Source organism: Arvicola amphibius, chromosome 11, assembly GCF_903992535.2.
Source record: "Arvicola amphibius chromosome 11, mArvAmp1.2, whole genome shotgun sequence".
Lineage (NCBI taxonomy): Eukaryota > Metazoa > Chordata > Mammalia > Rodentia > Cricetidae > Arvicola > Arvicola amphibius.
This window is the reverse complement of record NC_052057.2, coordinates 68,217,808-68,361,986: the sequence shown is the minus strand read 5'-3', so window position 1 is coordinate 68,361,986 and position 144,179 is coordinate 68,217,808. Positions and strand designations below refer to the sequence as shown.

General features: G+C 42.6%; 4 protein-coding genes and 1 pseudogene across 6 annotated transcripts in view; 2 read left to right on the top strand and 3 right to left on the bottom strand.

Annotated features, from left to right (window-relative positions):
• Positions 1–39,969, bottom strand: part of Ube2w (ubiquitin conjugating enzyme E2 W) — a 50,924-nt gene extending 10,955 nt beyond the window's left edge. The window contains exons 1-5 of the mRNA XM_038347775.2: positions 39,915–39,969; positions 21,425–21,516; positions 17,746–17,848; positions 5,279–5,434; positions 1,840–1,915 (exon numbers count right to left, since the gene is read on the bottom strand). Of these exons, the coding sequence (XP_038203703.1) occupies positions 1,840–1,915; positions 5,279–5,434; positions 17,746–17,848; positions 21,425–21,516; positions 39,915–39,929 (442 nt within the window). The 5' untranslated portion in view covers positions 39,930–39,969. The remainder of the gene's footprint in view (positions 1–1,839; positions 1,916–5,278; positions 5,435–17,745; positions 17,849–21,424; positions 21,517–39,914) is intronic.
• Positions 39,970–60,556: 20,587 nt separating this feature from the next.
• On the bottom strand, positions 60,557–73,678 carry Eloc (elongin C). Of its 3 annotated transcripts, none has more exons than XM_038348103.2 (4): positions 73,415–73,678; positions 67,592–67,644; positions 63,998–64,141; positions 60,557–60,774 (listed from the first exon to the last, which is right to left on the bottom strand). In XM_038348103.2, exons 2-4 carry the CDS (start codon positions 67,593–67,595, stop codon positions 60,584–60,586), a joined length of 339 nt encoding a protein of 112 aa, XP_038204031.1. In that variant the 5' UTR covers positions 67,596–67,644; positions 73,415–73,678; the 3' UTR covers positions 60,557–60,583. The 3 variants fall into 3 exon arrangements, with proteins under 3 accessions (XP_038204031.1, XP_038204032.1, XP_038204033.1); XM_038348104.2 differs by having other exon boundaries at positions 73,448–73,678; XM_038348105.2 differs by having other exon boundaries at positions 73,329–73,594.
• Positions 73,679–80,199: 6,521 nt separating this feature from the next.
• On the top strand, positions 80,200–90,845 carry Tmem70 (transmembrane protein 70). Its single transcript, XM_038348359.1, has 3 exons — positions 80,200–80,506; positions 82,915–83,029; positions 89,803–90,845. Exons 1-3 carry the CDS (start codon positions 80,291–80,293, stop codon positions 90,258–90,260), a joined length of 789 nt encoding a protein of 262 aa, XP_038204287.1. The 5' UTR covers positions 80,200–80,290; the 3' UTR covers positions 90,261–90,845.
• Positions 90,846–101,410: 10,565 nt separating this feature from the next.
• On the top strand, positions 101,411–126,133 carry Ly96 (lymphocyte antigen 96). Its single transcript, XM_038347634.1, has 5 exons — positions 101,411–102,499; positions 106,807–106,896; positions 115,405–115,533; positions 123,923–123,975; positions 126,025–126,133. The coding sequence occupies exons 1-5, from the start codon at positions 102,391–102,393 to the stop codon at positions 126,121–126,123; spliced, it is 480 nt and encodes a 159-aa protein (XP_038203562.1). The 5' UTR covers positions 101,411–102,390; the 3' UTR covers positions 126,124–126,133.
• A 733-nt stretch (positions 126,134–126,866) lies between these two features.
• Positions 126,867–136,349, bottom strand: LOC121677358 (annotated as a pseudogene).
• Positions 136,350–144,179: the final 7,830 nt, after the last annotated feature.

Below are 144,179 nucleotides of genomic sequence, written 5' to 3'. Positions count from 1 at the left end.
GACACAGGGTCTCGTGTAGCTCAAGCGGCTTCCCATCTGTTATGTAGCCAAGGATGATCTTGAACTCCTGATTACAAGTATGAGCCACACTTGATTACATATGCTATCTAATTTCTCATGAGGAACTCCTTCACAGTGCTCCCACCTTTGACACTGCTGCTCTGGGTTTGTGGTACCTATTTCCCTTCCTATATTACACAGGCGCTCATATCTCTGTGGCTCTCCTTTCATTGAGCACAGTGCCGCTCCATAGACTCCGGTCATCTTGGCGACTTCTTCTTCTTCTTCTTCTTCTTCTTTTTTATTTTTTTTCGAGACAGGGTTTCCCTGTAGTTTCTAGAGCCTGTCCTGGAACTAGCTCTTGTAGACCAGGCTGTTGGCGACTTCTTGAAAGTTTTAAATTTATAGTTTAGGTAGAAACACAGAAGACATCACATTGAAAAAAAGATGAGAAAAGGCCATATTCTCATTAAGTTTTGCTAAACTTGATTTCTTTAGGATAATAAAATACAAAAAAAAATTTAAAAAGTCAAACCAGGAAAATAATCACTTTTATGGATATAAGTATCACAAGGAGTAACCTTTATTCACCTGCTGAGAGAGAGGGAGGGGGGAGTTTACCAGCAATTCTGTATTTTTGACCTATATATTGTAGGTAATAGTAGTGCATAGACCTTTAATCCCAGCACCAGAGGCAGAGGTAAGAGGATCTCTGAGTTCAAGGCAAGCCTGGTCTACAGAGAGAGTTCCAAGAAAGACAGGACTACACAGAGAAATCCTATTTTGAAAAAACAAAAGAGAAAACAACAACAAAAACAAAAAATCAAAAAACCCAACATACTGCTCCCTGAACAAGAAAAACAGAAATTTAAAATTATCAAGAATTTTTTTTTCATAAAGCTAAAATAATGGGCTTCAAATTTCAAATATTTAAAGGATGGCTGTGTGGGGTTAGAATGAGAATGACCCCCACAGTTCACAGATTTAGTCCCCAGGGAGTGGTGCTACTTGAAAGGATTAGGTGGTGTGGTCTGGCTGGAGGAAGTGTATCACTGGGGGTGGTCTTTGGCTTGGAGAGTTCAAAAGCCCGTGTGGAGGTCCAGAGTCGGCCTCTCTCTGCCTATGAATCAGAATGAAGGCCTCAGCTACTGCGGCAGCCCTGCCTCCATTCCAAAATGACGGTGGACTAATCGTGGGAACTATAAGCAAGCTGTCTCTGAGAGAGTTGTCATGGTCACAGGGACTCTTCACAGCAACAGAACACTGTCTAAGGCAGGCTGCTGGGGCCAAAGAGGCCTTCTCTAATGGAGCACTTACAATGTACTGTAACTGCCTCCAAGTATGAAAAGGAGCGGAACTGAGTGTACAAGGCACCAGAACTTCTACTTCATAGGAAGGGCTCCCCACAGCTTTAAGATAAAGATTATTATGGACTTTAGTCCACCACAGCTGCATAAACCTTAATTCCAGCATTTGGGAGGCAAGTGGGGAGAGTTGCAAGTTCAGCCTGGCCTACAGAGCTAGTTTCAGGACAGGCAGACCTATATAAGCAAAAATCATCTCAACCCTCAAAACTGCAACAAACCAAAAACTGTAAGATACTACACTTTTGTACCAAAATGATATTGTTGGGATTATTAAAGTAATACTGATTTTACTTATTATGATGGATATGATTCTCTTTTAAAAAGTCTGATATCCACATTTTCTCAGATTTTCTAAAATGTTACAAAAATGTTAACTCAATTACATCCTGCACTATTCTCCCAAGTCTTACAAATATCGTCTTTCAAATATAATAATATCAAAAATTTGTCATTACAAATAAAAACTACTCACCATGATACCACCATTTTGTTTTCTTTGGATTCTTGTTACATGTTCGCACATAAAAGGAATTATCTGGCGGTCGTCTCTGAAACAAATAGAGTTTAAATATTAAACAGGTAAGTTTGAAAAGAAAATGACTAAGAGAACTGAGTTTACCAAAATCATTACAGACAGGTGAAAAACAACGGAAGCACTAGAAGCATTACTCAAGAGTGTAAGCCTCAGCTGCTTTAACAAGGCTGGGTGTAGGAGAGGCTGGTTCCGGTACACAGCATCCGAATGTCTCGCACTTATCTCTCTATCAAGTCATTTAATGACCACGTCTATGAACTAGCTAAACAAAAGCCGAGCTAACTAAGGTTATAGAAGAACTACAGCATGCTTCAAGTATTCACATAGGCTTATTATTTTATTGTAATGTACTAAGGACGGAGCAGACAATTCCACTTCAAACAACATCTAAGAGGAAAGATGTTTTAGTGCCTGTGTGTACGAGTGGCCTTGTTCCTCATCTGCCCCGACTGGAACAATTTGGAAAACCTGGCAGCTCTGCAAGACACCTTGGCCAAGAGTGATGCTAACCACACTGGAGGAAGACTGGAGAGAGCCTGGCTTTTTGTCCAGAGTTCAAATGTCATGTTTACACTAATGCTATACTGAGAGGCGGCTTCTAATAGCGTGAGAATCTCACCCTTGCTTTTGGCTAACTTTTACGACTCTGATAAAAGTGTCTTTCTTTCCCTATTAAATATTTGTTTCAGTGTTTAGACTTAACTGCTTAGAGTAAGGAAGATAAGAGATTAGGAGACTATCTCTTCTACTGATGCTGATCAAAAGCTACATCATTTAAGAAACGTCTAGCCAGAAAGCAGTAGTGTGATGGACAGCCTAGACTGCTGGGGATAAAAGCAGCCCATCCACTTGACGCTTCTAACGCTCACGTACTCAGCTGTCAACTGATGCTTAGGACACATTCATGAATTCACATCAATGGTGATTTCAAGCAACAAGAACACAAAGACTACTTGGGTACAATTTGTTAAATACTCCAAGACTACCCTGATACAATTTGAGAAAATTTCTTCAAAATTTAGGATTACAAAATTAAGTTACTTAATTCCTTTTTTTTGTTACCTAGTACTTCATAGGATAAAACCACAAGTATCTAATAAATGTTTAATTTTATCAAAACTCACAGAAATTCTGACTCTTAAATAATTATGGTTAAATTTACCAAACAATTCTACTAAAAATAGTTTATCAAAAATTTAAATTAAATGATTAGTTTTATCCTAAAGTTTACAAAAAATACTAGCAGCAAACCAGAAGGTGAGCAGAAGGATGATGGTTAGAAAAGGATGAGAGGCACACAGAGCAGCAGTCAGTCTCTGGCCTGTGGTGTAAACATCCATGTAGACGCACACAAAAGCTCGTGATCATCAGGCCACGCAAGAGCAATGGCAAAGAATCACCAGTGAACCACCTCAATAGCGGTGCACGTCAAACCCACTTGTCACTCCGCTGGGAAGCATCAAGGGAACACAGGAGCCGCTGTAAGAACAACCTGCTCTGTCTCCCAGATGAAAAGCTTAGAGTGTGTGTATTCATGCGTGTGCATGTGCTGGGGCGGAGTAAGGAAAGACACTGAAGCAATAAACAAGAAAGACTCGTTTCTAACAACTGTTGATTAAATAAAGTTTGATTACAACCTAAAAATGCAGAAGAAACTAAAGTGAAAGCAATCCTAAGGGGGCTGGAGAGATGGCTCAGCAGTTAGGAGTACTGGCTGCTCTGCTCTTCCAGAGGACCCTGGTTCAATTCATAGCACCCACATGGTGCCTCACAATCATCTCTAACTCCAATTCCAGGGAATTCAATGCCCTCTTCTGGCCTCCATGGACACCAGGCACACTCATGGTGTTCAGACATACATGTAGGTAAAACACACATACATATTTTAAAAAATATTTTTTTGTTTTGTTTTTCGAGATAGGGTTTCTCTGTGTAGTTTAGAGTCTGTCCTGGAACTCACTCTGTAAACCAGGCTGGTCTTGAACTCAGAGATCCGCCTGCCTCTGCTTCTAGAGTGCTGGGATTAAAGGCCTGTGCCACCACAGCCTGGCTAAAAATAATAAAAATAATTTTTAAAAATGTTTTTAAGATGTATATATCATACTTCATCTAAAATATGTTTCCTTGCACATTTTAGTGTTTTTGAATGAGGACAGATCTTTCAATTAATAACATGTCATAATTTAATGATAGGAATTTTTTATATTATACATAAGAACTGGATAAAGGGCTCTTCATCTTACAATTGAAAGGAAAAAAAGCAAACACAATTTGGCCTATTATTCCCTGTACTTTTTTAAGTAACAACAACTAAAAAATTCAAAACTGAAACAAAACCAAAAACACTCTTGTTTTTTTTTTTTAAAAGAACACCAGAAAAATTCTTTAAAAAAATCTTATCCTGTGTGCCGTAGACACACGTGTGTGCTACACTCTAAGTGGCGATCACAAAAAAAACTCTCTGTTCTCGATTTCCAATGTAGGCTCCAGGGATCAACTGTCAGGCTTACATCGTGAGCACACTTAGCTGCTGAACCAGCTCAATGCACCCCCCCAAAAAATTTTTTTGAATTAACATTTCAAGAAACGTACTCAGTGAAACAGTAACTCCGGGTGTTCCCGATTCTAAACAACCTACTGTTTAAAAACAAGTTACTATCCTAAAGAGTCTCTAAAGTCTAATTAATAAAACAGCAGTGGATTTAATCTGGAGAACAGAGAAGCAATCTGCTGAAGACACATGCACACCCTCAGAGCTCCCTATTTTAAGGGCATCTGAATTACTACACATCATTTTTCATCTGGTCTTTCCCTGCTCTTCCATTAGAGACAGGAGAACAAAAGGGAAGATTTTAAAATTTCCACTGGTAAATGACATCCTTCCATCAATTTGACCAGTAAGATAGGAAAGCTCTGGATTGGGGAAACTCTGAGAAGTGTTGCTGTGGACAGGAGCTGGCAAAGGGGGCTAAGGAGCCAGGCAGGGGGTGTTTGTCTCTAACTTCTCCACTGTGAAATCTAGAAACAGGAATGTGCTCTTCACTTTTACTCTGACTGTTCATGGAAATAAAATTCAGATTAAAAACTCGTGCACAAATGATTAAATGACAGCTATGGTCTAGTTACTGCCCATACTGCCAGCATGCTGTACACTCAATAAACTAGACTTTAGAAATACAGATAGAACACTGAGCTTGACTTCCAGTCTATTAGAATGATAACAAGATAATTTCCAATTTATTAGTAAAAATGTCATTCACTGTAATTTAGAACCAAAAAACGTGAATCCTCCTTCAACCACAAACAATTATACACTGAAACTGTAACCACCTATGCTGAGAGAGGAGACGTTACCGGAGGAACTGGAGAGTCCTACCTTTTCTTTGCAGCTGGAAAGCATGCTAATAATGCTAAGACACACTGACTGGACTGAGAGCGCTGGCGACCAGTCTTCTGTTAGAATGGATAAACAGATATGACCATTGCTATACACATGAGGATGGACGGGAATATTTTCACCAGTAAACATGACCTAAGAAGAAATAAAATTCCATTAACGCTCAATACTCTCTACTATTAAAAACTAAAATATTCTGCACATTTAACAAGTAATAATTTTTAAGACATAAAATAAAAACAAATAGATTTCGGTAGCAAATGTCCACTCATCACCAACAATTCAGTAACAACCTCACTGCACAGATGACCATGCAGCAATACAAAACCCTAGACTATTTTCTAAATTCACTGAAATTTTCTAAATTTGTTTTTTTTCACTAGTAAATGGTAAGCTACATTCATTAAAATGTTGTTTTTTTTCAGATTCTACTCATTATGCACACCTCGAATCCCAACACTTGGGAGGCAGAGGCAGGTGGATCCTGGTGAATCAGAGGCAGCTTGAACCTTCACACAGTAAGTTCCAGGCTAGCCAGGGCTACACACTAAAAGCATGTTTGAACACAAAATACAACAAAATAAAAAACCCAAATGCACTAAAATTCCAAAGTATTTAATGTTAAAACTGCAATAGAAATCAAACAAAGCCAAAGGCCTGATTAGGAGAAAAAAAATAAATGAAGTTGAGTCCTAATTGGCTGCTATCGTCTCCACTCGGCCTTTACTCCCTAAAGCCGTTCCTTTATCTTGCCTTGGCACAACTGTAAATGCCTTCCTCTGCCCTAACACTTCAAGTAAACCACCGGAGCATCCGAACAGAAAAGAGAACAAACCCACATACCCTGAAATATCATTATGCATATCTGACACAATTCAAAGGCAGGAGATAGATTTAGGATCAGTTATGTATGTGTTCCTCTTTATCTTGCAGTGCTGTGCAAAGAATGCAGGTCCTCGTGCGTGCCCCACAACTGCTCCACTCCGAGCTACAGCTCTAAGAGAAATTACGTGCTTTTATATAAAACCCAAATTAAGTTAATTTACCAATCTTCAAGTACATTTTACAAGGTGGCGTATTAATTCTGTAGTTTAGCAGTCATTTCTTAATTAGTGATCTTACCATAATAAGAAAAACATTAGTATCACTAGGATAAGACCTGGTTTGAATTCACAATCAGGCTGGGTGTGGCAGCACACCACTGCAGGAGCAACTTCTAGAGCCTGACATAAGGGATTCTACAGCCTAGAGGTGCAAGGCCAGCCTTGGGGAAAAAAAAGTACAAACTTTCTCTCAAACAAACAGCAACAACCACCACTAGGATAAACTCAAAGATGCCACTCAAGATCCATGAATTCCCACACATGCAGTCCTCAGCACAGACTTTACAGAATCGCTCAACCTGTACAGCAAAAGAAGGAGGAGAAATCAAACTTTAAATTCTGACAGAAACTGACTAAACATTTGCTGCTCCGCATGTATCTGGGGGTGGAAGGTGGTTTCTCCTTAAATGAAGAAGACGGCCAATGCAAGCAGTTTGGCTAGAGTCGGGTATGCCCACATTTAATACAGAATAGATATTGTGAAACTAGAATCAGCCAAGGTTTTGGTAGATATCTTAAATATCTAGCCACAAATCTGACTTTATTAAGATTCTTACAGGCCGGGCACTCAGGGTGGTGCACTCAGGAGGCGAGACAGGTGGATCTGGATCTATGTGAGTTCAAGGCCAGTCTGGTATTTAGAGCTAGTTCCAGGGCAGCCAGGACTACACAGAGAACCCCTGTCTCTAAACGCCAAAAATGAAATAAAAGATTCTTAGATATATGCACATATAACAAGCTGATTGTCCAAACAAGTAGGCCTCAGGCTGTTAAGCTGAGGTTAACACGACAAATCTCTCCAAACTTTCAGAAGGGTTTTCCTTAGCCTTTAAGACTTGGCCGCCCACCTCTACCCTCTCACAATGAGGGAAATGAATTACTTGTCCTCCATACTTGCAGAAGGTTCATTCTTTACCTTTAAGGCTGCTCTGGGAAGTGGCATTTGTGCAGCTCATGTCACTGCTCTTGTCCTTCTCTGAGCAGTCTTGAATTTGACACTTTCTGCGTCCACCCTCAACTGCTTTTAGAAGTATAAGCCACAGCCTATGTCAACATATTTATTTGTAGATTGTGCTACACGTCTAGAACAGGAAATTATAAATGTCACAGAATATAGATCTGTCAGCCGGGCGGTGGTGGCGCACGCCTTTAATCCCAGCACTCGGGAGGCAGAGGCAGGAGGATCTCTGTGAGTTCAAGGCCAGCCTGGTCTACAAGAGCTAGTTCCAGGACAGGCTCTAGAAACTACAGGGAAACCCTGTCTCGAAAAACCAAAAAAAAAAAAAAAAAAAAAAAAAAGAATATAGATCTGTCCTGATGATTCATTTATCCTAAAAAGTCATTTGACCAGCAGAGTGTTTTCACTACCTTGAGAATTTACTCCCTGGTCACGGTTATTTTTAAAGAATAGTCCATCCTCCCTCCCCCAATAAGGTCTCTTTATTAAGAAGTCTACGAGAATAGTGCCAGTGTCACCAAAAAAAAAAAAAAAAAAAAGAGTTAAGTTTTTTACCACGACTATTAGAAAACACACGGGCAGCCAGACAGATACAAAGGTCATCAGTACACTCTGCCTAGGCATTCACAGAGCATGAGGAAAGCAGTATTCTCCTTGGAGAGAAACCGTTACCAATGTCCATGAGCCAGGAACTAACAGGAAACCCAGACATAAGATAGAATGGTGAACAGCAAGGAATGGCACCTACAAAAAGCAGCGGACAGTCTACAAGCAGAGCAGAGGACAAAACAAAATCAAGTCAAGTCCCCCGCTGGGCACTCAGGAGGCGGAGGCTGAGTGGGATGCTGGGTGGGCAGTCAAGTAGCACCGCTAAGAGGGAGCAGGCCAACCTGCGCTGTCCTCAGAGTCTGTCTTAAGACATCAACCAAAACAAAATCAACCAATCTCAATTATTAATGTATTCCATGAAAGGCAAACGCAGCCAGTGTGGACCTGAAGCAATCAGACACGGGATAACTACTTGCACATATTAAGCCGCCATTATAGCCTAGGCACTTTAGAAGCTTGTCTAAGCAGGAAAAGGATGAACTCCTGAAATAAAACAAAACATTTTTTACAACAGTTTGTTGATGTTAAGGCATTACCAGTCTTTTCCATTTCCACAGAGAGTTTCATTATAATCTCTGTCACTATAGCTCTCGGCCCATTGGGAAGAGTAAACAAGGCTAACTTTAAGCACGTATTTTCCATTTTGTTTAATATCCTGTATGAGTCAAAGGAGAAAAACTGACATTTCTGCTGTTTTACTTCAAGTGAGCAGGTTCTGAACTCAAAATGATGTTAATTCTGGAGTTTAAAAAGAAATTGGTGCAGTCCCATGTAGCTTATAAAACTATCTAGGACTTATATATTATATAGCCAGACACGGAATACAGTGATTTGAAACTACAACTCAATTTACTTGGTCTCCGGTCAAAATTAGTTATACAATCACATTGTTAAAAGTTAACTGAGGGCCGGGTAGTGGTGGTGCACGCCTTTCACCCCAGCAGTTGGGAGGCAGAGGCAGGCAGATCTCTGTGAGTTCGAGACCAGCCTGGCCTACGTGAGCTAGTTTCAGGACAGGCTCCAAAGCCACAGAGAAACCCTGTCTCGAAACACCAACCAACCAACCAAACAAACAAACAAACAAACAAAAAAAAACACGCCTTCACTGGAAACTAGCCATGTTCCTCGCTGCAGAATTTCAGAGGGAAGTAAAAGTACAACTCTAGGACTTAGAATCAGAGCTTAGAGTCCTAAAGCTGCTTAAGAAGCCATCCTCAAAGCACTACCTTTTACTCGCCTCCTTACTACTGCAGCTCATTTCCAGAAGTAGAAAAGTATATAACAACTGCAGGGCAATGTTGAAAGTATACATACCTAGTCCACATCCAGTCTAAAATTTAACCAAACCAATATTGGAATAACTTGAGTACTATGAATGTAGTATCTATTAAAATCAACCCGAAAGACATCAGAGTGATGGAAGCCTACCCAGACTATGAACGACCACAACTAAGGAGAGAAGAGAGACAAGGTGTCTCCCTACTGCCTAAACTGATCCACCCTGCCCCACCCCTAGGGGCTTAAGCATTTCTCCTACAGCAGCTTTAAAAGTACCTGGGGCTATAGGCATGAGCTACTCAAGTCTGACCCACTACTCAAATCTGATATATTCTAATAATTGTTCAATATGATAGCTGTCAATATCTACAATAATCTAGTATAAAACAACAATTACTCTAGACATTTAACTATATATTCCAGTACGTTTATACAGTTTCAATAGTCTAGGCATTATTACTAAGAAGAAAATAAGGAATGGAGTTCAGGTAACTTTCATAAACAAAATGCAAGAATTTCTCAACATCAAGCCTAATAATGAAAAGACCTTACGATACCTATTTACAAAGAAGATACAGTACATGTTTCATGAGCGGTCTAGAGACAGAAAGTTACCTAATATGCATCAAGCTGGGTCTAAACTGTAAACACACAATGAACACAACAAAATAGGATACATACAGGTAGGAGTGCAGCTCAGTGGTCATTCACCTGAAACGCATAATCCCTAGGTTAGCAATCAGTTTCTAGCATCGTGATGTAGAGGAGGCCTCCAGAAAGACAACCAAACACCAGGCTAGAATTATAAGACAAAGTTCCATCTGTCATGCCATCTAGATTCCAAGGCTTCCTGTGAGGACAACATGAGGCAAGGGTTTCTCTTGTAAGCATCAGAGACAGGCTGGGGGCCCACGCCTGCAGTCCAGGCTCGGGACGTGAACAGGAAGAGCAGATGTTCCAGGTCATCCCTTACTACAGAGCAAGTGTAAGGCCAGCCCAGCACACATGACAGCACATCTCAACAATAAATAAGTAAATAAAATTTAAAAGTGTAATGTAAGCTACAGATAACATACAATTCGCAACAACTGACAAAAGTGGCTAGGGAGCTCATCTACATATAGGTAGATTATACAGGCAGATTAGGTTGTATTTAGCAATGAGGGGGGAAAGGTCGAGACCTTGAGAGAAAGAACAGAGGGGTGCACGGAGAGATGAAGAGAGAAAAAAAGGAGGGAACATGTGATATAAAATCATTGAAAATGACTAGGGACTGACGCTTTATGAATTCTCGATGCGGACTTCTCCTAGCACACAAACCCAGATCCCCAGCATCTACAGGAACAGTTTTCCAATTGTACTTGGTCATCATACCATGTAGCTTTAAATGTACTTAAAGACAAAGCTGGTTTTTTTTTTAAAATTTCATCTTTATTTTGTATGACTCTTTCTTGAAAATAATCATTGTCCCTATTATTTCTAGAGAAATTATGTGCTAAAACAACTTTTCAGCAAAAATCAAATTGGAAAAGTTAAAGTCATCATACTCAAACATTGACAAAGTCCTGTAAGTAGCTCATGTTTCTTTGAAATAGAATTCTCTGACAAAGGGCTGTACAGGAAGTGGGTATCAGAAGAACCAAAGAGGAGGCAGGATGAAAAGTACCGAGGAGTTATAGCACTAAGCTTTGGGAACTTTAGAATTTCCAGAGTCTGACCACATCTCCTAAAGCGGAGGAAGTAACACCCAGTTCCTCCATACTGAAGAGCCTACTTTAATCAGACCCTAGACCCTCCACTCACACCTGCGGCCCTTCGGTGTCTCTCAACACAGACACACAGGAGCATATGCTACCAGGCCTAAAAGGCCGAGCTGTTCATGCCCTGCTCCGTACTTTCCCCGTAAGTCCTCTCAAGACTAGTCCTACCAGTTCAAGGAGGTTCTTCCCTGCCTCTCTGGTCCATTCTACACCAGCTACTGCTTCCCATTTTGTTTCAAAGCAATTCATTGCCCTTCATGGAGTTTTGATGCCTTTATTCAAACACCTATCAACCTAGCAGCCCCTCCTGTCTGCTGATCTACCCTCTAAACCAGGTGCGAACTGTGCTCCCCTCTACAACCTCCACTAGGAGCTGCTGCTGCAGGTCAACCACCCCTGGCCTGACGCACTCAACAGTCTCTCTGGTCTCCCAATTGCCACCTGTTGACTCCATAACCCTACTCAAAACCTCCCATCTCAGAGCAAAAGTCTGAGTTCTCACAATGGCTCTCTCCTGTCCATGTCCTCACAAGCATCTGTTATTTGTTTCCTTGATGAATGACAACTGACTGGGTGAGATGGACTCTCAGTGTAGTTCTGATTTGCATTTCTCTAAGGGTTGGAAGAATTGATCACTTTTCCCAATCTTTACTGGTCATCTGATTGAATGCTCTAACTTCTTAGTGTATAGCTTGAGTTCTTTCTATATCTCTACTATATTCTGTCAAAGGTACCGTGTACAAGCATCTTCTTGCAGTCTGGTGAGCTGTCTTCATGAACTGTGTGCTCTGCTGTAAAATTGCTTTTTAGGTTCCCGAGACCCAGATGTCAACTGTTAGCCTTACTTTTTGGGCAACTGGAGTTCTACTACTGAGCACGCCCTTGCCCCACTCCTCTCCTGCACTACTTTATTTATTATGTGTCTTCGCAAAAGAATGCAAACTCTACATAAAAAGGGCTTTTTTGTTACTCTCATGAAATTCGTATGCTTGTTTTCCTTTTTCTAAATTAAAAATTGTGTTTGTATATGTGTTTATGTGTTATGTATAGAAATATGTGTTTTCCTCAATCACTCTCAACTTTCATTTGTTTGTTAAGAAAGGGTATCTCACTGAACTTGGCACTTCCTGATTCAGCAGAACTATCTGGTCAACAGGGACTGTCCTGCCTCTGCCTCCCCAGTGCTATGACCACAGTGGGCACTGCCACTCCTGGCTTTCACCTGGTGCTGGGGACTAAAATCAGGTCCTTATATCTGCACAGAACACTCTACTTACAAAACCATCTTCCCAGCTTTTTGCTTTGCTTTTTTGATACATGGTCTTGTTTTGTTGCCCAGGTTCATCTAGAACTTTTTGCTCAAGTAGTATTCGACCTCCTGAGTGCTAGTGTTACAGGCATACACCACCCCATGGAAACTGCGATCTGAGCCAAAAAGGTCTGATTTCATGTTACATACTCAGTTCCAACAGACAAGTAAATGCCGACCTATTCAACTAATGAGCAAATTGAAGCCCTTTAAAGGAAGCCTATTGTCTTTCTAGTCTCTACATTCTCTTCTATTTCTCAGTATAAAGTGCTGGCACAGTATAAACGCTCAAGACAGACTGAACTCAGCAGTCATCTCCCTGGAACGTAGCATAGACAAACAGTGTTCACACAGAAAGGCATTCCTATACGACCGGCACTAACTGCACATTAGTGGAAATGATTATGGAATGGGCCTCGTGTCTGTCCCTGTAGTAACTGAAAAATACTTACTGGTTTTTTGGGTTTTTTTAAGCTTTAAAACAAATGTTCAAGCCAAACACCACTATTTAGGCAAGTGGATTTTTCATAGTAAATGGCATATAATGTGCGAAACTAATCAGGAACAAGAGGAAGCAGACAGAAGTTGCACAGGCATGGAGTGATCTGGATATGTCACGATGTGGTAGTGGTCATTTCGCGACGACGCTGGTCTACTTCAGGACACTCATCAAATTCTATTTTTCTTAGAAGTCACACATTCAATATTGTTTATTCCATAGGAAGATTGAAAACTGTTATCTAACAACTGTCAATGCTGCTGTTTCCTCAAAACACCTGGTAATTGGGTGTTGGCGGAAACTGCTTGTTTGTTCCCGACCACCCAAACCCGAAATAAACACACAGAAACTGTATTAATTAAAATACTGCTTGGCCTATTAGCTTAGGCATACTCCTGGATAACTCTTATATCTTAAATTAACCCATTTCAATTAATCTGTGTATCACCGCATGGTTGTGGCCTACTGGTAAGTTTCCATCTAGCACCTGGCTCCTGCATCGGCTACATGGCATCTCTCTGACTCCACCTACTCTCTCTATATATCTTTTCCAGCCTGGCTATATTCCGTTAAGCCATTGGCTGAAAGCGGCTTCTTTATTAACCAATGGCAATAAAACATATTTACAGCATACAGAGGGAATCCCACATCATTTGGGGAACTGAATTCAAAGGAACGTTTCTACCACTTTCCCAGAACAATGGGATATCTAAAAAGGTTCAGTTATTGAAAAACCCTATAATTTATATGTACATAAATCTGCATTATTGAACCTACTGCACTTGCTTCAAAGCCATAAAGATATGATTAATAAAATAATTTTAATAATTAAAAAAATTCTTGCCCTTGGAAGAGTTGTCATTTTCCTAATCAATATAAATTAGAATATACAACTTCTACAACATGGGTGCATTACAAAATAAGTTAAAAAGGAATGCTAGCATTCCAAAAGAATGGAAATAACTATCCTAAGGCCTTTCAGATTCCACATACAGGATGGCAGAGGGAGAGAAGTAACTTGGTTTTCACTCCTGATTGATGTAACTAGTCATCAAACCATTAATAAGATCTTTCCTAGAAGCGTCAATTTCTTCACTTAAAAAAAACTGAATCTATATCTCATAACCACTATATTAAGAGTTATTAGATGATAAAATCAGGATAAAAATTAATTTATAAAATATGATATACAAACATTATCATACAGTAGAACGCAGGGAGGTAAACTGCAAAAAAATGGTTAAGTTTTAACAAGTCTATACAAGAACTTGATAGCCAAGGAAATAATCATCCACAGATTTTACTAAGGAAGGGAAAAATACAGGTGGGTGCTGTACTTACGTGTGCGTATGTATGTAGAGTAGGGGTAGGAGAAATGCAGCAAGTGCAAGGTTTGATTCCCAGCATTGCAAAGAGAACTGTTAAAACGTTCAGTGAGATCATGAATATGCCTACAGAGAAATCCAACAGTGCTGAGGAAAAGTATATAGTATAAGAAGCAGAAACTATTAAAACAATAACCTATTGAAACAATCCAGCTGAAAGATAAGACATTGTGCTGCAGTCTACACAGCAAGATAAGAAAGAAATGGGCAGACTCACAGACTGCAGAAGGCTTTGAAAAGCTGTACAGGAACAAGTGAAAAGGACACAAACAAAGCAGAAGGAAAACTGATGCGGGAGAATTGTCTGTAATCTGTCAATCATGTTTTAAATAAAACGCTGACTGGCTAGGCAGAAAGTATAGGCGGGAAAACCAGACAGGAAGTAGAAATGATGTAATGAGAACAGGAGAATGCTGGGAAGAAGGGAAGTGAGGCAACCGCCATGAAGCAGTTGCCATGACTCTCCTCTCTGAGATGGATGCAGGCTAGAATCTTCCCGGTAAACCACCACCTCGTGGTGCTACACAGATTACTAAATATGGGTTTATTAAGATGTGAGAGTTAGCCAGTAAAAGGCTAGAGCTAATGGGCCAGGCAGTGCTTAAAAGAATACAATTTGTGTGTTGTTATTTCTGGGGCTAAGCTAGCTATGCGGGAGCCAGGTGGGATGAAAAGCAGGCCAGCCCGTAGCTCATCACTACAGAAAACAGAATCCCAAAATAAAGAAAAGCTTATTTTTCTATCTCATTACCGGAAAGGGTTAAGTTTAGATGTATTAAATCTGAGCTATCAACCTGGCGTGGTGGTGTAACCTTTATCCTAGTACTCAGGAGGATCTCTATGAGTTTGAGGCCAGCCTGGTCTACAGAGCGATTCCAAGACAGGAAAGGGCTATATAGAGAAACCCTGTCTTGAAAAGAAAATGGTATCCAAAAGACTTATGAAATCTTAGAAATGTGTGTACCCACAGCAGTGCTGAGCTGGGTGTTTAATGTATCTTAACATCAAAGAATAAGATAGCGCTGATTAATAAGTCCCAAGTTATTTAAATCAAAGGAGTAGAAAGAAGAGGAATAAGTGAATAAAAGAAATCTGAAGATGACAATTTATTATAAATGTTGAACTAGGCATGATAGTGCACGCCTTTAATCCCAGCACTTGGGAGGCAGAGGCAGGCAGATCTATGTGAGTTCCAGACCAGTTTGACTTAGGAAACAAGTTCAAGGACAGCTAAGGCTGTTGAAAAATTAAAGAAATAAGTAAAGAAATAAATGAAAATATTTAAGTTTGATATTTGATTTTTAATAAAAGATTAAGAACAGAATCTACAGAATGCTTTTTGATTTTTTTTTTTGAGACAGTGTTTCTCTGTGTAGCCCTGAATGTTCTGGAACTCTGTAAACCAGAATGGACTCAAGCTCATAGATTCACCTGCTTCTGTCTCCTGAGTGATGGGATTAAAGGTATGTGCCACCACCGCCCTGCTTGATGTGATTTTATGTTTATAAAAATATGGTTTTCCTATTAAAATATATTTTAATTACATATAATATATAATGTGTTTGTGTGTGTGTGTGTGTGCTTTTTAGAGTCTCCCTGAGCTGAATGCATCTGAGTGCCATATCAGATATTTGGAAGTAAGGCAGAAAGAGCTGAAGGCACTAAGACAAAGAATACCACAACTTAAAGACAAATTCCTGGTGAGAAGGGAGATGGTTGTGCTGCTGATCAGTCAGCGGATGCTTACCAGAATGCCTAGAAATTTTAACAGCAGAATCCCTTCCCCTTAAAGTTACATAAAAAGGGTAAAAGGAGCCTCAAGTCTTAACAGCTTCCTGCTCATATACCAACTTCATAATTCAAGGGGTCAACATCTAGCTAACCCTACTTCTTTAAACAATTCTCTTTATAGCACAATGCAATAACTAATTCCCTATTGTCTCTTATGGCCAGAAAAAGATTTAATCTACTATATTCAGAATATTATTGATGTAGGTGGGTCTTCTATCCATCTGTTTATTTCACTGGTTAATTAATAAAGAAAACTGCTTGGCCTAATAGGTTAGAAAATAGGTGGGTGGAGTAGACAGAACAGGAAGAAGGAAGTGAGGTAGATGGCTCAGACAATTGCCCTGCCTCTACAACCAGATGCAATGAAGCCAGCCATCAGGTCAGACATGCTGAATCTTTCCCGGTAAGACACCATTCGTGGTGTTACACAGATTATTAGATATGGGTTAGTCAAGATGTGAGTAAGAGGCAGAAAATAATGGGCCAGGCAGTATTTAAAAGAATACAGTTTCCGTGTAATTATTTCGGGGTATAAACTAGCCGGTGGTTGGGAGCCGGGCGGTGGGAAGCCGGCCCGCAGCTCCACACTACATATTATGTTCAAAGTAACAATGAAATATGACTTTTCTCAAAATAGCACATTTTAATCACATACCAGTAGAATTTAGGTACTGAGTTCATTTTCCAGAAGCCCTCATTAGCAGTAACAGAGGCCTGCAGTGCTACATTGGCAACACATCTCAAACTTCAAGCTTAAAGTGTGAAATCCTGTGTTTAATTCTGTGAGTAAGAAGTAATTCTAGTAACTCATCATCTTACAAGTCAGAATCCTGGACATCATCCCAGAATTTCTTTGCTCTAACCTCCAATTAATTATTTACTAGTTAAATGCCTCTTCCAAACAGTCCATGGGCTGGAGAAAGCGGAGCTGTTAAAAGTACTTGCTCCTGCAGAGAACCCAAGTTTTCTTCTTAGTACCCACATGGCTGCTCACGGCCACCTGTGACTCCAGTTTCTAGCGATCCAACACCTTCTTCTGACCTCCAAGGGCATCAGACACAGAGTGCACAGACACACATACAAGCAAAATACTAATACACACACACACACAACCAAAGTTGTTCTTGTTTTGTTTTTTTTAAATACCACTACCACCATTATTCCTTGTCTAAGTATTTTTCTCTGTGAAATCCTGGCTGTCCTGGAACTCAAGCTGCAGACCAGGGCGGACTCAAACACACAAGAGATCTGCTTGCCTCTCCCTCCCGAGTGCTAGGAATTAAAGGCATGCGCCACCACTGCCCAGCCCTTAACTAAACTGTGTTTGCCTCAAACTCTAATGATCAGATTTCAAATTGACTTCATGTATTTAGCCTTCCAGAAGGCTGCAGAAAGAACACATCAGTGGAAAACCAAAGACACAGGCCTTCTCAAAGAGACTTTGTATCTTCAGCAGCATCACACCCGATGAGAGAGTGCCTGCGGTGCCTAGAAATGCTAGTCTGTCCCCACTGCTCCTGAAACCCGTGCATGATAAACAGCCTCAAGTTCCTAGAAGAACAGCAGCGAAGCCTCTGCCACCAAACCCTTCACAAAACCCTGCCTTCAAATAAAACAATGCAAAACAAATCTATCTACATATTTACATTACATTTACAGTCTCTGATACAGGCTTTCACCAGGGAAAAATAACCAATTTAGCGTTTTTGCTATAAACCAAAAGTACAATAAAATGTTACATGCAAGGCAGTTACCTGAGGAGAGTCAAAAGGATATCGACTACTAAACTTAAACAGAAGTTGAAACTTTTCTCCTTCATATAAGGTACCTGGTGCACCTTCCATGTCTACGATCCACCTAGGACAGGAAAAAGACAAACAGAAAGGGAACAAATTTAAAACTTAAAAAGGATTGGGGTAAAGGGAAAACTAGAGGTCACTGGGATGCCAGGCAATAGGCCAGAATAACCCGTGTGCATGTGCACTTTACCCAACAACTCTCACACTGCGCTTCTTTTTTAATTCATTATTGTTGTGTATATTATGTGTTTGAATAAACTTATTATTGTATGGGGGGACATGCACAACCACAGCATACATGTAGAAGACAGAAGACAGCTCTGTGGAAGTGATCCTTTCCTTCCACCTCTGTATGGGCTCCAGGGTTTGAATCTGGTAACTGATGACTCCCTTCTGCTTCACCACCTACCCAGGCTAGCTCTTGTTTCTGGTTGACCCGTGTGGGTGTGCTGCATGTGTGCTAGTGCCCATGGAGCCCAGGGCAACGGATCCCCTTGTGAGTCACCAGTGACATGAATGCTGGGACATAAACTAGGGAACTGTGAGAGCAACAGCCCTCTGAACTGCTGAGCTCTCTCCCCAACTCCAGAGTAGGTTTTCAACACTCTTCCCTAGCCTTTGGTGACACTTGGGATTAAAGAAATTAGGTCAAGGTCAGAGCTTGTAACCTGGGTCTGAAGCAAACTACAAATAAACCCCCACTTCCACGGGCTAATACCAGAGTCTATATTGTGTCCTTCCTTTTAGACCACACCATCTTATTTTCTTCCTACAGTAACTAACTAAACTGTTCTAGACAACATCAAGCTCATTAACTGCAATGCTCTCTGCGCCATTCCTTGCTCGCTCACTTTCAACGTTTTAATAAAGCAATACAGATCTGTGACATCTATTGTAAGCGTGTTTTTCATGTGTAACCATCAAGAACATAAACGTTTGTACGGATATCCTGTAACTATCGCTAGTCTTTAGAAGAGAAAATAGAAGGTAAAAATGGCAAAGACAATAGGGGAGAAGTTAGACTTGAACCAAAGTCAGTAAAAATGATTCTTTAATTATAGCTGTCACATGTAATTGTAGCTGGCCAAATTCTTTAACCTCATGCTTTCTCGGGCACAAAAATGTTATCTTAAATATAAGAAAACTGAGTTGAGGAAACATCTCAGCAGTAAAGCACTTGTGCATCGTGATCAAGAGATACTGGGTTTGATGCCCAGTACTGCCAGCCAGTATCACCCACCCACCCAGGAAAACAGGGAATACTATGGTAAGGGTCTACTCATGTCTTATATAGTATGGAACTAGGAATGTATAAAATAACAACATGGTCTGGGCTTAGTCTGTGAAAGAAATCTACTAAAGTACAGAAACCCTTAAAATATGAAAATTCATTTTCAGGATGCATGCTGAGTACCACAGGATACTGTTCAGAGAGCGAAATGACCCTACATATGTAGAAAACCTAGTGCATTTCTACCGTTAGAGCTAGTCCACAGTAAATTCAATACAACACAAAGCACCCGTGGGGGTACACAGTTCAGTGGCAGGGTCCTTGCAAAGCGTGTTAAATAGACCTGGGCTCGATATCCTGCCCCTCCCTCTCTTCTTCCCTCTCTCATTAAAAACAAAAACAAAACAAAAAAGAATACGTCATTCTCAGCTTCAAAATTCATTTTCTCCCACCCACCCACATCTCTACTCCCAAGAGTGATAATCCAAAGAGAGAGCTGACTGTGCACCTTCATTTTCTTTATGTAACAAATCTGAGGACTGACAAACCCAATTTACACACGACACGCAGAGCAGAGTCTTTAAATAACTGCAAAGCAAACATCATTAGTCATGCAACATCTGCATCAAATAGGTCAATGGCATGATTTCTAATATTGTGGGTGATACATTTTTAATCTTTACTATTTTAAAAAGCAATATATTCTTACTAAATTTAAAAAATAATGCCGGGCAGTGGTTGCTCACGCCTTTAATCCCAGGACTTGAGAGGCAGAGACAGAGGATCTCTGTGAGTTTGAGGCCAGTCTGGTAAACAGAGTGAGTTCCAGAACAGCTGGACTGTTTCATAGAGAAATCCTGACTTGAAAAGCCAAAATAGTAACAACAACAACAAAATAAAAAATTCGGGAATAAGCCACTGTTACATTTTGGGGGAATATTTTATTCTTATTATTTTATTTTGCAGTAGTACATTTTAAAAAGATTTATTTTTTTATTATTTATACAGTGTTCTGCCTGCACACAAGAAGGCACCAGATCTCACTTATAGATGGTTGTGAGCCACCATGTGGTTGCTGAGAATTGAACTCAGGACCTTTGGAAGAGCAGCCAGAGCTCTTAACAACTGAGCCATTTCTCTATCCTTATTATAGGTACATTTAAATTACACATTTTTCAGCTTTATTAATAGTTATTGTGCATGTGCACTACGTGTGGTTATGGGTATGCAGCCATGGTATGGGGTGATGGTCAGGGGACAACTTTGTGGAGCTGGTTCTCACCTTCACCTTCACATGAGTTCTGGAGACCAAACTCAGACTACCAGGCTTGTACAGCAAACACCTTTAGCATCTGAACCAGCTCACCAGCCCCAATCATAATATTGAACCATCAGCTAGTATCTAATCATAAGCAAGAGGTCTCAGAGTAAGAATGTAATGTAGAAGTAAACAGGCCTTTCTCCAGTGAGTCTCAACTCTTGAATTTCTGTAACTATTACTCTTTAAAAATGAATGGTTTGAATTTGATATTTTATACATATTCTGGCTTCTAATAAAAGAAATTGCTATCTATTCCATTCCAGAGGAAGCTGGGTTTTGTGGACTAAGACAAGCAGCATACAAATGTTGTTTTTATTTGGGGCATGACTTATTCTTTAGGCAGAGATCTCACCAGGTTGTCCAGAGTGATCCTGAACTCACGGGCTGATCCTCCTACCTCAGCCTCCTGAGGACTAGAGGTACCACTGCACCCAGCCAAAAAAGGTCTTCTACAGAATTTTCAAAGATAATTATGAATTATGACTATACAAAATTTCTACCTTACAAACTAACTACAAACAATAAAGTGATAGCATTTTAATGTGTCATCCTTCTCTAATGTTGACAAGTACAGTTTTCAACTCAGTCTTACAACCAGAGATACTTTAAAGAGTATGGTTTGTCCCAGGAAGCCCTCTTGGTATCTTTGTTCTGCAGCAGCACAGCAGGGGTGTTTTACTGGCTATGTCTGAAGCATGGTGTGCTGCAGTCTGAAGGGAGAGCACAGGCTCGGCACATAAAAAGTGGCTCACACCTGCCTATAAGACCAGCAGTCCAGAGACTACGGCTAGCCTGAGCCACAGCAGAAATAATAAATAAATAGATAGATAATAAGGAACATGAAAAACACACAAGGATTCTTTTAAGAAAAAAGAAAGCTTTATAAATTACACAACAGTAAGCCTATGATGACACAGTAAGGTTAAAAATGAATATTTATATAAATACATGGAATAAGATCTCTTTATTATATGTACTTAGTGGCATAACAGAATACAATGAAATATGAAAATAAGTTTTTAAAAAATGAGTGCATAGTTATACAGTGTAAGTAAGAAGACCTTTAATCCTCAAATACTCACTGTGTGATCGAGTTCTGAACGCTCTTTTCATTTAACGTCATCCCAGGAGGTGGGTCATTCTGCAAAGCCAACAGTTCTTTTTGTAGTCGTTTCTAGAAAATATCAATAGTATTTTATACTTTTATCATCTTTCCTCTACACAGTCTAAAATTGGTTATTAAATTTCTTTTCAGTGCTTGAACTTCTTTTTTTACAAAAAAAAAAAATCTTGAATCTCTACATAACTTCTATATTTAATTCTTAAACTATGGTCTGCCCTACAATTCATGGCCAGTGTCGGAGTCCCAATCCCACAATGCTGCTGTAAGCAGTTCTGAAGGGCAGTGGGTACCCATGATACAGCCCCTTCTTCACTGGGGGTACAGAACTTCAGCAGCGGGCTAAAGAGCTACTACTCAGAATGCTTCCTTTGCCGCTTTCAAATAACCCCAGTGCCCTGTAACTATGGCGATAGAGAAGCTTTCCCGGGAAATTATGAAAGTACCTTCTTACACAAAAGCCTTCTAAAAAACAATTTAGCCGGGCGGCGGTGGCGCACGCCTTTAATCCCAGCACTTGGGAGGCAGAGGCAGGCGGATCTCTGAGTTCGAGGCCAGCCTGGTCTACAAGAGCTAGTTCCAAGACAGGCTCTAGAAACTACAGGGAAACCCTGTCTCGAAAAACCAAAAAAAAAAAAAAAAAAAAAAAAAAAAACAATTTAAAGTCAACTCCTAACCTAATTCTGTAATCATCTTCTAAGCAGGGCCACCTGAACACGAGTCACTCTTTCAATGGCCGGGTCACAGTTCTCACTGGACACTGGGATAACATTTTGTAGACCAGACTCTAAATGGCTTTATGTTTTGCACTTTTTGCGTGTACAACCTCACCGCTTCCCCTTGTCACCAACAGACATGCCTTTCTGGTGTACAAGGACTGAACAGAAGCCACAGAACTGTCAGTGTATGGCGAGAGTACTCAATGGCCTGAAAGGCTCTGTGCTTAATCCTCAGCACTACAAAAACCAACTAATGCTATTAAAATTGTATGCAAGATTATAAAGATCCTTTCAAATCATGTTTTATTATTATTTTATTTGAGCTGGACCCCTAACTCTGGTCCTCTGGAAGATCAGCAAGCACACAAACTACTGAGCCATCTCTCCAGCCCCACACTGCTCATATAAGTGTCTGTGTGAGTGCACACATGTGGCAGTCAGAGGACAACTTGAGGGAGTCATTTCTCCTACCATGTGGGTTCCGGAGATGGAACTCAGGTTGTCAAGGCTTTGCGATTTACTCACTGAGCCATCGCTTAATTTCTAATTCTTTGATTTTTGTTTTTATTGTTTTATTTCATGTGTATAAATTTTTGCCTACATATATGTATGTATACCATATCATCGTGCATGCCCGGTACCCTCGGAAGTCAGAAGAGGGCATCCAGTATCCTGGCCCTGCAGTCAGAGATGCTTGTGAACCATCATGTTGGTACTGGGAACTGAAACAGGTCCTCTCCAAGAGCAACAAATGCTCTTCCCAGCTGAGCCATTCCCCAGTCCCTAATAGCTAATTCTTTGAGGGGAAAAAAAAAAAGAATATCTGTTTATAATTCGAATGAATTTTCTGCTTTAAAAATGGTCTCTCAAGCGAGCCGGGCGGTGGCTCAGCGTTTAAGGCGCTCGCGTGAGTGAGTGCATGTGTTCCCGAGTTCGAATCCCGTGTCATTCTGTCACGGAGCGGTTCCGTGTGTTGTGTGTGTCCATGTGCTGCTTGTGCGAACTGTGTCCCACGCTATCTTGTGGGGGAAAAAAGTTTAAAAAAATGGTCTCTCAGTCTATCTAGTGTAGTGACACACTCCATTTCAGAGCTCAGGAACCTGAGGCAGGATTAGAAATTTGCAGTCAGCCTGGATGACATAGTGAAATACTACCTTGAAGGGGGAAGGGGGCGCCAAAGAGGGACAGAGGGCAAGTTAGAGGGAATGGGAGAGGGAGAGAAAGAAAGAGCTCCAAATAAGGGGACCCTCCCTGGAGGATCTCAGAGAAGCCTTACTTCAGTGGCCACATTCTGAGGAGCAGTGCTGTGTAAGTCCTCCATCTGGAGGGCTTTACCAACAGAAAAGATGCTATGGCCTAACCAGTCCTGCCCCGTGCCCATTCAAACATAAACTCATAGGGATAACACAAATTTGAAAACACTAAGTGCAGCCCTAGCATAATCAGGAAAGTCGACTAACCGATAAATATAAATACTAAGATTTTCAAGTATTGGTTGTCAAAAATAAAGGCAGAACTCTTTCTGAAGCCTAACACTGTACCCCCTCAACATGCTTACTAGGTGTACCTGTTTCTAGCAATAATCATTGCTGTGGTCTTAGTGAGGTTCATAGACCCATCTGAGTCACTCTGACAGCCTGACGTTCTTATTTTCCTCTGAGTTTGAAATCACCATGTTTACTGCTATTGATTTGTGAAGTCTGGGGAAATTACAAACACTCCATTTTCAGCAAACTAAAAGCACAGGCAGGTCTACATCTACCACATCTTGTGTAACGGTGTTAAAAGACTACATTTTTATCACAGTAACACGTCTTTGCTCTTTAGTTTCTGATCACTTTTCTCAATGTATGTACTTAGGCACTAGCTTGACATTCTTGCTGTTTCACATAGCAGGATGTCGGGTCCTTCAATAACTTAGAGGTATTTAACATGAAAATACTCCTTGGAAAACTGAAGACTGCATGAAGAAAAACATTCCCACTATCAAACCATGCAGTTTATATCACAATTTAAAAAGATCTTTCATTTCTAAAGTGGCTCCATTTTTACATTAATTCATGTTTCTAAAGATTCACTTGTTATTAATGTTTACATCTGTCGCTGTGTGTATACCTGTAGGATTCCCTGAAGCTGCAGTTACAAGCCCCTATGAGCGGGTGCTGGATCTAATCTCTGGGCCTCGGAAAGATCAGCTAGTGCTCTTTTTTCTTAAAGAGAACTTTTATACTTCTTAAAAAGATTTATTTATGTATTTCATATATAGAGATCCTTTGTCTGCATGCACATCTGTATACCAGAAGAGGGTATCAGACAGTTGTGAGCTGCCATGTGGATTCTGAGAATTGAACTCAGAACCTTTGGAAGAGCAGTGAGTGCTCTTAACCACCAAGCCATCTCTCCAACCCCACATTAATTCATTTTTGTATGTACCAACATATGTTAAATCTAAAGCACAAAACCAGAACAGAGTAGTAAGTCCTTAGTTGACACTGGCAACAATACAATAAAGCTGACAAAACCCCTTTGCGTAATTTCAAAGGGGGAAGCTGACAACAAGTATGTAATAACAAAGCAAAGTATTCTGTATGGTGTATAAAAATGGAACAAATTAAAGGAATAGGTAGGCTTTATGTCTTTCAAAGTTTTATCTCAAATTGAAACCTTGAAAAGATGTTTTTTGTTATTATAGTTGTTTTTTATTATAGTTGGGAAACTATTTTAAAGAGTAGAAATTCTCAAAAAAAATTAAAAAAAAAGAGTAGAAATTCTCACTGAAGGTAAAGAGAAATACAAACAAGAAAAAGGAAGACATTCAAAATGAAGGACTAGCTGGGTGTGGTGGCTTATGTTAATCTCAGCAACTGGGAGGCAGATCTCTGTGAGTCTAAAGCCAGTTTGGTCTACACTGCTAGTTCCAATCCAGCCAAGGGCTGAAGCGATAGCTCAATGGATAAGAGCCTAGCTGCTCTTCTGGAGGTCCTGAGTTCAATTCCCAACAACCACATGATGGTTCACAAACCATCTATAGTGAGATCCGATGCCCTCTGTGGCATAAGGCCATACATGCAAACAGAGTATTCATACATAAAATAAATTATCTTTAAAAAAAAAAAGCATGTAACACTGGTTGCTAGTGTAAATGTGTAGATTGAAAGACTAGCAGTATGTGTGGCTCAGTAGCAGAATGTTTACCTACTATTAGTGAGGTCCTGAGTTCAACCCCCAGAACTAACAATATTACCAAGGTGACCAACACTGTTTTCTCCTAGTTCATCTAACTGACAATTGAAGGCAGAAAGCAAACCATAGAACATGATATGAGGAGAAAAAGAATCCTCAATACATTACACTAACAGCCATATTCATATCCCCAGGCCTCTCATTTTTTGAGACAATTTTTCATGTAGTCCAGGCTGACCTGGAACTTGTTACGGAGCCAAGGATGACCTTGAGCACTGGACTGCCTTCATGCCTTTACACGGAGGAGCATGCCACCAGGCCCAGTTGTAACCCCAGGCATATTATTAAGAATTCATAGTATTAAGAATTGATTTTAAGAGGCTGGAGAGATGGCTCAACGGTTAGGAACACTGGTTGTTCTTCCAGAGGACCCAGGTTCAATTCCCAGCACCCACATGGCAGCTCATAACTGGCTATAACTCCACTTCCAGGAGATCCCATGGCCTTTCTGGCCTCTTCCAGCACCAGACACGCATATGGTACACAGACAAACATGCAGTCAAACACCCGTACAAATAATATAATAAATAAAAGGAAAATAAGTTTAAAAAACGAACTGATTTTAAATACTAAAAAATTATTTTTGGCAAAAGCAATGAAATAATTTTACCTTATTTTAGCATAAAGCAAAACTCAACACAAATGAACCAACTTCTCTCCACTAAATTCTGAGTACACCTTCTACAGACTTAATTTTTAACAGTTATTGTTATGTTTTCCTCTTTAAGGAGAGGGAGAGCCTGCACCAACAGTTTCCATTCTTAAAACTAGCACTTCCTACATTAAAGTGAGAAGTCTGCCGACTGAAGCTCTCTGAGAGCCCAGAGCATGGTGTGGACGGTCAGCCCAACACTCACTTTCACTACGGCAGGAGGACCAGCCTATGCTACGACTATTCAAAGACAGGGGTGAGGTTAAATGCTTCTCCATGCCCAAAAGGAACAGCAGAAAACTGCTACACACTGAAAGCCAAAGGCATAAATGTGTCAAAGGATAAACTGGCTTCCATTTCCAGTACCCTGGGTAAAAACGTAATGTAGTATTAAAAATAACTTATGGCCAGGCATGGTAGTACACATTTACGGTTCCAGACCTTGGGATACCTCCCAAGGGCAAGAGGATCAGGGGGTTCAACCATACAGTGAGTTCTAGGCTAGCCTGAGCTACACAAGCTGGAGACATGGCTTAGCAGTTAGGATTGGTTACTTTTCCAGAGGACCAGAGTTTGGTACCTAGCATTCCTGTTGGGCAGCTCACAACTACCTTTAACTCCAGCTCCAAGGGATCTGAAGTCTCCTCTGGCCTCCCCAGGCACCTGCATACACATAGCAGACACAAACATATATACATGAATTTTAAAAAAGAAGAACCCAAATTAAAATAAATACCTTATATAGGTAACGGTGCACACCTTTAATCCAGCACTCTGAGGAGGCAGAAGCAATCAGGTCTCTGAGTTTGAAACCAGCCTAGTCATGTTCCAGGACAGCCAGGGCTACACAGAAAGACCCTGCCTCAAACAAATAGGGGCTGGAGAGATGGCTCAGAGGTTAAAAGCACTGGCTGCTCTTTCAGAGGACCAGAAGTTCCATTCCCAGCATCCATGTGACAGCTGACAACTGTCCGTGACTCCAGTTCCAAGGGACCCAATGCCCTCTTCTGGACTTCTCAGGCAATGGACACAATTGGGGAACAGACGTATAAGCAGGCAAAACACCAAGACAGAAAATAAATAAGTCTTTTTAAAAAGAAGAAAAAGAATTACCTAAGGCGCCAAAAGCAACTCCAAAACAAATGCCAGGGCAACTGAATCATAATCTGGGGACTTGTAAATTTCCCAGCTGACTTAAAATGAGGCCAAAGTTGAAAACAGCTGGTTTGAATTGTGTGGGCCAACTTGGAAAACCAAACCAAACCCAACAAACACCAGAGAAAGTCACTGAACTACTGGAGAAAGTAGAAACAAGGAATTTGGATGTAGCAGCGCAGATCTTACCAGCTTCAATCTGGCTTACACTGCCCACTCAAAGATGGACTGAAACCTAAAGAACAGTCAATTTGCAGTATTCGCGGTACTCGGTTTCTTAGCAAACACTGAATCCGTGAACACAGATCTCAGGATAGAGGGAACAGTTTCCTGTATGATTCTCATCACATTCTCATCAGTTAACCACAAGTAAACCTCACTTTTGTGTGTTTCTCTTTAAAGATCCCTTATTGGACTGAAAATACAATTCATCAGTTGGGCACTTGCCGAGCATGCATGAGGCCCTATACTCATCCCCAGCCCACACAGCATAAACAAATACATCAGTGTAGCTTATTCACTACACATTGTTAACCCACAGCACATCACTCTAATTCCCGCTTCAGAGAACCTTATCCGACGCCCATGACAGCACCATGAACTCGGGACCCCAAACAGCACTTCAGTACTATGCTTGCAGCTAATTTTAAACAAAAAGCACAAAAATGCAAAACACGGCACCAAATGGACCCCAGAAAGGATACTTGCCTGCAGTCAGCAGAACACTGCCTCGTCTGACCTTCAGTGTGTGCTCAGGGGAACACACACCATTTTGCAAATGAATTTGCAAAAGAGTTGATTTAGGGTTTCAGACAAATTTAAACAAGTAAGTAAATTCAAATACAGAATCTGCAATAATGAGGACCCAGCACCATTCCCTCTTCCAAAGTCCAGTACCTAACTTTCTAACAAATCTTCCTTAATTTAGTACAAAGTAAGCTTAATTTCTGTATTTTATTTCCACAACTGAAAAAAAATTCTTATGGAGTCATTCATAAAATGTAGGTACAGTTTAAAGAAAAGATAGATTTATACCTGGAACAGTCGACCTCTAAGATGTTTGTCCCGCGGCATTTTAAGTCTAATGCCAGTGTACCTTTTTTTTTAATTATACTAAAGCCTGACGAGAAACAAATGAAGTCTCAGTAATCGTATGCTAGGATTAAATGTTTTAGCAGGGCTATGATATAAATTCTCATCTGCAGTCAGCTCCCGTTACCAGCTTGATACCATCAAACCCAATGGGCTTTCAATCTGCACATATTCCATTTCAAAAGGACAATAAGCTGGCACTAAACACTACATACATCGTACACCATATTCAAAAGGAGTTTTAAATTAATCACAGACTAATGTATGAGTTACAATTCTAGTGCTCAGAAAATCCAGATGTAGCCAGGGATGGTGGTACTCTCTCTAGTCCCAGAACGTGTGAGGCAGAGGCAGGCTGACCTGTGAGTTTAAGGCCAGCCTGGTCTACATGTGTTGAACATGCACAAACTCTTGCAGGGCTGGAGTGCAGCTCAGTGGCTAAGAGTGCTTCTTAAAGACTCTGGTTTGGGTGCTAAGTACCATATCAAGTGACTCACAAGGCCTGTAACTCCAGCTCCAATGGATCCAACATGCATTCTTCAGGCCTCCAGCACACACACACACACACACACACACACACACACACACACACACCATTAAAAATAAAGTTCAGGGTGGTGGCCCATGCCTTTTATCCTGGCAGTTCTACTTTTTTGGTTTTTCGAGACAGAATTTCTCTGTGTATCCTTGACTGGCCTGAACCCACTCTGTAGACCAGACTAGCCTCAAATTGCCTGGTTTTAATCAACCAGCACTTCTTTATTTTTTTTCCTTTTTTCCAAGACAGGGTTTCTCTGTAGCTTTGGAGCCTGTCCTGGAACTAGCTCTTGTAGACTAGGCTGGTCTTGAACTCACAAAGATCCGCCTGCCTCTGCCTCCCAAGTGCTGGGATTAAAGGCTTGCGCCACTATTGCCCGGCTACCAGCACTTCTAAAAGAGGAAAGTAGATCTCTGTGAGTGTTAGGCAAGCTTGGTCTACACAGCAAGTTCCAGTCAGCCAGGGCTACAGAGAAAGACCCTGTCTCAAAAAAATAAGTAAATAATTTAATAAATCCTCTTATGACTTGACAATTGAGACAATTTCTTAAATGGAAAATGGATTTGAACAGATACTTCTTCAAAGAAATCATCCAAATGGGCAATAAATATAAGATGCTCAACATCATTAATCATTGATAAATATAAATTTAAAGATCATAATGAAAGCTGGGTGATGGTGACATACACCTTTAAATTTCAGCACTCAGGAGGCAGAGACAGGTGAGTCTCTGTGAGTTCAAGGCCAGCCTGGTCTACAAAGTAAGTTCCAAGACAGCTAGTGCTGTTATACAAAGAAATTCTGTCAACCCCCCACCCCAAAAAACCCCAAAACTATACATATGTATGTATGTATATATAATCTTTCAGTATCCAAGGATTCCATATTAGAAGGTTCCACGTCTTCAGATTTAGTCAACTTTAGATCCAAAACATCTGGGGGGAAGCCAGGTGTGAGGAGGTGAAAGAGGAGTCAGGAGAGCTGGCTGGCCCGGTACACAGCGAGTTCAAAGCCAGTCTGGGCTAGAGTGAGACTTGGGGAAGGAAGGTCAGGGGCTAAAACTGTACTGAACATATTTCTGTAATTATTCAAGAAAAAACATAGTATACTGTCATATACCATTATATTGTATTAAGCTGAAATAATCAAAAGATGGTTTTAAGTATACAGAGATAGGTCTCAGCAGCTGGGAAGCTGAGTCAGGGAGACAGAAAGTTTGAAGCCAGTTTAATCTATCATGTTCATAAAACACTCGCACATTTACACACACACAAATCTGCACACAGTATATAAAAATGTTATTTCAATTTACATAAGGATTTGATCAACCAAGAATTTTGGTAGCCTGAATTGTGGACCTATCCCCAAATAGACACCAAGGGACAACTGTATTAGGTCGTCTTACAATTGTGTGGCATACAATGCCTAAACCTTGGAATCTCTGAAATATCTTCTTATATGTTAATGGTATAAAGAGTTAACTGGAGGTACGAGCTATCCTGAGAAGGAAGACTAATTAACAAAGAATCCAACTGAAGAAATTACAGGGTTGGAACTTTGAGGGACCATCATCCCAAACCATAGGAAAAGGCTTAAAGGGAGAGGTGATGATCATCAGGACCAATGACTACATCAATCATGCCCCACTAACAAAACCTCGAAAGTCCATAAGAGGATAGGTATGTAGCCCAGTTGCTAACTGCTTGCCCAGCAAACATGAAAACCTGCATCCAAACCCCACACTACACAAAGGGGAGCATCCCCGCAAACTCTGATACGCTCAGGAGACAGACAGGAGGACCGGAAGGTCAGGCTCATGTTCAACTACATAGAAGGTTGACACTCTGCTGGTATGCATGAGACCCTGTCTCAAGGCGGAAAAGTGTCGAAGAGCTGGGTTTGGAGAGCTTCTGGATTGTGCAAGAACTCATCTGCATTCCAACTCCAAGGAACAGACTCCAAAGCTCAGAACCCTTAGGAATCTCACTGTGTATCAACTCATCTGGCACTTCATTTGTATCCTTTGAAAATACCATCATTGCTGAGTATGCGGCCAATGAACGCCTTTGCTCGCAGCACTCTGGAGACAGGGGCTGTGAGAGTTCTGTGAGTTCAAGTCCAGCCTGGCCTATGTAGAGTTCCAGGATGGCCAGACTACATAGAGAGATCCTGTCTCAAAACAAAACAAAACAAAACAAAAAGAAGAAAGAAAAAGAAAAAAGAAAGGAAAAAGGAAAAAATAAAAATACCATCACAGTCAGGTGTGATCCCTTATGTCTGTAATAATGGTACCCAAAATGCTAAGAGTCAAATAAAGTCAAAAATTCCTTATACTGCACAACCAATTGTGTACCCTGTCTTGGCGTACTATGAGCCAATGCAGGAATATTACAGAAAGTGTGGGGAGTGGTTCAGCTGAGACTCTTCAGTTTGGAGGCTAGTCAGACAGAATTTGGGAGTAACTGAGACTATGCTCATAAGTATCTAAGTAGGGCGTCTTGAAGGACCTGGACTAACTCTGGTCAGTATATGAACTAGACTGAACTGTAGAGCATCCAGCTGGTATAAGATAAATGATTTATGAGAGAAAATGAAGTCAGAAATATCAAGTGTTATGAGTACAGAACATTAAGAAAAGTTTTCTATAGACTAGAAAGTTAAACTAGAACTCTACTCCTCAATATACATCTGAAACAAATTAAAATATGCAAGAACACAAAAAATGCAGCACTGTTTTCACAATACGGAAATAATCTGAATTATCAACTGATGAATGGAAACAGGAAACAAAATCAACTTGACAAATGGATAAACAAAGGGAACCCTTACTGCTCTCTGGACAGGAGAAGGAGGGAGAGTGGAGGAGGGAGGGGGTAAATGGGAGGCGGGGAGGAGGCGGAAATTTTTTACTAAATAAAAAAAATGCCTTAAAACCATAAAATAGAGTATTTGCCCCACCCCCCGTGAGAATACTACTAAGATATTCACCACAGATAAACTCAAAGCTTGCAAAGCTTATGGAGTCAGCCAGAACCCTAAGAACTGCAAAGAGAGTAGGGGGACCAGAAACACGGGAGTCACTGCAAAAAGCAGGTTTCTTTTGGGGTTGATGAAAGCATGAGAAACTATTCATGGCGGTGGGTATATCAGAAGCCTTGCAATATACACTTTATAACAATTGAATTATTCTAAAATTAACTAATATTGGAGAGGGCAGAGCTACAAACAGAATAAGCGTCTTGTACTAGGCAGAAGCTGACCACTGACCTAGCACCCAGCCCATTACTTCAAATGAAAGGAAGAAGTTGGCTCTTACAACTGGCATAGAAGGCTTGTAATCTTACTTGGCCAAATCTCAAATTATGAAGACAATTGGCTGAGAATACACACTAACTGGAATCCATCCTTCTGCCCTCCTCCCTTGTGATGTGGAAACAGAGTCCTCATGTGACACAATCTGCTTTCCCTACTGACAGTCAAAGACCAGAAGTCAAAAGGACGAACAAAACAAAGCCCTTGCAAGAGAGTGAAAATATGGAGGCCTAGCGTATCACAGTTAAAACTCCCAAGCAACTCAGAACGTTCATGACATGCAATAATCTTCAATCTTATCAAATATGACTATTTATCATCCCTATTTTATGCTTAGTGGAAAAAATGTTATATAGCTATTAAAGTGCAAAACTAGAATCAAATCCAGTCTTCTAGATTCTAAAAGATGTGGTTATTCATTCATTCAACATTTTCAGAGGGCATCCTATACACCACCCATCAAAACTCCTGAAGAGGAAATGAGCTACTTAGTTTCCAATAAAATCATCATTCTGAAGGACTTAGCAACGTGGGAATTACTAGTGTGGGGGAGAACCGCTATCTGTACTGGGTAGTCAGAGAAAGTTTCGCTGAAAAAATCCACCTAAAGATCTGAACGGGGACAGGGAACAAAGGCCTGAAGTGAGCACAGCAGGAACCAATACAGCATAGGGACCTGAGTATCTGGGAGAGGTTACGGGATGCTTCTCAGCCTCCCTAATGCTGCAACCTGGTAATACAGTTCCTCGTGTTGTGGAACCAACCATAAGATTATTTTGTTGCTACTTCATAACCATAATTTTGCTACTGTTATGAATCGTAATGTAAATATCTGATATACAGGATATCTGATATGCGACCCCCTCCCCCAAAACAGGTCACAGCTCATGGGCTGAGAATCACTGCCTTAGTCCTGTCACAGTCTGAACAAGAGAAGGAAGCCACAGTCAGGCTGTGACTGAAGTGGCTATTTGTCTTTTGCTGAGTGTCTAATGGGTGGGAAAGAAGGCTGTAAGGGTCCAAGGATGAAGCAGGAAAATCATCAGTGAAACTGCTAATCCAGAGAGGAATGGTGCTGATGTAATGTACAGACAGCTCCATTTCTGGATCTCTTTTGCAGGTAGAACTGACAGAATCTGCAGATGGTCTGATGATGGAGCAGGACGAATCTACAGTTCCCAGTTCAGAAGTATGAACAATGAAAAACCACAGTTGGGGAAGAGAATTCAAAAAGGCAACTTTACAGCTGGAGGTCAGGGTACATGCCTGTAATCCCAGCACTTGGAGGATTACAAAATTACAGCCACTCTGTGCTACGTGATCAGGAGACCCTGTTTCAAAACCAAATAAAACAAAAGCACTTTTACATATGTTCACCTCTACTGCTCTTCTTCTTATCCACTACACTGCATGCTGCTGTTTGTATAACACGGGTTCTCGGGTAGCAAGACAACACTTCATTCTGGAGCCTCAGATTCCAGACCCCATGTTCGTTATTCCTAACATCTCAGAGGCATGGAGTATTTCTTTGTGATCAAAAACTATCAAGTGAGAAAACTTTTAAAACGCCCAAAAACACAAGTCTTTTGCTGATATTAATCATGAGCGGATACCAATTACAGAGTGTAAATGAAGGTTTCTCTCCCACCTGCCAGTTCCCAAATAATCACTCAGAGGTTTAATATTAACTATAAACGCTTGGTCGATGGCTCAGGCTTATAGCTAGCTCTTACATTTAAATTAACCCATTTCTATTCATCTATGTAATGCCATGTGGCCATGGCATGACCTCATTTTCTACATGTCTTGCTTCCCAGCAGCTGGCTGGCATCTCCCAGATTCTGCCCTTCTCCTGTATCTCTGCTAGGATTTCCCATCTGGCTCTCTCCTGTCTTGCCATAGACCAAAGAAGTTTTATTTATTAACCAATGAGAACAACATAGATTCACAGACTGATCCCTCAGTAATAGAATGATGCAGTAGATGTTATCAAACATGCGATGTTTAGGTAAATATAAACAAAAGTGCATCATCTGAAAGATGCCCAATCACACTTTTATTCTCCTTGATAAAGAAGTGTCTTTAAAGAGTAAAGCCATTACAATTTTCTCAGTACGCAGCTAATATACATGTAATGTGATCCATAAAGTACTTTTATTAAGAATGTTAAGGAATATTTCTCCCCCCACCCACTCCCTTTTTAGACAGGGTCTCACTATGAAGCCCTCCCTGGCTGTCCTCAAACTGGCTATGTAGACCAGAACTCACAGAGAGAGATCTGCCTGTCCCTGTCTCCTGGGTGCTGGGGATTAAAAGTGTGTACTACCACACCAGTTTCCTTTCAATTTCTTAACAATAGAGGTTATAAATCACTGTGCTGTTAGTACTTGTTCCTTCTCTTTGTGAATGTGGAGGATGGAACCCAGAGCCTCAAGTACACTAGACAAACGTGCTGCTGCTGGGCAGTGAACCCCTAGCTCATCTGCTTAACTCTTGACTGAAAAGCTAACTAATAGTGCCAATAACTTCTCAGCAACGCCAAACTTCATGAAATCTCCATTACCTTCAAATGTACAGCATCACTACATTCCAGTCCTTGGTTTCCGATCTTTTCAACTACTTAGCTATTACTATAAAATTTTGAAGAGGTCACTTCCCCAAATAAGCAGCTTACAAAAACTGCTAAGTCATAATAAAAGTTACCTGACTTTTACAAAACTGTAGTTAAGAATTCAGAAGAAAAAACACAGAAGTACTTAGAATAAGTTTTACAAACACATAAAAGACAACAAACAACTTTTTAGACTAATGTTCATCTAAAATTTAAAGTGTTCCTGTGTAGCTATTCACCCTTGCCACTAAAAAAAAAACTGTTTAACAGATTTACCCAAAGTAGAATTAACTAAAGCAGCATTTGCTATTCATGAATGCTTGAAGCAGCAAGTGATGGACAAAACTTTATTATACTTACAAGTTTGTCCACACTTAAAAGATAAAAGTACTTTTGCCTGCATTCATGGGGAAGTAACTTCAAGGGTTAAAAATCTACATATTTTCATGACAAATATACAAGAGATCCCTTAAAGCCTAAGTGATAAAAATAAAAAGGGCAGGATTACCATCGTTTTATGCTTTTAATCACTTATGTTTATCATCTACACGGCACCTCAGCTCTACACTATGCAGATTTAGTCCCCTGGCACTTGCTCTGACGCGGCTGGAGAACCCAGAGAACCTCAGACATCAGAATTCAAGTTCCCCGATAGTCAACAAGCTTCAGAAAACAAGATGACAATCTTCCAATTTCTGATTATGCTAAAATCTTAATCATGACATCCACAAATAGCAAGGTAGCATCTAATTGTCAAGGCAACCAGACAACTACGGCAATACTGTAGGAGGCCATATGCTACCTCTCCCAATCACTATAGCCAATAACTCGAACAAAGTGCTATGAACTATCCAAGGTAAGATACAGCTCAGAGACAGAGGATGAAAACGCTGGGCTGTCGGTGCTGGTGCACACCCTTCATTCCAGCACTTGGGAAGCAAAGACAGAAAGATCTGTGAGCTCTGCCCTATATAACCAGTCCTAAGACAGCCATGGCTACATGGTAAGACCCTGTCACAGAAAGAAAAGGTGGGGGGGAGGGAAGAAAGGAGGGAGAGGGAGACAGAGAGAGAGACAGAGAGAGAGCAGAGAGCAGAGAGAGAGAGAGAGAGAGAGAACACAAGGGGGTCCACAAATAATAACCATCCTTGTAATTTCATTATTTAGAGTTGACAAACATCAGCTACTATGTGCTAAACTCCTCAGACTATAGACTTTAAGGGGTCAAATTAGGAAAACATACCAGATAAATTTTAGTAACTTGCCTTACCTACTCAGTCACCTTGCCCCAGTCAGGTTAAAAAAAATGTTGTTGTTGAGACAAGGTCTCACTAAGTAAGTCTGCCTGATCTGGAACTCGCTCTGTGGACCAGACTGGCCTCTAGCTCACGGAGATCCGCCTGACTCTGCCTCCCAAGTGCTGAGGTTAAAGGTTTGCTCCACCACGGCCAGCTTCAATCAGGTCAAGTTTAAAACATCTATTTTAAAACGAATCTGAACAAAATGGCTAAATTTGTAAAACATGTCTGAAAGTCTAAGTATTTCACCAGGCAATGGAGATATACACCTTTAATCCCAGCATTTGGAAGGCAGAGTCAGGTGGATTTCTGTGAGTTAGAGGTCAGCTTGGTCTACAGAGCTAGCTTCAGTACAGGAAAAAAAAAAAAAAAAAAAAAAAAAAAAGCATGAGTTCGTAGGCCTGGAGAGGCTCCACAGTTGAGCACCTGTTGCTCTTCCAGACGACCTGGGACCCAGTCCCAGCATCCACATTATGGCTCACAATTGTAGCTCCAATTCCAAAGGATCTAATGCCCTCTTCTGGCTTCTTCAGGCACCAGGTACACAGATATACGTTAGGCAAAACACCCATATGCATAAAAATTAATACATCTAGCCGGGCGGTGGTGGCGCACGCCTTTAATCCCAGCACTCCGGAGGCAGAGGCAGGCGGATCTCTGAGTTCGAGGCCAGCCTGGTCTACAAGAGCTAGTTCCAGGACAGGCTCCAAAGCCACAGAGAAACCCTGTCTCAAAAAACCAAAAAAAAAAAAAATTAATACATCTATCTAAAGAATTTTTTAAAGAGTTCTTAAAATATTATCTTGCAATTTCCCTTGGTGACTGCTGACTTTATTTTTAAAAGAACTAGGCAGGGAAGCACAATGGGAAGCCTGCACCGAGGTGTGAAAGACACGGACAGAGCTGTGACTTTAGCAACAGCAGCTTCCCACAGGATATGGCACAAGGAAGAGCTTGCCTCCCTGAGGGTTCAAGCGCAGCTCCCTGGCGAGGTGCTACAGACTCCAACACCATCTACCTTAGTGTACTAAAACAACCTGTGTGTAGGAACAAAGCAGAGAAGCACTGACAGAACACTTGACAGCCGTGTCAGGCAGAAGGGAACGCGCCTGTAGTCCTAGCACTCAGGAGACCCACGCAGGAAGATCTCCAACCTGATGTCAGCCTGGGCTACATAGCAAAAATGAAGATAAAACACATAAAAGCAAGCTGGGCAGTGGTGGTGCACACCTTTAATCCCAGCACTTGTGGGGCGGAGGCAGGCGGATCTCTGTGAGTTCAAGGCCAGCCTGATCTACAGAGTTTCAGGACAGCCAAACCAAAATAAATAAATAAATAAAAATAAAAGCAATTATAACATCAGCTTTAAATTTCATATCCTCTAGTAAAAAACTGAAAGACTGCCCTAAGTTGATTTTATAGTAAATAAAAATTATTTCATTGCTATCAAGTGATCAAATCCCACATTACGTGTACAGTGTGGCACGTTTTTAAAGTAGAGCTCTGATTACAATTTAAGTAATCTCTTCTTCAGCAATAATAACCCCCCTGTAGTAAGATATGGAAATCTAATCATAGATAAAAATATTTGCCGAGTTAATGAGCACATTTGATCATCTAGTTATAATGTTATGTTTAAATTACATTATTTTGAAAAGACCTAACTTCTGCTGTGAGAATGGTCAGGAAATAAACTTTACAGAAATAAAAACCACAGCAAAGTGTCCTTCAAAGAGTCTGCTATAGGGTGGAGAGATGGCTCAGTAGTTAAGAGCGAGAGCTACTCTTGCAGAGGACCCTGGTTTGGTTCCCAGCACCCACATCAGGCAACTCGCAAGCACCCATCATACTTCCAGCTTTCTGATCCAGTCGATCAGAAAGGTCCTACACGGGCACCTGCGCTCACATGCACACACCCACACACAGACACACAATAAAAATAAACCTTAGTCAAAATGCTATTTCCCCAAAAAATAAAATTATCATATACTTTGAAATGCAAACAAAAGGTCAAGATTTAACAGTAATGAAAACTGAAAGGATCGGTCCTCCATGCTAATCAGAAAACAAAGGAATGAAAGCCTGGTGCTAGAGTCTAAGGTGGTGGCTGAGGCTCAGAACCGGCATAAAAAGCGCATCCCCACTGCTTTAGACACAGAGTAAATACCAAAAATATCAATTCCTCTTAGAAACAAGCCTGCTTTGTTCCAAATACTTTACGTGTAAGAGCTAACCAACTCTCCTGCCAAAGCCAAAAACAATCCCAAGTGTGGTGAATTTTAATCTTTATTTTTAGTCTTAAATGAGCTCATCTTTGAGGTCATAACAAACAATGTCTTAATACAGATAAAAATGTTAAAGCAATCATATAGCCCATCTGCCGTCCAACTGGTGCGCCACAGTTCCTTTTTTGGCCTCAAATGACGAAACTTCTCTAACGTCTCTGGGGAGAGTGTCAAGTATAACGTTTCCTGAAATTGTTCTTGTTTTTGCTGCACCATTTCGTGACATCTCTTCAACTAGAAATGTTACTTGCAGTTTTTATTGTTCTGCAGGAGAGGCCAGAGAGACAGGCAAAGGCAGAGAGTATTGTAGGAAAGCAGGTTGAAGGATACCGTGGAAGGGGGAAAATGCCAAGAACGAAAAATATTTCCAGCACAGAGAAGCGCCAACAACGAGATCTTGCTTATTCTTCTAGAAACAAAAGCCAAGAATTCTTCTAAGGAGAATGTGGTTTCTCTCTTTACTCTAGAGGATGTTAAAACTCCAAAGGGCGTTCTGCCCACACTCTACAAGAGTTCTGCCCTTCTTACTGCTTTAACACCTCTAGCCCTGGCTGTAAATTAAACGCCAGCTATAGATAATGCAATCTCTAGAAACTACAATTGTGGTTGCCATCTTTGCCTGAAAAAAAAAATCTTTCCTTGGATCTGGAAGGGGGAAAAAGGAGTATATTAAGTTGGAAGGCAAGAAAACCGCCATCAAGTCACATTGATGGGACCTGGGTTAACAGGCACCTTCCACCAAACTAAGGTTTTAAAGGTCTGGGGAAGAAGGGCAAAGGAGCCACGGCCTTACCGAGTCCTCAAGGGTGGGGCATCCTAAGGGGGAAAAATTTATTAAGAGAGCGAGTTTCTCCCGAGGCCGAGGAGCAGGCCCACGAGCTCGCACCCTGGGTGGCACAGGACGCCGGGGACACGGGCGAAGGGCGGCTTCGAAGGAGACATGGGCTGCCGGGGAATGTCCCGGAGTACGGGCTGACAGGAGGAGGCACCCACGGGGCACAGGATGAAGATCGAAGAAGAGCAGGCAGGAGCCGGGCGATCCGAAGCTGCGCGTGGGAGGCCGGGCAGAGGCCCCGGAGCGCCGTGGGCAAGCGGCCGTCCTCGGCGAGGCGCTCGCCGGCTGCCCCACGCTCTGCCCCTCTCGGGCTGCCTGGACTTCCGCAGGCGACGGCGGCGGGCACAGCTGTTTCCACCCCGCCGGGGGAGCGCAGGGGGAGGGGGGTGGAAAGCATCTCCCCGGCGGCCGGGGAGCCAAGCCGTGGCCGTCCTCGCGCGGGGCGCGGAGCGGAGCCCCGACCGCGGAGCGCACGCCGAACTTCGCCCTTTCTTCCCCGCAGCCGCCTTTATGCCACAACTTCGCGGCCGCGACTGTCCGCGGCTACCGACCGACACCCCCGCTCCGCTCACCGACCAGTGATCCCCGACGCCCCCGGGGTCAGGGAAGGCCGCCCGGAGCCGGCCCCGAAGCCCCGGACGCCGCCCCCGCGCCGACGCTCTCCCGGTCTCGGCGGCCCCCACGCCCGCCCCGCTGCAGCAGCTCCGCTCACCTGCATTGACGCCATGATGAAACCATCCCCCCAAGGCCAGCGAGGCCAGAGACGCAGGAGGAGGAGCCGCCGTGCTCGCGTCACGCCGCGGGGGCCCAACATCCCGGGCACGGGGGTGGAGTCGCCGATGGGAAGGGGTCCGCGCGTCCGATTGGCTGGCGCGCGGGCGCCCGGGGGCGGGGAGGGGCGTGGCAGGGCAGGGCGTGGCAGGCGCCTTGGGTACCTCGCAACCCAGCCAGTTTACACACTGACCGGCTCTCGGGGCTGGCTCTAACCCCAACAGTACGCCGAGGTCACGAAGTGTCAACATCCGCGGGGTTTGGGGTCCCTTTTTTTATTTGGTCTCATTCTGTTTTCCCAGATACAGGTGTAAGATTTATAGTTGGTTTTCTTTTGTTTTGTTTAATCCCCCTTCGTACGTCTTTTCTATACCTACGCGTTTTCACTCCTTCTGAGCCAGATAAAACTTCGCCTGGGGATGCTTTTTCGTCTTTGCAGACTTGGGAGACTTTTCCTAATTTGGGGGGTGGGGGTGGGGATGGAGGAACAGAGAGTCACAAGTTTCCTTATGGGACGGAATGAAAACTGAGAAGTAGGGCAACTGGATTTTTAGTGTTGGAACGTGTTGGGAAGGGAAGGAGAAAGAATAATGTTTTCTTTTGTGTCTAACACCCTTACCCATTCTTCTAAATTGTAAACTCCGTGTGTAAAATAGTAGTCGTTGTTACATCAGCCTAACTTTGATTAGCAATTTGACTCTAGTCGCGAATTCTCAAGACAGCTGTAGCTCACCTTACAGTGCCCTTAAAACTTGTGTCCTGCCTCCATTTCTCTTCAGCCTATTTTGGGTGGGCAGGTTCATGATCTGCCAGCCTATGAATGAGTTTGGGCAGGAAACGCTGAGCATACAGAATTTATTCTAGGAATGCACCAGTTCTGCCAATTTTTATCAGAAGTCACATTTTTAAAGCTCTTCCGGAACCGAAGATGTCATTGGACTTATGAGGGGAAAATGGAAGGCAAAAGCTTGCACCTCGTGTCCTATCTCTGAAAGAATCAAGGAGGCTGACATGTTGAGTAGATGACTTTTGCTTTACCCGAATGAAAGTTTAAATCTTTATTTTTATTGACTTGCCTTCTTTTTTAGACATTTCTCTATGATATAAATATGACACTGTAGAATATCTCTCTTCACACTTAAGATAGATCACGATGTTCTCTGGGAACATCCGTAAGGAAGTGTGTTCAAAAAAGGAAAAGATCTTTAAAATATGCCAGTTATTCTATGGCATAATATTCAACACAGTTTATTTTCACCACAGAGGAACCTTTTTTGGTATTCTTCCCTCTCTAAGACTTCACTCTGTTGCCAGAAATGGGCTTTTTCCTTTGCTATGTGAAATGTGATTGTGAGGGAGTTTGCGTGACTTGGAAATCAAGAATCAGCCAAGCATCTGTTGAGTTGTGCTGTCACCATTACAACGTGGAATAAAGCCTACGTGGCCCAGGGGAAGGGCTAAGCTTATAGGAAAGGTGAAGTCTTCAGAGATCTTTGTCCCCGTGACCTCGGGTTGTAATTTATCAGCTAACATTCATTTTGTTTAAAAGCTGATTTCTTCCTAAAGGTGTAAGTGACAAAAGATGATCCCACAGCTGGGTGGTGGCACACGCCTGTAATCCTAGCACCCGGGAGACAGAGGCAGGAGGATCTGTGAATTCAAAACCAGCCTGGTCTACAGAGTGAGTTCCTGGACAGCCAGGGCTACATAGAGAAACCCTGTCTGGAAAAACCAAAAGGAAAAAAAAAAGACTCTACAAACAAAGCATTATGACCTCATCAGAGCAAATAGCCTGCTAGGTAAGATACTCAGAAGGAAGAAAGGTGGTCACAGGAATTTTGGTGTCACTTACAGTAGAACTAACGTCCAGCCTCAGCTCCATGTGTGTTCAAAGGACCTTCACAGCAGGCAAAAAAAAAAAAAAAAGTCAGTATTAGTCACATCCTAGGACCCTCTAAGTGGTTTATGATTATCTGTCATCTTTATTCTTTCATAAATACATAATAGAGGGCTGGGATGGATAGTTTGTTGGGAAAGCCTTGCTTAACATGCAGGAGACCCGGATTTGATATACCAGCACTGAAAGCAAAAAAAGCCGAAAGTATGCAATAGGATGCTCCTGACATACTTGGTAGCCAAGAATGTGACTTTCAGGTGGCGTAGAGGCATAGTTTATCTTCACTGAGTATAAAGTGTTTTCTAAATCCATTGACTGCCCATTATTTGATAAAGATGCTTGTATTTCTTCTCAGACTGTGGCTTATTAGTAGATAGACAATAAATTGTCGGGTAATACCAAAAGGGGGAGAGGAAGTGAATTTTTAACTATGGGATTGGAATTGACACAACCACATTGGAAATGGCTCAGTAATAATGAAGGCAAAGTTACAGAATCTTTTAAAAAGCAGTATTTACAATAAAACGTACCAAATGCAATATGTTAATTCCACTTGGATAGTGAGTCAAACAAATTGTAAAATGCATCTTTGAGACAATTGAAGCAAAGAAAAATAGAGTGGATATTAAAGAATTGTTATTTAGCCCAGCACGAAGGGGCTTACACCTTTAATTCCAGCACTCAGGAGGCAGGGCGATCTTGATGAGTTTGAGGCTAGCCTGGTGTACAGAGGAAGTTCCAGGACAGTCAGGTCTACACAAAGAAAGCCTGTCTTTAAAAAAGAAAAAAAAAAACAAAAGAAAAAGAAAAACAGAAATTGTTATTTATATGAGATTTAATAATGATATTCAGTTTTTAATTTCCCCATCAAGTAGAAATGACTACCAGCTGGCAAGTAGGGGCAGATCGACAATTCTTTCTCATCTCCCGAGCCACTCCCACTTCCATCTCTTGTAAGAAAACAGGAGATTATAATGTGTATCTGAAGTCTCTCCTTCCAAGGGCAAGGGGAAACCTGAGGTAATGGGGACTGAGCTAGCTGATGAACAACCTCGGTTGTCGGGAGCAAATATGAAGCCCACAAAAGACTGTGTCATTGCTCTAAAATGTACAGTGCAATGCAGTTTATGGATGCTTTGGGTCTAGTGATTCACAAGGTTGGAATGTCGGGTCTGCCGAGGCATTGCTTCCTGGAGGATGAGGGGTCCTCTAGCTCTTGTCTGGCCCCAAGGAGCTCTTCGTGGTTGATCTCACCAGAGAAATGGAGACATTCAACAACAGCTTTCTTACTAGAGGTTAGAAAAGGCATTAAAGGAGAATTCGAGGTTTGCATTCTCACCCTAGCCTGCCATTAGCAATCGCAGAGGAGGCTTGTAGTCTAGTCTGTTTCTTTATCAATAAACCACATTGCAGAAACTTCATGATTTTGTTTGTATGTCAAATTTCTTAGAGCTAATTTAAAAAAACCTGTTATTTTATTGTTTTCGGTTTTTGAAGATAGGGTTTCTCTGTTGTAGCCCCAGCTCTCCTGGAACTCGCTCTGTAAACCAAGTTGGCCTCAAACTCAGAAATCTGTCAACCTCTGTCTCCTTAGTAATGGGATTAAAGGTGTGTGACACCCACCTGACTTTTGAAAATTGAACTTTTAGCCGGGCGGTGGTGGCGCACGCCTTTAATCCCAGCACTTGGGAGGCAGAGGCAGGTGGATCTCTGTGAGTTCAAGGCCAGCCTGGTCTACAAGAGCTAGTTCCAGGACAGGCTCCAAAGCTACAGAGAAACCCTGTGTTGAAAAACCAAAAAAATAGTAATAAAAATAATTAATAAAACGAAAAGCAAAGACCTATTACTCTTCAAAGGCACCCCTGGGGGACCTAATGTCTTTCCAGTAGATTATCCCATAGGTTCTACCGATGCACAAGAATATCTCAAGCTGGGAACTGAGCTTCTTCTAATGCATGGGCTTCTGGGAACCATACAAGATGTGTGAAAAACTGTGGGTTAGTACCTAAAAATGAGTGCTTACCTGGATTCCTCCCAAGAGTAATCCTAAACTAATGGTGCTAACTATTGGTGGCAGGTACTGCTCACTGCTGGGACAGAGTCCTGGTATGCTCTAACTAAGATTGCAGGGAGTCTAGGGGTGTTCAGAGATGGTGGTAGCAAGGGCCTCTGGGGATTGTAGGACGATGGCTACTTCACAATGTAGAGCTCTTCTGTAGTATATGGGAACATATGTATAGGTCTTATGTAATAATAAATCATCGTATACAGGGGCCTAGAGCATCTGCAGATTCTGTTATCTGCAGGACAGTCCTGGACGCATGCTGCGCCTTCTGCAGATGCTGAGGGGCAACTGCGATGAGTGAATCATGCTGATACATGCGGACATTCTGATCTGTGTCACATCAAAGCAAGACAGCCAGATATTGTGTGCCTTCTGGAGACAGTACAGGAGTAGGTAGACAGGATGTGCTATAGCTGTAAGAATCTAATTAAGACTGTATGTTTCATGATCAGTGTTTTTTATAGGAAATACAGGATGAGAAAGGTGCATAATAGAGGGACTTACTAAATCATAGCACGTGGTTGCCAACAGCCAAAGTCAGATTATAGCAAATTCATCAAGACAAATGAGTCAGTTTCTTCCATAAATGTCATAGAAGGAAGGAGGATGGAAAAAAAAATCTCATGAATTAAAGGATACTTAAAAAGGCATAGTAAACAGATACAAATTGTTAAAAACCTTATTTGGATCCTAATTCAAACAAAAGAAAGGCAAAAGTATTTTTGAAGCTATAGCGATTTCAACACAGACTGAACAGTGTTCTAAAAAATCAGCTTAAAATCACATTAGTAAGGAAAAAATAGAGACGGGAGTCATAGTTATGTCATTAATATATATATGTATACATGTGTGTATACATACACACATGTATACATATATATATATATATATGTGATGGTTTTGAAAGTTTCAACAATACGTGACAAAATGAGAAACGCAGCTGCTACAGGACTGACTTGTGATAGGACCATCTCTCAGTAACCTCGGGGTAAACTGAATATAGCTTCTATTGTTGTTGTTGTGACAAAATGCCTGAGGGAAAACACAACTGGGGACAGGAAGAGTTCATGGTTGAGCTAGAGTCTATCATTAAAGGAGTCACAGGGACTCTAGTGATGGAAGCATATGATGACATCTGGAGGGACATAGGCCACGCCCCAAGCACTGCCGCTAAGTCCCAGCTCCTCAAGGGTCCAGTCTCTCAAAACAATGCCACCAACTGGTGACCAAGTGCTTAACCTCATGAGCCCGGGGGTAGATTTCACATGCAAACCATGTCATCTGTATCATAGTTTCCAAAAAACCATATGACCTTGGCTTGGAGACAATGCCCATGGAGTCTACTGTACAGGGAATGTAGAATCTCACAGATGTAACCAAGCACATCATTCTATATTTTTTGCAAGAAATATTTGAACCAAAACTAATTAGGGTTTTTAAGAGTTCTATATGGGTGGTGGTGGTGCATACCTTTAATCCCAGCACTCAGGAAGCAGAGGCAGGTTGATCTCTGTGAGTTCGAGGCCAGCCTAGTCTACAAAATTGAGTTTCAAGACAGGCTCCCACTCCCAAAGCTACAGAGAAATGCTGTCTTGAAAAACTAGAGAGAAAGAGAGGGGGAGGGAGGGAGGGAGGGAAGGAGAGAGAGAGAGAGAGATCTATAGAAACGTGTCTAACCTTGTTGTGTCTTTGGGTGCAATTCAGACAGATATTCCAAGTCTACACCATTACAGGTAAAGGAAATGAATTAGAATCAGGACCGTGTAGCAAATGTAAAGCCAGAGGTGAGCGTGGCGGCATGCTTCTGTAATCTCAGCACTCAGGAGGTAGACTGTAAGAAGATCAAGAGTTCAAAATCAACTTGGCTACCTAATGAGTTCAAGGCTTGCTTGGAATATGTGAGATACTGTCTCAAAAACAAGAGAAAAAGAAGTCTGACCAAACATGAATGGAATCAGGACTTGGGATTTACTTGAGTCATAGATAACTTGCCTGACATGTGCAAGACCTTCAATCTGGTCCCCAGAATAATAAATGAATGAATAAATGAATGAATGAATGAATGAAAACAGCATGATTGGAACAAGCTGTAATTATATATGTGTGTGTATGTATGTATATATATATATATATACATTTATGTTTATATATACATTTATCTGTGTGTGTGTGTGTGTGTGTGTGTGTGTGTATACACACCAGAAACTCTATAGCAAAAAGAATAAACTCATCCAGGAGGACGAGAAGTTAGGAAATAATCAAATTGAGAGCTGAAATCAACAAAGTAGAAACAAAGAAAACAATGCAAAGAATTAATGAAGCAAAGAGTTGGTTCTTCAAGAAAATCAACATAATAGACAAACCTTTATCCAAACTAACCAAAAGGCAGAGAGAGAATATCCAAATTAACAAAATCAGAAATGAAAGGGGGGACATAACAACAGACATGGAGAAAATCCAGAGAATCATCAGGTCATACTCCGAAAACCTGTACTCCACAAAATTGGAAAACTTAAAGGAAATAGACAATTTTCTGGATAAATATCACCAAAATTAAATCAAGATCAGATAAGCAAATTAAATAGACCTATAACTGCTAAAAAAAAAAAAATAGAAACAGTCATCAAAAGTCTTCCACGAAAAAAAAAAAAGCCCAGGGACAGATGGTTTCAGCACAGAATTCTACAAGATTTTCAAAGAAGAACTAATACCAATACTCATCAAATTGTTCCACACAATAGAAACAGAAGGAACATTGTCAAACTCTTTTTATGAGGCTACAATTGCCCTGATATCCAAACCACATAAAGATATTACTAAGAAAGCGAATTACAGACCAGTATCTCTCATGAACATTGATATAAAAATACTCAATAAGATACTGGAAACCAAATCTGAGAACACATCAGAGAAATCATCTATCATAACCAAGTAGGCTTCATCCCAGAGATGCAGGGATGGTTTACCATACGGAAATCTGTCAATGTAACCCGCTACATAAACAAACAAACAAAAAAAAAGATCATCTCACTAGATTCTGAAAAAGCCTTCAACAAATATAACATCCCTTCATGATAAAGGTCTTGGAGAGCAGGGATACAAGGAACATATCTAAATATAATAAAGGCAATATACAGCAAGCAATAGCCAACAAAAAAATGGAGAAAAACTCACAGCAATCCCACTGAAATAAGAAACAAGACAAGGTTGTCCACTCTCTTTAAATCTATTCAGTATAGTACTTAAGGTTCTTGCTAGAGCAATACGACAACAAAAGGAGATCAAGGGGATACAAATCAGAAAAGAAGAAGTCAAACTCTCATTATTTGCTGATGATATGATAGTTTACATAAGTGACCCCAAAAAGTCTACCAAGGAACTTCTACAACTCATAAACACCTTCAGTAATATATCAGGATACAAGATAAACTCAAAAAAATAATAGCCCTTCTGTACACAGATGATAAATGAACTGAGAAAGAAATCAGAGAAACATCACCCTTCACAATAGCCACAAATAACCTAAAATATCTTGGAGTAACTCTAACCAAACAAGTGGAAAACATGTATGACAAGAATTTTAAATCTTTCAAGAAAGAAACTGAAGAAGACACTAGATGGAAAGATCACCCATGCTCTTGGGTAGGTAGAATTAACATAGTAAGAATGGCAATAGTACCAAAAGCAGTCTACAGATTGAATGCAGTAACTCTCAAAATCCCAGCAAAATTCCTCACAGACCTCCAAAGAGCAATTCTCAACTTCATATGGAAAAGCACAAAAAACAGGATAGCCAAAACAATCCTTTATGATAAAGGAACTTCTGAAGACTTCACAATCCCTGACTTCAAACTCTACTACAGATCTACAGTACTGAAAACAGCCTGGTATTGGCACAAAACAAACAGGAGGACCAATGGAACCAAATTGAAGACCTTGGTATCAATCCACACACCTATAAACACCTGATTTTTTTTTAACAAAAAGCAAAAAAATATAAAATGAAAAAAAGAAAGCATATTCAATAAATGGTGCTGGCATAACTGGATATCAACATGTAGAAGAATGAAAATAGATCTTTATGTAATGCCATGCACAAAACTCAAGTCCAAATTGATCAAAAACCTCAACATAAAACCAGCCACACTGAACCTCATAGAAGAGAAAATGGGAAGTTCACTTGAACGCATTGACACAGGAGACCACTTCCTAAATATAACCCCAGTAGCACAGACTCTGAGAGAAATAATTAATAAATGGGACCTCCTGACACTGAGAAGCTTCTATAAAGCAAAGGACACTGTCAACAAGACAAAACGACAGCCTACAGAACGGGAAAAGATCTTCACCAACACCACATCAGACAGAGAGCTCAATGGTCATCTAAAGAACAAATAATCTAATAAAAAATAAAGTGAGGTACAGACCTAAACAGAGAACTCTCAACAGATGAATCTAAAATGTCTGGAAGACACTGAAGGAAATACTCAACATTTTTAGCCATCAAAGAAATGCAAATCAAAACAACTCTGAGATTTCATCTTATACCTGGAAGAATGGCAAAGATTAAAAACACTGATGACAACTTATGCTGGAGAGGATGTGGGGTAATGAGAACACTTCTGCATTGCTGGTGGGAGTGCAAACTTGTACAGCTGCTTTGGAACTCAATATGGTGTTTTCTCAGAAAATTAGGAAATGACCTACCTCAAAACCCAGCAATACCACTTTTGGGTATATACCCATAAGGATATGTGCTCAACTATGTTCATAGTAGCATTGTTTGTCATTGCCAGAACCTGGAAACAACCTAAATACCCCTCTACCAAAGAATGGGTAAAGAATATGTGGTGCATTTATACAATGAAGTACACAGCGGAAAAAAAATGACATCTTGCAATTTGCAGGCAAATGGATGGCTCTAGAAAACATCAGATTGAGGTAATCCAGAAAGACAAATATAATATGTACTCATAAGTGGCTTTTAGACATAAAACAAAGAAAAACCAGCCTACAATTCACAACCTCAGAGAACCTAGGCAACAACGAGGACCCTAAGAAAAACTTAAATAGATCTAATCTACATGGGAAGTAGAAAAAGATGCTATCGCCTGAGTAAATTGGGAGCATGGGGATCATGGGAGAGGATAGAAGGGGAGGGGAGAGGAAGAGAAGGGAGTGGAGAAAAAATATATATCTCAATAAAAACACTTTAAAAATATTAAACAAAATTTAGAAAAAAGAAATTATTTGAGGGTTTGTCAAGATCCAGCAGAATTAGGAGACTTGGTCTATAGTATGGTTTTATTGGGAAGTGATGAAATCATTGGTAAGCAGGGTCCTGGGGAAGATCTTAGGTCGCTAGGGCATGTCCTCCAAGTGCATTGTGGGACTGCTGTCTTCTCCAGTCAGTTTATCTGCTCTGGCTCAGGTGAGTACTTAAAGTTTTGTTTTCAAATTTCATTTAATCTTCCCCGGCCCCAACAAAGTCTCATTCTGTAGTTCATCTGTCCTGGCACTTGCTATATAACTCAGGATGCCTCAACCTTCTGGAAATCGTCCTACCGTAGCCTCCCAAATACTGGAATTGCAAACGTGAACCACAATTACTAGCTTAAAAACTGACTATTTGAGCAGCAAATTTCAGGCTATCCTAGACTCTCTCGAAAACAAAAGGTCACTCACCATGAAAATTCCCGAATAAAATTTGGAGATAAAAACCAAAGGATGAGCTGGGCGGTGGTGGCGCACGCCTTTAATCCCAGTACTCGGGAGGCAGAGGCAGGCGGATCTCTGAGTTCGAGGCCAGCCTGGTCAACAAGAGCTAGTTCCAGGACAGGCTCTAGAAACTACAGGGAAACCCTGTCTCGAAAAACAAAACAAAACAACAACAACAACAAACCAAAGGGTGTGTCAATCACAGCTCAGAAACACAAAAGGGCCAGGGAAATGGTTCAAAGGGTAAAGGGAGGTCTGAGCACGGCAAACGTGGCACTGGCAGGTCTTGCCCTTCCCTCAGTTCCTGTAGGCTTCAGCTTTGCAACCTTAGTCTCCACGTACCCAAAGACCTTGGCTTCCGCGGAGATGCCTGGCAGATCTGGGAATCACGTGGATGCATCGCTAGTACTTGTTATTTATGGTCGGAGCTGATCATCTTCGAGCTTGGGGCACAGGACACACCAAGACGAAGTTTGCCGTACAGAGGGGATTTCTTTGCCCCAGAAGGACAGATGGGGACAATGGAGAGAAGGGAAAAGGGGCAAGGAAGAGGGGGAAGATATGTTTGTCCCAGAGGGACAAAGGACTGCCCCTTGGATAGAGTGGAAATAGACTTGGCCCATAGGCAAATGGTGGTTTATAAAGGGAAAAAAAAAAAAAAAACCAATATTAGGATGGGTTGTTTTGTTTTGATTGGGCATGTTTATAGGGTAGCCAAAAGAGAGCTTTTGATTGATGAACTTCAGTACTTTGATAGCTGAACCTTGGTCGACAGCCTCAGGGGGAGGAAGTGGCCAAATAAGGGGAATGGACATTGGCGACTAGCTTTAAGAATGTAGTGTATGGTTTAGCAAGGAAGAGAGAAGGGAGAATGGCAAGGCCTACCAGCGCCATGTTTGCCATGCTTGGGTCTGCTAGAGACCTTCAAAGGCACTAACCTCCCAAGCCTCATAAGAGTTCTCAAAAAGGAGACTGGAAAGATAGTTCAGTTGTCAAAAGCAGTGGCTGCTCTTCCAGAGGACCTGGATTTAATTCCCAACACCCACACGGAAGCTCACAAGAGGCTCTCAAACTCCCGTTCTAGGGGATCTGATGCCCTCTGCTGGCCTTTGTGAGCAGTACAGTCACACAGTGCACAGACAGGCAAGACACCAACACACATTAAACAAAAATAAATAAGTCTTTAAAAAAAAATCCCAAAGAACTCAGAATAGGAGGAACGTGTCTCAACATGAGAATGGCTATATATGTCTGGAGAGATGTCTCAGTGTTTCAGAGCACTGGCTGCTCTTTCAGAGGTCCAGGTTCGATTCCCAGCACCTACATGGCAGCTCATAACTGTCTGTAACTCCAAGATCTGACGCGCTCATACAGATATACAAAATACACAAAATACAGATATACAAAATGTAAGCAAAATAAGAATGCACATGAAATAAAATAAATCATTTTTAAAAAGAAAAATGTTTCTATAAAGGAAGGAAGAAGGTTATATGTGGGCGGAGTGCACACCTTTAATCACAGCACTGGGGAGGCAGAAGCAGGAAGATCTCTGTGAGTTCAAGGCCAATCTAGCCCATCCAGTGTATTCCAAGATAGCCAAAACTACATAAAGACATACAAAACAAAATAAAAACAACAAAAAGAAAGAAGATTCAGAAAACGAAGAAAGGCTATATTGATAGATGAATAGCCAGAATTATATTAAATAAGAAAAAACTCAAAATCAGAAGTAGAGATGATTGCCCACTTTCCCCATTCTTGTCCAATATAATACTAGAAGTCTTAGCTAGAGCAAGGGACAAGAGAAGAAAATACAATGGATATAAACAGTAAAGGAAGAAGCTACAGGATTGTATGTAGAGGGTATGATTCCATGCATAAGAGATTCTAAATATACACCAGAACTCTCTTGGAAATGACAAACATTTTCAGAGAAGTGACAGTTAACTGCAACAAAACCACCACAGAAAATCATTTGTCAGCCGGGCGGTGGTGGCGCACGCCTTTAATCCCAGTACTCGGGAGGCAGAGGCAGGCGGATCTCTGTGAGTTCGAGGCCAGCCTGGTCTACAAGAGCTAGTTCCAGGACAGGCTCTCAAAAAGCTTCAGAGAAACCCTGTCTCGAAAAACAAAAAAAAAAAAAAAAAAAAAGAATCATTTGTCTTCATGTATACCAATGACAGAATGAGAAGGAATTAAAGGAAACAATCTTGTTCCCAGAAGAGAACGTTCAATAACAAACAATAAACCTTGGAATACTCCTAAAAATGATGTGAAAAGTCTCCAGAAGGAAAAAAATTTAAGATACAGAAGAAAAAAAAAATAAGAACAACATCCTTTGGTCATGGGTTAGAAAAATAAATATTGCAAGATGGCTGTCTTACTGAAAGCAATCTACAATTCAATGCAATTAAAAACAAAAATTCTAGGGATGCTCTTAACTAAAACAGGGGGAAAAATCAATTCATATTGAAGCATAAGTAATCCCAGATAACCAAAGGAATCCTGGGCAAAAAGAATACCTCTGGATGTATTGCCATAATGGACGGAAAGCTCTTCCACAGATATTACTCTGTAAGAACAACAGTATGGAACTGGCACAACACACACACACACACACAGACACACACACACACACACATCAGTGGAATGGAAAAGAGGACCCGTACTGGGCAGAGGTGATGCATGCCTTTAATCCCACACTTGGGAAGGAAGCAGAGTCAGGCAGACATCTGTGACTTCAAGACCAGCCTGGTCTACAGAGTGAGTTCCAGGACAGCTAGAGCTACACAGAGAAACACTGTCATAAAGAAAGAAAGAAAGAAAGAAAGAAAGAAAGAAAGAAAGAAAGAAAGAGAGAGAGAGAAAGAAAGAAAGAGAGAGAGAAAGAAAGAAAGAAAGAAAGAAAGAGAGAGAGAGAAAGAAAGAAAGAAAGAAAGAGAGAGAGAGAAAGAAAGAAAGAAAGAAAGAGAGAAAGGAAGGAAGGAAGAAAAAAAGAAAAAAAAGAGAACCCAGGCCCCACCGATGCAACTATGCAACTACAGCCACCTGATTTTTTTGACAAAGGTACCAAAAAGATACACTGAAGAAAAGACAATTTCTTCAACAAATGGTGCTGGCAAGCCTGGTTACCTGCATGACGAAGAATGAAACTAAATCCATATCTCTCACCCTGCACAAACGTGAGTTTGTTCCGTTCCTAACACCCACACGGAACTCCTGACCATCTGGAACTCTTGTGCCAGAGCATCCAAAGCCTTCTTCTGTCCCCAGAGGGGCAGCATGCATGCTTGTGGTGCACATACACGTTCACAGGCAAAACACTCATAGACATAAAATCAAATAAATTAATTTAAAAAATGGATCATGGAACTAAACAGAGAGCTCTCAAAAGAAGAAATACAAATGGCTATTAAGCACTTTAAAATTACCCAATAACCTAAGCCATCAGGGAAATATAAATTAAAACCACTTTGAGATTCCATTCCACCCCAGTCAGAATAGATAACATCAAGAAGACGAATGACGTAGCTGGGAAGTGGTGGCACACACCTCTAATCCCAGCACTAAGGGAAGCAGAGGCAGGTGGAGCTCTGTAAATTCTAGGCCAGCCTGGTCTATAGGGTGTATTTCAGGACAGCCAGGACTGTTTCGCAGAGAAGCCCTGCCTTGAAAAACCAAAATAAATACATAAATAATAAGAAAGAAAGAACAAAGAAAGAGAGAGAGAGAGAGAGAGAGAGAGAGAGAGAGGAAGGAAGGAAGGAAGGAAGGAAAGAAGGAAGGAAGGAAGGAAGGAAGGAAGGAAGGAAGGAAGGAAGGAAGGAAGGGAAAGAAAACAAATGACAGCAAATGCTGGGGAGGGTGTGTGGAAATGGGAATGCTTCTCCGAGGTTGGTGGGAGTGTAAATTGGTGCAGTCACTATGGAAATCAGTGTGGAGATTCTTCAAAACTCTAAAAATAGATCTACCATATGACTCAGCTGTACCTCTCCTGGGCAGATACCCAAAGGATTCTATATGCTCCCACAGAGACACTTGCACAGCAACATTCACTGCGGCTTTATTCATGAGAGGTGGAAACAGCATCAGCCTAATGTCCACCAGCTGAGCAGTGGGTAACGAAAATGTGACACACACACACACACACACACACACACACACACACACAATGGGATATTTATCTAGTTGTAAAGAACAATGAAACAATTTGTAGGAAAATAGATGAAAATGGAAAATACTAAGACTTATGCTCTGCAAGACTAGGTTTCGTGTTCTCACCCAGATGTGGATCCTAGCTTTGAATTCCAGTTGGAACTGACCTGAAAACTTCCTCCTGGGAGGCTAGCTGTCATGGGGATTGGAGGTGCTCTGCAGGTTGCTGAGGATGGCTCAGCAGTTAAGAGCATGTAATACTGCGGCTAAGAATGCTGGTCCAGTCTCCAGAACCCGCTTCGGGCAGCCCAGTCACCTGTAACTCTGGCATCTTCATCTGGCCTCTGTAAGCCACTGGATTCCTATCTATATCCCCTTCACACATCCTTTAAAAAAGCTAAAAAACAGGCCAGGTGGGGCGCACGCCTTCAATCTCAGCACTTAGGAGGCAGAGGCAGGAGATCTCTGTGGTTTGAGGCCAGCCTGGTAAACAGAGCTAGTTCAGAACAGCCAGAGCTACACAAAAAACCCTGTCTCAAAAAACAACAACAAAAAGCCCAAACAAACAAACAAACCTAAAAGCAAATTAAAAAGAGGAAGAGCGCTGGGCGATGGTGGCGCACGCCTTTAATCCCAGCACTCGGGAGGCAGAGGCAGGCGGATCTCTGTGAGTTCGAGACCAGCCTGGTCTACAGAGCTAGTTCCAGGACAGGCACCAAAGCCACAGAGAAACCGTCTCGGGGGGAAAAAAAAAAAAAAGAGGAAGAGCTCACTGCCACCAGGCTGGCCTGGAACTCTCTGGAGCCCCAGTTGACCTGGAATATACAGCTGCTCTCCTCCCTTAACCCCTAAATGTTGGGGTTATAGGTGTTAGTTACCACAGCAGCCACCAACAATTTTAAGGATTTCAATTTTAACATATCCAGAACATTGTTATCGTAGTTACCCCAGTAGCTATAAATGGGAACTCTGGATTTTTATTAGCATTTCCGTATGACTAATGACGTTAACATGGTTTCGTGTATATTGGAGTAATTTGTGTATCTTCTTTGATGAAATGTCTACCTGTTTGTCATGTAGGAACATCAAGAATCTAGATGGACAACCAACAAGCTAGAGCATGGCTTTCATCCCCTCCAGTGTTTTCTGCAAAGTGGGTGACTAGACGATGTACAGACAATCCCAGTGAGACCAAAATACATTTTTAAGTGAACACTTAAATACATCAAAATCAAGGGAAATAAACAACAAAGCCTAAAGTAACAACAAAGCAAAACCACAAAGAAAAAAAACCTCAAGGACCCACTAGAAATACTTAAGATACTGCCCCTGCATGTCTACAAATTCAATTAAATAAACACATTGAATGCTTACCTCTATGCTAAATACTAGGGAAGAGAGAAAAACTACCTCAAAACCCAAATGTATCTATTTCCAATTCTTAAGATATACATACATAGCACCAAATCACCATTATGAAAACTGTGTTCAAAAACAAAAATTTGAATTGTAGTGCTTCATTAGTTTTAATCCCTTTGACTCTAGTATAGCCTTCCCTTAAGCATGTTAACTAAACAAGTGTAGAAATGGACTGTCATGTCAAAAGCAGTAATTTTACGCCCATAATAGGAAGTCTTTATATGTGGTAAAAAAAACAAGCAAACAGGACTGGAGAGATGGCTCAGAGGTTAAGAACACCGGCTGCTTTTCCAGAGGTCCTGAGTTCAATTCCCGGCAACCACATGGTGGCTCACAACCATCTGTAATGAGATCTGATGCCCTCTTCTGGTGTGCAGACATAATGCTGTATATAACCAATAAACAAATCTTTAAAAAAGAAAAAACCAAGCAAACAAACAGTTTAGTATACTTTAAGCACAGAATGTAATTAAACCCTATCTACTGTGGGCAAAATAACAAACCTTAAATTCTGCATTGTAAGACAAGTTTCATAAAGCATTTGAGCTGGGTATTGTGGCTAAAACAGGATGATCAAGCCAAGTTCAAAGTCAGCCTGGGATGTAGAATGTATTCACTTCTCTCCAAGGCAAAAACTTTAAGGCCCATCAGTCAATGTTTCCACAAAACCAGACAGGTATATATGAAGTTATATTAAATCTGATTGCTTTTATTTCCAAGGTTGAGCCTGCACTTCTAAATTTGGTTCTGTGTTATGGCATGTTCTTACACTAGGTTTCTGGCTTCATTAATGTTGTTAAGAAATATCCTCTGAGATAAAAAAACATCCACTTTGGAGGGAAGCTCACAGGGTATCTACAGGGAGATAGAACAAGATGTTCTAAGAGTAGGTGAAACATTCCTCCATCCTACAGGAAGCTTAAGAGACTTCAGGAAGTCCCAAAAATTGACCATATTCACCCCCCTCCATTCCCAGGCATATACAAGCAGTAGACACGCCCGAGACAAGGCAGGCTGTGTCGATGCCACAGAGATCGGCTGAGCTGATGGGGCACTTTCCAGCCTGCTGAGCTTCCTACAGGTTCTGCAGTGTGCTCCATGTTTCCAGCTTTCATGAACTGTTGTCACCCATGCTAGAGAGGTGATGAGAACCCCTCACTTATGTTCCTGCTACTTGCTTCAATAATACTTAACAGTTTGCCAGAATGGATGCTGGCGGCACCTGCACCTCCTCTGTCATTGCTTCCTTATCAGGGGTGAGTAGAGGTTTGCTCACGTTTCTCGAGAAATGTCACACAACAATGAGAAAGCCATGTTGATACCACTAGCCATGTGCCAGACGGAGCCAGCCTCACCTTTAATTGCTAAGTTTAGACTACTGCAAAATTTAAGGAAAGGCATTTCCCATCACTTTAGCTACTTAAAAACACATTAATGGGAGCTGGAGAGATGGCCTATCAGGGGTCTTACTGACCTTCCAGAGGATGATCCGAGTTTGTTTCTCATACCCACATGGGCAGTTTACAGTCACCTGTAGTTCTAGCCCCAGGGAATTTGACACCCTTGTATATACACGACATACGCATACACACAAATAAGAAAATAAGTCTAAAAAAAGAGAACAACAAACAAAACTGGTAGTCAGTAAGACGGCAACAAACAAACGCATCTGTCCTGCAAGCCTGGCAACCTGAGCTCGATTCCCATAACCCACGGAATGAAGGACGAACCAACTCCACCATGCTGTCCTGGACCCTCCATACACTTCTTATATACCATAATACGCGACTTTAACATAAAACATTGGGGACGCAGTGCAGTGGCAGAGTGTTTGCCTACTAAGCACAAAGCACTGGGCTTGCTCCAAGCAGCACAGGCAGAAAGGGGTACAGGAAGGAACTCAAACCAGAGAATGTGAACAAACTGACATTTTTACAGAACATTAAAACTGGGTTTTCCTAGGCAAAAACAAAAAAACCTGGCCTTTTGTTCTTAACTAGATATAAATGAAGAAGTCATGTATGTTAACTCGGGGAAAATTAGTATATGTATTAAAAGTACATCCATTTGACCTCATGTTAAACATACTGGTATAAAATCACAGAATAAAAATTCCCCTTTGCATTACTGAGAACCAGAGCTAGAAAACGACAGTGTTGTCTATACAGTGGGCAATAAAAAACCTACCACAAAGACGTTGCCAGCAGCCCTGAGTCCAATGTCCAGCACTACAAAACAAACAAACCTTATGCAGTATGGCTATGTAACATTTAATACCTAATCTAGGAAAAGGGACGACAAAAAATTCCACCAAAACCAACAGCAATATTTTCTGTCTAGTTCACAGCGCTTGTTACCTATTATGCTACACTCTTGGGTAATAACTGTACATAGTCTCCTTCACTAGAGAAGGGTGGCAGGGCTCGGCGCGGTGGTGCACACCTGCAGTCTCAGCCCCTTAGAAGGCTTGAGACAGGGCAAAGGAGTTAGTGTCAAGAGAGCCTGAAGAGCCTAGAGCCTGTTTCCTCTAAGAAAAATGAGGCTAGTGGTAAAGATATAGTTACAGCACACATTGGGGGTTGGAAAGGTAGCTCAGTGGTAAAGAGCATGGGACGCTCTTGTAGAGGGTCCAGGTTCCATTCCCAGCTCCCATACTGAGGTCTCCAACCGTTCATAACTCCAGTTCCAGGGGCTCTGACATCCTGTTAAACTTGGGTACCAGGTACATATGTAGCGCACATATATACAAGGTAGCAAAACAATCATTTTAAACACACAGACACACACACACACAGTTAGACAACCCCTGCAAGGTTGTAAATAAGGAAGCATGGATTTGTGCAAGGTTGCATGCATCAACACATGACACATACTTCTAAACTCTCAGGTAGGTGCCATATCACCAAAATAGTTTAGACTAATAGGAAGATAGAATCTTAACACAAATTATCAGTTTAGCATTACCCCAGATTTACAGCAAGTAACTGTACACAAAAAGCAATGGCATCTTGAGTACCAGAGCTGAATCAACAAAGACAACTTAGTTTTGTTTTTTTTGTGTGCGTCCTTGCACCGTGTGTATGCGGGTGCCGAGTGGAAAGCCGAGGACGTCAGAATCCTTGGGCTTGGAGCTACAGGTAGTTGTGACCAGCATGGTGTCTGTGCTCTACGAGAGCAGGTGTCTGAACTCCTGAGCCCTCTCTAGCCCCCTTGCTCACATTCAGCACTGCTAATGTGGATACATTCCAACCCTGTTCATCTGATGAAATTTACATTTTTAAACGTGAATTACTTGACTGAAACACAAGTCTTTGACAGGAATTTAATCTCACTCAACATTATGTCCACTCTTTGAAGTAATAACGATCTACCACTAATCATCCACACACAAGAGCTCAACAAGAACCTAGAAAAGGGAACTATTGAAAACTATAAGAAAAACATGCAATTTAAAAGGCATAACCCAATCCAGGCAAAACACTTTTTCCAGTAGTGGGGATTGAACTGAGGAGCTTTTAATGTCGGGCTCACTAACCTACACCTCCAGGCTACAGAATAAATATATAAACTGTAACTTTACAGTATTTTCTACATAGAAAAAAATATTGGAAAGTTTACACATAACTTGAAAAGTGTAATTACTAAGTATCAGAAAACTACTAACATTTTGATGTTATATAAAACTACCTTAAATTGAACCAAACAATTGAATAAGGTATCCTGAAGAGTTGTCTTTCATGTACAGAAGACAAAGCTAAAGAGAGTAAACGCATGTTCATCATACCTTTTCAGTCAATACAGCCTTTATTAACACAAAGTACCATCTGCTGAACCATGTACAAATTGGCCTAGTGTGTTGAAAATTTGATGCCCTGAAGTTAGGTTACTTCTGGACCTAACACACAGAGTAACCCACAAATACCAGTCCAAGCTCAATTTTATTTCTAGCTACTGCCATAAATCCGTCTTCTGGCCTTAGATTGCAGCTATGTGATACAAAGAACGAACCCATGTCAGTCAGAGATTGACTGGAGAGCCTTGGCATGGTGGCACTACCACTGAGTCCTACAAACTCCCAGCCCACAACACAATTCCTGTGCTTCCATTCATCTATACTATGTGCCCGTATGCCTTGAAACATTACTAAAGATGACCGAGCTACATTTAACCATTTCCAATACGCTGGAAAGCTCAATGTGTAGTTGTTTTTTTTTATTATTTAAAGGAGGTTACATTTATGATTTCTGTAGCTTCCAGAAAAACTGCTGTGTGTTAAACCAGTCCTAGGAAGAGAGTGAAGGCCCGCGTTGACAAACCTCAGTGACTGCTTGTTCTACTACTGCTGGCTCATCACACTCACTTCAGTGAGAACACTCAGCATTTTCAGATGTTTGGTCTGTTTAGTATAAAAGCTGAATGACTGCGCCGTGAGGGGGCCTTCAGGAGAGCTACAGCTGTAGCACGGCTGACTGGAACACTCGCTAGGAGGGTAGCCATCTAAGTCAACAACAGGGTCCACACATCCTTGCTTCTCACTTTACAGCTTTCCAGTAGCACAGGAAGACTGGATGAGCTCAGAATACCTAGATTCTGAGTTTAGGTCAAGTTCATGAAGTGATGCAGGATACAAGGGACCGTGAAGAACGAAAAGGCAAGCGGCCCTGGAGGCCAGCGAAAACCATGCTTTAGACTTTTCGAAGCGCACAGCGACTCTCGTAAAGTCCTCATTTACTTGACTAGATGGCTGCAGTTCAAACAGTCACTACTATTCCAAAAGCTGTACCTGGTAATCTTCCAAACTGCTCTGAAATAAAATTCTTAAATTGTAGCAATAAACAAAACACAAGATGCAATTAAACAATACTGCAGTTTATCAAAAAACACATAAGAAATTTCAACTCTTATTCTTTGAGTTACAAAAATCAAGGTTCGGCTAAGTTATAAACATGTTTTTCTCATGTAATGTTCAGTGGCTGCTAAGATCAGAACTGGTTCTTAAAAAAACACTAAAAACATAAAAATACTTAGCCCCTGTATTTACCTGTAGAATATGTTCATTTATGCGTACATTCCAGGATTTGCTATATTACTTATTATTTTAAAGGTCACATCCAAAGGAGAAAGCAAACCACCTACAAACTGGCATTATTTGTTTATTTCTTGGCTTGTAATGTCCTTAATTTGTTGATGTAGCAAACAAATTTCAACTCTGCTATGCAAATGACAGAAGGAATCTGCTCAGCAATTAACTTTAGAGTTCATACAGGCAACATGCTATATGTGAAAAAATCACTAACTGAACTATAGGTATTAAATACTGAAAAAATTAACAGTTTATTATAATTTATTTTATTTAACAATCTAGGAAGTTCGCGGCCATGAGCAGTTCCAGTGCAATTTCGGGTGCAATTGGGAATTCAGGAATCTCGGTGGAGCTGTTGGTGTAGCGGACCTTGTAAGTAAAGTACATGCACACTTTCGAGAGCACGTGCGAAGGGATCTCTCTAAAATTGACCTCATTGGTTTCGTTCTCCGCAAACTGACCTGCAAAACAAAAGGGTTATGTATGTTATGGACTACACAGTGCCTCTTCTTGTTCAAGGGAACTTTACTCCAACTATCGTAGAATGTGACTGTACTTGGGTAGGGCCTTTCAGCTAAATTATGTTACACAAGGTCTCTAGGACCAGACACAGTACGACTGGCATTTTCACCAGAAGAGATCAGACACATACAGATAGAAAGAGAACTCCAAGACCCACAGAGAGAAGCACACGTGAAGACAAAGCCCATTACTCAAAGACAAGTGCAGAGAACAATTAACACTAACAATTCTTTAGTGTGAAACACTGCAGAACTGTAGGAAAATAAAGTTCTGTACCTAAGCCATGTGGCACATGGCACTTTACTAAGCAGTAAATTAACAAATCTTAAAAAACTGACTGTTATTAGCACCAGATTATCTGATTTCTCAGTAGATACAACACTTTAAAAATCTTTGGCCAGCCTGGTCTACAAGAGCTAGCTCCAGGACAGGCTCTAGAAACTACAGGGAAACCCTGTCTCGAAAAACAAAAAAAACAAAAAAACAAAAAAACAAAAAACAAAAAAAAAAATCTTTAACAGTTAATATCTGAAGGCTTGATGCAATGGCACATGGATACAACTTCAACACTTAAGAGGCTGGCTATTTAGTTAAATCTAGGCTAAAAAAACAAACGCAAACAATTCCTAGTAATGGGATGTTCTTGTAAGATACTCTCGTAAAAGTTTGATGTAATTATGTATAGATTTCGTTTATTTAGTTTGAGGAGGGTGACGGGCGGTGTGTGCATACTTCATTGCTCTATTCAATTAAGCTCTCTATTCTTAATTTACTACTAAATCCTTTGTCCTTTAGTTTCATAAAGGGTAGCGTAATGTTCTTTGTAAGAAAATGTAGCCCATTGCTTCCCACCTCATTGGCTACACCTTGACCTAACTTTTTATGGTAGTTCTCTTGCTTACTTTTATTCCTTTTTAGGGTTTGCTGAAGATGGAGGTATATAGGCTGGATTAGCAAGGATTGGTGAGGTATAACGGGGTTTATCGATTATAGAACAGGCTCCTCTAGATGGATATAAAGTACTGCCAAGTCCTTTGAGTTTTAAGCTGTGGCTAGTAGTTCTCAGGCAAATATTTTTGTTGAATTAATTATTGAGGTTTAGGGCTAAGCACAGTGGGGTATCTAATCCCAGTTTGGATCTTAGCTATCGTGTATCAAGTATACTAGAATTACTTTCGTCATTGGTTTTAGGTCCAGCAATGAATTTTCACATATTGGATGGATTTTAAGTCTATTTTTTATACATCTAGTAACACGTTTTACGCCGAGAATAATTAGTTTGGGTTAATCGTATGACCGCGGTGGCTGGCACGAAATTTACCAACCCTGAAGAGGCATGGCTTAGTCAAACTTTCGTTTATTGCTTAATTTTTATCATTGCTGGGTCCCGTAGGGGCGTGGCTAGGCAAGGCATCTTTAGCTATTTTATGTACTTGATGCCCTCTCCTTCGAGTTAGAAGAAACTCTTTGGGATTTGACACTGGTTTAGGGAGATTTGCATGTGTAATTCTGCCTCCAACTAATTATAAGGCCAGGACCAAATCTTTTATGTTTATGGGATGATAACATCCATCAAAGCATTTCCAGTGCTTTGCTTTACATAAGCTACATCAAAAAAAAAAAAAAAAAAAATCAATACTGAAAATGTACTTGAAAGTTTTTGGATTTTTGAGTCATTTTTTGGTAGTAATCTTTTGATTTTTTTTTCCTGAGTACTAAATTTTAAGTTATTTTTGGGTCTGCTTTCAAGTATATAGGGAGGCCTGATTTTGTTTCGCTTGTTTTTGGGGTTTGGCAAGGATGAGCATTTCGGGGGGGAGGGTGGTTTGGTAAGCAAGGTTTTGTTGAGTTATGTCTAGCAAACATGAAAAGTTAGCCCTCGGGGCTGGGTGGGAGGATTACAGCATTTGCACTGTTAGAACTGCTTAATGGTATGTCCCGGATCCATTAGTTAATATGTTGGTTAGGTAATTATGGGGATAAATGATACTTGAATGAGAAGCAGTTTTTAGTCGTGCCTCAAAATGTCTTGCCCATATAAATGTTATTTATATATCACCTGGCCTTAACTCACAGGGACAATGTTCTTTTTTTTGAAAGTGGGTCTCACTACTGAGTAGCCCTGGTTGTCCTGAACTCACTCTGTAGATCAGACTGGCCTCAAACTCAGATCCGCCTGCCTCTGCCTTCTGAGTGCTGGGGTTAAAGGCTGCACCACTTACTCACTGCCTGCAGAATTCTTTTACATGTGCAACATTAAGTTGCATGTATATGCTAAATACAAAGGGCATTTCACATCTAGAAATATTTTTAAAGAATGAATTATTTTACATTATTATTATTTGTTTTTTTTTTTTTTTTTTTTGAGACAGGGTCTCTCTATGTAACACTGGCTATCCTAGAACTCATTCTATAGATCAGGCTGGCCTCAAACTCAGAGAGTCACCTGCCTCTGCCTCTTGAGTGCTGGGATTAAAGGCGTGCAGAATTTCAAAGGAAAAAAGAATGCTAAACGATCAGAGCCAGAAATGGTTAGGCCTACAATCCGAGCACATGGGAAGGGGAGGTCTGAAGCCAGCTCTGCTGCATGCACTACAGAATTAAGATTTTTTTAAAAAACAATCAATTTATTTTATCTGCATTGGTGTAAGGGTGTCAGATTCCCTGGAACTGGAGTTACAGACAGTTGTGAGCTGCCGTGTGAGTGCTGGGAATTGAACCTGGGTCCTCTGGGAGAGCAGCCAGTGCTCTTTACTGTTGAGTCATCTCTCCAGCCCCCATAATTTAGATCTTAACTAAAATCAAAAACCGAAATGAAATGGCACAAAGCAGTTAGTGGAGGAGAGAGGAAGGTGTATCGGGGGGGGGGGGGGGTGATAACTTCTACGAAAACTTTTTTTTATTACAATAGTATATGACAAATAAAAGCTACTTTTGTGTGTGTGTGTGTGTTTTGATTTTTTGAGACAGGGTTTCTCTGTGGCTTTGGAGCCTGTCCTGGAACTAGCTCTTGTAGACCAGGCTGGCCTCGAACTCACAGAGATCCGTCTGCCTCTGCCTCCCGAGTGCTGGGATTAAAGGCGTGTGCCACCACCATCCAGCTGGGAAAAACCCTTATTAAACATTAAAAGGATATATGAAGGAAAAGACGCTATTACCTACCTGGTCCACTCAACATGGCCTTTATTGTTCCAGAAGTTAACGCGTGTTCTCTCTTTACAATAAATTCATGGCCATCAGAAGATATTAACTTGACGTACATTGCGTCAGGGCCCTCACAGCCACCATAGGTTTTCTCTTCTCCATCTGAAATAAAGCAGTAAAATACATTTTAATCATATATTAAAAATAAACAGATTGTCTGGGACTCTGCTTAGCAGTAGAACATGTTTTTAGCATATATGACGCCCTTGGTTTGACTGCTAAGCATGGAAAAGAGAGGAACAAAAATTAGAGGTGTGGAGTGTGTGTAGATACCACTGACTCTTTTTATTATTATTATTATTTTTTTTTTTTTGGTTTTTCGAGACAGGGTTTCTCTGTAGCTTTGGAGCCTGTCCTGGAACTAGCTCTTGTAGACCAGGCTGGCCTCGAACTCACAGAGATCCGCCTGCCTCTGCCTCCCGAGTGCTGGGATTAAAGGCGTGCGCCACCGCCGCCCGGCACCACTGACTCTTGACACTGTTGACACTGTGCTGGCTTCACTAGTTTTCTGCTCAGGACAAAATAAATAACCATTAATAATAATTATAATTGAGATACGTACTTTTTAAATACCAAGGTCTTTTCTCAGATATCTTTTGTAATTATTTTTATGGTTACCATATATGAGAGCATCTGTGGTAGTTTGAATGAAATGATCCCCACTGACCTATAGGTACTGGCACTATTAGAAGGCGTGGCCTTGTTGGAAGAAGTGTGTCACTGTGGGGTAGAGGGTGGCTCTGAAGTCTCAGCTCAAGCCAGGCTTAATGGCTCACAGTATCTTCCTGCTTCCTGCAGATCAAATGTAGAACTCTCAGTAAATTCTTCAGCACCATGTCTGCCTACATACTGCCATGCTTCCTGCCATGATGATAATGGACTAAACTCCTGGATTCTAAGCCAGCCCCAATTAGATGCTTTCCTTTAGAGTTGCCACGGTCATGGTGTCTCTCCACAGCAACAGAACCTGAATTAAAACAGCATCTTAAATCTTATTCTAAAAATTTAGGAAACCATGTAGAGTAGAAGGATGAACATGACTGTTCTGTCTAGCCACAAACAGCTCGGAAATTCCTAAGATGAAGATTAGCATTAAATCACCACAGTTGTCAAAGATGTTTTGTCTGAATCAAAACCCATTAAAACAAGACCAATTTCAGTCTTTAAAACAAGTAGCTAGCTTTCAAATAAACATGATAAAAGCACTTCTCTCCATTCCTAAAAAAATGGGAAACTGTTGAAGGACGTTAAAGACACAAGTAAATATAAATGATATTTAAATTTAGATTTTAGAAAAATAAACCTGCTATGAAGAACACCATGAAAACATCTGGGAAATGTGAATACAGTAAATAGCTAGGGGATACAAGCCATACCTATAACATTATGAAGTATATAAACATCATAAAATATTGACAACCCCCTCAAATTTTAAAAACTGTTTGTGTATAATTGTTTAAGTCTATGGATTGCATATGCTACAGAGCACACTGGAGGTCTGAGGACAACCTTAGCTGGAGGCCCCCATCTTTCACTTTGAGACAGGGTATTTTCGATGTTCCTAGGGCACACGTGGAAGTCTGAGGACAATCTTAGCTGGTGAACCCTGTCTTTCAAGGGTAATTCTGTTGTTCATCACCGCATACTTCATGGTAACTGGCCTGCAGGCTTCCAAAGATCCTGTCTCCACCTCCCTTCTTGCTCCAAGAGCAGTGGGATTACAGTGTGTACTACTGTGCCTGGCTTTTTACATAGGGTCTGGAATTCAAATTCAGGTCCTGATGCTTGCAAACCAAGCCCTTTACCTATTAGCTACCCCTCTAGCCCGCTGAAGCTTTGACACTGTGTAACTATTGCCATTTTTTTACAATAACATGGGGATATAAGACCAATTTCTAAACTACGTTATTTATTTTTCTTTCCCGAGACAGGGTTTCTCTGTAGCTTTAGAGCCTGTCCTGGAACTAGCCCTTATAGACCAGGCTGGTCTTGAACTCACAGATAATCGGCCTGCCTCTGCCTCCCGAGTGCTTGGATTAAAGGTGTGCGCCACCACCACCTGGCTAAAATAGATTATTTGAGGCCAGCCTGGTCTACAGAACTACTTCCAGGAGAGTCAGGGTTACACAAAGAAACCCTGTCTCAGCAGGAGTGGAGGGGAGGGACACACCCTAAAAAGTTAGCATTATTTCGAACTGAAGCTAGGCAGAATGGCTCCTGCCTCTAATTCTAATACTCAAAAGGCTGATGCAGAGGCTAGAAAGATGCTCAGCAGTTGAGAGTAAAGTTGCTCTTTCAGAAGACCTGGGTTTGACTCCCAGAACCCATAACATCTATCTGTAACTCCAGTTCCAGGGAATCAGACTTTTAAAAAAGCTGACTCAGGACTGATGAAGATTGAGGCTAGCCTGGTTTACCCAGTAAAAGCATCAACCCCAAGCCGGGCGGTGGTGGCGCATGCCTTTAATCCCAGCATTCGGGAGGCAGAGGCAGGCGGATCTTTGAGTTCGAGGCCAGCCTGGTCTACAAGAGCTAGTTCCAGGACAGGCTCTAGAAACTACAGGGAAACCCTGTCTCGGGGAAAAAAAAAAAAAAAAAAAAAAATCAACCCCACCTACTAAGAAGTTCACTTTATGTGTCTAATGTTTTGCATGCTGTGTTGCCTGATTTTGATCGTCAACTTGACTGGCCTAAGATATACCTTTCAGGGTGTCTGGGAGAGTGCTGACCCCAGATGGACTGAGGAGCTCTGCTCTGATTTAGAGCTTAAGCCACTGAGCCCAGCAGACTACTGGAAGGTGGTGGCGCTGAGGAAGATGGGATCTAACGGCGGGCAAGCATAGGGAGCAAGAATGCACTTGGGAGCTCTACTCTATCCTCTACTTCTGCTCTGCTCCCTGCGGCCACCAGCTGAGCAGCTCTGCCCTAGCACACACTGCATTATGAACCAAACTCCTGAAACAGTGCAACACAAAAAACCTTTCTCAAGTTTTTTTTGCAGGTATTTATCTGGACATAGGATTAGGAAACAATACACAACTAAACATTCTGCATATTTGTTGATAAAAGTCACGGGGTTTTTTGTTGTTTGTTTTTGTTTTGCTTTTTCTCTTCTTTTTTTGAGACAGGGTATCTCTGGCTGTCCTAGAATTTATTCTGTAGACCAAGCCGGCCAGGAACTCAGAAATCTGTCTGCCTCTGCCTCCTAAATGCTGGGATTAAAGGTGTGCGCCACCACTGCTCAGTGTAAAAGTCTTATTACTAAGGTGCTTAAAAAATACAATTTTAGTTAACACAACATTGTTTCTGTGTATTATCTTTCAGACAGAATAATAAACTGTTCACGTAAAAATTAATTTCACTTTAGCTACACGCTTATTTTCATTCAATGACTTTAAAGGCCACCCCTTGGTATACATAGTATATGGGTGTGTGAAAGTGTGCTCATCTGTGCAATAACATACATTTGTAAGCCCAGAGAGCCTTTACTTCAGTTGAGAGGAAATATCAACTCCCAATAATGAAACACAAAATTACCTTTGTATAACTTACCCATTATGTTCTTATAAAATTCTACTTGCTCCCACAGGAACTTCAGCAGTTTCCTGAAAATGTAACAAAAGCACAAAGATTAATGTTGCATTCGTATTTCCCACACATCACTATTTACTGTGTTTTTGGTGCTCAATTTCAGGGCTCTCCCTCCTTATAGATGAGGTCATGATTCCAGCAGACTATCTGTCCATGGAAGGCACCACAACGCTTTGTGAACTTGACCAGCTGGAGTTTCTGAATTTCAGAAAGATTATTTAAAAATAGTCACTATAGGGGCTGGAGAGATGGCTCAGCGGCTAAGAGCACTCCCTGCTCTTCCAGAGGTCCTGAGTTTAATTCCCAGCACCCACATGGCAACTCACAACTGTCTGTAACTCTGGTTCCAGGTGATCCAACACCTTCACACCAATGCACATAAAATAAAGTTAAGTAAATGATAAAAAATGGTCACTATAAAGTGACTGTCAAAGCTACTAGTAGAGTTCAGTGGGTGTGTGACCATGCAAAGCAGAGTAAAGACACTGTAACAATAACTTACGGGCGTATTTACTAGTGATCACTGTGTAACTGCCTCTCAGATAAATTATTTTCTTTAAAAATAAATCTCCCACCCAGCACTCGGGAGGCAGAGGCAGGCGGATCTCTGTGAGTTCGAGACCAGCCTGGTCTACAAGAGCTAGTTCCAAGACAGGCTCCAAAGCCACAGAGAAACCCTGTCTCGAAAAACCAAAAAAAAAAAAAAAAAAAAAATCTCCCAGAAGAGTATCATTCCTCTAGGGATTAGGAAACATGCATCTTCTACAGCTTAGAATTTAAAGGTCTGAAGCCAGGCAGTGGTGGCGCACGCCTTTAATCCCAGCACTTGGGAGGCAGAGGCAGGCAGATCTCTGTGAGTTTGAGGCCAGCCTGGTCTACAGAGCGAGTTCCACGACAGGCTCCAAAGTCAGAGAAACCCTGTCTCGAAAAACCAAAAACCAAACGAACAAAAAGAATTTAGAGTCTGGTAGATTTGACAATTCTTATTCCCTCCCTCCATTATTCAATTTAGTCACAGTCTCCCACCCCTAAGGTTTCTCTGTGTAGCTGGACCAGAACGGCCTCGAACTCAGATCTGTCTGCCTCTGCTCCCAAGTGCTGGGATTAAAGGCATGGGTCACCACACCTAGTTTTAACTATGTCATATTAAAAAAAAAAAAAAAGCTCCAGGTGAATTTTCTACTTCTCCTAGAAGTTGATGCTATAAATTCTACCAAAACCATTACTTCCTGTTTATATTCTTTTGCAAACATTCTTTTTAAAAATGAAAAAAAAAAATGTTATAAAGTCTTGAAGTACAAGAACTTCAAGTATCAACTTTTCTATCTAGATAATTTCCATAGAACACCTGGGTTGTTTATTTAACCAGCAGCAGCTAAGCAACCACACAAAGCCTCATTTGGTAAGGCCTTTGGGAAGCAACAATTTCTCTACAGACTAGAGTTTATAGAGTAGACGATACTACCATCAACATTATTCAAACAGTTCCTTTTAAAAAATAATTTTAGATTTATTTTATGTGTATGAGTGTTTTGCCCGTGGGTATGTATAAATATCACACATGCATGCCTGGAACCTGAGTTCCAGATCCCCTGGAAGAGGAGTTATAGATAGTTGTGAGCCACCTTGTAGGTGCTGGGAGTGAAACTCAGGTCCTTTGCAAAGGCAGCCAGTGTTCTTAACCACTGAACTATCTCTCTAGGCTCAAGTTCCTAATTCTTAAGTAGATGTTTAAAATATGACATAGGATTAAGTGTGCATATCCGCATATCCAGGAACTCAAATTTGAAGAAAAATCTCAGTTTGGACAGCTACAGTCTCCATGTAACTGGACTTCACCTTTCAGGAAGAACTGATCACATGACTCCATGTGGTTAACACAGTCCTGTGACAATGCTCCTACACTTAACTCACTCAGTCTTCATAGTTTTAGTCAAAGCTGGGTGTGGTGGTAGACACTTGGAATCCCAGAACTAATCATGTCAAGGCAGGAGAATCCTGAGTTTGAGGCCAACCCAGTCTCAGTAGATCAAAAAGCAAAGCAAAGCATCACCATCACCAAGAACACCAGATACACTATCAATAAAACCCAGAGACGCTGTTGGTAAAACTAACTCAGTTCTTTTGATAAGTAGATGTTACACAAAACTTAGTGGGAGATTAACTGTCTCAGAGAAACTAAGTGGTGGCTACAAATCTTCAACAGAAAATGTGTCAAGTGAACAGTGTTTGGTCTGGGTGACTGATGGAGGTCCACAAGAGTAACTGAGTATTGCTGAAAACCAGTTTAGAAACTCACTCATCTCACAAACACCATACTAAGGAGTACTACATCAAGTGCTGTCCTAGGTACTGGAGACAGAAAGAACACAAGATTATAACCTCATGGAAAAATGGTGGCGACAAGGACAAGAGTGAAATCCCAGCTCTTGAGGTGAAGCAGAATTACTAAGAGACCAAGGTCTGTCAAGATTACACTGAGCTATTAGGTCAGCTAGAACTAGAGCAAGACTGTCCCAACCACAACTACCAAAAAGGGGTGTGGAGGTGTGGACATACCAGAAAAGCAAAACAAAGCAATGTGTAAGATGGAAGTTCATGGGGAAATAGAGTAGAGTAAGGTTGGCAGGGAATGATGAGGAAAGAAGGTTGTATTTCAAGGTCGTGAGGAGAGGAGGCAGTGAAGCATGGCTATCTGGGCCAAGGATCCTTTAGGGAGCGAGGATAACAAGAATAACAATTATTAAAGAGGGAAAATAACAAGTCGGGGGAGAAAGGGTCGGAAGAGGCCAGAGATTAGGGAAATGGGTCTTATCAAACATAATACTGATTGATGAAGAACATGAGCTGAGACATGGGTCAAGACACAGCATGGGAAGCTGGAGAGACAGCTCAGCAGTTAAGAGCAATGACTGCTCTTCCAGAACCAGAACTGATTGTAGCACCCAACACAGCAGCTTCCAAGTGTTTGTAACTACACCTAAAATACATTAAAAAGAAAAAAAAAGGAGCCAGAGAATGGCTCAGCAGTTAAGGGCACATACTGCTCTTGCAGAAGACCTGAGTCTGAGTCTCAAAACCTCCATCAGCTGGCTCACAAGCATCTGTAACCCTAACTCTAGAGGGTGGGATGCACTGACCTCTGCAGGGACCTGCACATGCATGTGCGCATGCACATACGTGTGTGTACACATACATACACACACACACACACACCAACCAAAAACAAGCAGCACTTGACTGTCCCATGCTCCGGTGGTGTCCTTGCACTCTACTGCACTGCAGGGGGCAGCAACCTCTCTACCACAAGGGTCAGACAGTAATTATGGTCTGTTTAGCAGCCTGTAAAGTCTGACAACTCTCTGCAACCATAGTCCTAAACAAACCAGTCACACACAAGATGTCAACTGTCTTTTCTTTGTCCTCGCCGCACCTGCATCATCTACACAGTACCCACTGTGTCCACTTTTTTCAAATGTTGACAGGGTTTCTCTGTCGCATAGCCTAGAACTAGCTCTTATAGACCACCTGGTCTCAAAACTCACCGAGATCCGCCTGCCTCTGCCTCTGCCTCCCGAGTGCTGGGATTAAAGGTGTGCGCCATCACCACGCCGGGCTAAAAATTTTTCCTGTCCCATTCAAGAACTGAGTGCTACTCCCTCTCCGATCACTCCTAACCACACTCGTCTCACCCTCCCACAACTACCTCTTTTTTTGTTGCTGGGGACCCAACCCAGTACCTCACAAATGCTAGGCACATACTCTTACCACTAAGCAACACAACAACCTCCTCCTCCTCCTATTCTTCTTCTTCTTCTTCTATTATTATTACTATTATTATCATTACTATTATTGCTGCTGTTCTGAGTCAGCCTCTTCCGGGACAGTCAAACTGGCCTGGGATTCCAGGATCTTTCTGCCTGAGCCTCCTGACTTCTCTCACCTCAGACAGGACCAGGCCTCTCATCACATCTATATTTCCTCAAGTATTTCTTTAGAATGTGAACAATATAGGAAGAACTTCCTTCCGCCTCTGCCTCTACGCCACTGACTACTCACACTGCAGCACTACCATCTCTAACAGATTCTCTCCATTTGAAATAACAGTGGGTGTGGTGCTGGACGCCTTTAATCCCAGCACTCGGGAGGCAGACACTGAGAGCCATGCTGGTCTACATAGCTTGAGTTCCAGGCTAGCAAGAGCTACATAGTTAGACCCTGTCTCAAAAATAAGAAATGGATATGTGTATTTTTTTTAAATGGCATTACAAGGTAATAAACCCACATTTTTTTGTGTGTTTGGTGCTGGAGAACCAACCCAGGACCTTTTGCATATTAGGCAAACATGCTACATGAAGATATAGTCCCAGCCTGGCACTTATTAGCAAAATGTCATATTTAAAAGAAGACATAAAGTAACTAGGGGGACAGGCGGTAGTGGCACACGCCTTTAATTCCAGCACTCGGGAGGCAGGGACAGACGGATCTCTGTGAGTTCGACGTCAGCCTGATCTACAGAGCGAGTGCCAGGACAGGCTCCAAAGCTACAGAGAAACCCTGTCTCGAAAAACCAAAAACATAAAAAAAAAAATCCTAAAGTAACTAGGGGTACAGAGTAATGGCCCATGCAAGAGTGCTGACTCAGTGTAGCTGAGGTCCAAGGCTAATCCTAGCACGTTGGAAAAAGAGGGGAGCAGCCATGGTGGCCCACAACTTTAATACCAACACTCTGGAAGCAAAAGTGGATCTTGGGGACCAGCCAGGTTTACAGAGAACTCCTATGACAGTCTAAAGTACTCCTTGAGATTCTGTTTTCCCCGTCCCCCAAAAGTGGCAAACAGGAATCTTAAATCATTGCTAACAAATAAAATATCAACGATGGGCAAAACCACAACCTTCATCACTGAATCCCTAGGTACTTGTTAACTTCGACGTCTCAATAACATGGGTTATATTATAATGTAAATGAGATCAGATATTTATCATCTTAGGTCACGTAACAATGTAAAATTTGATTTGGGGATTAAAAACCAAACCTGGTAGTTTGAAAGAAGTTGTAAAACTATTTCTATTGATTTATACACGGAAACGTGCAGAGTAGGGATGCTTGCACTAAATGACACGACCTGCACGTTCACAAAACTAAAGAGATTCGAGTTCCTTAAGGAAAACTAAATGGGCATTGTACTTGGCACTAGATACTTCCTTTCACACAAAACTGAGAAGTAGATGGATGCACAAATGCCCCCAATCCACCCAGTCAGTCAGAGATTACCCAAGTTGCCCAGAACGTAAACTTTTTGGGGGGGCTAGGGCTCTCTCCTGGGACTACCGACTGATTCCAACAGTAAAACAAATCCAAGCGCACAAGAGGGAAGCAAAAAGGAAAGCGACCCGGCTGCCATGCTCTTAACTCCACCCTCCCCGCGCTCGGCCCGGAGAAGGCCCAGCTCGCCCCCACCTACGGTCCTGCCTCCACTTTCCAAAGCCCCGGGCTGAGCTAGTTAAGGTCCCGCCAAACTCCCCTCCCCTCCCCCCAAACCAGGAGCTGGAGAGGCCGGGGCGGCTCAGGGCTTCCGTCCCTTCCCCGCCCAGACGGGAAGGGGTGAGCAGAGCGGTGGCCAATGCGTCCAGGCGCAGCTGCCCTAGCTCTCCGAGGGAAAACAGAGCCCCGTTCCCACCCCAGCCCGACACTCACTGGCCAGTCCCGCAGCCGCCACAGCCGTGTCCCCACGTACCGCCACAGCCCCTATTCAGGGCCGCCCCCCCACCCCAGCTGCCTACCCCCGTGGGTTCCGGGGCACGGGAAGGAATTACTTCCGTCGCGTCACAGCCGCTTTCTCCAACGCGCGGGAGATAGGTACCAGGCGAGGCGGAGACACGCTCGGCTAACAGTTTGGGTCCAGAGGAAGTGCGTTGTTGTTCTCGCCCTTTCTTCAGAAATGCAGCCCAATTTAAGGGCTTCCATTAGCAAACCTTAACCAATGAGATTCCTGGGCTTCTGGATTCCCAGAATGCAGCGCCCTCCTGATCCCATTTCTGCCTTGAAGCACTGAAACGGTGGGGCAGCGGTGCATTCTGGGATATGTAGTTTCTTACCAAGTTACTATTAGGGTTTGGTCCGACGTGACGTTGCATCTTGGGACTTGTAGTTTTCCGTGTAGAGTGTTGAAATTTTGGTGGCTTTAGAGCTTGGCCCTTCCTCTCGTTTCTGTTTAGCCTGGGGGTGGGAGATTACAAAGGACCCCTAAAATGTGAAAATGCAGTATGTATGCTAAAGAAGATCATATTCTTGAGGAGGCGGCATCTGGCCTTTCTGATAAATAATACATATCGACGAGCATCTTAACAAGCTCGCGCAATGTGTTTGCCTCATTTCCTCTCTTCCTGGTATAGGTCAGTGTTTACTGAAAATATGCCACGCCCATCCTCCCTGCTCTCCTTTTCATTAAAGTATAGCCGCCTGCCACCATTGCTTTAGTCGGACCCCCCAGACGCCCACCTCATTTCTGCACCCTCACAACCACGGCATTTCATTGGCTTTTCCGTGGTTACCCAGAGACCTTTCCTAGAAAGCTGGGAAAACAGCTCAGTTAGGTTTCTTCTCTGCTGTTTCATGAAATGGGCTTGAAGATATAAATTCAAGATAATAGTTACTCAACTAGTGGCAGTTGTGGAAATGTCCACTAAAGGAAATATGTATGTGCCATTTGGAGTTTCTGGAACTAATGACCTTTTCCAAAACGGCTTTGTTCTTGACTTTTTTAGCCAGGGTCTCTCAATGTAACTCTGACCAGTGTAGAACTGAGTAGCCCAGATTAGCCTCGTATTGGGGTCAACCCTATCTCCCCTCTGCCACCATGCGCAGTATCTCCCTATGTAATCCCAGGCTGCCCTCCAACTCATGTTTGCGATTCTGCTGAAATTACTGGTGTTGACGTTGCGCAGGACTCTGAAAGAGTCGTTTTCTGTTTGTTTTTAAGTTGATCAGCAGATAGGCATTCTCTTAGAGAGTTGAAGTAAAAAAAAAAAAAAAAAGAAAAAAAAAAGGAGCACATGGCCCTGGATTAATTTTCAAAACTTTGGGAAAATAATAAGAATGTTATGGTAAACCGGGCGGTGGTGGCACATGCCTCTAATCCCAGCATTTGGGAGGCAGAGGCAGGAGGATCTCCTGAGTTCGAGGCCAGCCTGGTCTACAAGAGCTAGTTCCAGGATAGGCACCAAAAACTACAGAGAAACCCTGTCTTGAAAATAAAGAAAAAAAGAATGTTATGGTTGTATCCATAGCTCAAAATGGTTTTATAGGAAGAGAGGCATTGGGCAGCAGAAAATAAAACTAAGGCTAAAATCGGAATAAAACTAGTGGGACCTGAATTAATCCCCTTTTAAGGGCCCAAGATCAGTGATTATGTATCTTGACTTTGGATCATCCTTTAGGTTAGGGGCTAAAGAGGCAAGCATAGAGTGGGTGAACTTCACTGGCTCGTCCTGCAATATGCTGAAAAATAACCGGATTCCCTCTTTAAAAGACACATAAAAGATCATTGGATTGAACAAATGAGCAGTATTCCTTTCTTGGGAACTCCCACATTTAGGAGAAATGTACTTTTAGCTGGGTGTGGTGGAGTATGCCTTTATTCTCAGCTCCTGGGAGAAGTAGGAAGATCTCTGAGACGGAGGTCAGCCTGGTCAACAAGGGGGGTTACAGCCACCAACTTTTACAGTGTGAATTTCCCAAAATAGGAAAAAAAGAAAATCAACACCTGCTCTGTTTCTTTCTTGAGTTTCCTTAAGCTTTGTGGGTGTAAGAAATGTCTTGGGTTGGTTTTGGCTGAAACAGTATCGGAGGCTCTCAAAACAATCAGTATCACTAACCTAACTTGCTTTGTACCACGAATTTTAAAGGTTTTCTAAAAGCTTAAGCTCAAAGTTACTGGTAACTTTGCTATAGATAAGACTTAAGACCCAGCCGGGCGGTGGCGCCCTCCTTTAATCCCAGCACTAGGGAGGCAGAAACAGATGGGTCTCTGTGAGTTCAAGGACAGCCTAGTCTACAAGAGCGAGTTCCAGGCCAGGCCCCAAAGCTACAGAGAAACCCTGTCTCAAAACAAAACAAAACAAAACAAAACAAAACAAAAAGACTTATGACCCTAGCCTAAGTTGTTTGCCAGAACTTTAACAGAAGCTGCTTTTGTTTTGTTCAGAGTGATCTTCTGATTAACACAGGGCCAGAACTCTCAGCTGTCAGCCTCCAAATAGTCCACTCCCATATTTCAGCCAAATGGGAAGCAAGTTTGATTTTTCTGGGGTGTACCCAAGAGCTGGCCAGCAACTGCCTTCTATGTCAGGTTAAAGAGAGCAGCCTGAGTCCATCTCTCAGGCTCCCTTTATGAAGTAAATCATAGTAGTTGCAAAGCAGGTTTACAGAAGAGAGAATTGGGGCAAGAAGGAAATACAGAGATCTCTAACCCCCCCCTGTGGTCACCGTGTGATCAGGGAGGGCAAGGGTATTCTCAAAGACAAGTCAAGGTCAAGAGTTGGGGCAGGTCAGGTTCCGGGAACAGACTTAAAGACAGCAACTCAGAGCCAGGTGGTGGTGGCACACACCTTTAATCCCAGCAGTTGGGAGGCAGAGGCAGTGGCAGGCGGATATATGTGAATTTGAGGCCAGCCTGGGCTACAAGAACTAGTTCCAGGGCTGGAGAGATGGCTCAGAGGTTAAGAGCACTGACTGCTCTTCCGGAGGTCCTGAGTTCAATTCCCAGCAACCACATGGTGGCTCACAACCATCTGTAATGAGGTCTGGTGCCCTCTTCTGGCCTTCAGGTATACACACAGAAAGAATATTGTATACATAATAAATAAATAAATATTTAAAAAAACCAATTCAGCATAATGGCTCCTGTCTTCAAAGTAGGAGGTTCCTCAGCATCTTTAGGGACAAACCCTTAAATTATTTTTTAGGAAAAAACAAGCAATTATTCATGCCCAGAAGCATTTCTGTCCTGTTGTGTACCTTTCATCTTATGATCCATACTGAATATGCCCACAAGTGCATCCCTGTTTTTCTTCTTCTGAAAAATATTAGATATGTGTGTATAAGTGTTTTATTTGTATGTACACCACATGCATTCCTGGTTACTATGGCTGTCAGAAGAAGGCATCAGATCCCTTGGAATTAGAGTTGAGTTACAAGTGATTGTGAACCACCATGTGAGTGCTGGGAATTGAACCCAGGTCCTTGGCAAGAACAGGGACTCATAAATTGCTGAGCAATGTCTCCCATCTGGCTTCCCAAATAAGCTGAATAGCCGGCTTATATAGTCAGAAAGACTATGGCAAGGATGTCTGTAATGGTAAAAAATAAATTGGCACCATTCCCCAAGGGGCGGCAGTGGGCAGTGGGTCATGAGGGGCTGGGGCAGGTGAGAGACAGAGACAGATAGCACCATGGTTTTCCAGATTTATTGAGGAAGTATGCTCGATCTATTCCTAAGTCCTGGCAACAGGCATAAGTATCCTCTGCTTTGGGGAGGAAGGTACAGAGTGTTACAAAAGCAACTCTCACTTCAAAGGAGGTAAAGGATAATTTATCCTGGAGCCAAATGAGTGACCACAGCCGGGGAACACAGATTTAGGTCATCCATGTTCCATGTTCCAATGTGGAAGTGGTTTCATGAAGCTTTTATAGTAATAGAACAATGAACGTCATCGTTAATCAATATACGTTTTCACACTGATGGAACCGGAACTGTCAGGTAGGTTAAAACAAAGCGGAGGAAGCGTGCTTTAGGCTTCAGGTGCCGTTTGACGGTCTCCTTAGCTTGTTGGTTGACTAGGACCCTGTACATTCCAAATAAAACTCTGCTCTGTTCGTGTGTTCCAAATGAATTCATGAAGATGTCATCTACAGAAGCCAACACAGATGTCATCTACAGAAGCCAACACCCCATCCTGAACTTGGGAAAACAGTGTCTACCTGCTAAAAGGAACGCTTCCATTAACACATACTCCTGGTGCCTGCCTATTAGCATATCAAGGTCTATTAAACACTTCAAAGTCTTCTATTAGATTCCTCTCCTCCCAGGTACCTGTATACATTCCCCTCCCCGTGACCCGATTGCCTTTCTCTGTTTCCCTGAGAGTCTGGGCAGTTTGGAATTAGCCTTTTCCTTTTATCCACAGAGGGGCTATTTTAGTTTCTTTACTGCACCTATTTTTAAAATTTTATTTAACTTTATTTTATGTAGATTGGTGTGAAGGTGTTAGATCTCCTGGAACTGGAGTGACAGACAGTTGTGAGCTGCTGGGAATCCAACCTGGGTCCTCTGGAAGAGCAGCCAGTGTTTTTAGCCCCTGAGCCATCTCTCCAGCCCCTGCTGCACCCATTTCACTCACTGGGTGCTCAAAACCTGGAAGAGGCATAAATGAGTGTGGTGGTTTGAAAGAAAATGGCCCCCAAAGGGAGTGGTACTATTGGGAGGTGTGGCCTTGCTGGGGGAAGTGTGTCACTGTGGGGGTTGGGCTTTGAGGTCTCTTTTTGTCTGTAAGATGTAGCTTTATCAGCTCCAGCACCACATCTGCCTGCACACAGCCATGCTCCCTCCCTGTCATGATAATGGACCAAACCTCTAAAACAAAACAAAACAAAACAAAACAAAACAACAACTAATACAATGAGCCTCCCTCCAAGGGCTAGGCCTCTCTTAATTGAACCAAACTGCCAATTTTGCCCTCCTGCATGTAGATCGCTTGCTCAGGCTGGATTCTGCCACCGGCCATATTTTGGCTTCAAATTCTGGAGTCCGACTCTTCAGCTGCTCTTCCTGGCATTCTAACCATCTGACTCTCCTAAACTATTGAGTTAGTATCTCTTGGGCTCCTGAAGCCCACCAAGCCTATCTGGGCATCTCTCCATACCAAGACACTTTCCTCTGTTTCTACTGAAACCCTCCCTTTCCCCAAAGCCTCTTCCTATCCAGCTGTTTTCTCCTCTACCTGCTCTAACCACTTATCTCTCCTTGTCTGCTGGGTGTTACTCCAGAACTCCCTACTTTGTCTACTATCCCCATAAAGTCACACTAGTGTACCAGGAAGCTCCTCTCAACCCCCATTGAGCTCCAATCACAAGGGCAAGGGATATATTTCCTCTGGGATTTGGAACATTTCTCTTTGACAAATCTCAGTCTGCTTGGGGATGCCCTGGATTGAGAGTCTTGTTACCACACGTACCTTCCTCTATTTCCCTTGCCTAAGTCTCCATTCCCCTCCCCTCTCCCCTCTGGACTTTCCCAAATACCCCTGCCTCTGCTGATGTTCTCCCTCATCTACACTATAAACCTTCTCCTCCATCATACCAGGGGCAGTCATGTTTCCTTTCCTTTCCTTTTTTAAAAATATTTATTTATTTGTTATGTATACAATATTCTGTGTATATGTCTGCAGGCCAGAAGAGGGCACCAGACGTCATCACAGATGGTTGTGAGCCACCATGTGGTTGCCAGGAATTGAACTCAGGACCTTTGGAAGAGCAGGCAATGCTCTTAACCTCTGAGCCATCTCTCCAGCCCCTCCTTTCCTTTTCTTATTCCTTTTTTTTTGCTGTTGTTTTCATTCACAGAGGAAGACAATAAATGGCTCTTCAGAGATCTGCTGAAGACCCAAGGTAAGTTAGATCTGGATTTCACAATCATTGAATGGTAGTCAAGCTGCATTTCCCACCCCCACACGATACCTCTTTAAAGAGCAAAGAACAAATGTGTGTGTGGATGAAAATATCTGCCAATAATTGAAAATTATATTATGTGAAAAAGTTCATTTTCTTCTATCTCGGTGATTGAACTAAATTATCACGCATTTTGTTCATAGCATATAAAGTATTACCTTCTTTTTGGGCTGATAACTCTAGAATTATTTCTGATAGGTTAGAATCATTTTCCCAAACCACTTCCTTCCACCCCCCCCCCCCCCCCCAAGACAGGGTTTCTCTATAAAACAACACTGGCTGGCCAGGCGGTGGTGGAACACACCTTTAATCCCAGCACTCGGGAGGCAGAGGCAGGAGGATCTCTGTGTGAGTCCGCGGCCAGCCTGGTCTACAAGAGCTAGTTCCAGGACAGGCTCCAAAGGTACAGAGAAACCCAGTCTCGAAAAACAAAAACAAAACAAAACAAAACCAAAAAACAGTACTGGCTGTACTGGAACTGGCTTTGTAGACCAGGCCTCAAACTCACAAGAGATCTGCCTTTCTCTGCCTCCTGAGTGCCGGGATTAAAGGTATGTGACACCAAGCCTGGCTTTCCATAATCACTTTTTAAGACCTAGAAAATGATTGCTAGGCTTCGGAGCTTCGTCTTTTTCACATGCCTCCTCACTCTGTCCTTGCACATGGTCATAAAGCCAACCAAATGCTAAGAACTCGGAACCCACTCTAGGCCAGGAGTTAGAACTCGACAATCCTTTGCTGCCCGGAACCCACTAGGTGGGGAAGGTTGCAGGCCGGCCGCATATTCTGCGCACGCGTGGGCACCAATCCGGCTGCGTGGTCAGCTTTAGGGGGCGGGGCCCCGCCGCACTTGAGTCGTCGGTAGCGAGAGTGGCCTTTTGGCGTCCTTGGCGGCCCCTGGAGCCTGGCCACGCTCTCACCAAGCTCGCGCCATGCTGCTGTTGGCTCTGGGTGTCCGGTGGGCAGCGGGACTGCGGCCCGGCGGGAGGAGGACTCCATGGTGTGCGGCCGCCGCGCTCCGAGGTTCCGGGGTGGTCTTGTGGCGTGCGGACTCCCGCGTCGAGCCCGCGCGACTGCTGAGCGGCGGACTCCTGCGCGGCGGACTCCTGCTGGGAGCCCAGCCTGGCCCGCGACCCGGGGGAGCGCAGGTCGGCCGTCCAGGGGCCGGGGTGGCGGGTGCCCCGTGTGGTCTGGGGAGCTCCAGTGCGGAGGGAAACCTCCGTGTACGGGCCCCGGAGGAACGGGCCTCGGCCTCGGGTCCCGCTGCGGCTGGCAGTAAAGGGAGAAAGTGATTCCTCTTTCCTAGACTATGCAAGCACTTCCCGGGTGGTTCCAGTTTGCGTGGTTTGTGATAACAACGCTGAGTTTAGTTTCTTTTGTGCGTCTCTGTTTGTTGCCTCAGCTAGCCTGACTTCGCTAAGTGGACCAGGTTGGCCTCGAACTCCCAAAGACCTTCCTTCCTCTGATTCTCTAGTGCTAGGATTTTAAAGCGTGCATCACCACGCTCGGACTAGTTTCTTACCCTAAAGATGAAGGTCAGAAAGGTTGATTTGTTAAGAAATTAGTGCGGCACCTGGAGATGAATTCAAAAGAACTCATATTACCTCGTTCTGAGTTCTGTGTCTCTGTTTTTAGGAATTTCTTTGATTACTGAGAGAAAGGTGGGGTATGAATGTTATCTTTCCATTTTAATATGAACAAGCTACATAAGTCTACATTCTAAAATATAAGAATTAAACTCTGCTGGGGAAGGGGGTGCACGGCAGAAGCAGGAGGATCTCTAGTTTGCAGAGCTAGTACCATGACAGCTAAACAGAGAAACCATGTCTCAAAACAAGCAAAAACAGTCCCAAAACATAATAATAGTAATAAGCTTTGAAGAAATGCCTAAAGTCGAAATTGGATTATTTGGTTTTGGTTTTTTTTTGGAGCAGGGTTTTGATATGTAACCTTGGCTGCTTTGGAACATGTAGATCAGCCTGGCACTGGCTTCAAACTCCTCCTGTCTCTGCCTCCTGAGTGTTGGGATTAAAGGCATGTGCCACCATCCTGGGCAGATACTAGCAAGATTCTTAGCTGAATTTCAACACAAGAAAGTTAGGTATGCTTTTTACATTTTTAACTGTAAGCAATGTGAAATTCAATTTGTTGTTGTTTTAGTTTTTCGAGACAGGGTTTCTCTGTAGCTTTGAAGTCAGTCCTGAAACTAGCTCTTGTAGACTAGGCTGGCCTCGAACTCAACAGAGATCTGCCTGACTCTTATTTCCTAAGTGCTGGGATTAAAGGCATGTGCTACCACTTCCCACATGAAATGCATTTTTATATATTCGTTTTCATTCACATATTTGGTAAACTAGCATAAAATTTCATGTAGCTTTCAAGCAATATTTTCTTTTTATGAGATAAAAGGGTTGGGAATGGTGGCACACTTAAAATCCAGTGGTAGCTCAGGAGGCTGAGACCAGGGATCAGCATGGGCTACATTGTGAGGTGGAGGATTACATCTTGGCGACCTTTATCTTCAAAACAAAAAAATGAGGTACAGGATATTTACAAGGCTTTTAGGGAAACAGTCTTTTTTTTTTTAAATGCTAGTTATAATGGAAGTAGTTTATAGGTACTTTAAAGTCATAGGATTGGCAGGATGGCCTAACCTGTGTGAAGGCTCTTGCTTTCATGACTAGAGTTTGATTTCTGGGCATGGATGTGCTCATACATGTACACACCCACCAAAACCCAAAGCAACCTGAATTTACAGTGTTTTGCTAAGATCATTGCATTAAAACTAATTTTAGAAATTATTTGTGCATGTTTAGTATATGTTTAAATACACACGTGAAGGTCAACATTAGGTTTCTTTTCCTTTTTGTTTTTTGAGACAGGGTTTTTCTTTATATTCCCAGTTGTCCTGGAACTGTAGACCAGACTGACCTGGAACTTGGAGATCCACCTGCCTCTGCCTCCACTACCTGACTGGGTGTCTTTTCTGTTGTTTTCAACCTTATTTTAATATTTTTTTCTGTTTATGTATTAGTGTTTTGTCTTTGTGTATGTCTGTCCAGCATATGCATGCAGTGCCCATGGAGGCCAGGAGAGGGTCTTAGATCCCATGGGCTTGGGTTATGGAAGGTTGTAAGCAGCCATGTGCATGCAGGGACTCAACCCTGGTCCTCTAGAAGAGCATTAAGCCCCTTTAAGCACTGAGCCTCTCCATCTCTCAACTTGATTTTTTAAATCATGTATACAGTGTTCTGTTTGCATGTATGCCTGCACACCAGAAGAGGGCACCAGATCTCATTATAGATGGTTGTGAGCCACCATGTGGTAGCTGGGGATTGAAATCAGGACCTCTGGAAGATCAGTCAGTGCTCTTAACCAGAGCCATCACTCCAGACCTCTCAACCTGATTTTTAAGAGATAAGTTATCTCTGAATCTGAAGTTACCTGAGAATTCTTTATGTCACATTGTAACAAATCTCTTCATATATATATAATAAAGCTTTGATAACTAAAAATTTCAAAAAGCCAGTTAGTCGATTGTTTCTTGTTTCAATAGATATTCGTTTGTTGGGAGCGATGTGTTCGATGTGTTCGATGTGTACATACACAGTTTGATAAACCAGAAGATGGAAGGCTGATTTATACTGGGAACCTGGCCCGCACAGTATTTGGTAAGTATTTCTCGCTTCTCTTTTCCTGCCTTCAAACCCTCTTGTGTATTCCTTCTCATTCTCTTTCAATTGCATGGCCTCTTCTCTTCACTAATTATTATCATATGCATGTATGTGTATATATAAATATATATAAATATACACATACATGTATATATGTGTGTGTGTGTATACATATATATTCCTAACTATAACCTGTTGAGTCTGTACAGCGTCTCTTGTTTGTGTTTTCAGGGCGATGGCTTTGCTCTTCCACCTCCCTCACACCCAGCTTTACGCAGTTGCCTAGAGTTCGTGTGTGGGGTTGAGGCCTTCTGGGTTTGTCCTACCTAGTAAACCTTTTTAGCATATGTAACATATGTTAGCATCACTGAATTATTATAACACATAAGGAAAATTGTTTTTTCTTTGAAGCCCATTGAGACAATGTAGAAGTTGATACTTTCCCTTTTAGGAGTTTTGAAGATGTTTACAGATTGAATTGTGGTCTTGTGATCTTACAGAAGGCATTGAAGCTTTCTTTAAGTCACTTATCTTAGAAGATGCAACAGAAAAGTAAAAATATGTGAGTAGTCTAAAAAGAGTGGGAGAACATTGCTATGGATTGACTTAAGTATCCCTCACAAGCTCATGCATTTAATGTAGTCTCACTTCCCCAGCTGAGCACTGTTTTGAGAGTTCTGAAACTTTAGTAGAGTTGTCTTCCTCTAGAAGTAAGTCACTGGGTATGGGTTCTTGGAGAGAGGATCTTGTTCCTGGCTCTTTCTTGTTCTCTCTCTGCTTCCAATTTGTCATGAAGGTCTTCCACTATCTAATAATACACTTGTAGGTATGATGTTGCCCAAGTACATAGGTCTAAGTAACTGTAGGCTGAAATCTCAGAAATTATGGGTCATAGTTACTTTTCCTTTTTAAATTATTTTTTATTTTGTGTGCATTGGTGTTTTGCCTGTATGCATGTCTGCGTGAGGGTATCGGGACCCCGGAACAAGATTTACAGACAGTTGTTAGTTGACAGGTGGTTGCTGACAATTGAACCCGGGTCCTCTGGAAGAGCAGTCAGTTCTCTTAACCACTGAGCCATCTCTTCAGCCCCACCTTTTCCTTTTTTTAAGTTGCTTTTCTCCAGTATTTGGTCACAATACAAAAACTGTGACTGAAAGCCTGGTAGCACCTCTGTTTTGTTGTTTCTTTCAGACAGGATCTCTCTGTAGTCCTGACTGTCCTGTGCACCTGGCCTTCTCATAATGCCTTTTCAGAATGGTTGCTTGAAACTGGATGTCGTGATGCACACCTTTAATCCCAGCACTTGAGAGCCAGAGGCAGGTGCATCTCTGTGAGTTCTAATGCAGCCTGGTCTGCAGAGTGTGTTCCAGGGCAGCAAGGACTACACAGAGAGATCCTGTCTTGAAAAACAAAAACAAAAAAAGTACAATTGTAGGTTGTAGAGGAAAGTTATTGCCTGAGCCTTCCAGTGCTATAGATATTAGAAGGTCGCTGTGTCAGAGGTCAGTGCTGCTTTCTACGTGGGAATGCAGGGAGAAACACTGAGATAGTGCTGTGATTCTGGAACTTCCTAACTGCCACATGGGTAGCCTCCAGAAGGCTCTTCTTTAGTTAATATTAATTCAGCTCCAGATAATAACAGATACCATACTGGCTGTGTCTCTTAGGGATAAAACTTAAAGGTAATGCAGACTCTAGGAAAGAAAAGTGAATATGCCATACAATCAGCCGTATTTGCAATGTTAGGATTAGGTATGAGTTCAGGCTGCGGAGAGAAAGAGCAGAGTGGTTGCATCACGATGACTTCCCCTTAGGTCTTGTCTGAGGAGTGCAGTCTGTGAAGATGGGAGAGGAGCACACGTGTCGCAGGTGCACAAGTCCTCAGTACAAGCAGAGGCAGAAAGGTTGTCTTGGTTTGGACTGATTGGCAGCTTGAAGGGATCTAGACTTAATGGAGAGATGAGCCTCTGGGCATGTCTGTGAGAGATCGCCTAGGTTAGTGGAGCTGGAACGATCCACCTTCAATGTGGGTTTGCCATTCCACATGTGGGACCCTAGGCTGAGTAAAGAGGAGAAAGCTCTCATGACTGGATGCAGTGTACCTGGTCGCATCAAGTGGCTGCTGCCATGCCTTCTTATCTAATAGTTTCTTTTTTAAACATGGAAACAATAGAAGTAAATGTATTTTCTTACAGTTCTGGAGGCTAAAAATGTAAAAGTGGGGTATGCACTGGTCCAGGCCCTGGTGATGGCTCAAGGAAGTCTTACCCCATCCAGCTTCTGGTGGCTCCTGGTAGTCCTTAGCATTCTTGGCTTGTAGCTTGCCCCTCCCTGTGACTGCTGCTTGCTGTTCCTATGGCAGCCTCCCTGAATCACTTATTTTTTCTGCCCTTATAAGGGCACCTCATTAGATTTAGAGCCCACCTTAATCCAGCATGATCTCATCTTGTTCTTTAGATCTGCAAAGATCTTATTTCCAAATAAGGACACATTATGAAGTTCTAGTTAGGCATCAGTTTTACTACAGTGTAACAAAAGTAATAGGAAAGATACTTCAGAAGGGTGGAGGAGTTACATAGGAGACACCATGGTCCTCATTTTATCCAGTGCATACTGATGTCATAGCAACCACCTGTGGGAAGAGGAAAGGAACTATTTTTAAATTACTGACAATATAATTAAGCTTTCAGCCAATAGCACTATATGAGTGGCTGCTTAGTTCCAGCTTTATGAACAGTTGTCAGACTTTTGCTTTTGTCAGTTTGGGGCAAAACAGTAACATTAATTTTAACTACATGTATTTTTGTATCAATTTATTTAAATTTATTTAAAGGGCCATTTACGTATTTGTCCTTAAAGTGTCAAGCTTTTTAGTTTTTTTATTCCACAAACATTTTATATATTGCGGATACTAATCCTTCTGATATAAATTCAGAATATTTTTGTCATGGACAGGATGTAGCTCAGAATGACTTCCAACTTGATAGGTAAAGTTGGCTAGCCTTGAACTGATCTCTTTCCACCTCAAATATTGAGTTACTGGTGTGTGTGTGTGTTTGTGTGTGGCTATGTTGTTTTCCTTTTCTTTATTTTTTAAAAAATTGTAGTCAGATTGGTCAGTCTTTTGACTCTGGCTGTTTCTAGAACTTAAAAAAAAGATTGATTTTAATTACTTTTTAAATAGGTGTTTGTGAATGTGTCTTTATGGGAGCATGCCACATGCGTACAAATGTCCTCAGAGACTGGAGATGTTGGATCCATCGGGTTGGGGTTTTAGGCATTGGGAGCCACTGGAAGTGGGTGCTGGGAGCTGAACTTTGAAGAACAGTACTGGCTCTTTACATCTTGTGCCATCATGTCCAGCTCTGTCCACTCCAGAATATAAAGGACTTCATGGATACCTCTATGATTTTTTTCCCCACATTTAAATCTCTGAACTTTTTGGATTTTTCATGGTTTATGGTATAATGGAAGGATTGAATTTTATCATTTTCTTTTTAAATTTGTGTGTGTGTGTGTGTGTGAAACATGGCACATGTGTGGAGGTCAAAGAACGTTATAGCCGAATGTGGTGGTGCTCTCATTTAATTTCAGCATTCAGGAGGCTGAGACAGGCAGATCTGTGTGTTTGTGGCCAGTCTAGTCTACAGAGTGAATTGTAAAACAGCAGAGCTACACAAAAACCCTGTCTCAAAAAACGAAAACAGAACAACATTATGGAGTCAGTCAGGGTTTCTCTGTAGCTTTGGAGCCTGTCCTGGAACTAGCTCTTGTAGACCACGCTGGCCTCAAACTCACAGAGATCCGCCTGTTTCTGCCTCCCAAGTGCTGGGGTTAAAGACGTGTACCACGCCCCCTACTGCCTGGCTTCTCCCCTGTTTTTATGTGGGTTCTGGGCATTGAAATCAGGTTGTCAGGCTTCTGAGCCATCTTGCTAGCCCCAGATTTTTCACCATTTTTCTAAATACAGTTTTTCTAAACCTAACATCACTTACTAAAAAGTCAATCTTTTTGCCTACTGATTTGTTTGTTTGTTTTTCAAGACATGGTTTTTCTGTGTAGCCCTGACTGTCTTGGAACTGGCTTTATAGATCAGGCTGGCCTTAAACTCACAGAGACCCACCTGCCTTTGCCTCCTACATTCTGAGATTAAGAGGTGTGCGCCACCACCGCCATCTCACCTACTGATTTTAGATTATGTCTTTATTCTGTATTAAATTTCAACATATATTTCAAGGTATTTTTTGTTTTCTGTTTTGTTCTGTTTATTTATCTCTTTTTATATGCGTCTTTTTGTATACACCAAAAAGAGTTTTGTATACTTTTTTTTTGGGTGGGGAGAAGGTGCCACACTATTTTATATAGTTCATTAGATTTTAATATTTGAGATTAACCCTTATCTCTTTGCCATCTTTTCCCCAAATGTACTGTATGATCAACTTTTTAGAATCTCAACTTGTATATTTTCTAAGTAGATGATATTTAAATTATTTTGTTTTATTTTTTGAAACAGTCTTGGTGTGTAACTAAGGCTGAACTTGAACTCACAATCTTCTTGCCTCAGCCTCATTCATGAAGGGTTGTAGTGAGGACCTGCGGGCCAAGTTCCTGCTGCCCCGCTCCCGGCCTCCTGGCTCCTGCACGGCTAGCTTTACACCCGGAATAACAACACACAAATTGTATTCTTTTAAATACTGCCTGGCTCATTAGTTCCAGCCTCTTACTCACATCTTGACTAACCCATATTTAATAATCTGTGTAACACTACGAGCAGAGTCTTACTGGGAAAGATTCAGCATGTCTGACATGGTGGCTGGCTTCATCGCATCTGGCTCCCTGAGGAGAGGCATGGCAGTCTGTCTCAGAGAGCAGAGGCATGGCGATTTACCTCACTTAGGAGAGGCGTGGCATCTGACTGAGCCATCTACCTCACTTCCTTCTTCCTGTTCTGTCTACTCCACCCACCTAAGGGCTGGCCAAGGCAGTTTGTTTATTAGCCAATGAGGATCCTCCATCAAGTCAGGTTACTTGGGTTTGAATCCCAGCCCAATTACTTAGTAACTAGCTGTGTGGCATTGTACATTGCTTTATCCCGTCCTCATACGTGGGTGTGGGGATGTAGGGGTGGAGGAGGGTGTGTATGTCTGTGTATGACAGAGGTTGTTTTCAGGAATTTTCCTCTATTGCTCTTGTTCTAGTTTACTCTGTTGCTGTTATACAATACTCTGACCAAAAGCAGCTATGTCAGCTTCCAGATTGTACTCCATCACTGAGGGAAGTTAGGGCAGGAGCTCAAGCAGGAACTTGAAGCAGAAACCTTGGAGGAATGCGGCTTACTGGCTCACTTAGAGGCTAAGCTAGGTTTCTTTTGCAATGCAGGACCACCTGCCCTGAGAATGGTGCCAATCAAGACAGTCCTCTCTAGACGTGCCCACAGGCCAGTCTGATCTGGGCATTCTCAACTAGTTGAGATTCCCTTCTCAGGTGACTAGGCTATGCCAAATTGGTGGTTAAAGCTAATTACAGCAAATCTCTACCTTAGTTTTTGAGACAATTTTTTATTGAACTTGGAGATTTTTGGTTTTGATTTTCAAGATAGGGTTTTCTCTGTGCAGCTCTGACTGTTCTGACTGACCTCAAGAGATCCTCCTTCCTCTGCCTCCTGAGTGCTGGGCTTAAAGGCAGCATATGCTATCATGCCCAGCTTGGAGATCACCATTTTGGTTATACTGGCTGGCTAAGAAGCCGTGGGAATCTGCCTGTTGTCGCTTCCCCAGCTGTTGAGTTCCAGATGTGTGCTGCCATGCTCAGCGTTTATGTGGGTGCTGGAGGTCTGAGCTCAGCTTCTTGTGCTTGTACAGCAAGCCCTTTACCTACTGAATCATCTCTCCAGCCTGTAGCTTAGGCTGGCCTGTACCTCACTCTATCCCAGGCTTGATCTTCCAACCCTTGCCTCTTAAGTACTGGGATTATAGATATGAGCCATTCAGCTTCAGTTTTCCTCATTGTTTAAGATTTGGCAGTGCTGGGGATCAGCCTAGGGCTGCAAGCATGTTAAGCAGATAAACCCCATAGAGCTAATTGTATTCACTTTCCCTCTCTTTGGCTTTTTCAGAAGCAGTCTTACCATGCCATCTCAAAATTGTGATCCTCCTGCCTCACCCAGTTCTCATTTTTTAAATGGAGCAATGATAACAATTATACACCTCTCCTTGAGCTTTTATATATATCTTATGAGTAGAGTAAGTAAATTGCTTGAGACAGAAGGCAGAGGCCCTGACACAGAATGAGCACTTCATTGTGTTTGTTGTTGATGGTGCGTTTATGATTATTGTATTAGCTTTGTCATCACTGTGACCTAATATTCAAGAAAACTACTTTATGGAGGAAAGATACATTTTGACTCACAGTTTTAGAAGGTTTGGTCATGCTTTCTTGGCCCCATGCCCTTGAACAGAACATCAGGGTCATTGGAGTATATGACAGGAGCTTCCTTACTTCATAGCATAGGAGAAAGAGGCGGGACCAGGACGAGATGCCCCCACTGACTGACCGACCTCAGTGCAGCAGCTAAGGTCTACCTCCTAAAGTTTTAAAATTTCCCAAAATTGTGCTTCCATCTGGGGACCGAGTGTGCAGCACATGAAACTAGGGGATCTTTTTGCATTCAAATTGTAACAATGCTATAGGAAGAAAAGGTTGGAAGAATTGATAGGGTAGATTGATTTATAAAACTTAGTTATTAATTCTTTTTTTTTTCTCTTTAGGTGTGAAATGTTTCTCTTATTCTACAAGTGTGCTTGGCCTTGTATTTTTGCCGTATCTTTTATCACAAAGTAATGTGACATTTGGAAGTCTGCCTCTGCAGATCTTATTTTATGGAATCATAGGAAGCTTCACGGTGATCACACCTGTGCTGCTTCACCTCGTTACAAAAGGCTATGTCATTCGGTTGTACCACGAAGCCACAAGTGACACTTACAAAGCCATTACTTACAATGCTGTGCTTTCGGAAACCAGCACGGTGTTTCATCAAAGTGACGTGAAGATTCCACAGAGCGCACATATATTCACCACCTTTTTTGCAAAAACAAAGTCACTGTTAGTTAATCCGATGCTCTTCCCAAACCCTGATGACTATAACCATCTAATGGGTTATGACAAACCATTCACTTTTGATGTGGAAGAAGTCAGTGAAAAGAAACTGCATGAGGATGAAAAATGAACCTATTCTTCGGTTTTGTTTACATGCCATGTATATTTCAGTGTGTAATAAGATCGCCTACATTTTGTTATTGTTAGTGAATGATTTTTTTTTTTTAAATACAGTTTAAAGCCCAAAGACAGTGCAGTTGGTATAGTGTTTGCCTTACATGAGGTCCTGGGTTTGACACTCATCATATAAGTAGGTATGCTTGTGTACACCAGTAACCCTAGCACTTGGAAAATGGAAGACCAGAAATTTGGGATCATCCTTGGCGACTGTAGTAGGTTTGAGTCAGCCTGGACTGTGTAAGACCCTGTCTTAAAACAGAATGTTGATCTGGGTAGCACACGCCTTAAATCCCAGCACCCCAGCTGCAGAGGCAGGTGGATGTCTCTGAGTTTGAGGCCGACCTGGTCTAGTAATCGAGTTCCAGGACAGCCAGAGCTGTTAATACAGAGAAAGCCTATCTTAAAAAACCAAACCAAAACAACAACAACAAAAACCACCAAAGACCTCAAAAGTTGAAAAATTCTATCAAGCACAATTTCTAATTAATTTTCAGATAATGATGTTCCCATGTAATAAAATACATTTAAGAACAAATTGTTTCTGTTAAAAAAATGTGGATAATCAGCCAGGTGGTGGTGGGGCACACCTTTAATCCCAGCACTCGGGAGGCAGAGGCAGGTGGATCTCTGAGTTCAAGACCAGCCTGGTCTACAGAGTGAGTTCCAGTACAGCCAGGGCTGTTGCACAGAAAAACTTTTTTTTTTTTTTGGGGGGGGGGGGGATTTTTCGAGACAGGGTTTCTCTGTAGCTTTGGAGCCTGTCCTGGAACTAGCTCTTGTAGACCAGGCTGGCCTTGAACTCACAAAGATCCACCTGCCGCTGCCTCCAGAGTGCTAGGATTAAAGGCGTGTGCCACCACCACCGGGCAGAAAAACCTTATCTTGAATAACAACAAATATGTGGATAATCCTGTGTATTTTACTGTGTGTATGGCTACATGTATTTATGTTTTTAGACAGTCTCACTATGTAAGATTGGATGCCTGGAGCTTGCTGTGCAGACCAGTCTGGCCTTGAATTCATAGAGATGTGTCTGTCTGTCTCCTGCATGCTAAGATTAAAGGTGTGTCATACCACACCTGGGTCATGTATGGGTAATAAAAGAGTGGGTGCCTATAAGCAGAAGATTGGATGTCACAAATAAGAATTGAGTTTTTCTAAGTGTATAAACATACTTTTCCTACTTAAAAACACTTTGTAAAGTTCATAAATTATAAAAAAAGTTTGTTGTGTCTTTTGGTTTAGAATACGGGTTGCTGCCTAAATCATCTGGTGTGGCCCAAAATAAGAATGCATATACAGCCAGGTTTGGTTAGTTGTTCTGTGCCCCATTTGTCCCTCAACACCCCTCATGATAACAGGCAAATCATTGGTACTAAATACATACATGCTACCTCCTATAAAATAGCCAGCTATGTTAGCTTCATGGAGAATTCACATTTTCAGATTTTTATACACCTGCAATCTTAGCATTTAAGAAGTTAACATCAGAGGCTTGGGAACTTAAGGCTGTTCTGGTACTTGGCTGGATACCAGAGTCAACATTAAGAACAAAATACAAGTTGTTATAGAGACGCCTACAATCTGTGGCAAGCCATGATAGTAAATTTAATTATGTAAGTGGGCTTGAGAATTATAGAGGCCATTCAGAAGAAAGATCATTCAAATCTAGGGTTGCTAAAAGCTATTTCAGGGGATACCTTGAGGCAGGAAACCATTATCTTTGGCTCTAAAATGTATGTCCTGATGAGCCAGTTTAGCAGGTGAAACTTGGGCATTCAGCTGTGTTGTCCTGACCTCAGTTTGGGTTTTTGCTTTGTGCTGTTTTCTTGCACAGATAAATGCTTATCACTCCAGTGCTGAATGAGATGCTTTTCTAGAAGTTTTTCTGTTATCAACCTGTAGTTTACTGAGATGTTAAGTTCTGGCAGCAGTGAATGGACCCTAGAGAGACACTTCTTCCCTTCTGCTGGCTCTTAGACCACTGACACAGTGGACTCCAAAGAAGTGAACCCTATCCAGGAACCTCATGCTGGGGTCCTGGTGTGAGCCAGAGGGCAGCTGGTCTCCCAGCAACAGATTTCACACAGTGCTGATGGCTTGCCCTCCTGGAACCAGGAGCCTCAGAGATGGGTCAGCTGTGGTCAGGACTGCTTTATTTACACATGCTGTTTGCATTTGAACTTTATTTAAACCTAAATTTCATGTCATGACCCCAAAGATAAACATGGGGGTCACTGGACCTCTTTAATTGTTCCTCCACAATGCGATGGCCATGGAGGCAGGGACATCAATCTCAGCCTGAGGAATTCTTTTCAGGCACCCACTCAGTTAAAGGCAGTCACATGCTTGTGTTGTAATAGTGTCTCTCTCTCTCTCTCTCTCTCTCTCTCTCTCTCTCACACACACACACACACACATACACACACACGCACGCACAAAATGAAGTTGTTCCCAAGGTTTGCATGACAGTTTCACAATAAGTTTAAGTAAGAACAACTTGATCACAGGGATGCCAGAAGATAGAATATTTGTACTCTAAGCAAAGGTTAATAGTTTTGCAATTCCCAGAAAATATCCTGGAGAAGGATACTTTAAGCTTGGTATGTTATTTTAACATTTAAAAATACTTCTCTCTAGAAGAAATACTGTCTCAGCTGGGCAGTCAGTGGTGGTGCACACCTTTAATCCCAGCACTTGGGTGTCAGAAACAGTGTGAGTTCGAGGCTAGCCTGGTCTGCAGAATGAGTTCCAGGACAGCCTCCAAGGCTCCAAAGCTACACAGAGAAACCCTATCTTGAAAAACCAAAAAAAAAAAAAAAAAAAAAAAAAAAATCAAAAAGAAGGAAAGAAATTAACAAGTTTTTTTCTTAATTTAAATTTTATGTGTATGAAAGTTTTGCTTGCAGGAGCTAGGAAGAAGAGTCAGATCACCTTGACTTGGAGTTACAGAACATTGAGAGCTGCCATTTGGGTTCTCAGAACCAACCCTGGCTCCCTGCAAGAGCAGTGAGTGCTCTTAAGCTCCGAGTCACTTAACTTCTTAACCACTTCCTCAGTCCCGACAGAGTTCTCAGGACGCTGTCCGTATAACCTGGTTTAGTCCTAACCTGTTGCTGCTGCTGCCTCTGATGCAGCAGGAGACAACGTTTTTGTTGTTTTGAGACAGGCAGGGTTGCTCACTATAGTTCAGGCTGGCCTTAAACTTGAGCTGATCCTTCTGCCTCAGCTCATTGCAAGGATCACAAGTAAACCCCAGCATGCCCCCTTTATCTCTCTCTCTCTCTCTCTCTCTCTCTCTCTCTCTCTCTCTCTCTCTCTTCCCTCCCTCCCTCCCTCCCTTTCTTTCTCTTTCTGTTCCTCCTTCCCCACCTCCCTCCCTTCCTTCTTTTCTACCAAAGAAATGTATATTTATTAAGGAAAAGTGGAGAAAGAACTCCCAATTGCAGAAGTGTTTTAGGGGAAGAATACCCAGTTTTTACAATTTATACAGATATACAGATATTTAACCTTTAACAGAATACCAAGACATTCAGAAGATGCAGACACGGGAAACAAGTTCATCAGAGATGCCAGAGTGTGTCACTGCCCTGCTTATGCATCTCTTTACATGTCCCACCTACATCTGATCATTTTGTCATTTGTGAAAAAGTTTTTATTAGTTTGTAACAGAGTAATTCAAACAATATTTTGTTTTGGGGCAGGGAAGCCTGGGTGGATAAGACCTCTGTGGGCAGGGTATGGAGTGAAACCAGGGTGTAGAAGGGATCAGCATTTATTTTAGCAGAATTTAACCACATCATTTTGTTGGTTGTAATTTGCCAAGTAGTTCCAATGCCTTTTGGTCTCTGGGTATGGACAGGCGTAGTTTGTTGTATTACTAATAATAACTCTCAGATCACATATTACATATGTAGTAATTCATCTATCCATTTGTATATATCGATGTCTGTCTGTCTCGTGTGTGTGTGTGTGTGTTATAGGATGCCCATACTGGGAAGGCAGAGGCAGCACTATCTCAGCTGTAAACTCAACTGGAGAACTGCTACAGGTTAGGGTCATACAGATATATGGCGGATGGACAGATAGATGGAAGTCTGGGCCATGTCCAGTAGGGCACTGAGTTGGGTTGAGTAAAGCACTGGGGACAGTTGAGCGTTCTCTTACAGTCAAGGCACACACCAGGCGGTCAGATAGCAGGTTGGCGGGGATGTTGCCATTGATGTGTCAGGTGTCCTTATTATGGTGTCCAGGGTACTGTGGCATTTGTCAGTCTTCTGTGTTCTCTGGTTTAGTTTTTCTGATTTATTTATTAGTTTATTTATTTGCACTCTGGTCTCATATAGCCCAAGTTAGCCTTGAGTTTACTATATAATTGAGACTAACGTTGAACTCATGATTCTCCTGCCTCTGCCTCCCAAGTAGAAAGTTTATTCAATAGTTCATTGCCATGGCTGACCTGATACAGTTTGTTTTCTTTCTTTCTTTCTTTCTTTCTTTCTTTCTTTCTTTCTTTCTTTCTTTCTTTCTCTCTCTCTCTCTCTCTCTCTCTCTCTCTCTCTCTCTCTTTCTTTCTTCCTTCCTTTTTTTTTTGGGGGGGGGGACAGGGTTTCTCTGTGTAGTGTTGACTGTCCTAGAATTTCCTTTGTAGACCAGTCTGGCCTCAAAATCACAGAGATCCATGTGCCTCTGGTTCTAGGGGATATAGCACCCTCTTTTGGCCTCCATGGATGTGAGACACTAATGTGTAAGGAACATGGTACACAGCAAAACATTCATTCATTCATATAAAATAAAAATAAATCTTTTTTAAAGGTAACAAAATGGAACGTAGGTAGACTGATAGTATTAGCTTGAATAAATTGGCTGAAAATATATTTATAGTCTTTTGTTTGTTTTGTTTTTTGTTATTTGAGACAGGATTTCATTATGCAACCCAGGCTGCCTTGAACTCACTATGTAGACCAGGCTGGCCTGGAACTCACAGAGACCCACCTGCCTCTGCCTCTGAGTGATCCCGTTAAAGACCTGAGCCACCAATGCCCAGCATGTCATTTCTGTTTGTTTGTTTGTTTTTGATGCTTTGTCTTTTGAGTTCTTTATATAGTGTGGATAGTAATCCTCTGTCAGATATATAGGTGGAACAGATTCCATCCATGATGGAGGAGAGTTATCTGTCTATGTTTCTTTCATTATTAATAAAGAAAACTGCCTTGGCCCTTTAAGAGGACAGAAAATTAGGTAGGTGGAGTAGACAGAACAGAATTGTGGGAACAAGGAAGTAGAGTGGGGGAGACACTTCAGGCAGTCGCCATGGGAGTCTCCATGCTTCTCCTCTCCGAGATGGACGCAGGTTAAGATCTCTCCTGGTAAGCCACACCTCGTGGTGCTACCCAGATTACTAAATATGGGTTAAAGCAAGATATGAGAATTAGCCAATAAGAGGCTGAAACTATGGGCCAGGCAGTGTTTTAAAAGAATACAGTTTCCGTGTAATTATTTCGGGTATAAAGTTAGCCGGCCGCCGGGTGGCGGGACGCAGCCCCGCCGCTTCACACTACACATCCATTCTCTGGGCTTCCTCTTCACCCAGTTGTTTCTTGAACTGTGCAGAAGCCTTTGGGTTTCATGAAGTCTCACTTATCAGTTGTTGGCCTTAATTCTCAGGAAATGAGTCCTATTCAGGAAGTCCTTTCCTGCACTTATATCACACACAGGGTACTGTCTGTGCTTTCTTTGAGCAGTTTTGGTTTTCATGTTTGGGCCTTTGATCTTTTGGAGTTGGTTTTTGTGCAACCTGATAGGTACAGGTCTTTTTCACTAACCTGCACATGGACATCCTGATTTCCCAGGGCCACGTGTTGAATAGTCTTTTCTTCGGCTTATGATTTTGGCATCTTTCTCAAATATTAAGTGGCTGAAATTACCTGAAAAACTTGCGCTGGGCTTTAGAACATCCAAATATGTAACTCCCATCATTACTAGCCTATCATCTGTCTTCTGCTTGGAACTCCATATTGGCTAGTTGAAGCCCCAGTAAGATGAAGGCAGGCAATCAGAGAAGGAAAGAGATCCATGGAAGGAGAGGCTGGAGGCTTGTTATTTGAGATGAGAGGAATGTAAGGATTAGTACTTGGAGCAGACAGAGAGAATTCTCCCCATGGAGTCTCCAGTAGGAGCTGCAGACTCTGGAATTGAGCCATAAAGGCAGCCTTTCTGCCCCAAGAACCATTGATGCTGTTTTTCAGGACACATGGCAGAATCCCAAGAACTGACATAACTGGCCCCAAGAGTTCATGGAATTACAGTCTCCACAATGAGTGGGACCTGGGGAGCAAGAACAGGGACTAACAGCCTAGACTAGACTAGAATGGTGCCACCTCTTAGGCCGCCCCCACAGTGACACACTTCCTCCAACAAGGCTGCTCCCATTCTAACAAGTCCACACCTCCTGATAGTGCTACTCCCTGTGGGTCAAGCATTCAAACACAGGAGTCTATGGGGCCATTCCTATTCAAATCATCACAGCAAGTATCAATGCCTTGACTTCAGTTCAGTGAAACTGACTTCATAATCTGACCTCTGGTGTAATGATTTCAGCCACATATGGCGAATACTTCCGGGTTCTAGGGACCATGCAGGTACAGACAAGCCCTCAGGCAGAAGTGCCTAATGGCCCCTGGGGACGTTAAAGTGCCCCCGTGTGATCCACATATGACTCAGCTAAGCCCTTGCGTTCATGTGTGAGCCCCGTCATCTGTGTATGACAGCCTCGGCAACCCCTGCCCCTATGTGCATGCGCTAGGCTGCTTTTGAAAAGCGGGACGTGCTGTCTCTCCCCCCCCCCCCCCCCCGTCTGTCTCTGTCTCTGTCTCTCTGTCTCTCTCTGCACACTGACTACTGACTTCCCCAGGCCTGTACACATCTCCTCTAATGAACTTCTATGCGGGGGTTGCTGCACGTTCTGTGCTACCTTCTCGCTCGTGCCAGCTAATTTCATCTGGAACCTCAGGGAAATACATTCGCATTGTTTTCAGCTCTTTCACAAATTAATTTTTTTAGATTTACTTTACGTGTTTTAATGTTTTGCTTGGATATGTATGTGTACCATGTGAGTGTCTGGTACCCCCAGAGTTCAGAAGAGGGAGTCAGATCCCTTGGAACTGGAGTTACAGATGGTTTTAAGTTACCCTGTGGGTGCCGAGATCCAAACCTGAGACCTCGTAAGAGCAACAAGTGCTCTTAACCAGAGCGAGCTTTCCAGCCCTGCTCAGCTCTTTACAGCTGTACCAGAAAACTCGTGAATTCATCTTTGGTTCCCGAAACCCTTTTCAAATTGGCAGTGTCTCTGGTTCATCTTGTACATGTTCTACCCCATACCTAGAGTCAATTTTTCCAAGAAAGTCTGCTTCCTTTTAGTAGAAAATAGTATTTTGAGACCTTGATGGGACATTCAGGTTGTTTGCAAGTTTACACCCTCCTCCAACAAGGCTGCACTTCCAATAATGCCACTCCCTATGACTCAATGGGGAGTCATCTTCATTCAGACTGCCACAATTTATTTTGGGAGTTTTTGAGACAGGGTTTCTCTGTGTAACTGCTCTGGCCTCCTGGAAAACTCACTTTATAGACCAGGCTGGCCTCAAACTCATGAAGAGTCACCTGCCTCTGCCTCCTAAATGCTGGGATTAAAGGCGTGTGTCACCACTGCCCAGCCCACAACTCTCTGTCTGTCTGTCTGTCTGTCTGTCTGTCTGTCTTCCTTCTTTCCTTCACTTACTTATAGTAGGGCTTGATCCTAGGGTCTTGTTGAGCTCTATCTTTAGCACTTTAAGAAGTTTTTGTTTGCTTGTTTGTTTTTTGAGGCAGGGTTTCTCTGTGTAACAACCCTAGCTGTCCTGGAACTAGCTCTTGTAGAACAGGCTGGCCTCAAACTCACAGAGATCTACCCGCCTCTGCTTCCCAAGTGCTGGGATTAAAGGCATGTGTCACTACAGCCTGATTTAAGAAATATTTTTATTATATTATAGTTTTAAAAATTTATATATTTTATGTGTATGACTGTTTTGTGTGCATGTATGTCTGTGTACCTTGTGTGTGTCTGGTGTCCATGGAGTTCAGAAGAGGGCATTGAATACCCTGGAGTTACAGATGGTTGTAAGCCTCTATGTAGTTGCAGAGAATTGAGCCCTGGCCTTGGCAAGAGCCAATGCTCTTTATAGCTGAGCCATGTCTCAGATAAAGCACCAATTATCTATCTATCTATCTATCTATCTATCTATCTATCTATCTATCTATCTATCTATCGATGCTTTTCAAGACAGAGTTTCTCTGTGTAGCCTTGGCTGTCCTGAAACTTGCTCTGTAGACCAGGATGACCTCAGTCTCGTAGAGATCTGCCTACCTCTGCCCCCCAAGTGCTGGAATTAAAGGCATACACCACCACTGCCTAGTAAATTTTCTAAGCATTATATGTGTATGTGTCTCTCTGTGTGTATATTTGCACACGAGTGTAGTTCCCACAGTGATCAGAAGAGGACACTAGACTCCCTCAGAGCTAAAGTTACAGGTTATTATGAACTGCCAGATATGGAAACTGTGATGGTTTGAAAGAAAATGACCCTCCCAAAGGGAGTGGCATTACTTGGAAGTGTGGCATTTTTGGAGTAGGTGTGGCCTTGTTGGTGGAAGTGTATCACTGTCAGGATAGGCTTTGAGGTCTCCTATGCTCAAGCTATGCCCCAGTGATACAGTATACTTTCTGATGCCTGTGGATCAAGATGTAGAATTCTCAGCTCTCAGCTCCTACTCCAGCACTATGTCTGCTTGCATGCCACCATGTCCTGTCATGAGGATAATGGGCTAACCCTCTGAAACTGTAAACCAGCTGAATTAAAATGTTTTTCTTTACGAGAGTTTCTGTGGTCACAGTGTCTCTTCATAGCAGTAGAAACCCTAAGACAGGAAGCAAACCTGGGTCTTTGGAAGAACAGCAAGTATTCTTACCCCATGAGGCATCTCTGCAGCCTCTGCATTGTAGAGGACTGATCATTTCACACGTGCATGCCAGCACACATGTGGAAGTCAGAGGACAACCTGCAGAAGTTGGGTCTCTCCTTCCACCATGTGAGTTCTAGAACTTGGTATCATGTACCTTTGCCCATTGAGCCATCTCACTGGACCTTCCGCACTCATATTTTTTTATTTTTTATTGAGAGAGGGTCTTCTAAGTTGGCCAGGCTGTCCTTGGAATTCACTCTGTAGTCTTTAAAGTACAAGAAAGGTGGATATGTGTCAAACTCAAGAGGTAGAGGCAGGTAAATCTCTGTGATTCCAAGCCAACCTGGTCTACATAGTGAGTTCTAGGCCAGGCAGAGCTATATTGTGTGTGTGTGTGTGTGTGTGTGTGTGTGTGTGTGTGAGAGAGAGAGAGAGAGAGAGAGAGAGAGAGAGAGAGAGAGAGAGAGAGAGAGAGAGAGACACAGAGAGAGAGACACACACACAGAGAGAGAGGGAGACACACAGAGAGAGAGAGAGACAGAGAGAGAGACAGAGAGAGACAGAGAGACAGACAGAGAGAGACAGACAGAGAGAGACAGAGAGAGGACTGAGTGAGTAAAGCTGCTTTTTGCCAAGCCTGATGACTTGAATAGAACACCTTCAACTCATGGGGTAGAAGAGAACCAGCTCCCACAAGTAGCTGTCTGACCTCCACACATGAGTGAGGGCCCCATCCCCAATTATTAAAAATAATAGAAAGGTGCAGTTCTAGGTGTAAATCTTTTTATCGACATATTTTCTTATGTGTACAGTGAGGCAGGCAAGCATAAGGAATATTCTAGTAACCTGGTGTTCTATTTGGATTAGTGATGGAGGAGGTTACTTTCATTGGTTAATAAAGAAACTGCCTTGGCCCTTTAATAGGACAGAAAATTAGGTAGGCGGAGTAGACAGAACAGAATTGTGGGAGAAAGAAAGCAGAGTCAGGCAGACGTCTCAGGCAGTCACCATGCCTCTCCTCTCTGTGTCAGACGCCATGGATCCAGCCACCAGGTCAGACATGCTAAATCTTTCCCGATAAGCCACCACCTCGTGGTGCTACACAGATTACTAAATATGGGTTAATCAAGATGTGAGAATTAGCCAATAAGAGGCTAAAACTAATGGACCAGGCAGTGTTTAAATGAATACAATTTGTGTGTTGTTATTTCGCCTGTAAAGCTAGCTGTGTGGGATCCGGGTGGGATGAAAAGCAGGCCTGCCTGCCTCATCACTACAGATTAGGTTATGTATTACCCCCCTTCTAATAACACAGTTGGCAGCCTAGTTCCTTTACCTGTGTGTATTGTGCAACCCCCCCCCCCCAAATGCACCCAGCAACCTTGGATATCTACCTGTGTGTGGCTATACATACCCTTCTCTGAATAATGGGATACATATGTCCTCCCCTAACATCCATTAAACTTAGACAATTTCTATTCACATATACTCCCAGTGTATACAGTACAAAGAATGGAAAATCCTATTTGGCCTGAACTGGATTTGGGCACATGCTCACTAAGGTAAATTGTGTCCTGTAAGTGAACATTTAGGAGGAATCTCCTATTTACCATCTTACGCTAATGCATATTTGGGTATACATATAATCGAAATCAGATGCATTATGGGAAGGGGAATGTGTCATAGGAAAATTATTTTATGATATAATCTATCAATCAAAATAAATAACCATCAACACGATGGCCCTTAGTGCAAGCTCCTCCTTCCTTTAACCCCATAAAGGGGTCCTTGGTATGGTCTCACGTGGATCATTGCTCTCTTGCATTATATTCTAATTTTCAAACATTTATTTTTATTTTATGTGCATTTTGTGTATATTGATGTTTTCCCTGCACATCTGTGTGAGGGTATCAGATCTTGGTATCAGAGAGCCGTGAGCTGCCGTGTGGAAACTGCTGCCATGTGCTGGGGATTGAACCCAGGTAGCTCTGGAAGAGCAGTCAGTGCTCTTCACCAGTGAGTCATCTCTCCAGTCCTATTCTGATCTTTTCTATTGCTTTGCCTGAAATGAAGTTTCCTTGCTACCTTCACAGATCCGTGTGAGCTGTTCAGTGTTACCAGCAGACCAGGATTGCAGGCCACAACTCCAGGCCGTTTTGGCTGCTAATTCTACACTGAGATTCTACAGAGGATGAAGTAGCAATGCGGCTAAAGGAGGAAGTATTTGTCTAAAACAGAGTCCTGACATGAAATACAGGCCAGAACAAAGCAATCACATTCCATTATTGGGATTCAAACTTTTGCCTTAAAATGTTAGTGGAAGAGCACTTGTTGGCATGCCCAGCAAATCCAAATCCAATGCACTCCACTTCAACACCACTGCCTCAAGCTCAGCTTCCTTTTGAGTGTGCTCTAGAGACTGGTGAGGTCTCAGCTGCCAATTGCAGCGGACATGACTATGTGGGAGTATCAGCTAGCCTGTATGTTTTGTGGCTGAACCTGTTTGTCGTTGGGTAGAAATGGTTTTCAAGAGACTAACTGGCTCAGGCCAGGAGGAACCACTGTATGAGCTTGCAAGAGAGAAAAATGTGTACACAGAAAAGTAGTGTATCTTCTCTTAGATTGAAGAGGACTTCATTTCTAGAGATAGAGTCTCACTAGGTAGCCCTAGCTGTTCTGGAACTCACTCGAACTGACAGAAACCCACCTGCCTCTGCCTCCCAAGTGCTGGGTTTAAAGGTGTGCACCACTATGCCCAGCCGAGTTGATTTTAGACAGGGTCTCCAGTAGGGCATTTGGTCTCATGGAAAACTCGCTGTGTGTTGAAGTGCTAATTACTTTGATTTACATTAAGTGTTCAGAAACAGTATATTCTGGATCGTTCTTTCTCACTTGCCTTGCAGCAGGAAGTGCTCAGATAGTAAAAACAAGTATACAAACAGTCACACAAGCGTAAAAAGAGGAAACAGTTGGATGGGAACTTTGAAATCACATGACTGGTGACTAAGTTTAATCTTTCCTCCTTACTGTCGAGTCCGCTGGTCTTCCTTGCGTGTGTCAAGTGTTGGAGATATCAAATCATGTTGCCATTTATTCTCTTCTCTACGCTGCTTCCTCCCACCTTTGCCGAATCTGAGCAGCAGTGGGTCTGCAACTCCTCCGACACGACTGTTTCCTACAGCTACTGCGGTAAGTGATCTGCAGCAAGTAACTGCAGCGCCAGCTGTTTTCAGAGAAAGTTTTCACAGAACCCGAAGCTGGAGGGCCGGGAAGAAGGCCTCTGCGGTTCCAGCTGTGGGGGCTGCTGCGGTCTGGGGAGGGGGATGGGGATGGGAGGGGGCGGAGCGATCGACCACTTCCGGGTGTGGGTTTCTCCCCGTCTGGTCCTCCTCACCCGTCTGAACTGTGCGTTTTTAGCGCCCGTGTTTCTGTTGCTGCTAAGCTCTCAGTTCCAGTAGAATTGTTTGTTTCAGAGTCCCAGAACCGACAAACTGGTTCCTCCTAAGGAGGCAGAACGGGAGCTGCTTCCCGGTGGGGGGTTCCGCTCCAGTCGGTGGTCCTAGAGGGCTCGTCGAGCATCTCTGTTCTTGGGTTGTTAGCTTGATCTCTCTCTTTCACCAACTGTACGATCTTCAGCAATTCTTAGGTATTCTCTGTCTCATTTTTTTTTTTTTTTTTTTTTTTAGTAGCAAAGTGAAAGTGATTTTAGAGTTCACTTTATGAGGCTTGCTAGAGTTAAGAATTTTACAACAGAGTCACTTAGAAAAAGTAAGATTGATTTTGGATTTATGCGGTTATTATTATTATTACTCTATAATTCGTTTTGAGACAGGGTTTCAATGTAGCCGTGGTGGTTGGCCTGGAGCTGGGCTGGCTTAGAAATCACAGAGATCTGCCTACCCTTACTTCCTGGGATTAAAGGTGTGAGTCACCACACCCCGCATATTTTATTATTATTTTTTAGACAGGATATCAATATATAGCCCTGGGCTAGCCTGGAACTTGCTATATAGACCAAACTGGCCTGGAACTCAAAGAGATCCCCCTTCCTCTGCCTCTTGAGTTATTTATTTTTGCCTGGAATTCACTGTACACGCTATGCCGGCCTCAACCGCAAGCTCCTTGAATCCCCAGCCTCCCCAGGGCTGGAACTGCAAATATTTTTCAGTTGAGCTAAACTCCGATGCTACTGGTTCCTAACTGATGCCCTTGTCACTGTACAGCTAGCAGATGCCTGGGATGTGAAGACCTAGCACAGGGACTTGGTAGTTGTTTGAATCTGTTTTCTCTTTTGTTGATCACTCGGTTGGATGTCCGTTTTGGCCGCCTGTCTAAATATCTGGATGGTTGGGAGGTGATGCCTTCTGAAATGCCAGTTCTTTGAAAAGCAAGATCTGCAGCTTGATGTCCGGAAGTGCTGCAGGGACTTTAGAGACGTCCCTTGAGAACTGCAGCACTGAGGGCTGCGCAGTCAGTCACCTGGGGGACTGGCTTGTGAAGCTCGCTGACTGTGGTTAAGAGCTGTTCACTTCTGGGTCATGAGGAAAGTCCCCAGTCTGCTAACCTCTGCTTTCCTCTCCTTTTTGGCCCCCTGTTTTGTCAATTTACTTATCTTTGTGTGTGTGTGTGTTCTGGGTATATATGTGTACCATGTGCATGCTGGTGCCTGCAGAAGTCAGAAGAGGACATCAGATTCCCTGGAACTGGAGTTACAGGCTACTTGAGCGGATTAATGTGGGTGGATCCTCGGCTGGTGCTCAACCAGTGAGCCAGCTATGCAGTTCCCGAATCTGCCTCTTTGGTACTACATAGTGACTCTTCATATGCCTATTAGTAATGTATAATACATATTATTGTTCATCTGTACTCTTTTAGTAACAGTTTAGATCCTTTTGTCTTTGTTTGTCGTTTGTCTTTTGATATAGAGTCTCTCTATGTAGCTCTGGCTGTTCTGGAACTTGGTATGTAACTAGGCTGGTTTCAAACTAAGAGACCTGCCTGACTCTGCTTCCTGAGTTCTGGGACTAAAGGCATGGGATACCACACTGGACACACACCTGGCTTCCTCTGTCTTTTGGTGAGACTTTCTGAGGTAGAACCTGCCCCTTTGCTCTGTAACACCAACAAGTCCTGGACCTTCCCTGGAGCCCCCTGACACAGGCTGGAAAGAAAGCAACAAAGGTCTCTACACTATCTGTACTAGAACGTTATCCCTCCTCTGCCTGGGACAGTCCACTAAAACAGAAATACTTCCCTTTGAAAAGGGTTAATCCCTCTAGAATCGGCAGGTGAGTGCTAGTTATGGTGACACCCGATTCAGTCCTTACTGTGAGGATCATTTCCAAGAAAGAGAAAATATGCATCTTTTCTGGGCAGGGTTAGTGATTTTGACTTGCCTGAACAATAGAGTCGGGCATGGTGCTGCACACCTTTAATCCCAGCACTTGTGAGACAGAGGCAGGCTGATCTCTGGGAATTCAAGGCCAGCCTGGTCTACAGAGAGAGTTCCAGGACCACTAGGGCTACACAGAGAAACCTTGTCTGGAAAAACCAAAACCCAAAATCAACAAACCAAAACAAAAGAACAATCAAACAAACAAAAAACCCAATCACTATAGTTTGGGGGCCTTACATAAGAAACATTTATTATGGACTGATCTGGAATTCAAAATCAAGATTTTGGTACATTTGGATTTTCCTTGGCTTGCTGAAGGGATGCTATGGTTTTGGATGCATATGCTCTGACAAACATCAACACTATTTGTTGCTGTAATAATATTAGGAAGTGTTTCTTGAAGCAGGATTGCACTGTAACTCAAGATGACCTTGAGCTCACTCTGTAATGCAGGCTAGCCCAGATTAGCCTTAAAATTAATGGAGATTCTCCCATCTCAGGCTCTGGAGTGCTAAGATTAAAGCTTTCCCCACCAAGCCTGGCTTATATAGTAACTTTCTAAGGTCCATGAAAAATCCTACTGAGCCTGGGCATGGTGTTTCATGCTTCTAATTCTAGCATTCATGAGGTCAAGGCAGGAAGATTGTTGCAATTTTGAGGCCAGTCTGGTCTACATAGTGAGTCCTAGAACAGCCCATGCTAGAGAGTAAGAACCTGTCTCACAAAACAAAGATGAATAAACTGTTTGTCCCAAAGATGCTGGCGGACTCACTTGAATTATTTATTTACTTTTCATAGGTTTATTTATTAATAGTGCTGGGTCTGAACTGTGCATGGCTAGGCATGCATTTTGACATTGATCTATGTCCCTCTCCTGGCTTGAATTTATTTTGGACTGACACCCACCAATCCTAGCAACATCTTTTACCCCAAGATAGATTGTGTTGTTCCACCCCATCGACTGCACGCCATGACGAAGGAGAGAGAAAACAATTATGGGTTCCAGAGATCCTAATAAATTACCACACAGGCAGGTCACTGATGGATCAGGGCTGTAGGACAAGGACTTCAGAGCCTTGTTTCTTCTGGCAGCTCTGAGTAGGGGCAAAAGTGGGGTTTAAAAGTACAAAAATCGTAAACATTTATTGCCAAGTTACAGTTATAATTTTCACCAATTGGAAGCCAAAGATTAGGAACTTTCCTTGTGTCTTTCATCATTGTCAACAGACACAAAATGGGAGTTTTTTAGTCCAACCAATCAAATTCATTTGTTTTATTTCTATGTTAGAAACAGCCATAATAAGAACGAAGGGGGATAATACACTGTTTATATGGTTTAGGAAGGATGTTGTTCCGCCATTAGAAACATAGCTTCCCTATGGCTTAGGAACTTGAACTTTTTCCCACCCTACAGATAAAATGGAGTGTGAAGTCAAAATGACAGTACTCAGGCCAGCGTGCTTTTGCCTGCTCCCTTCACTGTTACCCACACGCATTAGAATTCCGGGATTAGTGAGATGGGTGTTAATTAGAAGACTATATCAATTCTCCCTCTTGTGGAAAAGCTGAGACCAGCAGTTTCTGTCTTCACACATGCAGAGCAGGAGTAGCGTCTGTTGGCTCTGATAGTGTAACTAGACTGTGCAGACTATCAGAACTCCAAGATGCACAGCGCGGAAGTCAGTGCTTTGGGGAGCTGGACTGGAAGAGTTAGGGTACTGAGCATGCAGGTGAGACTGGGGTTGGAGATGCTTCCTAAGTGTATGGTGGTGCTGGGGTCAGGGACTCTCAAAAGAGAGCATGTCTCGAACCTTCGTAGGGACACTACTGAGTATAGTTTGGGTGTTTTCATGCGCTGGAGACTTCATTACTTTCTGGGTTTTTACACATGGAGTTTGTACTTGAGGGAAAACCTGGGTCCTCTTCTTCAACTGTATTATAACTGTCAGTGTTCCAGAGAGAGAGATTTTCAATGACCTTCAATTGTTCTCATTATAATTTTGAACACAAAAACCATCCTTTGGGGACTGATATTCAGAATACTATGTTTACTGGAAGTTATTTACAATAATGTGTTAAAGTTTTCCTTATTCTTTTTTAGATAACATGAAATTCCCTATTTTGATTACTTCTGAACCCTGTATAACATTGAAGGGAACCAGCGGATTTGTATATATTAACTTTATTCCAAGTAAGTACAAATACAAACTTTCATTTTTGTAATTAGCTAAAGGGCTGTAGAAATTCAACCAGAATAATTCTGTTCCAAATGTATTTGTGTTTGTTATCTACTGCTATGCTATACATTACCATGCTTGTAGTCTAGTGACTTTAACACAGCACTTATCTACTGTCTTTGTATGATGGTGTCTGAGCATGGCTTACCCATGTTGTTCGGGGCCCCCATAACCTATAATCAAAATGTTGACCACGTTTGGGGTCAACTATGGAAGGAACTCCTTCTAAGCTCATGTGGCTGTTGGTAGCAGTTTCTGGATTCTGGCTGTTGGCCACATGGACCTTATTGTAGCTGCTTGCTTCATCACAACTGGCAAAGGATAGCAAGATGGAAGAGCATTAAATGGCTTGATCTAGGAAGTGATTATCTGTCATTTTTGCTGTATTTTAGAGCAACTCACAGGCATATGGAGGGTTTTACACGGATTACTAAATATGGGTTAAAGGAAGATGTGAGAATTAACCAATAAGAGGCTACAGATAATGGACCAGGCAGTGTTTAAAAGAATACAGTTTCCGTGTAATTATTTCGGGTGTAAAGCTAGCCGGCGGCCGGGTGGCGGGACACAGCCCCGCCGCTTCCTACTACACAACCTTCTAATAATCTATGGCCCTTGTCAACCATTACCTATTCAGTTGTGAGAGACACTGAGTTTCAGTTGGAAAATCTGTGATTTTCCTTCCCTGAGACTTGGTATATCTGTATAAACCTGACTGTCCTGAAACTCCATCTGTAGACCAGGCTGGCCTTGAACTCACAGAGATGTGCCGGACTCTGCCTCTCAAGTGCTGGGATAAAAGGTGTGCAAGTCTGGCTCTCAGGAAATGTAATTTTGATCTTCAGCACTATGGTCTCCAAGTCAGCTGGAGCATGTTTTATACTTTACCAAGCGCTACCATGGGAATAACAAGCTTTTATAAAAGACATATTTTTCATTATTTTACTTATGTGTATGTGTGTATATCTATCTGTGTGTTTGCCATATGTGTGGGTGCCCATGGAAGCCAGATCAGAGTCTTAGATTCCATGGAAGTAGAGTTAGAGATTGTAGTGTGAAGCGGCGGGGCTGCGTCCCGCCACCCGCCGCTGGCTAGCTTTACACCCGAAATAATTACACGGAAACTGTATTCTTTTAAAACACTGCCTGGCCCATAGTTTCAGCCTCTTATTAGTTAATTCTCACATCTTTCTTTAACCCATATTTAGTAATCTGGGTAGCACCACGAGTTGTGGCTTACCAGGAGAGATCTTAACCTGCATCCATCTCGGAGAGCAGCAGCATGGAGACTCACTATGGCGAATGCCTGAAGCGTCTCTCTCACTCTACTTCCTTGTTCCCACAATTCTGTTCTGTCTACTCCACCTACCTAATTTTCTCTTAAAGGGCCAAGGCAGTTTTCTTTATTAATAATGAAAGTAACACATAAACACTCCTCCATCATTTCCCCTTTTTCTGTTTAAACAAAAAAGAAAGGCTTTAACTTTAACATAGTAAAATTACATGTAACAAAACAGTTATCAAGCAAGAATTACAGTTACAATATTTAAATCTATTTTATCTTTTATCATAACTAAGGAAAACTATAACTATTGAACCATTCTTCAACTCCATCAAAGACTCCAGAAGGATATAAGACTACCTAAGTAAACAAGAAATATGCAGCTTTCAAACTCTAGAAATGAGAGACAACTTGCTGCCTGGACAGTCACCCAAAGTTCCTCTGTACCGTTGGGGCATCCATCTTCAGCCTTCAGGCCCATAGTGTCCAGCAGACTTTTTCATGAAGCAGGAAATTCCAAAGACAGTTCAGTCACTTTCAGCTGTGTCCTGCAGAACGTCTCGCAGACTCTTTCATGAATCAGGAACCCCGAAAGACCATCTCACCTTTAGGCAAGTTCAGCAGTCCTCTCTCTGCGGGTTCTTTGTGTCCAGTTTATGGAACAGTCCAGCCAAGAGCAGTTTCTTGCCCAAATGGCTAACAAACTCCATAAGTAGCCTCTTCGATGCCCATCTTCCTCTTGAAGTAGATTGGTGCTGCCAGGAGCAGACGTGTCTCATTGTCATGAAAAACCCTAAGTTATTAAAACATTAAATGCCATATTCTGCAGTCTTTGAAAGATATGAAGAATGTCTATCTAACTGAAATATATCTCTACATATCTAGAAAATCTAATAACATTACTACAAGCTTAACTATTATCAATGATTATCCATTAACAATCTATATTTCCTAATTATACATTACAGTTTTTAAAATGAACTACAATCACAATAGCTTAATCAAGATCAGAAATACATATACATATAACAAAATTGACCTTAAAATCTATACCAATGCAAATTCATATCTATATCATCTCCCCCTTTAAATGTAAAAGAACATTTATAAGCAATATTTGGGAAAATGGGCGCAGTTTTTTCTCTCCAAACTGCTTCCTGCTGAATGGGGGCACTGTTATTTAGGTCTTTCATGGTGTAACCTGTGTGCTAGGTTCCTCTCAGTTGGCAGTTGAGTGAAGTAATTTTTTGAAGATGTTCACAGCAACCTTTCAGGAGGGCGTGGTCTATCATACCATATTGGGATAGAAGCAATCCACAGAGTCTCGTCCTCTGTGAAAACAAAAGAAGAAACTCTTTTCCAAAGCATCATGTTCTTAGATCCAAATCCTGAAGTCATACCGTTAAGATGTCCATTCTGGTCTAGCCTGGCAGCCCATATAATGAAATGTCTCTCTGTACTTAGCTCCTTTACAGTCAAAAAAATCAAAGAAAACACAACAAAATACATAATCCAGACTCTCTGTGAATTTTCCATTTTTATGCGGCTTATTTTCATTCTATCACTTTACTTCTTTTAATCTATAACTATCTGTACTCTGTCTCTATAAAGACTTTAACCTTTTTTTTTTTTTAAGGCATTAACTTTATTCTCTATATTTTCTTTTTCTCTCTTTTAAGCCTACGTGAGCCATTTAAAGGCCTTCTATGTCTGAATCTTTTCTATTGTGAATCTGTAATTTTTTACTATCCAGGAGCATTTCTTAAAAGGTTAAGCACTTCTTAAAAACTTAAGTTGCGCCACTTATAGGTAATACGGTACTGCCTGTTTACAGCCAAGTCTAAACCTTAACTGCGCTGTTATTGTGGTAATTACGATAGATCCTGCCTGAGATCAGTACAGTTCAGCATGGCGGAGCAGAGCCAAAGCCGCTCCTGCCTCAGTCATTTGGTGCCCCTGAGCCGCACACAGTTCCAGGCACACAGCAGTCGACATTGGAGCTGCACTCAGCAGTTTAATTTTGATACTGAGCGTGCAGCACAGAAACTCTTTTAATCCAAGTTACAGCCAAATCAGATGCGCAGAGCACTGCGCAGACTGAAAACACCTCTCTCTCTACGGCGGCAGGAATCCACAAATGCTGTCCCGCTCGCCTAAGCCTGATTCCGCCATCTGCCCAGGTGCAGGCAGGGAGCAGTGAGCCATTGGCATGGTCTCAGAGTACTTTCTTTCCGATCCCCAGCGGGCACACAAACATCCAGTCCATAAAAGCCACTGAAATGCTTTATAGCCAGAGTTTGCACTGGCAGCACAGTGCAGGAAGCTGCGTTTTAAAATGACTCAGCTTTTTTTTTTTTTTTATTTTTTTTTTTGTGCCGCTATTGCGGAAACAGGAGATCTCTCTACAGCATGTCCAGGCAAACAGCAAAAAGCCGTGTTAAACTCTCTCTCTCCTTTATTTAAAGCTTTTTCAGGTTTTTACGTGGATTTGGTCACCACGTTGGCGCGCCAATCTGTAGTGTGAAGCAGCAGGGCTGCGTCCCGCCACCCGCCGCCGGCTAACTTTACACCCGAAATAATTACACGGAAACTGTATTCTTTTAAAACACTGCCTGGCCCATAGTTTCAGCCTCTTATTAGTTAATTCTCACATCTTTCTTTAACCCATATTTAGTAATCTGGGTAGCACCACGAGTTGTGGCTTACCAGGAGAGATCTTAACCTGCATCCATCTCGGAGAGCAGCAGCATGGAGACTCACTATGGCGAATGCCTGAAGCGTCTCTCTCACTCTACTTCCTTGTTCCCACAATTCTGTTCTGTCTACTCCACCTACCTAATTTTCTCTTAAAGGGCCAAGGCAGTTTTCTTTATTAATAATGAAAGTAACACATAAACACTCCTCCATCAAGAGATGGTTGGGGGAATGCTGGGAACTGAATTTCGGTCTTTTGGAAGAGCATTCTTAACTACTGAGCCATCTCTCTAGTATATTAGCCATCTCCCTAGTACCAGTATTTTGTTGTTGTTGTTATTTTTCTCTTTCCTTCTGTTTTATGAGACAAGGTATTGTTATAGCCCAGGCTGGTCTAAAAATTACTACACACACAAATGGCCTAGGACTTGTGGCAACCTTCTTGTCTCTCCTCCCCAGTGCTGGGATTATATGTCTGTCCACCATGTCCAGTATCATGTAGATAAGCTTAAAGAAAATTTCTGTCTTCCTCAGGTTGTAGTTCATAAGGAAAAAGAGTGGTCATCGTGACAGAACAAAGGGAAGCAGGATTTTTGAATTTGCCCAGGACAACTCCAGGAATTTCCAGAAATAACACTGAAGGGACCGACTACAGGGTGTGTTCATAGGTTTGTTTCTGTTACACAGAGACCTGCTAGCAAGCCTGAGTAGTACCAAAGACATCATCTCCGTTCCCACTCAGTTTTTGACTCAGAGTTATAACTATTGTGTCACTACAGCCGTGGCTCCCAACTGTGACTGCAGTCATGTCCACGGCCACCAAGCTGTCAAAGCAGGACTTCTGGAGACTGGAAGCATGTTGGGCCTCTTGAGCCTAGAAAGAGGCTTTTTGCTTTGCATTGTCATCACACAGGATAGCAGTGCTGTGTGCCATGTGTGTAGCACAGAGCCCGGTCTGTGTCTCTTGAATTCCTTGTGGGATCATCTTTTCAACCCATACACACACACACTCCGGAGTTTAGAAGGTTCACGGGACCAACCTTTTCTTCTTCTTTTTCTTTTCTTTTTTAAGATTTTTTAACTGGTCTCAGGATCTATCCCTGGTGCATAAGCTAGCTTTTTGGAACCCATTCCCTTTGGAAGGATGCCTTGCTCAGACTTGATGCAGGGGACAGGACCTTGGTCCTCAACTTAATGTACCAAGCTTTGTTGACTCCCATGGGATGCCTTACCTCTTAGGAGGAGCAGATGGGGGGTGGGTTAGGAAGGAAGTGGGGGGTGAGGTGGAAGGGAGAACTGTGGTTGGAATGTAAAATGAATAAAAAAAAGATTTTTAACTGGCCCCATAATAATTTTTCCACACCTAACCCAGGAAGTAGCAATGTGGCAAAAAGGTAGGCCATTTGGTGGTCTTCAGGCTTGGAGTAATACCTGCCTCTGCTAACCCTAAGGCAGTGGGAATTAGTAATTAAAAGGGGGCTAGTAAGATTTAGTGGGATGGGGTTCTAATGTCAGTGAAGTAGAATACAGTAGAAAAGATTAATTATTAGATGCACATTTATTGGTTTATTTAGTGTTTTGTTTAAAGCATTGCATCTCCTGTCTACTCTCCAAACACGACTCCACCTGCTGCCTGAGACAGGATGACCTGGAGAAAAGGTGAAAACCATTGGTTGCAGCCCTTCACACCCTTCTGACTGCCACATATGTCTTTTGCTTGCTTGCCCACCACACTTTGTGGTTTTAAGGTATGAAATGAGGATGCAGCTGGAAGCAGGACCAACTAGGATCAGATGGAAGACAGGATGGGTCCTGGCTTGAGTCCACTGTGATCTCTCTCTTCCAGTCTCGGTGTCAGAGGACTTTTCCAGAAAGATTCCTATAACACCAGTTTGACGTTGATGATGGGGAAATCCCCTTTGAGTTTGTTGTGTGAGGGAACTGAGAAACGTTTGACTAAGGATGTAGAATAGTATATGGTCATGTGACACCTAAAGCTAGCAAGAATGTTCAGAGTACAAACAGAGGACTGAGGATGAACCGTAAGAGAGCAGACTCAATGACACAGAGGAGTCGGAGATGTGGATGGACAGCAGAAAGCTGGTAGAACCAGCCGCAAAAAGGGACCAGGAGAAGGAAGATCTGAGAGTTCTGTCAAGCACAGCCAAGTTCAGTCTGAAGATGGAAAAACTGCTTTTTATTGTTATATAGTAATTTATGATGAATTTATCACACCTTTATTCCCAGCATTCAGAGGCAGAGGCAGGTGGATCGTTGTGAATTTGAGGCCAACCTGATCTACCTAGTGGTTTTCAGGACAGCCAAGGGTACACAATGAGACCCTGTCTTTAAAAAAAAGCTATATCTATGTATGTTTTGAAAGACCCAGATAAATTCAGACCCCTCTAACAGAAAGATTAGAGCCAAAAATCTAGCAGGGAGAGAAGAACCAAAAATCTAGGTTAGCTAGTTCAGTGACTCTGTTCCAGGAACTAGCTGACCATAAAGTTATATTGTAATCTTAAGAATAATCTTGAGAAATGGGGAGTTACCCCCTTGTGATTATCACTGGTATTTTCAGAATTTTCCAATGATCACTGGTATTTTCGGAATTTTCCAATGACACCCTCCCTACCCCTTTGGGTTGTGGTTTCTTCCCCTGAATACCCCCTCTCCCAGCTACTCATGAGTTTCAGCCCCAGCGCGCTGGTTCCTGTCCTGTCAATAAACCTTGTGTGATTGCAGCAAGGATGGTCTCTCGTGAGTTTCTGGGGGGTCGTGTTATCCCAGGACTTGAGCGAGAGTCTCCCCTCTTTGGGGGTCTTTCAGTTTAATATATATATATATATATATATATATATATATATATATATATACATATACATATATATATGTATATATATAATATACATCTTGGGACAAATGAATAACATTGGAGAGTCAGAAAAATGTATGTTTACTGGAGATGCTCTATTATCTATGTATCATCTATCAATCTATGATGGAGGAGGGTCATCTGTCTATGTGTTACTTTTATTGGTTAATAAAGAAACTGCCTTGGCCCTTTAATAGGACAGAAAATTAGGTAGGTGGAGTAGACAGAACAGAATTCTGGGAGAAAGAAAGCAGAGTCAGGCAGACGCCTCAGGCAGACGCCTTAGCTCTCCTCTCAGAGATGGATGCAGGCTAAGATCTCTCCTGGTAAGCCACTCCTAGTGGTGCTACACAGATTACTAAATATGGGTTAAAGCAAGATGTGAGAATTAGCCAATAAGAGGCTGAAACTAATGGGCCAAGCAGTGTTTAAAAAAAATACAGTTTCCATGTAATTATTTCAGATGTAAAGCTAGCCGGTGGCAGGATGCCACCCGCCGCTCTCACTACAAATCTACCTATCCTGTTACCGGGAATAAAAATCCTATTTGCTCTGGCAAACGCTGTACCTCTGGCCTGTGTAATACCCCAGTACTTTTTACTTTTTTTTTTTGTTTTTTCGAGACAGGGTTTCTCTGCAGCTTTAGAGCCTGTCCTGGAGCTAGCTCTTGTAGACCAGGCTGGTCTCGAACTCACAGAGATCCGCCTGCCTCTGCCTCCCGAGTGCTGGGATTAAAGGCGTGCGCCACCACCGCCAGGCTACTTTTTACTTTTTGTTTAATAACAAGGTCTAAGTTGTCAAGGGTTTGCCTTGAACTTGCTCTGTAGACCAGACAGGTTTCCAGCTCGTGAACCTTCTGCTTCAGTCGTCTTTTTCTTGTTATTGTTTTTATTGTTTTATTTTGTTTGAGCCAGGGTTTCTTTATGTAGATCAGGCTAGCCTTTAACTCAGAGAGATGGGCCTGCCTCTGCATCTCAAGTGCTGGAATTAAAGGCATGCACCGATAGACCTGGTCTTCAATTCTAATTTTTAGACATTGCTCATCCAAACTCCAAAAGCTGATGAGTTTATGATTCCCAGTCCCTCCCTTTCCTTTGAATTTTCTGGGTGAGCTTACCAAAACTAGAAATCTTACATCTTTGGTAGTTGTCACAATTTGAGAATTTTTTTTTTTGGTGGGAAAAGATATTTTATATAGCTGTTACTGTGGAACATTCAAATTTTCTACAAAATTGCCTTCTTAGAACTTTAGTTTTATCACTGGAATAAAGATGTTAACACCTTGGGGCTGGAGAGATGGCTCAGTGGTTAAGAGTACTGGTTGTTCTTCCAAAGTCCTGAGTTCAAGTCCCTGCAATCACATGGTGGCTCACAACCATCTGTAATGATATGTGCTGCCTCTTCTGATGTGCAGGGATACATACAGGCAGAACAATGTATACATAGTAAATAAATACATCTTTTTTTTAAAGAAAAAGATACTAATAACTTCATAGCTAGTCATGACGAAGCAATATAGGAAAAAAAGCACACGGCACACACTAAGGGCACAATAAACACTCTGTACACCTTAATGGAGGGACTAATGGGATCTCTTTTTTTCTTTTTAAGGAAGAGACTTAAAAAAATTATATTTCAACCTCTCCATTCATGTCAACTCCGTAAAGGTGCCCGTGCGCGAAGAAGTTGTTTGCCATGGATATGATGACGATTATTCTTTTTGCAGAGCTCTGAAAGGAGGTAAGCATTTGGCTGGTAGAGTAGACCATAGTTCTTTGTGAGGCTGTTCGGACGAGGAAACACGGGAAACATGAAACTCCTTTACTGACGGTAATACTCGGGTTCCTGTAGGTGGAGATTTCCTGTCCCGACCACCAGTTCACAAATAACTGACACAGAGTCTTAATATTAATTATAAATGCTCGGCAGCTCAGGCTTATTGCAAATTAGCTCTTACATTTCAAATTAACCCATATTCTTTATTTACGCTCTGCCACGTGGTGTGGTGGTGTCTTTATTAGCATGGCACGTTCAACTTCCGCTCCCGCTGCATCTGGCTGGGACTCCTCTGACTCCGCCCTTCTTCTAGTCCTTAGTTTGCTTGTTCTGCCTATACTTCCTGCCTGGTTACTGGCCAGTCAGCTTTTTTTTTTTTTTAATTAACAACAAGAGCAACACATTTTCACAGTGTACAGGATACTCCACACAAGTTCCCTCTGAAATTTTACTCTTTGAAGCATAAATATTTTACAGTGGTGTCCACATGCCATTACTAAAATGGTGCAGTGTGTGGATGTGTTTGCAGGGTTAATACATTTTTACCTTTTTAGATGAAGGTCTCACATTCACTCTTGGCTACAGATGTCTTTTCCCAAACATTGCATGTAGAGCTTTCCATAGGCACTTGTCTGGTTTTGACTCTGCACTTGTATTGATTTCTTTAATGATCTCCTTTTTGTTTTTTGTTTGAATTGTTGTTATATTATTATTGTCATTATTGACTTTTTGAGACAGAGTGTCATTTTCGCCCTGGATGGTATTGAACTCTGTATGTAGTCAAGGCTGATTTTAACTTCCTGGACTTCATGCCCCATCTCCCTTTTGTTGTTGTTAATGATTTTCAGACAGGGTCTTTCTATGTGGCCCTGGCTGCCCTGGGACTCACACGCCTGCTTCTGCTTCCATAGTGCTGGGATTAGAGGCGTACGGCACCACATCTGGATATACTTTTTTTAAAAGTTTTTTTAAGATTTATTTATTTATTTATTATGTATACAGCATTCCTTCCATGTATGCTTGCATGCGAGAAGAGCGCACCAGATCTCATTACAGATGGCTGTTAGCCACCATGTGGTTGCTGGGAATTGAACTCAGGACCTCTGGAAGAGCAGTCAGTGCTCTTAACCTCTGAGCCATCTCTCAAGCCCCCCTGGATATACTTTTTTGGTGGGAGGGCCTACCTCAAAGATTGAAACCAGGATCTTATACATGCCAGGCAAGCAAGTGATCTACCCCTGATCTATTTATTCAGTCTTCTCAGCTTTCAGTCTGTTAACAGAATAGTAAAATTCAGAATTTGGGAATGTAAAGGTCACTTTATCCAAACTCATGCTTTTCCCCCTTAATAATTTTAGGTATTTTAAATAGTTTCAGTATATAATATCACACTGTTATATTAGCAAAATTGGAAATAATACCATAAAGTAGTGATAAAATCTTATTTCTAAAAAGCACGTTGGAACTTTTTTTTTTCCTTGTGTATGTGTTTTGTTTGTTTAGTTTTGTTTTTTTTTCCTAGGGTATCTCTGTGTAGCCCTAGCTGTCCTGAAGTTGACTCTGTAGACCAGTCTGGCCTCCACCTCACAGAGATCTGTCTCTTCCTCCTAAGCTGTGGGAATAAAGGTGTACACAACCACTGCCCGGCTCTTCTTGTTTTTCATTTGTATTTATTTATCTATCTATTTATCTATTTATTTATTTAAATATTTATTTATTTATTATGTATACAATATTCTGTCTATGTGCATGCCTGAAGGCCAGAAGAGGGTACCAGACCTCATTACAGATTGTTGTGAGCCACCATGTGGTTGCTGGGAATTGAACTCAGGACCTTTGGAAGAGCAAGCAATGCTCTTAACCTCTGAGCCATCTCTCCAGCCCCTGTCTATGACTTTTATATGGCTTAAGAGCTAAAATGTTTGAATGCGGGTGGAATATTTCATAATTGTGGAGGACTGCTTCATGAGGTGTCTGTCGGCGTCCCTAAACACAACCATGCTAGAGCTTTCCAGCAGTCCTGTCCTTATTGTACACGGTGGTTGTCCGAGTTGCTCTCTGTTAAAACACCAACCCAAAGCTCTCGGGAAGAGAAGTTTCATCTTCCAGCTTCTAGACCAACACCGGGGGCTGTAGGACAGGAACTCACGGCAGGACGATGGGGCAGAGACAAAGCTGAGAAAAGCAGGGATGCTGCTCAGTGGCTGCTTTTAGGCTCATGGGGAGCTGCTTTTCCTTTCAGACTTCTTTTAAATTTTAAATTAAAATCATCCTGCCTTCCCCTTTCCTTTTTCTCACCCCAACCTTTCCTGGGCATCTCCCTATCCCATTCTCTCTAACATTCATGGCTTCTACTTTTTTTGTTATTGTACACACACACGCACACACACACATGCGTGTGCACATGTGCGCACACACACATACACACACGCGTGCATGCACAGACATACAAATATTCCTAAATATATGGATACAACCTGCTCAGTCTGTGTAATGTTACTTGTATGTATATGATTTCAGGGCTGACCACTTGGTCCTGGACAACCAATTGGGGGCTCTTCCCTTAGATGTCCATTTCTCCCAGCCGGTGTTCCTTAGTTGAAGCATGATCCTAATAGTCTTAATCAATAAAAATCTGGAGTCAGATATCAGGGTAAAAGCCGAAAGATCAGAGAAGCAGAGCAGAAGCTACCAGAGACTTGTTACTTCATCTGAATCCTCAGATGGAGAGTGCGGAGATCCTGTCTATGCTCCGCCTTATCACTTCCTCTCTCTGTGCCGTGTTCTCACTTCTTGTCTCCTCTCTGTACGGATCTCCAGACCTCTGTGGCCAGCTAGTGGCTAGCTCTGCCCTCTGATCTCCACGCAAGTTTTATTTGTCAGAACACAAACAAAAACTCACAACCCTTAGTTGTCTGAAATTCTTTGTCTAGGGTTAAGGTTTGTCTTAGAGTTTTTATTGCTGTGAAGAGACACCATGGCCACAGCAACTCATTTATAAATGAAAACATTTAATTGGGGTCACTTGCTTACAGTTCAGAGGTTCAGTCCATTATCATCATGGTGGGACATGGTGGCATGCAGGCAGACATGGTGCTGGAGACGTAGCTGAGAGTCCTACATATTGCAGGCAACAGGAAGTGATCTGAGCCACTGGGCAGTACCTTGTGCATATATGAGATACCCAAAGCCCAGCTTCTCAGTGACTAACTTCTTCTTCTAGCAAGACCACACCTGTTCCAACAAGGCCACACCTATTAATGATCCCACTCCCTTTGGGGGTCATTTTCTTTCAAACCACTGAAAGGTCTCACAAACTTTATCCCTTCCCGTGTTGGCATGACTATTTGTGTTGTCTCTTTTCTGGTCATGTTTAGGCAGCCATGTTGGTAAGACTTAATGGACATAACTTCTCTGACATTCCTATGATGCGCTCTCACAGTGAAGTTCTTTTCCTCTGGCCTTTACTGTTTTTCTGCCTCCTCTCCCTCTGTGCTCCCTGAGCCTCAGGTGCAGGAATTGTATGGTAAATGTATCAACAGAGAGGACCATATATCACTCTGCTACTTGTTCCCTGCATCCCTCCCTCCCTCCCTCCCTCCTTCCCTTCCTTTCTTCCCTTGTTTTTTGAGTTTCTCTGTGTAGCCCTGGCTGTCCTGGAACTCACACTATAGACAAGGCCAGCCTCTAGCTTGGAGATATACGTTCCTCTGCCTTCCTGGTGCTGAGATTAAAGGTGTGTGCCACCATAGACCCGATCATTGTAGTTTTCTGTAATTGTCACCATCCTTTGCAAGGGGACTTTTCTTAGATTAGTGGTGAGTTCTTAGGTTTTTGAATGAATGAACATTGTTTATGTAGTTGTTATATTATGTTGCAAGTTTTAATTTTCTTTCAAGCAATTGAGTTTACTCGTTGAATAGATACTTTACTTATTTAACAAATCAGGACAAGCCAGGCGGTGGTGGCGTAAGCCTTTAATCACAGCACTTGGGAGGCAGGCGGATCTCTGTGAGTTCAAGGCCAACCTGGTCTACAAGAGCTAGCTCTAGGACAGGCTCCAAAGCTACAGAGAAACCCTGTCTCAAAAAACCAAAACAATAACAGCAATAACAACAACAACAACAACAAAACCCAAAACAAAAATAAACCAGGACATACATATTAAAGAGAGATGTCTCAGTGGGTGTTCTGATTTGTTTTTAACACAAACTAGAATCACTATGGAAGAGTGGACCTCAACTGAATAACAGCCTCCATTAGAATGGCCTGTGAGCTTGTCCATGGGACATTGTCTTGACTAATGGTTGATGTGGCAAGACACAGCCCAGCCCTCTGTGGCTGGTGTCACTTCTAGGCATGCAGTTTTGGGTTGTATAAGCAAAGTTGGGATCGAGTAGTAAGTAGCATTCCTCAGTGGTCTCTGCCTCAGTTCCTGTTTCCAGGTCCTTATCTTGAGTTCCCGTCTTAGTTTCTGTAATTTGTAAACCAAATAAACCCTTTCCACTTCAAGCTGCTTTTGGTCATGTGCCAGGGTTCAGGTCCTGAGATGGAGAATGGGTATTGGTGCAAAGAAAGATTCTGACCACCGGGTGGATTGCACTCAAGTGGCCCAAATCTCTTGAGATGTCTTTATTTATACTTTAACAGAGTTTTTTTCCTACCAGGCTTGCTTGAACAGCTTTATTATTTGCTGTTATTTTTTACTTTTAAGAAATATGTCGTATTTTAAGAAATACATTGTAATTATTATAAAAGCCTCCATCATTCCCCTTTTAAATGCTTCCCCAGATGTGCTTTCCCACTCTCTACACAACCTTCTTCTAGGTAGAGAGTTGAGCATTTTGCAGGCTTAAGTAAATGGAGACAGAAAGCCCGGCTATAGCAGTGGGTTCTTCAAGTTAAAAAGTAATAGACATGGGTACGATGCTTTAAGGACAGTGGTATTTAAACCCAAACAATTCTTTCAGGTCTGCAAGATATGCTTTTATACAGTTCCCTTTTCTACAAGAGGGTCCCACGTCTCCATCTGTCTGCAAAAGGCAGACTTTGGTAAGACACTCTTTCCACCCCACCATACCACACTTCTTCCACCAACATACGCTCCCGTGTACGGCAAAGATGGATCTATCCATCCCACATTTTATATTGTACTTTTTCCTCTTGGAGCATGCCAGATCCTACCAATGTTTCTTTTTTTTTTCCTACCAATGTTTCTATACTTGGTGTCCAGTAACTTACTCTCTGCAGCTGGCACTACGTGTATTCCTGAGGCCTTCCCCTGCTCTATGGATGCATGCCTCACTCTCCCTTCCAGACCTGTGAGACATGGTTAATGTTCCAAGCATTGTTTTCTCAGATGTAACTAACAGTCTCTGTTGAATCAGAAAAGTTCCAAGGATTAAGAGTTGTAGTTAGTAATTCCAGATAAGAGATTTGAGAAGCATCAATCCCCTTCTGAATCTTAGGGGAAATGAACAGAATTTCCAGAGAAAATTACAGCTGTTGCAACTGTGACTGACAAAATAAAACTAAAACCTCCTCAAAGAATCAACAATAGCGAGCGAGAAAAGAGCCTACAGCCTACATGAATTCATCACAATCCCACACTGCCCAGCGGTCTGCTGGTTTTTGCTGAGTCAGAGACTATCGTCCACGGGCATTGCCAGGGGACCCATGGGACAGACATTCATATGCTGATCCAAGACGAGGCTTCATGGTTCCCCACAGTCATGGTGTTTTTTACTGCAACAGAAACCAAACAAAGACAGTGGATATTCTTTCTTTTTACTTAATGTTTAATTTCCTTCTACTGCTTTCCCTGAAGAACTGAACTAGCTACTTTTCTTATTGTTGAGATCAGATCCTGACAAAAAGCAATGTAAGAGAAGAAAGACTGGAGAGAGTGCTGGGTGGTTAAGAGCCCCTGCTGCTCTTCCAGAGGACCCAGGTTTGATTCTTGGAACCCACAAGGCAGCTCACAAATGTCTGCAATTCCAGTTCCAGGGGACTGGACGCCCTCCTTGGACACTATTCAAGCATGTGGCACATGTATATACATGCAGGCAAGACATTCATGCACATAAAATAAATTATTTATTTAAAAAAAGGAAAGAAAGTCAGGCAGTGGTGGCATAGACCTTTAATCCCAGTAGTCCTGAGGCAGAAGCAGGTGGATCTCTGTGAGTTTGAGGCCAGCCTGGGACAAAGCCAGTCCCAGGACAATCAGGGCTGTTAAACAGAGAAATCCTGTCTTAAAAATTCAAAGAGGGGGCTGGAAAGATGGCTCAGAGGTTAAGAGCACTGGCTGTTCTTTCAGAGGACCTGGTTCAATTTCCAGCAACCACATGGTAATTAACAACCACCTATAACAAGATCTAATGCTCTCTTCTGGCTTGCAGCATACATGCAGGCAGAACACTGAATACATGATAAATAAATAAATCTCAGAGGGGAGGCAGGGAGAGTGGAGCAGGGGTGGAAGAGAGAACTACGGTCGCAATGTAAGATGAAATTGAAAAAAAATTAAAATATGCAGAGAGAGAGAGAGAGAGAGAGAGAGAGAGGAGAGAGAGAGAGAGAGAGAGAGAGAGAGAGGAGGAGATCTGAGGACATAGTCTTCATGCTGAGGAGGAATGGCAGTAGGAGTGCCAACAAATGCTTGTTCACATGTAGGCATAGCAGGAAGCAGCGATCAGACAGGAAGTGGGGCATGGATGTAAAACTTGAAGCCTACACCCAAGAGATCCTCCAGTTAGTGCTCACCACCCCCTAAAACACCATCAGCAGCTGGGAACCAAGTGTTCAGACACACAACCCTGTGTAGGGACATTTGATATTCAAACTCTAACAATAATGTAATGAATATGTTTCTATGTATAGTCTTTTGTACATGTTAGGCTTGAATATTCCCATTCTTAGGAGAGTTATGGCTAACTTCTAGAGATTTCCGGGTTAAATCATTTGAACACATTTACAGTTTTTGTTTGTTCTAACCCAAGCTGCTTTTCAAACCTATTAGTATGTTGTGCTGTCTTAAATCAACATTACACCAATCAGTTTAATCTGCCTGTGTTAAGATCTAGCCCTATAACTTCAAAAACAAAGCTGAAGACTTTTGTTTTGAGACAGGGTCTCTTTATGGATCCTTGGCTGTCTTGGAATTCTCTGTGTTAAGGAAGCAGGCTGTGGAATCTTAGAGATCTGCTTGCTCCTGCCTCCCGAGTGCTGGAATTAAAGGAGTGTACTACCATCCCAGCATGAAGACTTTTTTTTAAATTAGGTTAAAAATTTGTATTTAATTTTTATTAACTTTAAAAACTTACTCTTGAAATTTGTTTTTCTCATATAATTATTTACCACTATTCCAATACTGGTCTTATTTAAAAGAGGATGCAAGGTGGCTTACAGGCATTTATTAAATTTAGTGGCATAACATGAATTAGAACTCAATGGGACAAACCGGGATGACAAGGATACAGAATTCATGGAATGAGAGAAGTATAGAACTTCCTAGCAGAAAGGCCTGTACTAGAAGACCCCCGTGTGGGGAGACTCTCGCTCAAGTCTCTGGATAGCACGACCCCCCTCCCGCCCCCCCCCCCCCCCCCCCAAATAACTCACAAGAGACCGTTCTTGCTGCAATCACCACGAGGTTTAATCGATGAGACAGGCAGGAACCAGTGCACTGGGGCCGAGACTCATAACCCACGCAGGGGAAGAGTTCGACCCCGAGTAACCTGGAGAAGGAGTTTTTAAGGGAAGAAACCACAGCCCAGTGATCCGAAAGGGGCAGGGAGGGTGTCACAGAAAATTCCGAGAATACCAGTGATGATCACAAGGGGGCAACTCCCTGCCTCTCAAGATCACTCTCAGGGTCATAATCAGCTAGTTCCTAAAACACAGTATTCCAAAATACCAATGATAATCACAAGGGGGAAACTCCCTGTTTCTCAAGATTATTCTCAAGATTACAATCTAACTTTATCTACAGCTAGTTCCTGAAACATAGTCACTGAACCGGCTAATCCTAGATTTCTGATTCTTCTCTTCCTGCTTAGATTTTTGGCTATTTTTCCTGCTAGTGAGGTCTGGATTTATCCAGGTCTTTCAATAGGTGGCAAAACTTCAGATGCCCTAGATGAGATGTGGGCTGGTTTAGGGAGGGACTCTCATGTACCCGAGTGTCAGGGTGGAGCACTGTGGATGGAGTAGGTAGGTTGTAGGAGTCATTTCTCTACATTTTTCCTTAGAAATGCTTCTGTTATCAGTAAGGGAGGCTCCATAAAACTACATTTCATATTTTAAAAAAAATCACCCAAGATGACTAGTAATGTTTGTGTTTTGTTTTCAGAGACTGTGAATACAAGAGTACCATTTTCCTTCAAGGGAATACTATTTCCTAAGGTATTGTTCAAGAAATATTTTGCTCTTTCTTCACTTGTAAACGGAGGCTGCTCATTCATTTCCTGGCTGCCCAGACCCAAATAATCACACAGAAACTATATTAATAACAATACTGTTTGGCCAATGACCTAGGCATATTTTTAACTAGTTCTTACATCTTGAACTAACCCATTTCTACTAATCCGTATATTACCACAAGGCTATTGCCTTCTGTTAAGGTTTCGGCGTGTCCTTCTCCTTTTGCTACGTGGCATCTCTTTGACTCTGCCTACTCGCTCTCTATATCTCTGTTTGAATTTCCTGCCTAGCTTTACTCAGCTAGATTTCTGGCCAAAACTTCTTTATTCATTAACCAATAGAAACAACACATACACAGAAGGACTTCCCACGTCAGTCAGGATTGCTGTGAGGCTCCATGACCATGGAAACGCTTATAAAGGAAAACATTGAATTGGGGCTGGCTTTCAATTCAGAGGTTTAGTCTATTATTGTCCATGATGGGAAGCATGGTGGCACTCAGGAAGATATGGTGATAGAGGAGCCCGGAGTTCTGGATCTGGATTGGCAGGAAGCAGGAAGAGAGACACTGGACCTGATTTGAGCTTCTGAACTGTGCAAAGCCTACCCCTGGGGGACACACTTTCTCTAACAAAACCACACCTACCCCAACAAGGCCACACCTCCTAATAGTGCCACTCATTGGTGATCAAGCAGTCAAATCTATGAGTCTATGGGGGGCATTTTTTAAGGTAAAATTTTATTTATCTACATACCAATCCCAATTCCCCCTCCCTCCTCTCCTCTCGCTCCCCTACTTCTCCCCTACCCCACACCCCATCTGCTCCTCAGAGAGGGTAAGATCTCTCCTGGGGAGTCAACTAAGTCTGTCTATGGGGGCCATTCTTATTCAAACAACCTATGTTAAGAATTGAAAAAAGCAATTCACCACTTTTAAGAATAGTTATTCTCTAGGAGGTAGTAACACACGCCTTTAATCCCAGTTCTTGGGAGGCCAAGGCAAAGTGGATGTGAGTTGGAGGCCAGCCTGGTCTACAAGAGCTAGTTCCAGGACAGACTCCAAAGCTACAAAGAAACCCTGTCTCAAAAACAAACACCAAACCAAGCAAAATCAAAAACCAACCAAACAAAAAAATAGTTATTCAACTGAGATTGGGCGTGTTCAGGGTAGCGTGACCACAGTCAAGAGTTTTGGTTTTAAGTATTTTGTTATTTTTTATGTCGGTTCTGGGGATTTGAACTCAGGAGCTCATGTTTGTACAGTGAGGGCCCCTCCCCTCTGAGCCATTCTCTGGACACTTGTGGACTATTTAAAAAGACATCCTCACTTTCTAACTGAGAAACAATCAAAACTTACGCAGAGACCAGTGAGATGGCTGTGGATAAAGGTGCTTACTTCCAAGATGAATGGAATTCTCTTGCTGAGACTCACATGGCAGGAGTTCCATAAATTGGCCCCTGACCACCAACTGAATGATGCAGCATGCTCAGCTGCCCCCCTCCATGAATGCATGCACACACTCACACAAATGCATGCACACATGATTTTAAAAGGCATGCATGCAGGTTTTTATCTGAATGATGCGGCATGCTCAGCTGCCCCCCCCCACGAATGCATGCACACATGCACAATTTTAAAAGGCATGCATGCAGGTTTCTATCTTATTGGAAAACTAAGAGAGTGAAATTGGACTTGGGAATTAACTCTGTGCTAGAGTATTGAAAGGCAGGCATCAAGGCCTGGTTTTGTTTCCACTCACCAGAAAAAAAATCACCAATTCAATTTCAATGTTATATACCGATAAGAACAAAGTTCTTGCCAGGCTCATGCCTTTAATCTTAACAGATGGATCTCTGTGAGTTTGAGACCAGCCTGGACTATGTAGTGAGTTCCAGACTAGTTAAGGCTACATAATGAAAGCCTGTCTCAATACAAAACAAAAAGAAAGAAAAGAAGAATGTTCTTACAGAGTCTGTGAATCACAGCACCTAACATTTTGTATTGTTTGTCTTTATTATTCCTTATTCCAGGGCCGATACAGGTGCATTGCAGAAGCCATTGTCGGGGATGATCAAGAAAGGCTATTCTGTTTGAATTTTACTCTCATTCATCGTCCTAATGTCAAGTAAAATAAACTCAGAATATATATATATATATATGTATATATATATATATTTTATTTTTGGAAAATGGTGTTCTGTTTTTCTTTAAAAAAAACTTTCACAATTATTATTTGTGTGTGTGTGTGTGTGTGTGTGTGTAGATCAGACTGCAGACTGGCCTGGAACTCAGATCTTACTGCTTCTGTCTCTCCAGTGATGGAATTAAAGTGTGTAGCCTGATGTCCGGCTGCTGTTGCTCCTCCTCCCCCCGCTCCCCATTTCTCCTCCCTCTGCTCTCCCTCCTCCCCCCCCCATCCCTGTTTCTTCTCCCTCTGCTTCCCCTCCTCCTTCCCCTGCTCCCTGTTTCTCCTCCCTCTGCTCTCCCTCCTCCTGCTCCTCCTCCTCCTCAGTGGCACAGTTTCTCCAACAAAGCCACCCCTCCTAATAGTGCCATTCCCTATGAGATTATGGGGACCACTTACATTCGAACTACTATGCCTATATTCATTATGTTGGTTCTACTCCTCTGGAGAATCCTGACTGACACACCTAGTAGTCCTGACAATATGATCCTAATCTCCGGAATGCACACAGAAAGTGGGATGTGAGAGTCACAATTCGAAGCAGAGAGATCGTTTCCCCAAAACTGCTAGGTGAGAAATGACTCCTGAAAGCTTTCTTCTGACCTGTGTCCCTCCCTCCAAAGAAGCAATAAAAGAAAGGGGGAAAAGGAGCACTGAGCAGAAGCTTTTTAATGCATGGATAAATACTCAGGGGTGGTACACAGGAGGGAAGTCTCCCAGAGCAGCCTGAAGAAGCTTATGTAGGTCACTTATACAATGAAGAAAGAGTATGACATGGTTGTGCACAGCATCACAACCTTGCGTGTGTGTGGCTTCTAGGTCTACAAGGCTTGCATGTTCACAGAATAGTGAGCCTCCCATGTACATCCCATGTGTGGGCAGCCTTCCTTCTTCCTGTCAATCAGATTTCATTGAGTCACTGGAGGAAGTGCTTCTCCCTCCCTAGGTGGGTGGGGCAGTGGCTACATGCTCCTCTGTGATCATCTGTCTGGAGGCCATCACTATTTGTCTTGAGCGAAGTGACGTTTTGTATATTGGTACAATCCGTGTACATTGGCTATGACGGGAGCAGAGCCTCTAGAAGCAGAAGTGTCTTCAGCAGAAACAGCTATGGTTTCAGTGGTGTTCACAGCTGGATTGGAAATTCCTTGGGACATCTGGAAATTATTCAGAGCAACTAAACTCCCATGATGACAATGTGGCTGGTTTCCACAGAAGCGGCGGGCTGATTGATTGCTCCCTGTGCAAGGCAATCAGGCCCAGGGAAGGAAGGGTTTGACAGTTGTCTGTCAAATGCTGCACAGTCACAAGAGCTAAGCTCTGACAGCTTCCATCACTTAAGAAGGAAAGCTTGAAAAGGAGCTTACAACAGAAGCTTATTCCAGAATTAACACTGTCTACAGATCTTACCAACACTCAGCCCCTAGCTACGCTTAAGGACCCATGGGGCCTAGTTAAATGTCTCAGTGTCAAAGCATCAGAAGTACACAGTTACAAAAGGACATGATTTCTGTGTGGTGGTGGCGCACACCTTTAATCCCAGCACTCAGGAGACAGAGGCAGGTGGAGCTCTGTGAGTTCAAAACCAACCTGGTCTACAGAGCAAGTTCCAGGACAACCAGGGCTATGCAAAGAAAACTTGTTTTAAAAAAAAAAAACAACAAATGAACAAACAAAATAAAACTACCAACAATAAATACAAAACAACAACAACAACAACAACAACAACCCCAAACAAACCAGGATATGCTACTTTTTCACGGTTTTTGCACTAGTAGAGGGACTTTTTGAATTCGTTGACACTTTCTATTTTCTGCTGTTACTTTGGGGAGATCTCTACTGCCCTCCCATGCTTCTCCGCAGGCCTCTCCAGCTGAACTTGGAACTGTGCAGGCAGTTCTCAAGCTTTGCCCTGCAAAGCTCTGGTCCTGCTGCTGCAATGCAAACCCCGAAAATAGAACCGGCAAAAAGAAAAGAGCCCTCCCTGTGGCTTCTCATTCTTTTTGTGATAAAAGTATCATCTGCAGGAAGGCCTGCCAGCTCGGCCTACCCTTCCCCTTCTCATCAGTTGATCATTCATTATTGGGCTAAACTCCCTGAGCCTGGCAGGATGGTCAGTTGCTTGCTCACCTCGACTGACAAACCACCAGGAGAAACCCAGGCCTGCATTTGTTGGACAAATTACCTTGTTGTTCAAATAATGTGTGTGTGTGTGTGTGTGTGTCATTTTTGGATGAATGCTTAGTGTTACCTGCTGTATGTCCATCTCTGTTTTAAGCGTTACAGTTACAGCATTTAACAATAGAAAACCCACTACAAAATAAAATCTCTGTCTTCACAGAACCTATATGTTTGTGGAGAATGTCCAAGTGATACTATTCACAAGCACACATGCCATTTAGGTGCCACACTTACAGGGACGGGTGACATGGCAGTGAGGAAGGAGGTGACATTTGTAGCTTTACGCTGGGTCACTCAGAAGGTGGAGTGTGCGCAGTATTCTTGAGGAGGGAGAAGGAGGTGCTCATGGGAAGTGTGTGAGATGAGTCTGGTGTGGGGGAGTGGCTCAGCATGTCCTGGAGTTCAGCAAGCTGTCCTTAGGACTTGAGCTCTGCTCTGGAAGAGAAGGAACACCGCTAGAGGGCTGTAGGGAATATCACTTACACTTGGAAAAGACACGGTCTGGCATCGTCTGCCGACATGGAAAGAAGTTGCATAAGTTTTGGCAGCATTTCGGGTTGGGAAGGAATAAGGAAGTCCAGAGACTCAAAGTCCTCCAGGTATGAGAGGGAAGAGATGTAAGAGTGATCTCTACCAGATTTATTCTGAAGATGGAACCAACTGCAAAATTATTTTTGCTACTGACTGGGTGTAAGATATGAAAATGAGAAGCTGAGATGATTTCATTGCTTTTGTTAGAGCAAATGAAAACATGGAGCTGTTATTGTTTGAGGCAGGGAAGTCTGAGAGGAACAGGGTTTAGAAGGAAAGGATTTAGAAGGAAAGGATATATATGAGCCATCTACGTGAAGACTGAAAAGGCAGACTGTTGAGTCTGAAGTTCAGGAATGAGTTCTGGACTGGAGACAAAGACTTGGAAGTTGTCAACAAACAGAGGTAATGAATATATATATATACATATATATGTATATAATACATATATATGTATATATATATCAAAAGTAAGGCCCTGGGTCTGAGGCCCAGAGTTCTCTGCTGGCAAAGGGTGTGGGCCTTAGAAGGAGCTGAGAAAGACTGAACTGGAAGTGGGACCTGGTGACTCGAGGCTGAATGAGGTAGGAGGATCACAAGTTCAAGGTCTGCCTGGACGTCTTGTCAGGACCATTTCAAAATAATAGGCAAAGGGCTTGAGAAATGGTTCAATAGTTAGGAGAATGTCCTGTTCTTCCAGGAGACCAGAGTTTGATTCCCAGCCCCCATGTCAGGTAGCTTACAAATGCCTGTAACTCTGGCTCCAGGTCCACAGGGTCTAGCTCCACACACATACACACATTACTTAAAATGAAAGAAAATCTTCAAAATAGCAGTTAAAAGAGAGGGCTAGGGATATAATGCAATAGTAAGACATTTGTGAAGAAGGAAGACATGTGTTCAATACCCAGTGAGAGAAAGAGGGAGAGGAGCAGGTAAAAGAGGAGGAGGGAGAGGAGCCGGTAAGCTGGTCTATAGGAAGCCGGATGCCTTTCAGCTGCTTTGCTATGCTGCTGTGTTTGTTAACTAAGATGGAAACTGAATGTTGACCTTATACTTAGCATGTGGAGGTCATTTTGGGATTTGATGATATCACCAGTAGGGAGCTACTAAATTCTGTCAAGCACCAGTTTTGGTTCTGTGTCTCTCAAGTGTGGGGTCACACAGTAAGCTCTGTGAGCAGCTCTGTGGTAACCCACTAAAGTTTGAGATAGGGAATATCCCTACCTACCCGTTTTATTACTAAAGACTGGGGAGTGGAGAGGGGGCTTGTAACACAACTTTCTTTCAGAATATCCTCCACAAATCCTATTTAAGAGTCTCCCTTGTATTAAAAGTTTCCTGAGAGCTGGATGTGGTGGCTCATGCCTTTATTCCAGCACTTGGGAGGCATAGGAATGTGGATCTCTGAGTTTGATACCAGCTTTGTCTACATAGAGAGTTCCAGGATAGCCAATTCTACATATTAAGGCTCTGTCTCAAAACAAACAAACAAACAAACAAACCAACTAACAAACAAACCGACTGAAAAGACCCTCGTTTTCAAGGGTGGCGATTTCCCCCTTAACTCGATGACCCAAACCAACAGATGCAATTAGCATGAGGTTATTTTATTAATTTCACAGGCGTCTGTGGGTGAATCAGCAGGTCTCGCCAACTGATCACACCGATCCAACTCTTTATTCAGCTTTTATAGGTTTACAGGTTACATGGGGAGGGGGGCTTAGTAACAGTAATTCTATTGGTAGGGGCTTGGGTCATCTTGGGGACAGTCCCATTTGTCTGTTCCCAGGTTTTCTCACAAGGTATACTTCATCAATTTGACAGCTGTGATAAGGAGGTCTGAGATCTTAGTCCGGTCAGCTAGTCTCTTGACCAGATGTATCCCATAAAATACCCTGCTCTGGTGCCAGTTGTCCATAACGGAGACAGTATCTGACCCAAAGGTCACCTTATCTCTGTCTCCTAAAGGTTAGCTCAGTTCACCTCTGTCGTTTATCAGGACTGGCCAGGACACCATTCTAAATTTATAGGGGGGCATTCTGGTCTTGTAAATGAAACAGCCAGTCGTAAAATGACCTAAGCTTCCCAAACATCTGAGAAAACAGCTCCCTGTGAGTGAATGATCCTTGATCTGCTGGAAAAGCTGCTGATGGTCTGTTCTCATTCTCCCAGACTTGCAACTATATATATATATATTCCTCATTTTTGGAATCCATATTTATTTCTTGGACTCTTCATTTCTCCCTTTTTTTTTTTTTTTTTTGGGGAATAGATTTTTAAACCCATTGTTCTTTTTCCCTGGTAGGGTTAGTTGCTGGGCCAGAACCATAGTCTATATTACAGATAATCTGTCTTTCATGAACTGAACTAGCCTATTAAGGATACAAGGTCCAAAGGTCAGAATCAAGAGCAAAATTATAAGGGGTCCCATAATTGTGGAGATTAAAGTGGTCAACCAAGGAGATCTATAAAACCATCCTTCAAACCAGCCCTGTTGTGTTTTATATTCTCTGCGTCTCTGTTTGAGACACTCCCTAAGCTTAGCCATGGAATCCCGGATGACTCCAGAATGGTCTGCATAGAAACAACATTTTTCCTTAAGGGCCACACATAAGCCCCCTTCTTTAAGGAACAGCAGATCTAGTCCCCTCCTGTTTTGTAGAACCACTTCAGACAGGTAAGTAAGAGAGTTTTCTAACAGGGAGATGGAGTTTTTAAGGGCCTGCAGATCTGCACTAACGATGTCCTGAAGGTAGGCCAGCTTGTTGCCTTGTACCAGTGCAGCAGCCCCTGTTCCTATTCCTGCAGCAACCCCTCCTACCCCCAGCAGCATAGCCAAGGTCAACGTAATGGGTTCCCTTTTGGAGCAGGAACTGCCTTCATAAAAGTCCATAACAGTCTCTGGGGCATGATAGATAATGTGGGGCAGTATCTGTGCCAGTATACAATAGTCTGCAATTTGGTCAAAGACCTGGGTTGACACACACGGAGTTAGGCCCGAATTACAAGCCCACAATGTCCCTGGAGGGGGGAGCAGGTAATAGTTTTCCTTGGGGAATGTCAGTGTGTGGTTATAAAAAGGCTGATAGGCTTGGGGCACACTTCCTAAGCATGTTCCTTGTCCTTCTATTTGAGGGAGGGTTAACTTGTGTATGTTCTGATGCTTGCAGACCTCTGGGATGCTGTTAGCATAAGTTATATTTCCAATTATGGCTATTTCTTCATAATAAGGGGGACTAGGGGCCAGGCAGAGCCAGCAGGCTTGTGTTAACTCCAGCTGAGTGAAGTTAATGGCCGAGTATGCTCCCTCTATCAGATCGTACAATCTCTCCCCAGCATTAGGAGGCGAGGTGGTCCCTTTATCCTTGGGGAGTAAAAGAAATGTTAAGGGGTAAACAGTATCCCAAGGTGCAGGACTATTCACCTGTTCCTTGCCTGCAGTTCCCTGTTTTTAGTATTTTCTCAAGGGGGGGAGGCTTTTTTTATCCACGGCGGACTATAATCTTATCCCAGGAGGAGGATGGGTTCCCATACGCATCACCTGTGGTTTCGCATCCCCAGGCAGCACAAAAATATTCCCCAGGGCCTCCACATCGGTGGGCAGTAGCCTGATTTCTCCCATCCCAGGGGCAGACATAAAAATCAAGTGGAGCAAGAAGAAGTCGCCTAATAAGATTGGAACAGCCTTCTATCCCATCGCCTCCTGAGGTTGTTCCATATTAAGTGTTAGCTGATCATATTTAAAAACAGCTATGCCCCATGTCTCAAGCGCCGCGGCCAGCTGGCAAAAATCAGGGCTAAGACTAGGCCACCAGGCCCCTGGAGGGTGAAGGCCAGTGACAGACCAGACCATGTCCCCCAATTGGGAGAACACTTGCCAAGTAAGTTTTTTTGGTATGTGAGGGCTCCCCGAGACCCTGGCATCTAGGGCAAGGAGGGCCAGGGTTGTGATCAATATTAAGCCCTGACAAGTCTTATCTTTAGCGGGTTTTGGGTGCACTGGAGCTTTCATAGTGATCCTGGATCCGGATTGTCGATGAGGTGCTTTGACGTGCGATGCGTGGATCCAGGCAGCAATTCCGTCCACCTTCAGAGCAGTTGGGGTGGTCAGGAGTACAGTGCATGGACCTTTTCACCGTGGTTTCAAAGTTTTTGTCTGATGTCTCTGGACCCAAACGCTGTCGCCTATCTTGAAGGGGTGAGGGGTGACAGGAACCCGATCTGAGTCCTGGTGGGCAGCTGTCGGGGGCTTTTAGATTTCTTGCTGCACCAACTGGAGGGTCTGTAGGGTAGGGGAGGTGGCATAATCAGCAATATCAGAATCAAAGAAAGTTATGGCTGGAGGAGGACCTCCGTACAGGATCTCAAAAGGGGTTAATCCATGTAGTCCTGGGTGTTTTGAACCCAGAACAGGACAGGGGGAGGGAGGTCTGTCCAGTCATTTTTTGCCGGTCTCCAGGGCCAATTATGTTAATTTGTAAAAAAATATTTTTAGAATTTTATTTATTCTATCTATCTGACCTGAGCTTTGGAGTTGGTAAGCACTATTTCCAATTGATCCCCAATGACTTACCTGGGCAATAGAGGCAGGTCTATTATTGTACATGATTACCTTGGGCATCCCAAACCTCGGGGAGATTTTTATGATCTTCTTAGCCATTACATTGGCGGTCTCAGTCCTGGTCAATGTATGATGGCTATCTTCTTTCTCTGCCATCATAGAACTTATACCAAAGTCATAAGTTCAGCTTTCTGGGCCGACCGACATCCCTTCAGGGAGGCTATTGGCCCAGATCATTTGCTTCCTGTCCGCCACTGCTGCCTCCGCCTTCTGCTTACCTTCAGTTTTGTATACCTGCTCGGCTAGGACTCCCAGCCTTGTGTCCCAGGAGAGCTTCGCCATCATTTCCGGCTCTGCCTGGCACAGCTCAGCCTGCCGCTCTGCCAGCCACCTGTCCTTTCTATAGATGCTGGTAGGATCCATAGTCCATCGACGTGAGCAGGGCACAGGAGCAGCAGCCCGGTGAAGGAAGGCACCTGTAGTAGCATTGTGAGCGCTCTATCACAGTCTGACATGGGTGAGGGGAGCGAGACTGCAGGGTGAGCAGCCAGGGCTCATGCCGGCTTCAGGGCAAGTGTGGCACCAAGGCAGTTGCTAGGTGAGGATTTCTCCGATGGTGATGGCAGGGGGAGGTGGTCATCCTAGGTGAGGAGGGCGTGGCAGAAGCAGACAAGCAGTCTCCTGCAAAACTGAGAACAGCAGGGAAAGCAGAACTCCCTTGTTTGGTCAACAAAAGGCTTTGATCATATATTCAGGGGTGACCAGGGAGGAAAGAGTCATTTATTTGTCCTTTTTTAAATTTATAGTTCGTAAGATGTCCAGTTTGTTCGATGGTTGTTTTAACCATTTTTTTAAAGAGTACTCAGTTCTTGTGTCCCTTAGAAGATCTATAGAGGTATCTGATGTCCTTTTCTTTTTATAAGCACATTGGCCTCTGTCCAAGGGGTGCCTCTGTCCGTCTTTATTTGTCTTTAATCTTCTGTTGCCCAGTCTCCCTATCTGTCTGAGTCCTGCCATTTTTTTTTTACTTTCTCTGTCTCTAGTTTAATATTTTCTCTGTCTCCCCAAATTTTGTAAGGTATCTATATCTGATACTAACTGTCCTATGAAGGCCATGGCTACCGCTGTCTGTTGACCTTCAGAGGTTGGGTAAAATGTCTGTAAACTTTTATTAATCATTTAAGGAACACAGATTTTTAACTGGACCCTGGAGAACCTCTCTTACCTTGGCCAAATTAGTGGGGTGCCTTGCAGCCCCTCCTCTTTTGTCATGAGCCCGGCTGTTATGACTGTCAGTTTTTCCCTTTAAGAATTAATTAGACATCATCATGTAGAAGAAGAAAATAGATCCATATTTACCTCTATGCACAAAGCTGAAATCCAAACGAATCAAAGACCTTAACATAAACCCAACAATATTGAACCTCATAGAAGAAAAAGATTTTAAATACAATTTTAAGCACAGCCTCAGTGGCATAGACATTGAGAAAAACAATCAATAAATGAGATCTCCGGAACTAAGAAGCTTTTTGGTATAGCAAAGGGTATAATTAACAGAACATAATATCAGCCTGTAGAACAAGAAGGTATCTTTATCAATATTTTAAAATCATATAAGGAACTTAGAAGCTTAATCCTCATAAAAACAAATATTCTAATAAAATTATGTTACAGACCAAGACAGTAAACTCTCAACAAATGAACTTAAAATAATTAAAAGGTATTTAAAATTTGCTTGAATATAATATCCTTAATTATTGGGGAAATGCAAATCAAACAACTTTGAGATTTTATCTTATCCTTATAAAAATGACCAAGATTAAAAATATTGTTTGACAATTTTCATTTAAGAGAATGTGGGATAAAAATCCTCCATTGCTGGTAAAAATGTAAACTGATACAGCTACTTTGAACATTAGTACATAATGATATATACTTTGAACATTAGTATGGCGAATTTTCAGAATTAGGTAACATATTACCTTAAAAACGTAGCAATATCCCTTTTGAGCCTATTTTACATAGCAAACTTATTTCATCATAGACAGAACCTAAAAACAACCCAAATTGTACATCCTTTATATCAATAATAAATGAGAAACATCATGTTTTTAAATAGCCATAAACATAAAGAATCAAAAGAATCATTTTAACTCAATTTTATCATTTAGCAACATCATCATTGTGGCTGTAGGGGGGTGAGAAGCTCTAGTTGATCTTTGCCATGTGGGGCAACTCAGAACCCCCATCTTATCACAAGCATTGCAAGCAGTCAAGTGCCAAACTCAGATCTAAACATAGGCTGACTTAGAAGCTCAGCTAGGCTGTTTACATGGCCCTGGCTCCGGCCAGGGCTTTTACAGCAATAGTTCTTAAAGACAGTGTAGTTCTGTATCCATCTAAACAGAGCTGGGAATTTATTTTTCTCTGGACACACTGCGTAGTAAGAGCTATAGAAACCAATAATCTGTAGTTTTTTTTTTTTATAAGCACTTTTTTTTAAGTGACTCAGCTTAACTTTTTAAATTTTTAAACCAGAAGCTTTATCCTGGACATAACACATTATGACTGGAACAAAGCATCCCTAGAAGAAAGATGCTATCAGGGCTGGGAGGCCCTTCTGATGTTGGCTTGCCCTACTACCTGTTCCTGAATCCACATTCGCCTTAGGGTTACTTTTACTTGCAATCTCTCATCTGCTGTCATACCCAGTCCTGGCTGTCAAAATGAAGAGGTCCAGGCTCTTTAGGGGACTTTTGCTTTCTAATAGGGTATCTGACTCCAGAGAAACAACCTACTTCTGGTTCCCAGGCATACTGGGTCTTGTGGGGAGGAATTAGCACCAGCTTGGATCTTGCTGGCACGTGTGTCTCCACAGGAGTCCTTAGTTCCATGACCCTGGCGCTAGCACCAGCTATCTCCCCCAGGCAAGGGCCATAAATCCTTGGCACAAGGCTTTATATGGCATTTGCTGAAGGGAGGCTGCCATTCATTCCCTAGCACCTTAGTTTCCAGGGTGAGCAAGCCTTATCTTTGGAAAGGAGACCCCACAGGGAACCCCACTGGGGATCCTTCCAGGACCTGGCTCCAGCCTCAGCCATCCACAGTGAGCTCCTAGATGTACTGTCATAAGCTTCCCATAACCCTACTTCAGTACCCCCAGCATTCTAGCTAGCACATTCCCATAGACCCCCAAAAAGAGACTGGGGAGGGAATGGTCAATGACTGACTTGGCTGGTGTCTACATACTACAGTAAGTCCAAGCCCACACAATAGGCTCGGAGGAAAGCTAGTAAACCATGAGAGGCCCCATGAGGAATCCATTCTAGGGAACTTGTCAGGTCAGGATTGGTCGGCCACCTGGAAGCCTCAACTCAGTTCCTCGGGGATATCACATTGTTCACCACGGAGGCATCTCTTGAGTCCTCACACTAGGCCCAAGGATTGGGGAGCATCAGGCCTGGCTGAGGTGGCGCTGAGAAATGCTAGCTTTTTCACATAGGCAGTGGGCAGAAGTAGAAGAGGAAGTCCCTTGAAGACATACCTGTCAGTAGGAGCTGGGAAGACCTTGGTATTGACTATAGGGGGAGGGAGCATTCTGGATTATCTAAGGCAGCCCTCCTTCCCCCAGTCCTCCTGCACGGTGTTGGTGGACTCCAGGTCAGAATGGAGACATGTTGGAGCAAGGGAGTCACTTTCAGCACAGGGACTTCAGGGGGCAAGCATTCCTCTCTCCTGGATGCTCTAGCCAAAGCCTTTGTTTGGTTTTAATACAGCCAAGATGGCTCTCCCTGTGGAGTGAGCTCCCCTGTGGAGTGGGGCTAGTCCGAGGCTCAGTGCCCGCCCCAGCGCTAAGGGGAGAATTATGCACCTTGGGCTCTGGCGATGATGCTAGAACTTTGAGCATCCTGGCGCCTGCACCTACAACGAGGGCTCCTCGCCCTTGGTGAGCCTCCTCGGTGCCTACCTTTTCGCTGTGGTGACAGCGGAAGTGGCGGCTGCTGGGCCAGGGAACGCCAGCAGGGTCGGGCCTGGAGAACCCAACAGCTTGGTGCACGGGAACTTGCGCAAAGAGGCTGGGGCTGCGGCGCTCCCTCCTCCGACTTGGCCCCGTCCTCCCCTTCCCCCCTCTACCCTGCCTGACGGCAGCAAAGTTTGCTCCTGGCTGGGGCCAGGTGTTCCGCCCCGGCTCCGCTCCCTCCCCCCAGAGACTTGAGCTCCGGAGAATGCTGGGCGCCAGTGCCAGCAGCAGTCCCAGGGCGAGTCCCAGAGAGCCACAACGCACGCCACAGTCGCGAGCAGGGGAAGGTGGTGGGGCAGTAGGGGTTCGCAGAGCCACCGCCGCTGTCCCCTCCCCAACAAGGGGCGCGCTCGGCTGATACGGAAAGGCTCGAGCCGCCTCACTCAGGCACCCATCGGCGCGCTGGCGGGGGAGGCCGGGGCTCCGAGCTACGTCGCCAGGCCGGGTGGTGGGCGCGGGGACGACGGAGCCGGTCAGGAAGCAGGGCGATTTAGTAGCGCAGCCTTGGCGAGGCACAGCCTATAGAGGTGGGGAAAGGGGGCAGACCGCCAGCTTATCGGATTTTCACAGCTGGGTCTGTAGCTTTTCTCTAAAGTTAGAGTTAGGGTCAGAGAGGTGGTTACTTACTGCCCTATGGTACCAGATTTAGACTCGAGTACAAACATATATACAAAAAACAAAGACATGACACAACATAGACACAGGCCAGAAGCCGCGCGGCCCAAAGCAAAAGTTCAGACTGAGAAGACAAGACTACATCTCTCTTGCTCTCAGACTGAGGAGGCAAGACTACATCTCCCTTGCTCTCCAATAGAGTGGCCTGTTCACTCTCAGATACGAATCGAGCCCCGAAAAGTCGGGCTCCCGACATCCTTGGCACGTCTGCCAAGGGTGGCTAGTGAGGAGTACGGAACCCGTCAGCTCCCTCCTTCACCTAGCCTACGGAGCGCTTGTACGTACAAACGACTTCAAAAGTCACAACCACATAACAGACTAACAGACGTAAAGGACACAAAGAGACACATATGGCCGGCTCTTACCTCCTGTTTGGCTCAGTGGGTTATCGAGTAGGGGGGCTTCAAAATGCATCTCGGTGGGACCTCCAAAATGAAAAGACCCTCGTTTTCAAGGGTGGCGATTTCCCCCTTAACTCGATGACCCAAACCAACAGATGCAATTAGCATGAGGTTATTTTATTAATTTCACAGGCGTCTGTGGGTGAATCAGCAGGTCTCGCCAACTGATCACACCGATCCAACTCTTTATTCAGCTTTTATAGGTTTACAGGTTACATGGGGAGGGGGGCTTAGTAACAGTAATTCTATTGGTAGGGGCTTGGGTCATCTTGGGGACAGTCCCATTTGTCTGTTCCCAGGTTTTCTCACAAGGTATACTTCATCAATTTGACAGCTGTGATAAGGAGGTCTGAGATCTTAGTCCGGTCAGCTAGTCTCTTGACCAGATGTATCCCATAAAATACCCTGCTCTGGTGCCAGTTGTCCATAACGGAGACAGTATCTGACCCAAAGGTCACCTTATCTCTGTCTCCTAAAGGTTAGCTCAGTTCACCTCTGTCGTTTATCAGGACTGGCCAGGACACCATTCTAAATTTATAGGGGGGCATTCTGGTCTTGTAAATGAAACAGCCAGTCGTAAAATGACCTAAGCTTCCCAAACATCTGAGAAAACAGCTCCCTGTGAGTGAATGATCCTTGATCTGCTGGAAAAGCTGCTGATGGTCTGTTCTCATTCTCCCAGACTTGCAACTATATATATATATTCCTCATTTTTGGAATCCATATTTATTTCTTGGACTCTTCACCGACCAGAAAAAAAAGGGACAGGGGATCCCTGAACTACACTTAGTGAGGTGAGGGGTTCTCAGGACTATGGAATGGGCTGCCAGATTTCTTGTTCCCTGATTTTGCTGCATCTCTGCTCTGGGTTTGACCTGGATTCTCCAGGACAGTCAGTATGAAGTCCTTCTCAGGTACTGTGATTGTCTAGGTTGGACATGCGACAGACATGGGCTTGTCAGCAGGGAAGGGCACAAATTCCTTGTCTGTGTAATATCAGAGGTAAACCAGAAGGCTTAATGCCCCCTTTCTGCTCATGCATCTTGGATGGCCACAATGGAACTTGTAACACCCGATTCTGTGTTACCCCCTCGGTACAGTTCGCGCGCCACTGTACCTTACGCGAGTCGGACAAGGGCCTGAAAGAACACACAAAGAGACCTGGGTCATTCGAAAGGAGATCAGCCGAATGCCGTTTATTTAGCCTTGGGGAAAATCTTATATACCCCACTCCTGCCCAAGGAATTCCACCCAGGCAGGTGGGAAATTACCATATCTAACTGCTGCACAAGGACTCCCACCTAGGCAGGTGGGAAATTACCATACCAACAATAGAGTCAACAATGCCCTACAACAAATCACCAGGCGGGGCAGAGGGAGCACAGGAACAAACAGGATGCTTAGTCATCTGACCAGAAGCCGTCCTCAAGGTGAGCCCCAGGAACAAGGGCAGACCCGGGCCCTACAGGAACTGGCCTCCGGATGAGTCTGATGCTGCACATAAGGGAGTGGTCAATCTAAGGGAACATGAACACTGCTGGCGGCCTTGAAGGAGCCCAGCCTGCATCCCGGCAGGCTCCAAGCTTCCCACTGACTGGCTGAGTGTGCAGAGGAGCTCCAGTGTTTGCATGGCCAGCATTCTGGTTGTTTCATAACTACACTGCCACTCCACCCCGCAAGCAGGTCAGTGTCAGCATCTAGCCCTTTCTGCTCCGTTTCCTCTTGGTGCTTTTTACCCTTCTCTCTCTGTCTCTCTGTCTCTCTGTCGGCTGGGTATCAAAATCAGGGCTTGGAGCATTCTAAAGAAGTTCTTTATCACTGAATTAGAGCTTCATTCCTACTTCAAATGTTTCTATTGCTGGTGTTGTCAGGGCCAATGTATACACCAGGTATAAGTGTATACTTTATGTACATAGGAACCTGTGCTTTATTTTATTTATTTTGGAAAGAAGGTCTTGCCCTAGCTCTGGTTGTCCTGGCCCTCATTTTATATAGTCTAGACTGTCTGTTGTAAAAGGAGCAGGCTGCGTTCCCGGCCCGACTAGCTTAACCCCCCGAAATAACCAAATGGAAATTGTATTAATTTAAACACTGCCTGGCCCATTAGTTCTAACCTCTTATTGGCTAACTCTTACATATTCGTTTAACCCATCTCCATTAATGTGTATCACCACTTGACTTACCAACATGAGTCTAACCAGCGCCCGTCTCGGAGAGGAGATCCATGGCATCTGCCACACTGCCTTCTTCCTCCCAGAATTCTGTTCTGTCTACTTCACCCATCTAAGGGCTGGCCTATCAAAAGGCCAAGGCAGCTTCTTTATTTAACCAATGAAAGTAACACATAGACCCTCCTACACCAACTGTCCTTAATCTCATGGCAATACTCCTCTTTCAGCCTCTTGAGTGCCGAGATTACAGGTATGTGTTGTCATATCCAGTTTTATAAATGTTTTAATTTTAATTTCATTTACAATCAGAATTTAAAAAATATGATAACAGCCTCCTTGGAAGACTGAGGTGGGAACATCTCTTTAGCTCAGGAGTTACCTGGGAAACATAGTGAGAACCTATCTAAAAAAGAGTAAAATAAAACATAAAATAAGGGGTGGGATGGCCATACACAAAGTAAAAGCAATAAATATATAATAACAAATTTATTTATCACTGTACCAAGGTAGTTATAAAATACAATTAATTTTTTTTGTTTTTAGTGAAAAAAGGGAGTTCACAAAAGTCAAAGGGTTTTGAGCCCTATGAAGTCAAAATGTGTCCATAGGATTAGTGATCACATTGTCCACTGTGAGGAATTTTGCCAGTATCAAAGGCTGCTAGGTAAACAGACTTTGACACATATATATTACATGCTGATTTCTTAGGAAGTGCATTAAGATTTGAATAAGACTTAAGACAGGGTGACAAGACAAACAGCAACAGTTTCTCCCTCCCCAGAATTTGAATCTAGCTGAAAAAGCAAGCCACAGAACAAAGTTATTGCACAATTTGGTGGAGGTCATCATTAGAGAGCAAGTATAGAGTGATGGTAAAATAGTAAAGGAGACATTCGTGGGGACAAGGGACACAGCCTGTTGTGCCCTTAGTCCATAGAAGATGTTATACAGGGATCATACTTGTCCTTGCATCTGTGGCCGCAAGAGAAGACTTACCAAGAACTCACCTGCAGGATGTCTCTAGGGACGACCTGTCCATTGCACAATTTCTTACATGGGAAATTCCCTTAAGTCACAAGGAAGAGATTTAAAAGAAAGAAGCCAGCCTCTATGAGTAACTCCTTCAGAGCCTTCGGCAACCCTGGTACAGTGTCTGCTCTTGTTCTGTCATCGCAGAGCTCATGTGTTCCTGAGACTAGTACTGCTCTCTTTTTCTCCAGCCCCCTTTCTTTCCTTGTTGACTTTCCCTGATAATTTCCGGGACGTGTGCCCTTGTGTGTGTCATCAGTGAGTGGGAGACAAGAGGAGACAGGATTTAGGACGGGCATTGAGGAGGGAATGCTGGACAGGGATGAAGTGAACGGCCGCATTAGATACTTCTCTGGTGACAAAAGCAAGTTACAGTCTGAGAGTAAATAGTACATTACAGAATGGAAGCTATGACCCTCCTGATGGCAGAAATGTGTTGCTGAGATTCCTTAATCCCCACTTTTGGAAGAACACTAAGCAGAATGGACAGGAACTATACCTGACCTATAAAATCTCAAGATCTGTCCCAGTGACATGTTTCCCCCAGCAATGCTCCCAATTCCCAAATAGCTCAGTGTCAACTGAAGTGTCCCTATGGGGGACATTTCTCGTTGAAACCACAGTGGTGGGCAAGCACTTGCCCAGTGTGCCAGCAGGAGTCAGTGACTTTGCAGCTGATGACTGAAAGGTGCGTTTTAAATTAATTTAGTGAAGTCTAGTCCAGGAACAGAAAGAGCTTATGTCAATGTCGAGAACTGGGACTCAGAGTATTGAAGATATTGATTGACAGCCGATGTCAGCACTGCGAGCTGTCACTGAGCCTGTCTTTTCTTGGCATTTTGCACTTAATTCTTGTAACAACAATGAAGAGATACATATTAATATTTCAATATAAGATGAGATGATTAAGCATAGGTAAAGTAGTAAGTTATACTTTTTAGTAGTATACCTGTATGAGGTTAGCACCCTGCGGTTTGGCTACAGGTTAACGTCTCATCTTGCTTTCTAAGAACACCAGGCAAGGTCAGAGACATCACAATCTAACTGTGGTTGGAAATATTCTAATAGATATACGCAGCTTTACTAACCCGAACAGCTCTCAATCCATGTCAATCATGAACCTCCATCCACAAGCCTACCTCTCCAATTCTGTTATCTACTTCTCTTGCCACCTTTAATTTGGTTCTGGGTATGCAGTCTCTTCCTTGAGTATCTTCAGTATTTGTAGTCATTCTTCCCGGACATGGGACAGCTTTTCTATCTGGTCACATTATGTATGCCCCTTTGCCCAAAATGGTATGTTAAATCGTCCATCTCTGAGTGGTGTTATGAGGTCATACACAAGGGTGGTGCCAGGCAGGTTAGTTTTCTCTTGTCCAGGAGGGGTGTGATGCTTGGGGACTCAGGCAACTTTTCTCTGGATCTGGCCTGCATAGTCTGAGTGACTCCTAATCAAATCTGTGACCCAGATGGCACCTTGCATTTATAATACCACTCCAGAGAGAGTTGTGATGTAACACCACAATGTTACAAATGTAAATTGTTTTACATTTACCTTTATTGTAGTCTTGTTACTCTCAAGAACTTGTAAACACACTGCTTAGGGGTTGGTCATGGTCTTTCTCTTGTCGTCTTGTGCTTTTCAGCATAATTATTCTGAATTTCCCCATTGTTCTTCGCAGTGTTCTGACTGGGTAGTTGATTTCAGGATTTAATTCACTCCATAAGTCCAAATAAAGAAAGAAGCTTTCGGAACTCAACTTTGTCATACATCTCACAGTTTCATGATCTCATGTTTCTCTTGCCCACCCTGCTTCCTCCTCTCTTCAAGTAATTGATTTTACTTTTCAGGGAGATAAGTTTGTAAGAATTTCTGGGGATTTCCATGTTGTTCAAGGAAGAACTTCTTCTATGAGGTAATAGAGAAATTCGTACCCGGCTTTCTTTTTACAGTCATGAACGTTACTTTTTCAGTTGTTACCTCTCATGCACAAGTAGAATTGCTTTTAGGAACTTCTTTATCTGCAGACGTAATTCAGATAAATACCAAAAGTAATTTTTTTAAAGTTCGCTTCTGGCATCATCTTTAGCAGGTTATGAAAAATGCAATGGCTCATAGCAATCGCCCTTTCCTCCACTGCTGATTTCCTGAAGGAATTGGAAAAAGACTAGAGTATGGTCATAATGGTGCCCCGGTAGCCCAGGCTGACAATTGACATGCATTGTTATTCTGCATAGAGAAAACTCATGTGGTTAATTTCCCTTTCTTCTTTTTTGTGTAGTGTGGTGTGCTGCTGCTGGTGGTGGTGGTGGAGGTGGTGTTGGTGGTATGTGTGTGTGTTCATGTGAGTATGCGTGCATGCGTACCTGCATGTACGCATGCATATATGTGGAGGTCAGAGGTTAATGCTTGTGTTGGATTTCTTC

Bases quoted from the DNA above. Each gene is read 5' to 3' on its own strand.
- Eloc (XM_038348103.2), bottom strand. The intron at 60,775-63,997 runs GTAGGTAATAGC...TTTGTTTTGCAG, and splicing joins GGCCATGTTGAGTGGACCAG to GTCAGTTTGCGGAGAACGAA.
- Tmem70 (XM_038348359.1), top strand. From the start codon at position 80,291: ATGCTGCTGTTGGCTCTGGGTGTCCGGTGGGCAGCGGGACTGCGGCCC. The intron at 80,507-82,914 runs GTCGGCCGTCCA...TTGTTTCAATAG, and splicing joins CGCGACCCGGGGGAGCGCAG to ATATTCGTTTGTTGGGAGCG. The intron at 83,030-89,802 runs GTAAGTATTTCT...TTTTCTCTTTAG, and splicing joins CCTGGCCCGCACAGTATTTG to GTGTGAAATGTTTCTCTTAT.
- Ly96 (XM_038347634.1), top strand. From the start codon at position 102,391: ATGTTGCCATTTATTCTCTTCTCTACGCTGCTTCCTCCCACCTTTGCC. The intron at 102,500-106,806 runs GTAAGTGATCTG...ATTCTTTTTTAG, and splicing joins TGTTTCCTACAGCTACTGCG to ATAACATGAAATTCCCTATT. The intron at 123,976-126,024 runs GTATTGTTCAAG...TCCTTATTCCAG, and splicing joins AGGGAATACTATTTCCTAAG to GGCCGATACAGGTGCATTGC.